Here is a 113,866-nt window from a genome sequence, read left to right as displayed (position 1 = left end):
ATAAATCTAATTAAATGCATATAATTCTATGCCACTCTGCACGTTTGTATTACCTGTTCCTTTAACCCTTCTCTTTTCCCCCTCATATTTCTACATAAAAAGACTGCACATTGAAGATCTGTGCATGAAGAAGTAAGTTTTGTTTCAGAAAAGTTGAATGTGCCCCCAAAACCTTATGTTTAGTACTGGGCTGGAATAAAAAGGCACGGTATCTCTGAATGTATATAAAATGCCTTTCCTTTGTTATTGATCAGGGAGTTCGTTTCTGGAGCATTTTCTTTAATTGACCAAAGGATACAGTGACAAGAGTTGTTTATTTTACTAAATCTTGGCAGAAGAACTGAGAAAGGCATTTCGCCTTCGGGACCATTTGCTCTGTAAGCATTTGAAACACTGTCCCTTAGAAGAGGGCAGGCCGGAGCTGTTCCTGCTGGCAGCAGAGGATAAGACTCGGAATAGTGGGTTTAAATTACAGGTGGAAAGGTACCCGCTGGATATTAGGGGGGACAAAATTACAGTAAGAGTAGTTCAGCAGTGGAATCAGCTGCCCAGGGAGGTGGTGAGCTAAGTGGCATAGTGGCTAAGAGCAGGTGCATTCTAATCTGGAGGAACCAGGTTTGATTCCCCGCTCTGCCGCTTGAGCTGTGGAGGCTTCTCTGGGGAATTCAGATTAGCCGGTACACTCCCACACATGCCAGCTGGGTGACCTTGGGCAAGTCACAGCTTCTCGGAGCTCTCTCAGCCTCACCTACCTCACAGGGTGTTTGTTGTGAGGGGGGAAGGGCAAGGAGATTGTAAACCCCTTTGAGTCTCCTACAGGAAAGAAATGGGGGATATAAATCCAAACTCTTCTTCTTCTTCCCTACCTGGCAGTCTTCAAGCAGCGGTTGGATGAACACCTATCAGGCATGCTTTAGGTCCGTGATGGCGAACCTATGGCACACGTGCCACATGTGGCACGCGGAGGCCTCTCACGTGCCCGGATTTCCCCCTCCCCCGAGCAGGTCACCACCGCCATTCCCCCTCTGCCTGAGGAGGCAGAGGGGAAATGGCAGCGGCGACCTGCTTGGGGCTGCCTGCTCTCGCGGTGCGGGAGCCGGCAGCGCGAAGCAGGGAACCCCTCTGCCCGAGGGAAAAGGTGGCTGCCTTCTTCCTCGGGCAGAAAGGGAGGCGGCGGCGGCAGCCCACTCGGGCGGCCTGCTCTTGTGTTGCAGTGCAGGCGGCGCCGAGCAGGGAACCCCCTCTGCCCGAGGGAGAAGGTGGCTGCCTTCTTCCTCGGGCGGGGGGAGGGGGCGGCTTGCTCAGGGCTGCCTGCTCTCGCATTGCAGGAGCCGGCGGTGCAGAGCAGGCAACCCCTCTGCCCGAGGGAGAAGGTGGCTGCCTTCTCCCTCGGGCAGAGGGGGAATGGCAGCGGCGACCTGCTCGGGCGACCAGCTCGGTGGCCTCCAACACTCCAGCCTGGGCATTTTTTTTAAGCCGAGAAAGGGACCCTTTCTCAGCATAAAAATCCCCCCAAACAAATGCAGAGGCTGGAGGTCCCCTCTCTCTCTGAGAGGAAAAGCTGCCTCAGAGAGAGAGTGGCGCTCCAGTCTCCTTTGATCCATCCACCCCCCCCCCCACCCATCAAGCTTTCTCTGCCCATGGATCACAGGGTCCATGGCCTGCATAACAGACTTCCTTCTGTGATACACCTCTGAAGATGCCAGACACAGATGCAGGTGAAACGTTAGGAGTAAGATCCACCAGACCACGGCCACGCAGCCCGGAAAACCCACCAGAACCTGTAAAACCTCAGTATTCAGGTTAAATTGCCGTATTCGCACTTTGCGATAAATAAGTGGGTTTTGAGTTGGAATTCGGGCACTCAGTCTCGAAAAGGTTCGCCATCACTGCTTTAGGTTGATCCTGCACTGAGCAGCGGGTTGAACTAGACTGTCCTTTTTAACTCTGTAATTCTACGAGCCTATGATTGCACATACGGATACGACTTGCAATAATGGGTTTAAATTAGGGGCAGAAATATACCAGCTGGGTATTAGGGAAGTAATTTTTACCATGAGAGTGGTTCAGCAGGGGAATCAGCTTCCTGGGGAAGTGATGAGCCCCCCCCCCCCCAACAGTTTTCAAGCAGCGTCTGGATGAGCACATGTCAGAGATGTTCTAGGCTGAGTCTGTATTGAGCAAGGGGTTGAACTAGATGGCTTTCATGGCCCCTTCTGCCTCTCTGGTTCTTTATTTTATTCAGCGTCTATGATTCTGAAGTTCTGTGCTCTGCCTGTGAGCTGCATTGCTGCTCCCATTCCATCTAATTTCTCTGAAATATCCGTTTGGTGTCTCAAGGTCTGTCACCTCTGATAAGTGGGATATCAGCACCTCCTGTGGACTAGGATGGCCTTATCTGGTTCCTGGCCAGTTCCTCTTGCCTTGCCTACATAGGACCCAGCAGTCCTGAGAACATTCGGCCCAAACCTTCAAGCCACCCACTCTCTGAACTGTTCGGCTCGGCTATGAAACAAAAGGTCCCCTTTGTCCCCTCAGCCGTGTGGAATGTCGTGCCCACAAGAAAAGGCAGGCAGCCAGGTCTTATGGAGAATGGCCGGAGCAAAGCTTCATGGGATACGGAAGGAGTTGCGCTTTGGGAGAGCATCCACACCAGTGCGCCTTTGACCGGTTGAGCTTTGATTGCTCTTGAAGAGGGGAAAGGCAATGACGAGTAGTGGTTAGAACAGGCACACGCATCCCTTCCCAATCCCCATGGCCTTGTTGAACCAGCGGCCACTTCTGAAATTTTGAAAACAGGAAGTGCGGTCAAAACACAAGGACTGGTTCCCATGACAACATTGGGTGGGTAGTTCTGCTAAAATTTGGGGGGTTTCCAAATTAAGCATCTTCACATAGGTTGAGGTAGCCAACTCTCACTTGGGAAATACCTGGATATTTGGGGGTGGAGCCTGAAAAAGGGGGGGTTTGGAGAGGGGTGGGACCTCAGAGTCCACACCCTCCAAAGCAGCCATTTTCTGTTGTGAAACATTAGAAAGTATGGGACAACCCTGTGAGGTTAACAACTGTGGAAGGGTTACCAACTGTGGGTTAGGAAATACCTGAAGATTTTAGAGGCAGAGTCTGGGAAAGGTGGGGTTTTGAGGAAGGGTGTGGCCTCAGAGGGCTATAGTACCACAGAGTTCACCTACCAAAGCAGCCATTTTCTCTGATCTCTTGTTTTCTGGAGATCAGTTGTAATCCAGAGAGATCTCCAGCCCCCACCAGGAGATTGGCAGCAATAGTGGCAGCTTTTCCAAATGGGTGATCCTTCTTGATGCAAAGCTGATGATGCCTCCCCAGATCTTTTGATACAACACCAGGGAAATAGAGAAGAGCCAGGATTAGTTAGAATAATTGAATCATAGAGTTGGAAGAGACCCCAAGGGCCGTCAAGTCCAACCCCTTGCCATGCAGTTCTTTGCTTTGTGGAGGAAGCGAGGGGAGTCTTCTATATTTATACCCTGCCTTTCTCACCAATGTGAGTCAAAGTGGCTTATATCATTCTCTTCTCCTCCACTTTATCCTCGCAACAACCCTATGAGGTAGGTTAGACTGAGACAGTGATTGGGCCAAGGTCGCCCAGTGAACTTTCAAGGCAGAGCGAGGGATTCAAGCCTAGACTTTCCTGATTCTAGTCTAAAACTGTAACCAATTGGCTGTTGCTTTAGGACGTGAACGTGAACGGGTGTTCCCTTTTTTCTGTTTGTTTTTACAAAACTGCTATGTAGCTACGTTGTCACAAAGCATAGAGCTTCGTGGCTAAGGACAGCACACAAACGTGTGCCTATTAGTTGCATGGTCATGGCTTCGTATGTAAGAAGATTTTTTTTTAAAAAAAAGGTGCGTTCTTGACCACCCTGAGACTCCCGTTCTGCGCATGCCCAGGAGACTTAGCTGGGATTGGCTGACAGAACGAACGGAGACTCAGGGCAGGGAAACAATTCCCCATGATACCCTGCTCATCCCGTGTTCACCAGAAAACGCCAAAAAAGATGTACCTTTCTGGCAGTTTCTGAAAAACCCTGGATGAGGGGGGTATTGCAGGGCTGGCACAGGACTGAGCCGAATTCGACCCAGGAGCCGTGGGGGAGTTCTCCCGTTGTCCCAGAACACCTTCCAGGGCTATCACACATTATTTCCCCTGTGGGGAATCAACAAAAGTTACTTCAGGCTCAGAGAGGGCTCATGTAAACACAGGTCCATAAACACAAGCCTAAATCCCTCCTGCTCCAGTTTGTTAACACTAGGGAACATAAGAACATAAGAACAAGCCTGCTGGATCAGACCAGAGTCCATCTAGTCCAGCTCTCTGCTACTCGCAGTGGCCCACCAGGTGCCTTTGGGAGCTCACATGCAGGATGTGAAAGCAATGGCCTTCTGCGGCTGTTGCTCCCGAGCACCTGGACTGTTAAGGCATTTGCAGTTTGAGATCAAAGAGGATCAAGATTGGTAGCCATAAATCGACTTCTCTTCCATAAATCTGTCCAAGCTCCTTTTAAAGCTATCCAGGTTAGTGGCCATCACCACCTCCTGTGGCAGCATATTCCAAACACCAATCCGCATTTAGCGTGAAGAAGTGTTTTCCTTTTTATTAGTCTAATTCTTCCCCAGCATTTTCAATGTGTGCCCCTGGTTCTAGTATTGTGAGAAAGAGAAAAATTTCTCTCTATTAGAGCATTTCTACCCCATGCATAATTTTATAGACTTCAATCATATCCCCCCTCGGACGTCTCCTCTCTTGTGTTGTGGTGTTGTTAAGGAGCACCAAGTGAAAAATATCATCCAAAATCAAAATAAGGACAGGGATTTAACAGAGACGAACCAGCAACCAGGGCCTAAGGACAGCTGGAGCATAAACTTTGTATACAATTATGTTCACGTAGAAGACTATGTATACAATTCAGTGCATTTTGAGAAAGGGCGGTGTGAAGACCACAGAAAGAAATTAAAGTGTGTAGTACATTTTGCGGTTCATTCCTGGGCTGCTATTGGTGTGTTTCTTGGTATGAATCTTTCATCTAAGAAAAGGGGTATTGCTGCTACGTCTCCATTTTTACTTGTGAAAAGTCACAGGTTTATTGATTGATTGATTGATTGATTGATTGATTGATTGATTGATTGATTGATTGATTGATTGATTGATTGATTGATTGATTGATTGATTGATTGCATTTATAGGCCGCCCTTCGGCTCACAATGTGGCTGTTCACTAGGACAGCAAATCAACGCAACACAATTAACCAAATCAGCACAACATTAAAAGCAGCAGTTACTAGCAATAAATATAAGTAAAAATTAAAACAACAAGGTTGTTTAAAAACAGGCGCCCAATCTTAAAGGCAAAAGAGGGGCGGGAGTAGGCGGGGCCCACTGTGCTGTGGTTAGCCTTAACGTAGGATCTCCACAGCAAATGGCCATAGTTATTTAGTGTAGTGGTTAAGAGGTAAACTCTAATCTGGAGAACTGGTTCGATTCCCCACTCCTCCACATGAAGCCTGCTGGGTGACCTTGGGCCAGTTATCTCCGAACTCTGTCAGCCCCACCTGCCTCACAAGGTGCCCGTTTGTGGGGAGAGGAAGGGAAAGGAGTTTGTAGGCTGCTTTGAGACCCCTTATGGTAGAGAAAAGCAGGGTAGAAATCCAATCTCTTCTTTCATTTTGGAACTGGGCTGTGTTCTCAGGCAGCTAGATTTTCACCTCTCTGTATAATAAATGGCTGAATTTTGAATGTATGTGCAGGAGCATTGCAACAAGGCCGAATATAATGAATGTATTGCAACAAGGCCGAATATAATGGGAAGAGAGATAAGCCAGGAAGATGAACCGGCACCATCTGCAATCACAAATTGTTTCTGGCATGCCCCGGAGCTCGCCCTGTGGGTCAGAGATCTAGCCATATCTGATAGAAACATCTGCTGAATCTGCTGAGCTACCAGGGGGAAATAAACAACCAACCTTTGCACAAAGACCACTTAGGGCAGCTGAATTTCCATGGATAAAAGGATTCCACTTGAAGCCACTCATCAGAGGAATGGAAATTGCGGGGGTGTTGAAGATGATCGTGTGTGCTTGGGGCAGAGGGGAGGTCTATGAGCTTCTGTTTCCTCTTGAGATCAAGGAAAGTTATGTACAAGGACGACGAAGTGCAATTCCTGAGTTTATTTGTCCTCATAGGATCCCCTGTTTTTAAAAAGCTGACACTGAAAATGCATCTGTGCTTCTCTGTATGTCTGTCTCACACACTTGAATTTCTTTCCCCACCCACATTACACTTTGCTAAAGGTTTTTCTTTGCTTGGTACCCCATAGCATTGGGGGGCAGCGGGTGGGGGGGGGAGAAGGAGAAGGCAATGAAGATGATTTGTTCTTTATAACATGCATTTTTCTACCTCTGAAGGGGGCTCAAATCAGCTTACAATCACAATTAGTTCCCCTCCCCACAAGAGACACTGTGTGAGGTAAATGGGGCTGAGAGCAGTGGTGGGATCCAAAAATTTTAGTAACAGGTTCCCATGGTGGTGAGATTCAAACTGTGGCGTAGCGCCAATGGGGCTGGGCGGGGCACAATGGGGGCATGGTCAGGCATTCCTGGGGCGGGGCATTCCAGGGTGGGGCTGTGCCAAGGACGCAGCTGCTGTGCCGGTCCTTGGGCGGGAAACGAATGCACGCAGGCACAGGCTGCCACGCACGCCGGTGCACCTCCTGCTAGACTGCTTCAAGTTCTGCACACTACTGCTTAGAGGAGGGGCGTAACTAAGGCAAAAATCACGTGGCAAAATCACCACTCAGTAACCCCCTCTCGGCACACACAAATAATTAGTAACCTACTCTCGGGAACCTGTGAGAACCTGCTGGATCCCACCTCTGGCTGAGAGAGTTCAGAGAGAACTGTTACTAGCCCAAGGTCATCCAGCAAGTTGCATGTGAAGGACTGAGGAATCGATCCCAATTTGGCAGATAAGAGTGTGTTGTTCATATGGAGGAGGAGGAAATCAAAACCCAGTTCTCCAGATTAGAGTGCTGTCAAGTCACAGCTGACTGACGACGACAACCCTGCAGAGTGTTCAAGGCAGGAGAGAGACAAAGTTGGTTTGCCATTGCCTGCCTCTGCTTCTTGACCCTGGTGTCCCTGAATGGTCTCCCTTCCAAATGCTAAGGTGGACACTGTTTACCTTCTGAGATCTGATGTAATAATGCTTGCCTGTGCAAAAAGACAGACAACCATACAGCTGGATCTGTTTTAAATATCTTGCGTTGCCCTCATGTCTATCCCAAGCAGTCAACAATTATGCATCCTAATAGGGCAGCTGTATCTGTTGATCCAAAGAGGCTTGAAGAAGAAGAAGGAGGAGGAAGAGGAAGAGGAAGAAGAAGAAGAAGAGGAGGAGGAGGAGGAGGTGGTGGAGTTTGGATTTATATCCCCCCTTTCTCTCCTGCAGGAGACTCAAAGGGGCTTACAATCTCCTTGCTCTTCCCCCCTCACAACAAACACCCTGTGAGATAGGTGGGGCTGAGAGAGCTCCGAAGAACTGTGACTAGCCCAAGATCACCCAGCTGGCGTGTGTGGGAGTGTACAGGCTAATCTGAATTCCCCAGATAAGCCTCCACAGCTCAAGCGGCAGAGTGGGGAATCAAACCCCGTTCCTTCAGATTAGAACGCACCTGTTCTTAACCACTACGCCCACTGGCGTAATGCCCATTGGGCAAGGTGGGCAGCTGCCCAGGGCATCACCTTGTGGGGGGCATTAAAATGCTGGGTTCGTTTTTGGGTATTTTAGTGGTTTTCCATTTTTGGCCTGCAGGGGGCGCAATTTTTAGGCTAGCGGCACCAAAATTTCAGCATATCATTAGGAGACTGTCCTTATGATACCCCCCAAGTTTGGTGAGGTTTGGTTCAGGGAGTCCAAAGTTATGGACTCCCAAAGGGGGTGCCCCTATCCCCCATTGTTTCCAATGGGAGCTAATAGGAGATGGGGGCTACAGTTTCGAGGGTCCATAACTTTGACCCCCCTGAACCAAACCTCACCAAACTTGGGGAGTAGCATAAGGACAGTCTCCTGATGATATGCTGAAATTTTGGTGCTGATATGTCTAAAGATGCACCCTCTGCAGGCACCAGTGTCCTGGTGCAAAAAAATTTTTGGTCATGGTGGAGTGGCCGCCCATGGGGGGGGGAGGGCATCCAACTCAGGTTTTGCCCAGGGCTACAGTTTGCCCAGGGCTGCCTCGTTACGCCCCTGACTACGCCACTGCTGCATCAGGAAGTTTTTCCTGATGTTTAGGTGGAATCTATTTTCCTTGAGGCAGACGTCTTCACCTCCAAGTGCCAAAAGTCCTCCATTTTGTGGTCATGCAATGTATGATATTGTCTGTAGGGGGTCTAACATGTATTACCATTAAAAGGTTGTGCCGTTGTGATGTGATCAACGATGTTAAGAAGTTCGGCATTTGCACCTCTAGATAACCTCTGAACTGGGAACGTATCATCACTTCTGCCTTTCGCCGGAACTTATTTTGTGTGGACGGCAGGGCCAGGCAGGGCCAGCAGCTGTGGGGGCTGGTGACACCCGGGGTGTCTCCCCAGACCTTGCCGTGGCACTGCTGGCCTCACTGGGGAAGCGCCCCTGGCCGTGGCCGTCTGGCCATGTTTTCCCGGGCCACGGCAAGGCCCTGGGGGAGGTGCCCCGGCCGTCACTGAGACAGGGAAAACCCAGCGGGTTTATGGAACACCACAATGTTCCATGGAAGCAGAAGGGAAAAAAATAGTCCCAATCGGCATCCAAACTTGGACAAATAATGCATCTTTAAGTGACCTGAACTTTGGTCCTTTCATGTGCAAAGCACGTGTGCTACCTGCAACCCCTCCCACATCAGAGCTGTTTGACCATTATGCCGCTGGACCATCTATGTCTGCATTGTTTACTCTGACTGGCAGCAGTTCTCCAAGGTTCAAAGGGTTTCAAGCAGAGGAAAACCGTACCTGGCACTTGAAACCCTTTGAACTGCAAAGATTGTCATGCCCTTATATAAAGCCGTGGTGCAACCGCACTTGGAGTACTGTGTTCAGTTCTGGTCGCCACATCTCAAAAAGGATATTGAAGAGATAGAAAAAGTGCAGAGAAGGGCAACGAGGATGATTGAGGGACTGGAGCACCTGCCTTATGAGGAGAGGCTGCAGCGTTTGGGACTCTTTAGTTTGGAGAGGAGACGTCTGAGCGGGGATATGATTGAAGTCTATAAAATTATGCATGGGGTAGAAAATGTTGACAGAGAGAAATTTTTCTCTCTTTCTCACAATACTAGAACCAGGGGGCATACATTGAAAATGCTGGGGGGAAGAATTAGGACTAATAATAAAGGCTTCTTCCATAGCGTGTGATTGGTGTTTGGAATATGCTGCCACAGGGAGGTGGTGATGGCCACTAACCTGGATAGCTTTAAAAGGGGCTTGGACAGATTTATGGAGGAGAAGTCGATTTATGGCTACCAATCTTGATCCTCCTTGATCTGAGATTGCAAATGCCTTAACAGACCAGGTGCTCGGGGGGAGCAGCAGCAGAAGGCCATTGCTTTCACATTCTGCATGTGAGCTCCCAAAGGCACCTGGTGGGCCACTGCGAGTAGCAGAGAGCTGGACTAGATGGACTCTGGTCTGATCCAGCTGGCTTGTTCTTATGTTCTTATGAACCAGCCATCCAGGAATCTAGCCTAGGACTGTTCTTCATGAAAAGCAAATGCTATGTGCCTTGGAGCTCCCTAGCTTGATGCATTGAGTTGGACGGAACCAGCTTGTCAGTTTTGCTTCTTATTCCTAGACATAGAATCATAGAGTTGGAAGAGACCCCAAGGGCCATCAAGTTTAACCCCCTGCAATGCAGGAACACACAATCAAAGCACTCCTGACAGATGACCATCCAACCTCCAAAGAAGGAGACTCCACCACACCCAGAGGCAGTGCATTCCACTGTCAAACAGCCCTTACCATCAGGAAGTTTTTCCTGATGTTTAGGTGGAATCTCTTTTTCTTCCCCTTGAACCCATTGCTCAAGGTGAAGGAAAAGAGACCTAGATGATGCTGGTTTGTTCATGCTGGTATTTACAAGGGTCTGCCACAACCAGTCATGAAAGAGTTAACTGTCTGTATGTAAACACGATCTTGAGGTGATATCGTAATGAGCTGACCTATTGATTAGCTATTGGTCAGTCGGATAGCCATTGCTTACATGTTAGCGAGCACCTAAATCCAGTGGTGGGATCCAAAAATTTTAGTAACAGGTTCCCATGGTGGTGGGATTCAAACTGTGGCGTAGCGCCAATGGGGCTGGGTGGGGCACGATGGGGGCATGGGCGGGCATTCTGGGGGCGGGGCATTCCTGGGGCGGGGGGCTTTGGCAGGGACTTGAGGCGCTGCGCCGGTCCTTGGGTGGGAAACGAATGCACGCAGGCACAGGCTGCCACACACGCTGGTGCACTTCCTGCTAGACTGCTTCAAGTTCTGCGCGTTACTGCTGAGAGGAGGGGCGTAACTAAGGCAAAAATCACGTGGCAAAATCACCAATTAGTAACCCCCTCTCGGCACACACAAATAATTAGTAACCTACCCTTGGGAACCTGTGAGAACCTGCTGGATCCCACCTCTGGCTTACATGTTAGTGAGCACCTAAATCAGAACTTCTAAAGCTAACTTGTTTTCTTTGTTTCAGGTAGAAGAGCACACAACAACATGAGAGAATAGAGTAGCACAGGTGTCAAACTCAAGGCCCTCCTGATATTATGGACAACAGTTCCCATCATCTGCTGCCAGAATGATGCTGGCAGGGGATGATGGGAACTGTAGTCCATAGCATCTGGAGGGCCGCGAGTTTGACACCTGTGGTGTAGAGCAAGATGTAGTCTGGAGTGTTTAGCTAGTGCTGTAAATATGTAACAGAGCAATACTGGATTTGTTTTTATTCCATGTAACCCTCCCCCTTTTAAGTTAGTAAAAACGTTTATATAAAGCAACTCAAGGTATCTCTGGCTCTCTTCTTTCCTACTGGAGGCTGTTTCCGCACCTCTGCTGATTAAATATCTCTTGTTAATCGAATGCCTATAAGTTCAGCCCAGGGGTCTGCAACCAGCGGCTCTCCAATTGGCCGTGCTGGCAGGGGCTGATGGGAATTGTAGTCCATGAACATCTGGAGAGCCGTAGGTTGCAGACCCCCCTGGTCCAGCCCCTCACTTTCTGTGATGCTCTTCTTCAGGCCAGTTTGCATTCCTGCTGGAGGCTGCGGCACCGCCTATGCAACACGCGGGGAATGCGCCTGAACAATGGCCACTGTTTACTCGGCAATGCTGCTGAGCGTGTTTACCACCTTTTTCCACAGCATGATCATAAATAGCCCCTTTTCACTTTTGTCCCTCTCTGCTTTTTCCCCCCTCCCCCTTCTGGTCTCAAGAGCTGCCCCCCCCCCCCCAAAAAAACTGAATGCCAAGTTCCCATTGGCTCGGGTTTTCTGCAGAGCCGGCACCCTGCCCAGGCTGGCCGGGTTCTTAAACCAAGGGTGCCACCCTCCAGGGCATCCTCGAGAAAGGACCCCGCTGTCTCCACTGCCAGTTCTGTCCCTCCATGTGGCTGGGAACTGTACAGTAACCCACAGCCATGGGATCCCAGGGTAGCCTGGGGCAGGAGAGCGTCTTTCTTCTTGCAGTGCTGGTTTCAGCGATGGGTAAGTGCTTTTCTGGGCAGTGGGAAATGGGAGATAACAGAGAGCCAATAGGGACTTCCGAACAGCTTAAAAGTTCCACCTAACCCAGGGTTCTGATTCCGACAAGGTGGTTTGCCAAAAGCTTACCGAGAAGAGGACGGTGTTCACAGACCTGCCATCGTTCAGCATCCCACCCCATAGCCCTGAATAACCTCCTCCATGAACTTGTCTGATAGGCTCATTCCGCACATGCAGAATAATGCACTTTCAAACTGCTTTCAGTGCTCTTTGAAGCTGTGCGGAATGGCAAAATCCACTTGCAAACAGTTGTGAAAGTGGTTTGAAAACGCATTATTTTGCATGTGCGGAAGGGGCCATAGTTTTTAGAGTCGTTTAAGGGGTGCTAACCTGGTTGACCCTGGTTGGTCACATATATATGGGTTACATTCACGGCTCATCGTTTGTTACAGCTTTGGTTGTGCTAGCAAGCTTTTACAGTATCTTTTAGTCAGAGCGCTTTTGCATAGCACTGGTTAGCAGTACATCGAGAAACCTCTCTTCACTTAGTCAGTCAGTCAGGGAACAACAGAACACGACCAACGGATTTTAACTGCCACCTTTAGAATGTTCGGGCAGCTTCCCAGAATTCTCTGCTGCTTGTGGTGCTGCTGCATGCAAACAATACTGAAAATGCCAACATTTGTCTGATGATTTATTTTATTTTTTATTTATTTGATTTCTAAACCGCCCTCCCCCTAGGGGCTCAGGGCGGTGAACAATGATAAAAACAGCTTAAAACGTAACATAAAACTGATTAGCAGCAATAAAACCCGGAACCGTACAGCGTCAGATGGCGTTCCACCCTCCTCCCTCTAATGTTTAGAGTCATTTAAGGGAAGCTAACCTGGTTGACCCTGGTTACCCTGAGCTTGCCAGACCTTGTTGACCCTGGTTAGGACTTGATTAGGACCTGGTTGACCCTGGTTAGGACTTGATTAGGACCTGGTTGACCCTGGTTAGGACCTGGATGGGAGACCCCCAAAGAAGCCCTAGGATTGCTATGCAGAAGCAGGCAATGGCAAATTACCTCTGGTCGCCTCTTGCTTTGAAAATCCTACAGGGTGGCCATAAATTGGCTGCAGTTTGACTGCTAAAAAGGGGGTGGGAATGTCATGTTTTCTAAACAAAAGTGTCTCTGTGAAGCCCCACGGGCTGACCACGAAGACAATAGCTCTTCTTTGTTTCATATCTGAGGGTTCCATTTAGCTATCATGACTTCCAGCCATCAATAGATTTCTCCTCCTCCAATTTTGTGTCCAATCAGCTGGGGTTTTTAAAAGGAATTTCGTACATAATTTATTGGACAATTTGACAGACTGGTGTTTGAATCCCAGCTCATCTGAAGTCTTAAGGGAATCTATCTACTGCAATTTTGTCTCAAATTGATTAGAATAGAATAGAATCTTTATTGGCCAAGTGTGATTGGACACACAAGGAATTTGTCTCCGGTGCATATGCTCTCAGTGTACATAAAAGAAAATACATTTGTCAAGAATCATAAGGTACAACACTTAATGATTGTCATATAGGTCTAGTAAGCAATCAAAAAACAATCAGTAGTACTAAAAACATAAAATGTAAAGTCATAAAATAAATGAAATGAAATGTCAGCACAATCATAAGTGGGAGGAGATGGGTAATAGGAATGATGAAAAAAGTAGTGCAGTAATTATATAATAAATATATAATAAATAGTTTGACATTATCGAGGGAATTATTTGTTTAGCAGAGTGATGGCATTCGGGGAAAAACTGTTCTTATTTATTTATTTTATTTATTTATACTTTAAATTTCTATCCCGCCCCGTCCCCGAAGGGCTCTGTTGTAAGACATGTAAGGTGTTCTTATGTCTAGTTGTCTAGTTGTAAGACATGTAAGGTGTTCTCTTCCCTATTTTACCCGCAAAATAGCCCTATGCAGTAGGGTAAGATCAGTGAGTATGACTGGATCAAAGTATCCAGCAAAATCTATGCCAGAATGGGAATTTGAACCCAGGTCTCCCAGCTTCTAATTTGATTTTTTTAAAAACCAGTACCATGCTGGATCTCATAAACATCCCATCACAGGGCTGAATCAGACCCAAGGTCCAACAGTTTCAAAATTTGGTTTCCATCAGGCCAGTCATACAAAAACTCACAGCTCAGATGTGAAGACTGATCTTTGTTTGCATCTTGTATCCAGAGATAAACTGCCTCTGAATGTGGAAGTTTCACTACTGATTATTGTTGCTGGCAGGCAGCAACGATCCCATCTCTCAGACATTTCACGAATCCACTTACAGTGATATGAATTGTGCAGTGGTTTGTTCACACTATCTGGTATTCTGAGGTTTTTGTAGATGAAGGATCTACTTAGCTCTTGGGCTTTGTCACTCGAGGTGATTGTTTTAAAATGGTGTCCTAAGGAGTGAGAGGAATTGCTGTGGTGTGGGCAGGGGAAGGCAGGGAGGAGTGAGAAAACTCAAAGAAAGCCTAATGCCTGTGGCTGTTCTTCACTTTCCCTGTGAAGGAAGAGAAAAAGTTGCACTTACAGAAGTTTCAGAAAGCGTGGGGATTATTTAATCCATAGGTGTCAAACTCGCAGCCCTCCAGATGTTATGGACTGCAGTTCCCATCATCCCCTGCCAGCATCATGCTGGCAGGGATGATGGGAACTGTAGTCCATAACATCTGGTGGGCTGCGAGTTTGACACCTGTGCTCTAGTCTGAAAGCCAAAAACATGTGAGAAATCAAGAAACAAACCTGAAGAGAACGTGCACTCACAACGAAAGAGACCATACGTGCATGAATGGCCCAGGTCTTCTCTGAATCCTATTCAGATCTAGTCAATGAGTCTTCCTTCTAGGAAAGTATCCTTGAGATACACGATCAGTCTGGGCCATGGGAAGGCCCAGCGTGGTGTAGCGGTCAAGAGTTGTGGACTCTAATCTGGAGAACTTTGTTCAATTCCACGCTCCTCCACATGAATGGGGGAGTCTTAGCTGATGAACTGGATTTGTTTCCCCGCTCCTTCACATGAAACCTGTTGGGTGACCTTGGGTTGGTCACAGTTCTCACCGAACTCTCTCAGCCCGACCTACCTCACAAGGTGGCTGTTGTGGGGAGAGGAAGGGAAAGGAGTTTGTAATTTCCTTTGAGTCTAATGTATTGTCGAAGGCTTTCACGGCTGGATTCAACTGGTTCTGGTGGGTTTTCCGGGCTGTGTGGCCGTGGTCTGGCGAGACTCCTTTTAGTCTCCTTACAGGACAGAAAGGTGGGGTATAAATCCAATCCTCCTCCTCCTCCTCCTCCTCCTCCAGATAGCCCGGTATTGGGGAAAAGAATTAAACTTGATGATAAATAGGGGCAGTTACTCAACGGTAGAGCACATGCAAGTCCCAAGCTCAGTTCCTCACACCTCCAGTTATCAGGTAGCCAGTACTGAGAAAGATGTTTGCCTGTCTGAGACCCCAGTAATCCATTGTCAGTTGGAGTGCCAAACTGTGTAGAGCTTTAGCCTTAAATGTACAATTTAAAAACTGGAAAACATTTCACGTTAGCAAAATACTTCCCAAATGGTCAATGCGTGCGTGAAACTCCTGTGTTCATTCAGATCCAGAGTTTGGATCCTACAGATCTGTCCAGTGGTGGGATCCCAAAATTTTAATAACAGGTTCCGATGGTGGTGGGATTCAAACAGTGGCGCCGCCGCACACACGCACCTCCAGTCCCTGTTGGGCAGGGAGGTTGCTTTAGTAACCCCTTCTCGGCACTCAGTAAAAGTTAGTAACCACTTCTAGAGAATACTAAATACTAGAACCAGGGGGCATTCATTGAAAATGCTGGGGGGAAGAATTAGGACTAATAAAAGGAAACACTTCTTCACGCAACGTGTGATTGGTGTTTGGAATATGCTGCCACAGGAGGTGGTGATGGCCACTAACCTGGATAGCTTTAAAAGGGGCTTGGACAGATTTATGGAGGAGAAGTCGATTTATGGCTACCAATCTTGATCCTCTTTGATTTGAGATTGCAAATGCCTTAACAGACCAGGTGCTCGGGAGCAACAGCAGCAGCAGAAGGCCATTGCTTTCACATCCTGCACGTGAGCTCCCAAAGGCACCTGGTGGGCCACTGCGAGTAGCAGAGAGCTGGACTAGATGGACTCTGGTCTGATCCAGCTGGCTTGTTCTTATGTTCTTATGTTCTTATGTTCTTAAGTGGTGAGAACTGGTTGGATCCCACCTCTGGATCTGTCCCACCAACAGCGGCACCTTCCACCAGCATTAGAAGGCTTCCATCTGCACAGCAGGTGCTTCCGCCCGCGGAAGAACTCTTTCCTCGGGGAAGACCCCTTGTGTCCAAGAAAGGTGCCCACAGAGATCCTTAAACCTTTGCTTCCCGGTCTTTCAAGCCTCACCCCTTTCTTTAGTTTGAGACACAGTTGGTTGCTTTGCATGCAAATAGATATGAGGTGTGGACTGGTGCCATGGCTTCCAGAGATCCAAAGGCACTAATGATTTTGTCCCCCAAAAGTGTTGCCCTGTGAAACTCTCTGATATTTTCAGCACACTATGTTTACTGAATGCTTCAGTAAAGTGTGAAGAGCATAACTTGGAACATAAAGTATTAATAATGCACACACAAAGAAATGAATGGGACCATAAAAGAGAAGTGAAGGGGGATATGGAGAAGAAAATTATCCCAGTAATGACAGTAAAAAGCACACTTTTACCATTTCAAAGGGAACAATTGCTTCCATCTCAGTTGTGAAGGACAAAGAAAAATATATGTGTGATGTGTTCTCTCTCTCTCGCGCAATTAATATAATGGAAGGCATACCAGGTTGTTAAGAAAGGGTGTTTCTTTGATCCTGCAAACTGCTCAGATGGACAATTTATGCACAACCTTGTTACCCCGCATATATTGTTTATTCAGTCCGGGCAAATCTTTGCAGCAAACAGTAAGCTGAATGCAGACTTCTTGAGCAGACGTCTCCTGGTTTTATTAGGATGCAAATGCCATGCCCCTAATTTTAACTGGAATTATTTTTTGTTAGATGTTGGAACAGTGTGTCTTGAGGTCTGCACAGCATCTTCCTAGAAGTACCTTACTTGCTGTAGGATCTACCTTTTTTTCCAGAGAAAAGAGGAACATACTCACTCGGCATGCAGAATTTCATAGGCACAGACAAAGGAAAAGCTCTTGAAGCTATCTAGATATCCCGTTTTTCATTTCAAGGGAGAGGTATTCAAATACTTCCTTTTCAGACGCTTCTAATAGGAAGAGTGGGCCAAAGACGCTTCATCTCTCTTGCAAATGTAACGATGGTTTTAAGTCTGAGGTGACTAACATGGGGTGCCAGCCTTTCTGGGCACCCAACAAGAGTTTTTGGCAAGTGAGTAGGGCCAGGCGAGCCTTTTGTTCGGCAAGACATTTGATTTGGAGATTCAATTTGCTAAGCAGATTTTAAAAAATGTTGCTTGGGCAGCCGCCGCCAAAACACAGAGATTGTCACTGTGGGACTGAGGGTCAGTTGCGGCGGACATTTTGTGGCTTGCTCCGCCTTCTGCTGCAGCTATGTGGTGGCGGCCATTTTGTGACTGGTTTAAGTTGCGGTGCACAGCTCTTCCTACCTGGTTTCATAAGAAAGACGTGCAAATGTCCCATTTGAAGATGTCCCAGGCAAGAATTTTCCAGTCCAGAGTTGACAATATGACTTACAACACTGATAAACAAGGCCTATGTGCTTACATATAATCTCCCCATCTTTCAGCCCAGGAGCGCAAAGTGTTGTACATAGTTCTCCCACAGACATTGTATCCTCCTCACTGCACCTTTGTGAGGTAGGCTAGACCCAAGATCACCCAATGATCTTCATGGTTGGGGGGCGGGGGGTCTCCCACATCCTAGGCCCATGGTGGCGAACCTTTGGCACTCCAGATGTTATGGACTACAATTCCCATCAGCTCCTGCCAGCATGGTTCGCCACCACTGTCCTAGGCCATACACCATGCTGGTTCTCTGCTTATATGTATAAATATATAAGGACTTTTCTGTCTATAGGAAAGTGTGGGATTGTTGTAAAACTGGCATGGTTAAAAAGGCTAGCCAGATCTTGTCTGGTGTCAGAAGCTAAGCAGGGTCGGCCCTGGTTAGTATTTGGATGGGAGACCAACCAGGAAGTCCGGAGTCAGAGCCAGACGATGGCAGACCACCTCTGAACATCTCTTGCCTCATAAACCCTCCGGGGTCACCATAAATTCACAACGACTTGACAGCACTTTCCAGCACCAAACAGGAGAGAAAGTACTACCAAGTAAAGGACTTCAACGTATTGTCGAAGGCTTTCACAGCCATAATCAACCGGCTGTGGTGGGTTTTTCTGGCCTGTGGCTGTGTTAAAACTACCACACACGCCGGGAAACCTACAACTACCAGCTTAAGAACTTTAACTGCTGAAAAAGCCTGCGCTTATCTTCTGGCATCACAACGTACACAATGTGCAAAGGTCCTTCATATTTCCGCATTATTTTCAAACCAATCAAGCACAGTGTTCTGCAATGGTTAGAGCATCTGACTAGGATCCAGGAGACTCAGATTCAAATCCCCACTCCGCTGTCCTGAAGCCAGGTTGGAAAATACCTGAAGATTTTGAGGGTGGAGCCTGGGGTGGGTGGGGTTTAGGGAAGGGTGTGATGTCATAGACTCAGCCGGGTATGATGTCATAGACTCCACCCTCCAAGTTCTGGTTGGAAATACCTGAAGATTTTGAGGGTGGAGCCTGGGGTGGGTGGGGTTTAGGGAAGGGTGTGATGTCATAGACTCAGCCGGGTATGATGTCATAGACTCCACCCTCCAAAGCAGCCATTTTCTCCAGGAGAACTGCTCTTGGTTGTCCGGAGATCAACTGTGATAGCAGGACATCTGAAGGTCACTGGGTGATTTTGGGCCAGTCACATTCTCTCTCCCTCAGCCACAACTCCATCGCAGGGTTGTTGCAAGGACAGAACGGGGGGGGAAAGATCCATGTATACCACCCGACTTGGAAGAAGGGCAAGCTAAAAATCTACTAGAAGCTACTGGCCTCCAAATGATCGACTCTAGAATATGACAGTCAAGGCATATTTTGGGGAATGTACATCATTTCTCAAATTAAATGTATCCCAGATGTAGAATTAGGCATTTTTATGGTTTGATTTTATGACAAAATTTATTGTGCATTTTAAGCACAAGTCTAAACAGGTTTGCACCAGAAATGATAGCTACTGCATTATTAAACTTGGCTGAATTTATGCTTTTTGGGGGCCTATTTGTCAATATTTGTACATTATATATCCTGTACCCAATTAAATATATTCAGAAAGTTCACAGTCAGACATCCCATCTTGATTTTAAGAGCTCATTTATGCACTGGAAAGCAGAAGGGCTACATTTTATTGCTAGTACGCTCAGGATTGACAAAAGGAACCACATCTTCCCTCAGAGTGTGATTAATGTATGGAACTCATCGCCACATGATACAGTGCTGACCTCAGATGGCTTTCAGTAAGCTCTGGGCAAATAGGGTAGGAAGGAGGAGGAAGAAGAAGAAGAGTTTGGATTTTCTCAGCCATAGGGAATCTCAAAGAAACTTACAAATCCCTTCCTCTCCCCACAACAGATGCTTTGAGAGGTAGGTGGGGTTGATATACTTTTGAGAGAACTGTGACCAGCTCAGTCATCCAGCAGGCTTCATATGTAGGAGTAGGGAAACAAACCCGGTTCACCAGATAAGAGTTCGCCACTCATGTGGAAGAATGGGGAGTCAAACCCAGTTATCCAGATTAGAGTCCACTGCTCTTAAACACTACGCCACACTGGCTCTCTGCTAGGTAGCTAGCGATCACATTTGACCACTGGCTATCTATCACATTTGTATCCTGCTCCCCTTCCAATCTCAGGGTAACATACACAGTTTCCCCCTCTTCCATTTTATCCTCCATTTTATCCTGCGAGATAGAACAAACAGTCCGCGGTCATTCACTGAACTTCATGGCTGAATTAAAATCTGAACCTTTATCTACACTCTAACCACTACACCGCATATGAAACATCTGGTCACCAGATGCAGAGAACAAATACCAAGAGAGGGGAAATGACCTACAGCTCTTGCATGTGAGCTTCCTAGAGCCCAAATCAGACAGACTTTAGAGTGACAGATAGCTCTATCAATGGGTATTAGTTGTGGAAATAAAATGGTACTTCCATTAACGGGGCAGTGTATCTCTGAATAGTACTTTATGCTGGTCAGAGAGCTTCGCAGTTGTGCGTCACAGGTAAACGGACCGTCCATGTAGAGAGACAGCATATCTGTGGGGGCTGAAAACACAAGAACAGAACCTTGATGCTTATTTTAACATTATAAAACTGCAGCTGGCTGAGTTGACTGTCTTGGGGTTATGGCACTATGGGAAAGGGTTAAATCTTTCCTTGAGGGTTTTCCGCAATAGAGATCTCTCCCCCTCTCCTGGCTGATATTAGCTGCAGTATAGACAAAAGGCAGGTGCAATCATGGATACTTTGGGCTGAAAAGCCAAGGAAGGGCCGTTTCTTTCAGGGAAGCAGCAATTTCTGTCAGGGAAGCAACATGATTAACTCCGCATGCCCCAGCACAAATTGAGATATTCTCTGGACATCTTTTTCAATCACGGATTCTATCACGGATCTTCCCTGTAATGTATGTTCTGAACTTCAGTACCAGACCAGTTTCAAACCAGTGGACGAACATGAACACGTGAAGATAGAAGCATAGGGTTGGAAGATGCATAGAGGCCATGTAGCTCAACCCCCTGTTCAATGTAGGATCAGCTTAGAGCAGAGATGGTGAACCTTTTCGAGACCGAGTGCCCAAATTGCAACCCAAAACCCACTTATTTATCGCAAAGTGCCAACACGGCAATTTAACCTGGATACTGAGATTTTAGTTTAGAAAAAATGGTGGGCTCCGAGGCGTGCGTTACTCAGGAGTAGGCTTGGTGGTAGTCGGTGGCTTTGCAACCGTGCAACTCTTCCAATGGGTGAATCAGGACCCTAGGATGGTTTTCTCAGAAGCAAGCCCCATTGCCAGCAACCGAGCTTACTCCCAGGTAAAGGATCATGCTTTAGTTCTTCGCATGAAAATCAGTGGGGTTTAACAGCGCTTAACAGGGTTACTTACACTGCTTCCCCAAAACTGGGTCTTAGGTTTAATGCTAATAATCGAGCCCAGCAGCCCAGGACAGCCTAGATGGGGGGGGGGGGCACTCTGTTTGCACGTGCCCACAGAGAGGGCTCTGAGTGCCACCTCTGGCACCCGTGCCATAGGTTCGCCACCACTGGCTTAGACCATCTCTGGCAAGTGTTTGTCCAGCTGTTGCTTAAAGTCTGCCAGTGTGAGGGAGCTCACCACCTCTTTATTTATACTCTGTTCCACATAAAGATGATAGTAGACTGTATATTCCTCTGCCACAGAGCAAAACATGCCAGACCTTCTTTGTTTGAGAATGATCCACCTGGGTCCTAGTGCCGACCTGGTCCTGCTTCCCCCCCCCCCCCCATTTGAAAGTAAACATATATTTCGTTCAATGGACTATAAATGCTCTTGTATCAAAGCACAATGTTCAATAATACACAAGAATATTTTGACGGAGGCTGCGTGTAAAAATGAATGATGATTCTCACATTCGTTCGGAACTATATTCTAATGCGGAAGCACACCAATTGATCAGTCGCTGCACCTCAACTCGCCGTCCTAACGATTTTACGTGGAACAGAGTATGGCTGATGCCACTGTCGCCCAACTCACATTGCAGAGTACTGAAAGAGCAAGGGTAAAGCCTCCCAGCTCGGGGAAACTGTCCATGTGGTGGAATGTGCTGTTGAAGGCGGAACAAAAGGCGAGGATTGTGCAGCGCACAATGCTCCCCTTTGACGCCAAAGGTTCTGGGGAACTCAGCAATGTTCTGCGGACATCGGGAGGGTGTTGGTGGAGTTCAGCTAGCGTCTGCCGAAGGAGCCTCCCACACGGCAAATGGATGGAGGAGGCAGTGGAGGAGCACAACGAAGTCTTACAGAGCGGCACAGTGAGCGATTCTCAGGAGCCGAGTTCTCCCGTTGGAACAATAGGGATTTGTACACCTCCACTTCATGCTATGGGCCCCTGATGTTGTTACTTGGTGTCTGTTTGCACAGCCTCTGTGTCAAGACTAGGGCTCCTTCCGCACACGCAGAATAAGGCACTTTCACAATAGTTTGCAAGTGGGTTTTGCTATTCCGCACAGCTGCAAAGTGCAATGAAAGTGGATTGAAAGTGCATTATTCTGCATGTGCGGAAGGGGCCTAACGCTGAACGTCTAGGTTGATGCCTGCATTTGACGCAGGGTTAGCAACTCTGGGTTGGGAAATTCCTGGAGGTTTTTTTTTTGTGAGGGGTAGCTTGGGGGAGGTGGATTTAGGAGGGGAGATGTCATAGAGCAGTGGTGGCGAACCTATGGCACGGATGCCAGAGGTGGCACTCAGAGCCCTCTCTGTGGGCGCACACAGAGTGTCCCCCCACCCCCACCCCACAAATCTAGGCTGTCCTGGGCCAGTGGGCTCGATTATTAGCATTAAATCTAAGACCTAGTTTCGCGGAAGCAGTGTAGGGAACCCTGTTAAGCGCTGTTAAACCCCACTGATTTTCATGCGAAGAATTAAAGCGCAATTCCTTACTTGGGAGTAAGCTCGGTTGCTGGCAATGAGGCTTGCTTCTGAGTAAACCCGCCTAGGATCATGATTCACCCATTGGAAGAGTTGCACGGTTGCTTCAAAGCAAAGCCACCGACTACCACCAAGCTTACTCCCGAGTAACGCATACCTCGGAGCCAACCGTTTTTTCTAAACTAAAACCTCAGTATTCAGGTTAATTTGCCATGTTGGCACTTTGCGATAAATAAGTGGGTTTTGGGTTGCAATTTGGGCACTCGGTCTCAAAAAGGTTCACCATCACTGTCATAGAGTCAATTAAATGGGGTTTGATGTCATAGAGTCAATTCTCCAAAGATTACGTTATCTAGCTTTAATTCCGGGAGATCTTCAGAGCCCATTTGAAGACTGGATACCCAAATATGGTATTTTTCCAAGCATCCATTTTTCCCCGTGTTCCCCAGAGAACTCTGTGTACAAAGGCAGTCTACCTCAAAATTCCAGTTAGTGAAGACAAGTAACATGTCCTGTGTGTAAGCTGACAAGCTGGAACTGGTCCAGAGGAGGGCGACCAAAACGGTGTGGAATCCATGCCCTACGAGGAGAGACTTAGGAAGCTGGGTATGTTTAGTCTAGAGCAGTGACGGTGAACCTTTTCGCGGCCGAGTGCCCAAATTGCAACCCAAAACCCACTTATTTATCGCAAAGTGCCAACACCTGAATACTGAGGTTTTCGTTTAGAAAAAACGGTGGGCTCCAAGGCGTGCGTTACCCAGGAGTGGGCTTGGTGGTAGTCGGTGGCTTTGCTTTGAAGCAACCGTGCAACACTTCCAGTGGGTGAATCACGACCCTAGAAGGGTTTTCTCAGAAGCATGCCCCATTGCCAGCAACCGAGCTTACTCCCAGGTAAAGGATCGTGCTTTAGTTCTTCGCATGAAAATCAGTGGGATTTAACAGCACTTAACAGGATCATCTACACTGCTTCCCCAAAACTGGGTCTTAGGTTTAATGCTAAGAATCGAGCCCAGCAGCCCAGGCCAGCCTAGATGGGGGGGGGGGGCACTCTGTTTGCACGTGCCCACAGAGAGGGCTCTGAGTGCCACCTCTGGCACCCGTGCCATAGGTTTGCCACCACTGGTCTAGAGAAGAGAAGGTTAAAGGTGACATGATTGCCACCTTTAAATATTTGAAGGGATGTCAGGTTGAAGATGGAGCAAGCTCGTTTTCTGCTGCTCCAGAAACGGGGACAAGGAGTAATGGATTCAAGATGCAGGAAAAGAGATTCCACCTAAACATTAGGAAGAACTTCCTGACAGTAAGGGTTGCTTGACAGTAGAATTCACTGCCTCGAAGAATGGTGGAGTCTCCTTCTTTGGAGGTTTTTAAACAGAGGCTGGATGGCCATCTGTCAGGAGTTCTTTGATTGTGTCTTCCTGAATGGTAGGGGGCTTGGACTTGATGGCCCTTGGGGTCTCTTTCGATTCTATGGAGAGCAGTTGCCTCTAATCTGAAGAGAACCAGGTTTGATTCCCCGCTCCTCCACATGAAGCCTGCTGGGTGACCTAGATCCAGTTACAAGTATCTCTGAACTCTCAAAGCCTCGCCTACCCACAAGGGATCTGTAGTGGGGAGAGGAAGGAAAGGCATTTGCAACTGCTTTGAGACTCCTCACAGCTGAGAAAAGCGGGGTATAAATACAAACACTGTTTCTTCTACCCCATCCTGGGTCTACACTGAGGCTTTTTTTGTGTCCCAAAAGGAACATTCATTTATTTTATGAGGTTGTTCTGGCCCTCGCTCGTTATCAAGAGATGGCACAAAAGAGAGAAGTGTAGCAATGGCTTTATATTAGAACGAGGAAGCCATCATTTTTATTTGAGAAGACAAGTTAATTAACATTTTAATTTGTGTTTTCGCTGCCCGCGCCAATTGCTTGGCTTTCATTGCAGCTTTATCGTCCGGTTCCGTTTTTTAAATGGTAATTGGTTATATTTCGATCGCGCCAGGGCTGATTGGATTCACACGGCTAACATCGAGATACGCCACGTCCTCGGACCGTTCTCTGGATCGATGTCTGAGAGATAACTTAGTAAGCACTCTTTCGAATGTTAGAAAACAGATTTGGAAAATCCCAAACAGCAAATCATGCAAATGTGTTTGAGTGAAAAGGCTGAGGCCCCTTCCGCACATGCAGAATAAGGCACTTTCAATCCACTTTCACAACTGTTTGCAAGGGGATTTTGCAATTCTGCACAGCTGCAAAGTGGATTGAAAGTGCATTGTTCTGCATGTGCGGAAGGGGCCTGTCAGATTACAAATGAGTGAACCTGCATTTAGCGCACCTAAGTATACCAGAAGAGTCCTGCTGGACGAGAGGAGGTTTCCGCAATTAGGAGGAGCATTCACCAAGCAATCTTTGCATTGGGGCATGTTCGCTTCTCACCCTGTATGCAGTAGGTCAGGCATTACCCTTTCCCCTGGGGTTCCAGGTTTCTGGTTGCGGGGCTGAACAGCTTCACATTTATTAGATTGACAACTCCACCCTGTACACCCTAGCCCAGCCACATATGGGTTCCCATTGGATGTGATTGGATATACCTTCTGTCCTCCCAGGGAAGAAATCACCTTATCTTAGTAGTCCAATAACTATAATAATTCAAATATTGTATGTGTATTGCAATTTTGCTACTGAGATTTCAGGAGGGAGCGCTCTTTTCAGTAATTGGAGGGAGGGATGGACTTCAATGCAAATGTGTTGTCGAAGGTTTTCACGGCCGGATTCAACTGGTTCTGGTGGGTTTTCCGGGCTGTGTGGATCTTGTTCCTAACGTTTCGCCTGCATCTGCGGCTGGCATCTTCAGAGGTGTATCACGGAGAGAAGTCTGTTACACGCTGTGTCCAGAGAGAAGGAAATGTTTGGGGTATATATTGTCCATGTCCCAGTTCCACCCAAGTTCCACCCAAACACTTACTGATTGGTTCCCCACCCTGGGACATGGACAATATATACTCCAAACATTTCCTTCTCTCTGGACACAGCGTGTAACAGACTTCCCTCTGTGATACACCTCTGAAGATGCCAGCCACAAATGCAGGTGAAACATTGGGAACAAGATCCACCAGACCACGGCCACACAGCCCGGAAAACCCACCAGAACCAGTTCAATGCAAATGTTTACCAGACCATGGCAGGAGAAATCCCCTTGCAATAATCTTGATGCTTTTTTGGAGGGAGGAGAAAGCCTCTGTCAACGCCACAGTCTAACATTCCCACTGTAGCCCACCGTTCATAACTCATCCTATAGACATTCTCTCCCAACCTGCTGATAACTGCAACGGCTGCTGGAAGTGAGAGGGTGAGGAAAAAGGCCAATCTGCCATTTGGAGCCAAACGTCACGTTTTCAAATGCAACGATTCTTTGTTTATATTGATATATCGATACTGTACTCTCATAAATAACAAATGCAGAAAAGATTCTTTGCCGGCTGTTTGCCCACTGATCTGCCTTTTGTCACGCTCTCCCGACCCCCACAGGCTGGGAGGCTGGCAATGTGTTCTGTTTAACACAAACTGCTTATTCCCCCGTCTGTCCAAGCAGACAGCGCTCACAATAATCCCTCTGTATCCAAATGCTGCCAGTCTGGGTCAGAAAACAGTTGGCAGGGGTGGGGGGGAGCGATTGAGGCAGAATGAGGAGGAAGGAGATGACCACAGGGAGGGGGGAAGGGGGAGGCACGCACAGGAGCGTGAGGGAGAGAGAAGCTGGGTAGATTGGCAGCAGGCGCAGGGAAGATGTCCGAGGCAAAGCCGGCCTTGCTGGCAAACCACCATCGCTCTGGCGACAAAGAAAATCAAACTCATGCTTAAAGCGGTGTTGCTTGGCACGGGGAAGCGGGAAAGTGAAAGCGGAGCTCAAGGAAACACAAGACATCTTGCCTCAACTCATCTTCCCCCTTGCCACAAGACAGAGAACCTGCGCATAATCGGCCAATGAGATCGGGCCAGTCTGGGTCATCGTCATCGTCAAGGCAAGAGACGAGCAGAGGTGCTTTGCCATTGCTTGCCTCTCTGTAGCATCCCTCGACTTCCTCAGTGGCCTCCCATCCAAGTATTAATGAAGGCTGATGGTGCTTCGCTGCCAAGATTTGACAAGATCAGGCTAGCTTGCACCCATCTGTAAATGCGTCTAATTTAAGACTGTGAGCTAGCAGATGGCGCGTGCAAGACCGTAATGTTCAAGAGGGCATTTTTAAAAAGGTTAGAACTGTGGCAGAGTAGAACTGCCTTATTATGGAATCGGGTTGTAATCCGCTGCAACTGCAGCTCCACGTGCTTTTATTGCGTTCTCTTCACCTTGGAATCCTCTTTCTGTATTGTTTAAGTATATCTGCCTCCCCACTGGTTGTCCTACACCATCTGCGCGCAGTGCTTTAGATCCATGAGTCAGCAAGAGAGGTGGAGTATACATAAAGGGAACGCTAAATAAAACAGATCTTTTGGCAGTACATTCCATAGGACAGTCGTTTGCCACGTAATGAATGCAGCCGTGGGCTTTAAGCTGAAGACGTTACCCAGGCTTGCAACATTAGGATATGGAGCCCATGAAGAAAAGGAATGAATAACCTTTGTTTCTCTCTCTCCCTTTTGCAGTGCTATCTCCGACCTTAGCCATTCACGTTTACACGGACCGGGAGATCTATGGCAGGGTGGGCTCCAAAGTCACGCTTTCCTGCACCTTCTGGTCGAGGGAGTGGATCTCCGATGACATTTCGATCACTTGGCACTTTCAGCCGGAGTACAGCAGAGACAGCATTTCAGTAAGATTTCTTCTCTCCCCAGTAGGGATCTTTTTAGAGGAGCGCACCTAGTGTTGATGTGGAAACCTTCCATACCACGCAGAGGGCTCTGCAATAAATAAAACCGCCTCCGGCACACCTTGCCTGGCAATGGGATTTTTGTGAATAAATAATAGCTATGTTGCACATAAGCAGAGATAAGTATGGGAGATAAGTATGGGAGCAGCAGTGGCGTAGTAGCTAAGAGCAGTGACTAAGAGCAGGTGCACTCTGATCTGGAGGAACTGGGTTTGATTCCCAGCTCTGCCGCTTGGGCTGTGGAGGCTTATCTGGGGAATTCAGATTAGCCTGTGCACCCCCACACACGCCAGCTGGGTGACCTTGGGCTAGTCACAGCTTCTCGGAGCTCTCTCAGCCCCACCTACCTCACAGGGTGTTTGTTGTGAGGGGGGGAAGGGCAAGGAGATTGTAAGCCCCTTTGAGTCTCCTACAGGAGGGAAAGGGGGGATATAAATCCAATCTCCTCCTCCTCCTCCTCCTCCTCCTCTTCTTCTTCCTCTTCCTCTTCCTCTTCCTCTTCCTCTTCCTCTTCCTCTTCCTCCTCCTCCTCCTCCTCCTCCTAAAGGCACATAGTATGCAAACAGCACATATGCTGTACGTAGAGTGCTAGCCAGCATAACTTCTGAATGCCTATGTGGAGAAATAGTCAGGGTGTTTGGCTATCTGGAAGCACTGATGTATTTAAGGGTGGGGCAAGCCAGGATCTGAGCCCTGGATGGTACTTGCCTAGGAGCACCCAGACTGAACCACTGCTAGTCTTCCTGCTACCTATTAAGAATCAGTCAGTAGAACTGACCTCCGAGAAGGCCAGGTCTACCAATTCTGTCCAAAAGTGGGTAGACTAGCCTTCTGGTGAGCTGGTCTACCTGGGATTGACAGTAATGGATAGACCTGGCCTCTCTGGAAAGCAGGCCGACCCAGTCTTCTTAAAGAGGGTAACCAGCCCTCCAGAGAGTTGGTTACCTGTGAGAAAAACGAGTGGTAGACCTGGCAACTGGACAGCTGGTTCCAAGATGAAGAGTTTGGATTTATATCGCCCCTTTCTCTCCTGTAAAGAGACTCAAAGGGGCTTACAATCTCCTTGCCCTTCCCCCCTCACAACAGTCACCTTGTGAGGCAGGTGGGGCTGAGAGAGTTCTAAGAGAATTGTGACTACCACAAGGTCACCCAGCAGGAATGTAGGAGTGCAGAAACACATCTGGTTCACCAGAGAAGCCTCTGCCACTCAGGAGGAGGAGTGGGGAATAAAACCTGGTTCTCCAGATTAGAGTGCACCTGCTCTTAACCACTACACCATGCTGGGGAAAAATAGCTGGATCTGTGGGGGGGGAGGCACAATTTCAGAGCTTGTCCTGGATGCCATTTTCTGTAGGTACACCCCTACATGGAAGACCAGGTTTGAATCCTCCTTCAGCCAGGAAAGTTGGGTGATTTTGGACAGTCACTCTCTCATACGTACAGGGTTGCTGTGTGGCGGAAGGGAAATAACCCCATCCAGGCTTATTATCATGAGCTGCTTGGAGGAAGGGTAGGGGTAGGGTTGCTAACACCCAGGTGGTAGCTGGAGAACTCCTAGAACTCTACGAAACAGAGATCAGTTCCCCTCAGAGGTGGGATCCAGCAGGTTCTCACAGGTTCCCGAGAGTAGGTTACTAATTATTTGTGTGTGCCGAGAGGGGGTGACTAATTGGTGATTTTGCCATGTGATTTTTGCCTTAGTTACGCCCCTCCTCTCAGCAGACTTCTTCACGCAACGTGTGATTGGTGTTTGGAATATCCTGCCACAGGAGGTGGTGATGGCCACTAACCTGGATAGCTTTAAAAAGGGCTTGGACAGATTTATGGAGGAGAAGTCAATCTATGGCTACCAATCTTGATCCTCCTTGATCTCAGATTGCAAATGCCTTAGCAGACCAGGTGCTCAGGAGCAGCAGCAGCAGAAGGCCATTGCTTTCACATGCTGCACGTGAGCTCCCAAAGGTACCTGGTGGGCCACTGGGAGTAGCAGAATGCTGGACTAGATGGACTCTGGTCTGATCCAGCAGGCTAGTTCTTATGTTCTTAGTAGCGCGCAGAACTTGAAGCAGTCTAGCAGGAGGTGCACCGGCGTGCGTGGCAGCCTGCGCCTGCGTGCATTCGTTTCCCACCCAAGGACCGGTGCAGCGGCTGTGTCCTTGCCACAGCCCCGCCCAGGAATGCCCCGCCCCCGGAATGCCCGGCCACGCCCCTGTCGCGCCCCACCCAGCCCCATTGGCGCTACGCCACAGTTTGAATCCCACCACCATGGGAACCTGTTACTAACATTTTTGGATCCCACCACTGGTTCCCCTGGAAAAAAGAATGGCAGCTTGGGAAGGCGGACTCTATGACATCATACCCCTCGGAAGCCCCTCCCTTCCCCAAACCCTGCCCTCTATAGGCCCCACCTACAAAATCTCCAGGTATTTCCCAACCTAGAACTGACAATGCCGTTACCAAGTTACTCCGGGAAACCAGTGGGAGATTGGGGGTAAGGTTGCCAGCTCCAGTTTAGGAAACTCCAGGAGTTTTGGGGAAGGGAGAGGAAACTGGGGAGAAGAGGGACCTCAGTGAGGTATAGAGAGCCCACCCTCCAGAGCAGGGGTCTTCAAACTATGGCCCTCCAGATGTTCATGGACTACAATTCCCATCAGCCCCTGCCAGCATGGCCAAATGCTATGGCTCATGGGAATTCCCCTCTATGAACATCTGGAGGGCCATAGTTTGAAGACCCCTGCTCCAGAGCATCCATTTTCTCCATGCGAACTGGGATCAGCTGGGATCCCCATGTTCAGCCACCTGTGTGCTAAGTGTTGAAACCAGTCCAATTTTGTGATCTCCAGAAGAGCAAAATCAGGGTATTATTACCTTCAACAATATTTGAGCCACGTTTCCTGAAGTTGCAGCTCTCACCGGGTATGCTTCCAGCCATCCCGCTAGTTGGCAAACGATCACTAGCAATTAAATACATCCATTTCTCCTGGGCGTTTCAGCGTAGTCTAGTTGAATGTTTTGGAAAGGCCCAGCTGCTCAATTTCGGCCTCCAGGTGGTACCTTCTTTCCCTTTCCGGTATTCACCTGCTGATATGTCACACACATTGAGCAGTTTCTTGCTCTGCTTCAAGGTAGAGTCCTGGTGCTATCATAGCGCGCAACAGCGCGTCCTCAGCCACTGCTGTTCCACCAGCATGGGTGTTATTAAAGTCTCTCAAGATTTCCCAGAGAGAAGAGCTGGCGGACCACAACAACACGTAGGTCTGACCTGGAAGCTGGCATCCCTATTTACCAACCTCCAGGAAGCCCTCAACTTCAGAGATCAGTTGCCCCGGAGGAGAGGGCAGCTCTGCCAAATAGACTTTATGGTGTACCACAGAGATCATATGCCAGCTGAGCAGCTTTCCCCTCTCCAAGCTTCCCCCAGATCTCCAGGAATTTCCCAGGCTGCGGCTGGCCACCCTCTCAGAAGAGAAGAAGAGTTTGGATTTATATCCCCCCTTCCTCTCCTGCAGGAGACTCAAAGGGGCTTACAATCTCCTTGCCCTTCCCGCCCTCACAACAAACACCCTGTGAGGTGGGTGGGGCTGAGAGAGCTCCGAGAAGCTGTGACTAGCCCAAGGTCACCCAGCTGGCGTGTGTGGGAGCGCACAGGCTAATCTGAATTCCCCAGGTAAGCCTCCACAGCTCAGGCGGCAGAGCTGGGAATCAAACCCAGTTCCTCCAGATTAGATACACGAGTTCTTAACCTCCTACGCCACTGCTGCTCCTCTCAGGAGTATAAATGTACTCTCAGGAGTATAAATGTAACGAATAAAGTGTCAGCTGCCACTAGGAACAGTTTGTGGATGCAGGAGAGTTTCAAATATGGTTGCAAGCTCAATTTCCAGAGATTTCGGGGCGGAGCCTGTGGAGGTTGGGAAGGGGAGGGGCCTCAGCAAGGGGCAGTGCCACGGAGTCCTCCTCCCAAAGCATCCATTTTGTCTCCACGGGATCTGATCTCTTTTGTCTGGAAATGGCAGTTGGTTATCTTATCTGCACTCCCTCCGCCCAAGAATGCAGAGCTGTTTATCTGTGTTTTCCACAAGGTCCCCCTCTTTGGCTGCATAGAAAAGCAGGCCAGGAACGTGGGCCCTGGAATGAACATCTTGCCGAGTATATTTATTTAGCTATTTCTCCCCAACATGGCTTACAAGGTCATTCTCTCCTCCTCCATTTTATCCTCTCTACAACAGCCTTGTGAGATAGTCTACGAGGTCGATCACAACTTGTGGGACCAAAGCCAGCTGGCCAGTTTCTATGACAGAGGCTGGGTTTCAAACCTGGGTCCCCCCAGATCTGAGCCAGACACTAATCAATCCACCACACTGGCCCCCATATGTCAGAATGGCTCTGTGGCTCCCTTCCGCACATGCAGAATAATCCACTTTCAATGCACTTTGCAGCTGTGCGGAATAGCCAGATCCACTTGCAGGCAATTGTGAAGTGTATTCTGCATGGGCAGAAGGGGCCAGAGTCTTGGATGTTCTCTCTCAGTGGGCAGGAAACTCTGTGCCTTTTGAGCATTTACTTTTGAATCCTGAAGGGGGTAGAACAGGGGTCTGCAACCTGCAGCTCTCCAGGTGTTCATGGACTACAATTCCCATCAGCCCCTGCCAACATGGCCATGCTGGCAGGGGCTGCTGGGATTTGTAGTCCATGAACATCTGGAAAGCCACAGGTTGCAGACCCCTGGGGTAGAAAGACATCCTATTGACCTGAAGCCGGGTGCAGATGGATCTGGTGGGCTATACCTGGTTAGAAGAAGAAGCATGTGCCATTTAGTGGCGTAGGAGGTTAAGAGCTCATGTGTCTAATCTGGAGGAACCGGGTTTGATTCCCAGCTCTGCCGCGTGAGCTGTGGAGGCTTATCTGGGGAATTCAGATTAGCCTGTGCACTCCCACACATGCCAGCTGGGTGACCTTGGGCTAGTCACAGCTTCTCAGAGCTCTCTCAGTCCCACCCACCTCACAGGGTGTTTGTTGTGAGGGGGGAAGGGCAAGGAGATTGTAAACCCCTTTGAGTCTCCTGCAGGAGAGAAAGGGGGATATTAATCTAAACTCTTCTTCTTCTTCTTCTTCTTCTTCTTCTTCTTCTTCTTCTTCTTCTTCTTCTTCTTCTTCTTCTTCTTCTTCTTCTTCTTCTTCTTAGTTGCAACCAAATCATGACAATGTCACCCTTGGGGTGCTCCTGGCAAGAGGTTTGCCGTTGCCTTCCTCCACATAGTGACCCTCCTCTTCCGTGGTGGTCCCCCGTCCAAGTACAGACCATAGCCAACCCTGCTTCACACCCAAGCTCTTACAAGGACAGGATAAGCTGATTAGGAGGTCACCAGAACTGTCTGAGCCCACTGAGTTACATTTTTTTCTCCAAGGAAACTTGTGTGCTACAAAGGGTTATGGAGAGAGCTTTAGGGATCACATCACATGAGGTGCCGACTTTCCACGATTTGAGACCTAAAAGACACCCAGAACTTTGCTGCATTGCAGAGGAAGATTGTTCATGGAAGACACAATGTTTTACGGGGAAAACATGCCCGCCATTATCGATCCTCTCCCTGAGGAATACTAATGGGACACACAGGGTTGTCTGAAATCATTCCTCTAAACTGAACTGCTCTGCGAGATATTTGCTAATGAGTTGTTCACATCTGTTTCCCTCTGATTTCTTTCTCTCTCACCACCTGCCCTGCAGATATTTCACTATGCAAAAGGCCAGCCGTACATAGATGACGTTGGGACATTCAAGGATCGCATCTCGTGGATCGGGGACCCCAGTTGGAAAGACGGCTCTATTGTCATTCACAACTTGGACTACACAGACAATGGAACTTTCACCTGTGACGTGAAGAACCCCCCTGACATTGTGGGGAAGTCATCTCAGGTTATACTCTATGTCTTTGAAAAAGGTAATGCCTCTCTATATGAAAAGGGTTTGAAACTATTGTTGTAAGATCCATGGAGAAACTGATGGGATTCATAAGATCGTTAAGGATATGAAAGACTGCATTTCCGAGATAAAACAGCCCAGTCTTTACATACAGGAAATGGACAAGATGTTAATGTCTTCATAACTATGAAGACACAACCCCTAGAGCAGTGGTTATCAACCTGGGGGTCGGGATCCCTTTGGGGGTCAAACAACCCTTTCACAAAGTTCACCTAAGACTCTCTGCATCAGTGTTCTCCATCTGTAAAATGGATAAATGTTAGGGTTGGGGGTCACCACAACATGAGGAACTGTATTAAAGGGTCGCGGCATTAGGAAGGTTGAGAACCACTGCCCTAGAGAATTACAGCACAAGACTTTTGTAGCTACAAATCTAAAAAGATGTTTTTTTAAAAAAAATGGAACCACAAAATGGCAACCAGGAAGCATTTTTGAGGCAGCGAGTGCAGACAAACGTGTTTTTTTTTTAATGTTGCAAAACAGGGGCTTGTGCAGAAAGGGCCGTAATGTCTACGAATTTGGATATCTCACACTGTTTAAATAACCTATAAAGTGTAAACCTTGTAAGTCTCACGACCTCTGTGGATTCAGATCCATGTTGCAAGGACAACTCCAGCTTCAGGGTCACCTGAGGAAAAAGGAAGGCCTGAATGTTACCGCGGGGTAACGGGTTAAGAGATTTAAGCCCAAAAAGCTCAACCCGACAAAGAATAAAATCAAAGAAATATTTTATTCAGGCCAACAACGGGCAAGACAGCATCAGAGGAGCCACGCTAAAATGGCTGCGGGTTCTTACTTTTATAGGATAAAGGCAGGTTACATCAAAATGGCGGAAAAGAATACACCCCAAAATGCCCTCATCATCAATCAATAATGTAGAAAGGTGGAGATTTTCCCTTTCCCCAAAACATTTGGGGCAGGCTAAAGCCCTTATTGGTAGATGTCAGTATTTCACCCTTTGACGTTTTCAAAGGGTGAGCCCTGTCTCACCTTATCAGTATTGTTCTTTGTTGCCCTATTTTCCAGACAAAGAGCCTAAACATTTTACCATGTTCATTACTCTGTATCAGAAAAGGGCAACCTCAAGGTACCGTTAGAGACATTGAGATCTCAAAAACAGTTTAGTTCACATATTCTGTGGAATTGAGAACAAGGGGCATTCTGCAGGGTTGCTCCAAATCTGGTTAGCAACAGTAAAAGAACAGTAAGCATGAAGGCCTGCATGAATTCTTTGGTCAGCAGCTTTGTGGTTGCCATCACCCCATTATAGGAAAACTAATGGGGGGAAAGGAGGACAGCCTTACTTATAGATAGAATTAAAACCCCTTTCCCTTTCTCTGCGCCTACATGAATGCAAATATAACAGATATAGCCATTTTATCTGAATGTACATAGTCCAAGTCACACCTTCTGTCTTCCACTGACTTGGCCTCCATCCAATGCAGGAACACCCAATCAAAGCACTCCTGACATGTGACCATCCAGCCTCTGTTTAAAAACCTCCAAGGAAGGAGACTCCACCACTCTCCGAGGCAGTGAATTCCACTGTCAAACAAGCCAGGCTGACGGTCAGGAAGTTCTTCCTGATGTTTAGGTGGAATCTCTTTTCCTGCACCTTGACTCCATTACTCCGTATCCTAGTCTCTGAGGCAGCAGAAAACAAGCTTGCTCCCTCTTCGACATGGCATCCCTTCAAATATTTAAACATAGCTATCATGTCATCCCTTATCCTTCGCTTCTCCAGACTAAACATCCTCTCTTCGTAGGGCATGGATTCCAGACCTTTTACCATTTTGGTTGCCCTCCTCTGGACCAATTCCAGCTTGTCAATATCCTTCTTAAATTAGTACCCCTGACTCACATCCTTTGGCTCATGCCTTGTTTTCATCCTACTACTAAGAAGATGTAATTGTCCAAGTCCTTTGCCTAATTCTTAGCTCCAGCCAGGAAACATTCCACAGTACAGAAAGGTCTTTGCCAGCAACTTAGTGTGATTATAGTCTTCACTTCGGACAAGCTTATCAGAAGCCTTTCAAAACCTCATACAGAAGGCAGAACGCGAGAGTGTTTCTCCCGAAAATACAACATAGTTATGAGCAGATGATGTGTACATTGGTAGAGTTCCCAGGTCCTTCCTGGCAATTGGTGGGAGCCCCAGGGGCCGGGGTGGAGATCCACACACCCAGCACAATGATGTCACTTCCGGGTGTACCTGGAAGTACTGGCATCACACTGGGAGTTTTGGAAGGCAAGTGCTAGCAGCTAAAGCATCCCAGGCGCCATGCTGGCACTTCCAGGACAACCCGGAAGTGATGTCATCGTGCTGGGCACATGGATCACTCCACCCCTTTGGCCGGCCTGCTTCTACCCATTCACTGAGGATCGGAGGGCAGCCCAGTCGATTGGTGGGTGATTGCCCGCCATTACCAGGAATATGGGAACTCTATACATTGAGCACATAGCCTTATACTGTGTCAGACCATTGGGCTACCCAGGTCAGTATTGTCTACTCTGATTGGCAGCAGCTATCTAAAGTCTCAGCTGCAGGCCTTTCACCTCATCCTTTTAACTGAAGATGCTGAGGAGCAGCAGTGGCGCAGTCAGTGGTGGGATCCAAAAATTTTAGTAACAGGTTCCCATGGTGGTGGGATTCAAACTGTGGCGTAGCACCAATGGGGCTGGGCGGGGCACGACAGGGGCGTGGCCGGGCATTCCGGGGGCGGGGCATTGCTGGGCGGGGCTGTGGCAAGGACGCAGCCGCCATGCCGCCCGATCGCTTGGGCGGGGAAATGAATGCACGCGAAGCGCAGGCCTGCCCACGCTGACGCCCGGGTGCACGCCTCCTGCTAGACTGCTTCAAGTTCTGCGCACTACTGCTGAGAGGAGGGGCGTAACTAAGGCAAAAATCACGTGGCAAAATCACCCATTAGTAAACCCCTCTCGGCACACACAAATAATTGGTAACCTACTCTCGGGAACCTGTGAGAACCTGCTGGATCCCATCTCTGGGTGTAGTGGTTAAGAGCAGGTGCATTCTAATCTGAAGGAAACGGGTTTGATTCCCCGCTCTGCCGTCTGAGCTGTGGAGGCTTATCTGGGGAATTCAGATGAGCCTGGGCACTCCCACACACGCCAGCTGGGTGACCTTGGGCTAGTCACAGCTTTTAGGAGCCCCACTCACCTCTCTCAGCCTCACCCACCCCACCCTTTGTTGTGGGGGGGGGGGGAAGGGAAAGGAGATTGTGAGCCCCTTCGAGTCTCCTGCAGGAGAGAAAGAGGGGATATAAATCCAAACTCTTCTGAGGAGGAGGAGGAGTGAACCTGGGACGTTCTGCATATAAAGTATGCGAATAGGTACGAAATGCCTTCTACTGAGTCATACCCTTGATCTACCCAGATCAATTTTTCCTACTCTGACTGGCGGAGGCTCTGCAGGGTCCCAGGCAGAGGCCATTCTCATCAGCCGTTACCTGATCCTTCTAACTGCAGACGCCAGAGGCTGAACCTGGGGGATGATCTGTATGCCACACAGACACTCTACCACTGTGTTACGGCTCATCCCCTGCCAGGGAAATAAATTTAGATGATGATCTTGGCCGTGCTCCACTGGGGCTGATTGACGAAGCGCAATTAAGGCTACGGCAAGCAGAAGGCAGAGCAGCTATTCTAATCTGCCCAACGAAAACAGCAAGTTCGGTTTTTGCAGAGAGTAGCCTGCCTGATGCCAGCATGCAGGGAAGAGGGGAATTATCAGGAGACTTAAAGGGAAAGGCTTCATGGTATATCTGTTTATCAGCAACGAAGAAGAAGAGTTTGGGTTTATACCCCACCTTTCTCTTCTGTAAGGAGACTGGAGGTGGCTGACAAGCTCCTTTCCCTTCCTCTACCCGTTAACAGACACCTGGTGAGGTGGGTGGGGCTGAGAGAGTTCTGAGAGAACTGTGACTAGCTACAATATACAAACGCGTTGCATCAACCGCTTTTATATATGTGCATCACAAACAACAATAAAGTGCATAAATAGTGAAGTTCAGTGCAAAACACAACAAACAGTGCACTTCTTACAGCAATACCGCATATATAAAAGCGGTTGATGCAATGCGTTTGTGGTACAGCAGTGGTACAGCAGTGGCGTAGGAGGTTAAGAGCTCGTGTATCTAATCTGGAGGAACCGGGTTTGATTCTCCGCTCTGCCGCCTGAGCTGTGGAGGCTTATCTGGGGAATTCAGATTAGCCTGTACACTCCCACACACGCCAGCTGGGTGACCTTGGGCTAGTCACAGCTTCTCGGAGCTCCCTCAGCCCCACCTACCTCACAGGGTGTTTGTTGTGAGGGGGGAAGGGCAAGGAGATTGTAAGCCCCTTTGAGTCTCCTACAGGAGAGAAAGGGGGGATATAAATCCAAACTCTTCTTCTTCTTCTTATTGTAGTTCGTTTCAACGTTGCATTTAGAGAGTTGATTAGAACTGTGACTAGCCCAAGGCCACCCAGCAGGAATGTAGGAGTGCGGAAACACATCTGGTTCACCAGGTAAGCCTCTTGCCACTCAGGCGGAGGAGTGGGGAATCAAACCCGGTTCTCCAGATTAGAATCCACCTGCTCTTAACCACTACACCACGCCAGATGGAGGGAATACAAGTTGAGTGTGCACAGAAGGTGAAGGAATTCCCAGCGTGCATTTCCTAGCTATTCCACTGGGCTTTTCCAGGAGGCCAGCCGGACTGATATCCATCTTCATTGGCCTCCCAGGGGATATCTTATTTAAGTCGCCATCTTGCTTGTTTTAGCTGTTTTAGCCGCGGTTATATTGCAGTGGTGTTTTCATAACGTTTTAAGGATTTTATTGCTGTTTTAACTGTGTTTCTGCTATCTGGCCGCCCTGAGCCCTTCGGGACGGGCGGGTTAAAAACCCAATGCATAAATGAATAAACAGAGACCTCCTTTTCTCCAGTGCCTATCAGGTACGGCGTGGTTTTGGGAGCCGTCATCGGAGGTGTCCTGGGTGTGGTCCTCGTCGCCTTGTTGCTGATCTATCTCTGCAGGTGCTGCTGGCTGAGAAGGCAGGCTACGCTGCAACGGAGACTCAGGTGAAGCTTGAAGCTCAGTAGGACGGCAGAAGGCGAGAGGGTTACTATGATGTGAGACGGAAACAGTCAGTGTGGCGTGTTGTAGTGTTTAGAGTAGGGGTGCTCAATGGGTGCCATAATACCCACCAACCCCTTTTCTGGTGCCGGCTAAATATTTTTAGAAAGCGGGCAAAAACTAAACCACAGCCCGGGAATCCCACAGCAGCCGGTCAATTCCAACTGTGAAAGCCTTTGACAATACAATCCGCAGAGTTTAAAGCGGAGTCACTCTGGCAAGATGAGAAGATCTAGTAGTCTTCTTGCACTCACTGCAGCCTCCTAGCACCTTTGGAAAAGATTACTCTCCACGCAAGATGTTCCTTCTATAGGAAGGTTTGACTTTAGCAGTTGCAAGGTTACACAAGTCTATGCTATACAAGACTATACAGAACTCTTCAACAAGAATACAGTGAACACGCACACTGAACTTAAACACTCAGCTCAGACTGAGAACTTGGCATATACAATGCATTGCTTCTTATGCATCCAACAGCAGGATATTTCCCCCCACCCTGGCAACAGCCTCTCATTGTGTTTTCCAACCTTTTCGATGTCACGGTGCCCTTGACCTCACTCTTCATATCTCACAGTACCCCTGCCATCCTCCCCCCACCTTCCCCTCCCAGTTCCCCTGCTTGCCACCTCCCACCTTCCCCTCCCAGAGTGAAGGGAAGCACGGGGGTGGGGGGAAAATGGCTGCTGACCTTGCAGCAGGCCCTGCCCCCTGGGTCAGCTCCATATCCTTGCTGGTGCCGGTGGGAGACACTGCAAAAGTGAGGGGGGCCGGTAGCATTGCCATGGTACCCCTGGGACATGCTCATAGCACCCCAGGGTACCACGGAACCCTGGTTGGGAATCGCTGGTCTAGAGTCACAGTTGAGCTCACCAATCACGTTAAAGGTTAACTGTAGCCACTTGTCCCCAGGCTGACTGTCTCTGGCCTCTGTGTTGGGCAAACTTCTGCTGACTAGAAGATGAACCTTTTGTGAACCCTTTCTTTTTTATATCATGACAAATGCAACTTATTAAAAAGCTGCCGATTAGATCTTTGTTGGCCAATCAGAAGGCTTGTTGGGCAATAGCCCAACTTTGTAGAAATACTTAGTGGGCGCCATGGGGCCCACAGGCTCCATGTGGGGGATGCCTGACTTGTTAAATAAATAAATACCCCCCACACCCTCTCCCTTTCTAAAAGCATCAGTGATTCTTCATTTAGAAACTAAAATCCTTACAGCTCTGCAGTTCCCAGGGGTCTTCGCACAGAAACGTGGGGCATTTGCCTCCAAATTTCAGGACCCACTCAAAGACGCACCCGTTGAGCTGTTTTCGTTCAAGCGTTCAAGAGTGCATCTGGGGAGTGACCTGCTTTTATCTTCGTTTTATTTTAGTGCTATGGAGAAAGGCAGGCTGAGACTGGGCAAGGATTCGTCCAAACGAAGTCGCCAGGTAAGTGAGAGGAAGGCCGGAATTGCACCGAAAAACCTGTGAAAGGTGGTAGCGGGAGATCTCCTGGGATTATAACTGATGTCTAGAAAATAGAGATTAGTCCACCTGGAGAAAATGGCTGCTTTGGAAGGTGGACTCTGTGGCATTCCCTCCCAAATTCTGCCCACCTCAGGCAGTGGTGTAGCTATAAGAGGGCGGGGGGGCATGCCACGCACCGGGCGTGCACCGGTGGGTCACATGGGGGGCGGAAAATTACCCCCTTCCCCCTTGCCCTGCCCCGCCAGTCTGGAAAAAAATGGGGGGGGGGGACATTGACATATCACCGTATCTGCTTCAACTATAAGCCTAATGGAACAGCTCTGCCTTACAGGCCTTGTGGAATTGCGTTAAATCCCACAGGGCTCTGGCCTCTCCTCCTTACCCAATGTACGCCCTCCCCAAATTTCCATGAATTTTCCAGCCCAAGTTGGCAACCCGGCAAGTGCAGCCCAGTAAACCCCACTTTGCACCCAGAAGATGAGAGCTGAGTGGCAGAGGTGTACCGGGGGTAAATGGCGCCTGGAGATAAATTGTCTCCGGGATGCCTCCCAGGCTCTGCCCCCCCACCCCAGCTCCGCCCCTGATGCCCCCAGGCTCCACCCCCCACATCTGCTGCCCTCAACCCCGCCCATGTCACCATGGACATGGGCAAGGTCGAGGGTGGCCAACTCCCCCCCCCCAGACTCCCCCTGCCGGCTGGGCTCCCAGCCGGCAGCCAGCAGTCCCTTCTGACCTCCCTTCCGGGCAGGCCAGAAGAGACTGCAGTCCCAGACTCAGAGACCTGCTTTTATAAGCACTGAGGCCAGGGGGTAAGGCTTGGGGAGCAGGAAGGGGTGGGGGAAGTCCGTGGCACCCTAAGAACATAAGAACATAAGAACAAGCCAGCTGGATCAGACCAGAGTCCATCTAGTCCAGCTCTCTGCTACTCGCAGTGGCCCACCAGGTGCCTTTGGGAGCTCACATGCAGGATGTAAAAGCAATGGCCTTCTGCGGCCCATGGGGGGGGGGGGTTGAGGGCGCTTGGAGCAGCAGAAAGTCCTGCTGCCTCGTCGTTTTTGCGTGCCTTGACCCTGTCCATGTGTCACTGATATGGGCGGGGTCAGTAGGTTCTTGGATACAATGAGGCAGCAGGACTTCCTGGTCACTGGAGGGCCAATTTTGCGCCCCCCATGTGACCAGAAGAGTGGTGCCCAGGGACAAGGGTGGTGCCCTTGTCCTTAGGTAGATACGCCACTGCTGAGTGGCATGAGAGCTACTGCCAAATATCCTTGTATACAGATCCCCCTCTCTGCGATGTCTGTTCAATCGTCCGTTTCCTGTTATTCCCTCGTAAACCTCTCCCGGATTCTTCTTTATTCTCCCCGCCAGGCTCCAGTCCTATATGCCATGCTGGACCACAGTCGCCTCACCAAGTCTGCCAGCGAGAAGAAGTCCAAGGGAGGCCTGTGCGACACCCGCAAGGACCGGAAATAGCGGTTAGCAGGCAGGAAAGGTACCCAAAAGAAGGCGGGCGAGAAGAAGGTCATCATGACCATCGAGATGGAACTGAAGAAGGACCAGCTCGAGGCGGGAGGCCTCAAACCCGCAGTCAAGTCCCCCAGCAAGAACAGCCTCAAAAACGCCCTCATGAACATCATCAAAAGCGATTCGGAAAAGTGATGCAGAACAATATGAATATCCTAGCCCTTAATTTCCTCAGAAGTGGGGCCTGTGATCGTTCCCTTTTAACCGTGCTTTGGTGCTCTGCCTGGCCTATCCAGTCAGGGGCTGAAGGGATTTTGGTACATTCCTGCCCAAGCCGGCTTGATCTCCATCCCTCTCTCTCTTCTAACTTTGACAGAAAGGCCTCCACAGTATGATATGTTTATACAAAGCACAGGGCACCTCCATGCTTAACTCTATTAACAATCTCTCAGACTTTGTGTATTCATAGGAGGAGGCAAACTGAGGCCAGATCGTCACTGGCAAGGAACCAACCTGCCGTCTCCCCATGTTAGGAGCCTCTTTGTTTGCCTGAAAAGTCAGGGGAAAACTGGGCCTGTCTTGGGACACCATTCTGGCCAACCTTTGCTAAGGTTGAGGGCTTGCATCACTGCCGCCAACAATATCTGAGGTAGAATACTGTGTGGTCCTGGTAATACCAAAGCCCCCTTGTGAAAAATGAGGAGGGAGTTGTGGATGCAGGGAATACATCAAGAACTTTGGTCCTTCCGGACAGAGTTCAGGTCTTCCATTTGGGGTGACCATTCGCCAAACTCCCATCAGCCACTGGGTCTGATACAGTGCCATAAGGACTGGATAGTTATGTGTCCCATTCCATTAGCATCTTTTCCAACACCCTAGCCTTCAAACATCGATAAAAAGATACCCTGATTTTACAAACAAGGTACCTTTCCTGCATGATCAGCTGTGACAACCTCTTCCGCTTGGTGTTTTCCAAGCACAGGTGTAATTTTTCTTTTCCTTTTTAATCCAAAGACCAGAAACACATGCATATATTACATGCATATATTATATTCAAGAGGATGGTTTAATTCCCTTCTATCGCTTCTGGGTTTTTCACTTCCTGCCAGACCAACAACACTTGGTTGCCAGAATCTTAAGCTCAGTGAAAGAAAATGGATGCAATATGAATTTTTTTCATAATATTTTGTTGGCACCTCATACTGACTTTTCTTTCTCGGGTCCAACTTTTCTTTGACCCATTCCCTACAAATAAACAAAGCCAAGGTATTAAAATAATACCGGTGAAATCCACCCATTTTCACTACCGACTTTGCAACAGAATTTCACTTGTGGCAAATTTGGAGTTTCCCGACAGAGTGAAACATCTGAGAACTTTCGAGGGAAACCAGAAGCGCAGCAACAAGACCCACGAAATTTCTCAGTGGAGGGGTTTCGCACATCTCCTGGTTTTCTCCAAACTTTGCTGGGATTGAAATTCGGGCAGTTCCCGCTCGCTGGAAACATTTGAAGAATTCTGGGGCAAGCAGGCAGAGTTTTGATACGCAAACATTTCTCAGGCGGGTTTTCACACACTGCTTTGGAAGAGTTCGCCAGTTGATGCAAACATTCGTGAGATTTCCTTCCATCCAAGAAATGTTCCAACTTGTCCCGCTTTTTCTGACAACTTTGAAGGGAATTAAGCCATTCTTGGACGTGCCCCTCCCTATAGTGGTTATACCTGACAGCGTGATGTTCAGTCTAAAGGAGGATTACTATTATTATTTTTAACTACTGATATGTTCGTGAAAGTCTTTCTCGCCCTGCTCCTCTCCCTGTGACTGAATATCACATGACGTCACATGGTTAACATCCTGAGGCAGTAGTCTATCCCGTCTTTCTCTGTTTTCAAATTAATTGCCGTTGCCAATGACAACAAGCTCATAACAACACACAGTGGCCCAGTGGGTGCCAAGTGAAAACTTTGTGGAGGGCAAGTGTTCCACTAGGCCACCAAAGCGCCACGCCAAATGGGTCACACCACTTCAGCTGGAACATTACCACAGCATCAACTATACTGTACATGCATCCTCTCCTCGTGATGTCTGAGATCCCCCCCGCTCCATCAATTGTGCGTGGAGGGGTTTCACAACATCAGTACACCGCAGAATCTAACAAGGAGGTTGGTCTCCACAGCAATGTATATAGCACACCATACAGCCACCTTCTGTGTAGTATATAATGTTGTCAGCGAGTAGTCCTGGTAGCCTAAACTGCATTTTAAGTTAAAACACACGTACAGAGTTATATATGGGTAATCTAGTTCTCCCACATACCCTATACACACACTTTTTTTCCCGGTGCCTTTTCTCAACTTTGTGTACATTCTTTCAAAAACTGCAGCAACAACCAAAAAAAAAAAAATGACGCAATTTTAAAAAGTTAATAATAAAAGACTTACATTTCTATACAGCTCTGGTCTCCTTTCTGTTATGGGATCCTGTTGCAAATAAAGCAGCTTAAAGCAGAGGTCGGCATCTGAGGGGCAAAGGGCAAAACAGAAGGAATATCACTTGGTCTATACAAGAGTCCCCAGGAAGTCTTCAGAATTATGGCATAGAGTGGGACAGCCACAAAATGGCTGCCACAGCTTAGAATCATAGAGTTGGAAGGGACCCCAAGGGCCATCAAGTCCACCCCCCTGCAATGTAGGAACACACAATCAAAGCACTCCTGAGATATGTTCATCCAGCCTCTGTTTACAAACCTCAAACAAAGGAGAGTCTCCACAACTCTCCGATGCAGCGAATTCCACTGTCGAACAGCCCTGACCGTCAGGAAGTTCTTCCTATTGTTTAGGCAGCTTACCTTCAGCCAGGTGAAGTTCCTTGATCCCCCATCGGCCAATCAGAGCCTTGCTGGGTAGCAAAAGCTCCTGGTCTTGCTCACTTTCTAAAAACACTTGTTGGCAAGTACCAGGAAAAGGCACCACGTTGGAGACATCAGATCTATAAGGGGCAAGAGATACCTTTCTGCATCCGAAATATCAGTTTCAGAGGGAAGCTGGGCCGGGCCAGGCTGGGCTGGGCTGCAATAGAAGGGTGCTTTGACTCTCAAAAGCTTATACCCTAAAACCCTTGTTGGTCTCTGGCCCTTTCGTCACAAATCATCAAAAATGTTTGGAAAACATTTTCAATCCCCCCTCCCAATCCTCTTGCTGGTTGTCAGTCTTGGTCTGGCAACCCTAGACAGGAACCTAGAACTCTCCCCTCCGCCCCAACCGCACCCCAGCTGACAATGCCACTCGAGTCAATCGTCAGCAGCTCTCACTGCAAGAATTATGCTCCGGATGCCTCATTCTTCCTCAATGCTCAAGGCATGTCCAATTAGCTCATGCTAATTAATGCGTTTATGGGAATCAGCTAGACAGCCTCAAAACCCCCAGGAGTGTCCCATTAAGCACATCAGCGCATCTGCCTGCTGACAAGTTAGAAAGCAAGCAACAGAACACAAGCTATCCGGGCATCGGAAACAATCGCCCTCTCAAGAGCTGGATGAGTTCCAGACACAGCTGCCGACCTAGGACTCAGTTGCCAACTTTTTTTTCCCGTTTTTTACCAGCCCTGCTCCTGCACCCTGAATGGTGGTCTAATATGTGAAAACTCAGCAAAACAAGCCACCTGGAAATCGGGAATACTGTCGCTCTCAAGAGCTGGGCACGTTCCAGAGACAGTTTTTATCAGCCCTGCTCCTTATGCTTTGGTCTTCTACCCAAAATGTGTTTGGTAAGAGCCTCGTAAAACTGAAAGGCAGAGCTTTAAACTAAATTCTGTGGGACAGCGAATAAAAAACTCAGGCCCCTTCCGCACAGCAACTGTATAACGGGTTGCAGTCATGATAAAGGAACCCGTTTTCCTGTTTTCGTGTTCACGTGTATTCGTGCAAGCAGCGACTGGAGCCCACGGAAACAAACCAGGTTGCTGTGGCGCCTCCACACAGACACGCATCTCTCTTTTTTTAATTACTTCCCACATATGTATGTGTAACTTCTATCTGTGGGTTCTGTGGGGCAGAACTTGGAATGAGTTTGCAACAACAAATTTTAAAAACAAAATGGTTTACTTTCTTAACATATAACATCAACATTTAACATCACACTTCAAGGTCCAGTTCAGGTTGCATTTTCAATATTTACAGTCTACTGATACTGCCAAGTCCAATACTTCTTTGCAAGTGGGTTGGCTCCTGAAGACTCCAAGGGCTTGGTGAACAGGATTCAACATGATGAAGGTTTCCAGGAGAACTCTCACCATTACAAACATTAAAAAAAAAACCAAGGTCCAAGTCTGGTAGCCTTGTCTCCTCCAAACTACATGAGCTCTGCAGCCTTCTGCTGCTTTGAGTCTCCATCTCTTTCTGGGTCAACCCATTCTGAGCATGGGGGTTACATGTGCATAAATGAATCCCCGCAGCCATGCCAAATTGTCGATGTCCCACAATATGAACAGCTGCACCTGCGTAGCTACGCAGATGAAAGCCGCAGATTCTTTTAAAAAGAAAAAGGGGCCTCCCTGCAACGGCCAGGCAATGGCCGAGCGGCTTCTCCCTGAGGCAAATAAAGTGCCTCCTTCCTAGCTGTTCGCTCAGGAGTGGCATCAACCTGGGATTTTTTGTAAAGGACCGCTTGTTTAGTGAATTTCAAAAAAACCAGGTTTGGGGGAAACAACACAGGGCAGACTCGTTTCAGGGGCGGGATCTGTGCGAAGTTCCCCACCAAAGGGTTATTTAGTGTCCCACACCTGTGTTTATTGGCCCGTGTGGAAGGGGCCTCAGAGCCCAGTTTGATGCCAATACTCTACAGATTTGTGGGGAGTGGTACCTATGAGAGGAAACATTGACTTGCAGCTAAGTACAGAGATGAAACACTCAGGGATCCCAGTGTCTCTACCCTAACGTGCAGAATATGGGAAGCATGCAAGAGGAACTTGAAGTCCTAACATATGTAGGAGAGTATGACCAGTGGTGGGATCCAAAAATTTTAGTAACAGGTTCCCATGGTGGTGGGATTCAAACTGTGGCGTAGTGCCAATGGGGCTGGGAGGGGCACGACGGGGGCATGGCCGGCCATTCTGGGGGTGGGGCATTCCTGGGTGGGGCTGTGGCAAGGACGCAGCCGCTGCGCCGGTCCTTGGGGGGGAAACAAATGCACGCAGGCGCAGGCTGCCACGCACGCCGGTGCACCTCCTGCTAGACTGCTTCAAGTTCTGCGCACTACTGCTGAGAGGAGGGGCGTAACTGAGGCAAAAATCACGTGGCAAAATCATCAATTAGTAACCCCCTCTTGGCACACACAAATAATTAGTAACATACTCTCGGGAACCTGTGAGAACCTGCTGGATCCCACCTCCGAGTAAGACCTAATAGGTATTACCGAAACTTGGTGGGATGACACTCACAGAGAGAATATTAGGACTAAGGGGCAGAAAAGGAATAGGCAAATAAGGAAACAGGGAGGAGAAGCATTATCTGTCAATGGTGTGTATATCTGTGAGGAAATATATGAATCTGTGCATGGGAGTTCAGTTGAGAGTCTCTGGGTAACAATAAGAGGCGTTAGAAATAATCATGCTATCATGGCAGGGGTCTGCTATAGACCACCAAGCCAAGCAGAGGACTAGGATAAGACACTCCTAGACCGGGTTACAAAGATCTCAAAGTGATGGGACACAGTGGTCATGGGAGATTTCAGTTACCCAGATATCTGTTGGAAGGCCCATTGCAGGGAGTGGAAATTGAAATTATAACAGGTGGAGGAGAGAAGATACAACTGTGGACGAGAGCCACAAAATGCAAAATCACCTGGCAGATGCAATGTCATGTATCAGATTGTTTAGCTGGGAAAGCCAAACATTTGGTCGAGATACCTACTTCCAACTGTGGTCAGTCAAACGGGTTTGGGAAGCAGAATCAGTCTCGATGTGGCTGCCAGTAATTCCAAGATACACTGCTCCCAATCCTGGCAGTTCTATTTCATAGCTAGTGCTCTCATATTTAGAAAGCATCTAAAATTATGTTTGTATGTAGACATGGATGTTGGTCATCCATGGGTGGACAACCTCCTTCTCACACCCCTCATCAACCACACTCAGTCTGTTTATCAACGGGAGACCATATGGGAGGGTGATGGTGTTACAAACCCTGTGACATCACTTCCAGTTTTCTGCCTGGAAGTGGTGCTACAACATCCATGATGCTCTAGGGATATCTCCAGTCTTCTCTATGGTCTTTACTATAAAGATCAGGGGGATCGCTAGAGTGTTGCAAACACCTTGACGTCACTTCTAGGTGATTACTCGGACATGACATCACGGCGTTTGCAAAGCTCCCAACTCCCTAGGTTCTACTGCCCGAAACTCCCGTCTGCAGAACCGGCAATCCAATTTGTATATGCGTGGCTGCACAGCTTTTTGGAAATTAGGATAAAATTACACTGATAATCTTGAACATTTGGTGAAGAGGCTGTACTATAAAAACACAACATAAAACATGATATTCCTAGAAAATATTTTGGATAGCAGACAGACAGGCAGAGTCACATCAGTTAAAAGTACAGCAATTACAGTATCAGATCAGGATCTGGAAGATTCAGCTTCAAATCCCCTCTTCGCTATTAAGCTCACTTTTTGACTGTGGACTAGTCAAACTCTTTTAACACAATCTACTTCACAGGGCTGTTGTAAGAGTAAAGTGGAGGAGATGTAAATGACATAAAGCAGTGATGTCGAACCTTTTTCGAGACCGAGTGCCCAAATTGCAACCCAAAACCCACTTATTTATCGCAAAGCGCCAATGTGGCAATTTAACCTGAATACTGAGGTTTTAGTTTAGAAAAAAACGGTTGGCTCCGAGGCGCGCGTTACTCGGGAGTAAGCTTGGTGAAGCAACTGTGCAACGCTTCGAACGGGTGAATCACGACCCTAGGAGGGTTTACTCAGAAGCAAGGCCAGCCTAGATGTGTGTGGGGGGGGCGATTTTCCGCTCCCCCCACATGATGAACTCTGTGCACGCGTGCCCACAGAGAGGGCTCTGAGTGCCACCTCTAGCAAGCATGCCATAGGTTCGCCACCACTGACATACACCATCCCAGCAGAAGTGGGATCCAGCAGGTTCTCACAGGTTCCCGAGAGTAGGTTACTAATTATTTGTGGGTGCCGAGAGGGGGTTACTAATTGGTGATTTTGCCATGTGATTTTTGTCTTAGTTACGCCCCTCCTTCGCTCCTCAGCAGTAGCACACAGAACTTGAAGCAGTCTAGCAGGAGGTTCGTTTCCCGCCCAAGGACCGGCACAGCGGCTGCGTCCTTGCCACAGCCTCGCCCAGCAATGCCCTGCCCCGGAATACCTGGCCACGCCCCCGTCATGCCCCGCCCAGGCCCGTTGGCGCTACGCCACTGTTTGAATCCCACCACCATGGGAACCTGTTACTAAAATGTTTGGATCCCACCACTGCATCCCGGGCTGAGGAGAAAGGACAGGATGAAAATGAACTGAACAAATCAAACGTTGCTGGGGGAGGTAGGATATATATGAGGAATGCCACATCCCATTTCCCTCCACATGTATCTAAAATACTTGGCAAGTTAAAGACTAGAGTTGCCAACCTCCAGGTAGGGGCTGGAAATCTCCTGGGATCACAATTGGTCTCCAGGCAACAATGATCAGTCCATCTGGAGAAAATTGCCACTTTGGAAGGTGGGCTTCATGGCATAATCCCCCTCTGAAGTCCCTTCTCTCCCCAAACTCCAACCCCTTCAGAATTCACCCCCCAAATCTCCTAGTATTTCCCAACTTGGAGGTGGTAACCATAATCCCCTCCTCAAATTCCACCCTTTCTTGGCTCCATCCATATATTTCCAAGAATTTCTCAACCTGGAGCTAGCAACCCTAGTTCTGGTCAGCTTGTGACAGATTCAAAAGGTCTTAGAAGAAGAAGAGTTTGGATTTATATCCCCTTTCTCTCCTGTAAGGAGTCTTAAGGTGGCTTGCAAATTTCGTCTCTTCTTCTCCCCACAACAGACACCTTGGGCGATTCCGCACATGAGTAAAATAGGTTCGACCCAGTTCCCTGAGAAGGGTACTGACCTAGGTTGAAGTCACTGTTGTTCCCCACTGCAACCAGCTTGATCCCAGCTCGGAGGGCGGAATCATCCTGTGCTCCGTTCCAATTGGCTACTGTTCTACGGCCATGTTCCGTCTATCCCCACACACGTTATAAAAAAACTGCCACAGGAATGGAGGGACGAAGGTGGCGTTTTTTGATTGGCCAGCTGTATGCATGCCCGAAACACTCAGCTGTGATTGGCTGAATGGGGGACTCCTGGCACCAGAGATTCCGCACTTTACTGGAATCGAGCTGAGTTCGAGCGTGGTTCCCTGAAAAAGTAGTAGTTCCCAACTGGAGTCGGAAATTTGACCGTTACAGGGGCCAAGCTGGTACAAAACCACGTCGATCCCAGGGATTGTGCGGAGCACTTAGGTCGAACGCAGCTCGAACTTAGGTCAATAACGCAAGTGCGGAATCGAACCTTGTGAGGTAGGTGGGGCTGAGAGAATTCTGAGAGAACTGTGACTGGCCCAAGATCACCCAGCAGGCTTCATGTGTAGGAGTGGGCAAACAAATCCATTTTACCAGGTAAGAGTCTACCACTTACGTGGAGGAACGGAGAATCAAACCTGGTTCTCCAGATTAACATCCGCTGCTCTTAACCACTATTCCACGCTGGCTCTTAACAGAAAATCACTGAAGTTTTTAGCTCGCAATCAGTACAAACAGCCTCCCTTCCACGAACAACTTTTGTGGAAGGGAGGGGAGCCAAGCAACAGACCGCAAGCCTCAAATTGTTTCAAAGCACGATAAATTTAAGTTGTTTCTTTCAGCAGATGCTCAAGCCCTGTCCAATTACCTGAAACTAGTTAACACATTTATGGCCACCAACTTAATTGTATCGCAATCCCCACCAGGGTCATATTAAACTCATCTGATGCTTAAGTTACAAAGCACTGAACAGAAAATAAGCTACCTGGGAATTGGAGATGCCTTGAACGATGAACACATTTCGGCTAAGGCAGCCTTCTTTTTTTCAGTTGGTCTTGTCCAAGGCCCCTTCCGCACGAGCCTGAGGAACAGCGGGGCACCAGTGTACATGACACCACCGCAGCCCCGCGTCCCTTTGCGCACTTGAGAGGGGCGGCCCCGGAGCTGCCGTGGCCCGCAGCAGCGCCTCTGCACAGAGGCACGCCGCTTTAAAAAAAACTTAGCTCCTCTTCCCTGCGTAGCAACGCCAAGGGGGTCGAAGGGCAGGAGGTGTGTCCCCTTGTCCCCATGGAGCTATGCAGGGAAGAGGAGCTAAGTTGGGGGGAAAGCGGTGGTCCGAAAAACAGCAGCTTCCACCTGATGCCGTTCGCTTGGCCCCGGGTGGACGCCACTGTTTTAAAAAAGACTCTCATTTAGTGAGTCACAAAAACGCAGTTGTGGGGAAAACAGGCCATTGCGGTTTCGCACCAGCTGCGGCAGCTGTGCGAAGTCCTCCCCCACAATGGCATATTTATTGGCCGCACACCGCTGTATACAGCCCGTGCAGAGTGGGCCCAAGTGGGCCCAGCAGTGGCGTAGGAGGTTAAGAACTCATGTATTTAATCTGGAGGAACCGGGTTTGATTCTCTGCTCTGCCGCCTGAGCTGTGGAGGCTTATCTGGGGAATTCAGATTAGCCTGTACACTCTCACACGTGCCAGCTGGGTGACCTTGGGCTAGTCACAGCTTCTCGGAGCTCTCTCAGCCCCACCCATCTCACAGGGTGTTTGTTGTGAGGGAGGAAGGGCAAGGAGATTGTAAGCCCCTTTGAGTCTCCTACAGGAGAGAAAAGGGGGATATAAATCCAAAGTCGTCTTCTTCTTCTTCTAATGCAGTGGTTCTCAACCTTCCTAATGCCGCGACCCTTTAATACAGTTCCTCATGTGGTGGTGACCCACAACCATGAAATCGGTACCCTGTTTCCCCGAAAATAAGACATCCCCTGAAAATAAGACGTAGTAGAGGTTTTGCTGAAGTGCTAAATATAACACATCCCCCAAAAGTAAGACGTAGCAAAGTTTTTGTTTGGAAGCATGCCTGTCGACCAGAGCATGCAGCTGTGGAGCAGAAAAATAAGACATCCCCTGAAAATAAGACATAGCGCATCTTTGGGAGCAAAAATTAATATAAGGCACTGTCTTATTTTCGGGGAAACTCGGTATATATAAAATATAAAAAGACTGTTTTCCAATGGTCTTGGGCAGAGATCTTCAAACTATGGCCCTCCAGATGTTCATAGACTACAATTCCCATGAGTCCTACCACTTGGCCATGCTGGCAGGGGCTGATGGTAACTGTAGTCCATGAACATCTGGAGGGCCATAGTTTGAAGACCCCTGGTCTTGGGCGACCCCTGTGAAAGGGTCATTCGACCCCCAGGTTGAGAACCACTGGTTTAATGGAAAACAAGGTAATCAACAGAATAAGGATCTTCTGTGGAAATTTTCCAGCGTCAAAAGCCAACTGCTTCTCCACTTCACTCCCATAGACTACAAGCTTTCCCCTGTGACAGTAACCACTTGGTAGCCAAGCCTTGGTTAACATAAAGTGGCAGCCAGCAAGTGGAATCTGGAGATCTCCTGACACTACAGTTGATCTCTGGATGACCAAGATATGTCCCTCTGGAGAAAACGGCTGCTTCGGACTGTAGGGAACAGTTTCCCTGGAGAAAACGGATGCTTTGGAAGGTGGCCCCTATAACATTGTACCCCACTGAAGTACTTGTCCTCCCCTGAACCCACCCCCAAATCTTCAGGAGTTTCCCAACTAGATCTGGCAATGCTACCCCTCCCCCCTTCCCCTTCCCCTGCCAGGGGTCAGGAGAGACCTGGCAACCAAGCTGTGACTTGGCAACTCTTTACACACAAACACAAAATTAGGAAAGCATCCAAAGTCCCCGAGAGCCAGCGTGCTGTGGTGGTTAAGAGATGGTCGAGTCTAATCTGGAGAACCGGGTTTGATTCCTCACTCCTCCTCCTGAGTGGCAGAGGCTTATCTGGTGAACCAGCTGTGTTTCCGCACTCCTACATTCCTGCTGGGCGACCTTGGGCTAGTCACAGTTCTTCGGAACTCTCTCAGCCCCACCTGACTCACAAGGTGTCTGTTGTGGGGAGAAGAAGGGGAAGGAGCTTGTCAGCCCCCTTGAGTCTCTTTTCAAGAGAGAAAGGGGGGATATAAATCCAAACTCTTCCTCTTCTTCAGCCCTGGGAAAGACACGGCAATCCCATTCACCAGGGCAATGCGGAGACCCTATAAACACACGATGGAATTAATTAGCAGCTATAAAAGGAAGATCACGCCGAGACCTCAGCATCTGTAGTGATAGGGAGAAAGCCAAAGCCTTTGATCAAACCTGCTGGGAAGGTCGTGTCGATGTAAGTCAGCCGTGTTGTGTGGGATTCCTCCTTTGAAATGGAACAGTAACCTTTACATCAGCAACAGCATACCCTGGACAATTAAAATGTTTCCCCTGATGATTTTCTGAGCATTGCAGTTTTGAGTGGTAATAAATGTTGTCCATGTATTTGTTCTCCTTGGCACTGTCCAATGCAGAGAGCAAAAGGACATCACTGACAGACAAGAGTAACCTTACTGGGGCAACATTATGGTGGCCCACAGCTAGTCCAACACTCAGCAGTAGCCAGTTACAGTCCCAGGCCTGAAACAATCTGAAACCTGATTCTTCTTTTTCTGACAGAAAATCCTCCATGTACTAACTTGAGAAAGTCTTAGTTAGCTAGTTATAGCCTCTCATGCCAAGTAGCATATCAGGCAGCAGTGGCGTAGGAGGTTAAGAGCTCATGTATCTAATCTGGAGGAACCGGGTTTGATTCCCAGCTCTGCCGCCTGAGCTGTGGAGGCTTATCTGGGGAATTCAGATTAGCCTGTGCACTCCCACACACGCCAGCTGGGTGACCTTGGGCTAGTCACAGCTTCTCAGAGGTCTCTCAGCCCCACCCACCTCACAGGGTGTTTGTTGTGAGGGGGGAAGGGCAAGGAGATTGTAAGCCCCTTTGAGTCTCCTACAAGAGAGAAAGGGGGATATAAATCCAAACTCCTCCTCCTCCTCCTCCTCCTCCTCCTCCTCCTCCTCCTCCTCTTCTTCTTCTTCTTCTTCTTCTTTCTTCTTCTTCTTCTTCTTCTTCTTCTTCTTCTTCTTCTTCTTCTTCTTCTTCTTCAAGCAGTTCTGGTCTTGGGCGAGCATTTCAGCCTCTCCCCATGCAATAATCAGTGCTCAAATATTCCCCTCCAGGTGTTTCGGGGGCGTCCTCGCTGTCGTTTGACATCAGGAGGTGTCCACCTCATTGCCGGCCTCAGGATCCGACCATTCTCCGTGCGAACGACATGGCCTGCCAGTCAAAGTCTTCTGTGTGGAATGATGGTACGGAGTTTGCATATGCCACTCCTGAGGAGCACCTCTTTGTTAGTGATGTGGTCATAATATCAGATCTTCAGGATTCGGCGCAGGCACTTCTGTTGGAAGACGTGGAGCCTGTTGTTGATACTTGTTGATGCCTTCCAGGTCTCGCTAGCATCAGTGGCTGTCGGGATCACAATGGAGGTGAATGGGCGGAGCTTGGTCTTTAGGGCAGTGGTTGGTGAGCACCAGATCTTGTTCATTCTCCGAAAAACGGCTGCAGCCTTCCCAGTGCGGCACCTGACATCTGCCTCTGCATCTCCATTCGGGCAGATCCCACGGCCCAGCATCCTTTTAATTTAAAATCTGCTTTCCTCCCTCTTATTTTGCAACATCTGGCACCAAGAAGAATTCTGGGAACTTGAAAGCGTGCCTGCTGTTTCGTGTCTTTGGACTGATCTTATTAAAAGCGTTACCTGGATAGCTTTAAAAAGGGCTTGGACAGATTTATGGAGGAGAAGTCGATCTATGGCTACCAATCTTGATCCTCCTTGATCTGAGATTGCAAATGCCTTAGCAGACCAGGTGCTCGGGGGGAGCAGCAGCAGCAGAAGGCCATTGCTTTCACATCCTGTATGTGAGCTCCCAAAGGCACCTGGTGGGCCACTGCAAGTAGCAGAGAGCTGGACTAGATGGACTCCGGTCTGATCCAGCAGGCTGTTTCTTATGTTCTTATGTTATGTTGCCCTTGGCTTTCTGGCTTTTCTGTTTGGACAGAGACAGCTGTAAACCACTTGGAATCCTGACAAAAAAGATTGTGAGCAGGACCAAAAAGAAGTGAAAGAGCCATTTTGATTTTGGCCATGGTTTAGCTGCTTGTTAAGCCTCATATATTGGTTTGTACCTCTGACTACTAAGAATCTCCAACATTACCTCACAAAACAATCTCTAGTCCATGAAACCATGTGCAAGAAGAAGAAGAAGAAGAAGAAGAAGAAGAGGAGGAGGAGGAGGAGGAGGAGGAGGAGGAGGAGGAGGAGGAGGAAGTATTTGGATTTATATCCCCCCTTTCTCTCCTGTAAGAGACTCAAAGGGGCTTACAATCTCCTTGCCCTTCCCCCCTCACAACAAACACCCTGTGAGGTAGGTGGGGCTGAGAGAGCTCCGAGAAGCTGTGACTAGCCCAAGGTCACCCAGCTGGCGTGTGTGGGAGTGTACAGGCTAATCTGAATTCCCCAGATAAACCTCCACAGCTCAGGCGGCAGAGCAGGGAATCAAACCAGGTTCCTCCAGATTAGGGGTGTAGGGCAGGGGTTTACAGGGGTGTAGGGCAGTCCCACCCCCACAGTGCAAAAACCAGGAAGGGGGCAGTCTCCTTCCACCTAATACAGAGAAAATATCCTAAAAAAACCAAAGGGAGAAAACAGTCCTTTTGTAAATGCTGATGAGATCAAATCCCAGAAGAAAAGCTTGCACCTTCTTGCCTGAGGTGGTTCCTTGGGAGTGTTAGGCAAAGACAACTTTAAATGATCCAATGAATTCTTGGATCCTGAAAGTAAGAATGTGAACAGTCCAATGAGCTTCTGGATCCTGAGAGTAAAACTTCAAACAGTCCAATAGCAAAACAGGGTGACATCTTCCAACAGTCCACACCCTGAGTCCATCCTTTGTAAATCAAAAGATCCTTTTGTTGGTGAAGATGGGATTACCTGGGTGTTGGCTTCTGCCACATTCCAGGACCGACTTCCTTGGGTCTTAATATCAGCTGCTACAAGCTATTCCTTTTTCTAACAAATACAAATATCTAAAGTAACATTTCTAATTTTTAAACATTAGATGCAATCCTAGAGAAAAAGAGCACCCACATATATATGTAAACAAGAATATCCTAAACTAACATTAATAAGCCTTGAATCAACTGGAACACCTAGCTAAGACATAAGCATAAACATTAGGCAAACAATACATCCAACACTGAGGGGCTTATACGAAGTCTTAAAAGAAATAAAAGCAGGGAGAAAACCATGTGAAACATTAGCACAACCATATATACACGTCCTTTCCAGGCCCTATGGGGACTTTTGGATAACACTGGTCTCTTTGCTCTGGTTTTTAGCCAGTGTAGTCTAGCGATAGGCTTAAGCGGTAACACTACTGGCACATTATGGTGGCTGCCTATTAGAGAATCCACTCTAATTTAGGCCCACACACGCAGAATAATGCACATTTCAATCAACTTTGAAGCTGGATTTTACTGTGCGGAATAGCAAAATCCACTTTCAAACAATTGTGAAAGTGGATTGAATGTGTATTATTCTGCATGTGCGGAAGGGGCCTAAGCGCAGCCACCTGGAAAATCCACCATAAGGGTGGACAGAAGGGGGTGGGCATAGAATGCTTCCTGCTTGCTGCAGTTTGCACAGGCAAGCAGGAAGCATCTGAAACCGGGGTTAAAGGGGGAAAGTCGCTCATTTAGCTACTTTCATGTAACCCAGGTTCAGGGAAATATAACAGATCAGAAGTATTTTGGGGACAAGTTCTGTGGGATCCTCTCCCCCAAAACACTTTTAAAAGGGGCCTGAACCTGTTATATTTGGACTGTGCAGAAGCACCCTTTCACCCAGTAAAATCCAGCTGCAAAGTGCATGAAAGTAGCTAGAACATGTATTATTCAGTGTGTGTGAAGGCACTGTCTTTTTCTCTACCTACCTACCTACCTACCTACCTACCTACCTACCTACCTACCTACCTACATATCCATCCATCCATCCATCCATCCATCCATCCATCCATCCATCCATCCATCCATCCATCCATCCATCCATCCATCCATCCATCCATCCATCCATCCATCCATCCATCCATCCATCCAGCCAGCCAGCCAGCCAGCCAGCCAGCCAGCCAGCCAGCCAGCCAGCCAGCCAGCCAGCCAGCCAGCCAGCCAGCCAGCCAGCCAGCCAGCCAGCCAGCCAGCCAGCCAGCCAGCCAGCCAGCCAGCCAGCCAGCCAGCCAGCCAGCCAGCCAGCCAGCCAGCCAGCCAGCCAGCCAGCCAGCCAGCCAGCCAGCCAGCCAGCCAGCCAGCCAGCCATCCATCCATCCATCCATCTATCTATCTATCTATCTATCTATCTATCTATCTATCTATCTATCTATCTATCTATCTATCTATCTATCTATCTATCTATCTATCTATCTATCTATCTATCTATCCATCTATCCATCTATCCCCAAACTAGTCATAGCATCACATTTATAAGCACCTCCCAGGTAACCCTGGGGGGAAACATCTAAGCCTGCAATAAATGCAAATTGTTTCCTTGACTGCACTTATAGTCCACCTCTTTATTTTATTTATGGCTTGATTTCTAGGCCACCCTTCTTGACGGGCCCAGGGCAGATTACAGCAATAAATTAAAAGATGACTATAAGAACATAAGAAAGAATCTGCTGGATCAGACCAGAGTCCGTCTCGTCCAGCACTCTGCTACTTGCAGTGGCCCACCAGGTGCCTTTGGGAGCTCACTTGCAGGAGGTGAAAGCAAGGGCCTGCTGCTGCTGCTGCTGCTCCCAAGCAATTTCATGCTTGAGCTCTTTAAGAACTCTTGGGTGAATGCAGTCTGGGCCAGGGGATTTGGTAGCATTTAGTTTATCAACGGCTGCCAGAACTTCTTCCTTGTCTACCACTATCTTCACTGGTTCCTTGGATTCGCCTCCTAAGAAACTTGTTTCAAGTGCAGGAATTTTCCTCATCTCCTCTTGGGTGAAGACAGAAGCAAAGAATTCATTCAGCTTCTCTGCAATCTCCCTATACATTATAAGGTGCCATAAAATCTCTCACTAAGGGAAAATGAACTAAAGAAAGAGCAGAAGAAAAGGGGAAATGAAAAGAAGGGGGAAGAGAAAAGTGGAAGGAGGGAGAAGTCAGGTACGATGAAATGCCGTTGCTGCCCTTTTCCTCTTTCACGAAGACTTAAAACAGATTGCAAAATTTGCGGGGGGAAAGGAAAGCAATAAAAATAAGGGCATATTAGGGATGCAATGAACAAGACAGTAAGTGGATCACAATAATGAGAAAACAACGCAATTAGAAACAGTACAGGGCATGACATAAAATGCAACAACTGGATGACAGACAGTATAAAGCAGACAATACATACAATAAGCAGTACAATAACCTATAATAACCGTATTTCTTGAAGGAAAATTCTTTCCTAAACTATTCCACTGTCAACATTTTCCGAATGGCAGAAGTGTGGGGGCCTCCCCCGTTCTACAAACTGAGAGCCACAGATGCGAACACTAGGAAATAAACAAGGGGAAACTTCTGGTTGTGGTGGGCTTTCCGGGCTGTGGGGCCGTGGTCTGGTAGATCTTGTTCCTAACGTTTCACCTGCATCTGCGGCTGGCATCTTCAGAGGTGCATCACAGAGAGAAGTCTGTTACACACTGAAGGGGGAACTTCATTCTGAGCAGGCATAGTTAAAATCAGGCTGAAACATCTGGTAAGGCACGAAGGCATTGTCTGTGAGCCAGGAGCCTCCCTGCCGAGAAGCCTGTTATCTGTGCCTTCAGATAATGACACGACAAATGTTATATCATGGTTAGAGTGTCTGCAGAGGTGAGGCCCAGTTTGACTTTGAACTGCATAGTGTACTGCAACCCTAAGCAGTTTTGCTTAGAAGTAAGCCTTGTTTTATTCAGTGGTGCTGACTTACTGGTGGGAACAGGAGGGCCAGTCACAATCTTCCAGGCTTGGCTCTCCCCCAGGGTCGTTGAGATAAAATGTAGGAATAGTGTCTGGCACGCTAAGGCCTGTGTGGGTTTTAAATTTTATTTCCGTTTCTAATAGTCTGTTTTTCTCACTGAGGCTCAAGGTGGATTATGCAGAGCAAGTCAACGGAGTCGATAGGACGGGACATCCAATAAACAATGCAATGAGATTTCGTTTGCAGAAATCAGAAACTAAGCAGAAATTTGAAACAGAAATTAATTATGTATGTGTACGCTGCTGGTCGATTCAACGGAGAGACTTAACTGTTTGTGGAATGTATATTGAACAAGTGGCCGCGGCATTTCAAAATAAAATGCATTTTTAAAGTAGCAGACAAAAGACAGCATCCTTAACTGATGAGGTGTCGATTTCTAAAGGTGTAAATAATTTGTATGTGGAATTAACTGCGATGCGTTGGGGCAACCCCAGACTTAGAGGGGGTTGAGAGGAGATCATCAAGGCCCCTCAATGATACGGCTGGCCCCTGCCTGGTGGAACGCTCTCCCTCCAGCTGTCTGGGCCCTGAGGGACTTGGGTGATTTCCGCAGGGCCTGTAAGACTGAGTTGTTCCACTGGGCCTTTGGAGTCGCTGAGTGTGTGTCCCCCCTCACCCCCTTTCCATATGGGTCTTTGTTCCATGTGAGTCCCTAATATCATCGGGTTTTATCTTCTCCCCTCTCTCCTCTTTTCCTGGGAGGGATTTAGTTTATGGTTAAGCACTGGCTTTCGTGGGATGCCTAGGTTAGGAAATATTCGCTGTTTTTAAATGATATTTATGATAACCATATTTTAATGATTTTTATGTATACCGTTTTTATGTTGTACACCGTCCAGAGCCCTCTGGGGATGGGCGGTATATCAAATAATGAATGAATGAATGAATGAATGAATGAATAAGTAAGTAAAGCGTCGACTCCATTAGAGGGAGACTTGGTCTGCCTAGGGTTGCCAACGTCCAGGTCGGGGCTTGAGATCTTCTGGAATGACAACTAATCAGACTACATGAATCACTTATTATTTTAAAATGTTATTCCACTTCTTCCAGAGCAAATAGGTGCTTTGGAAGGGGGGCTGTGATGGCATTGTATCCTACCAAGGTCCCTCCTCAAACCCCACTCTCCTAGGCTCCACTCTCAAATGTCCAGGTATTTTCAAACCCAGAGTTGGCAATGTTAGGTCTGCCCCAGAGGGATTTTGGAGCATTCTTATCACTTCCATTCTTCAGTCTTGTCCTGCTTGCCTTCAATTACAAGGTATTGGGTATTACATACAAAGTTCTTCAAAGTCCTAGACTCCCATATCTGCAGGACCATCTCTCCCCCTCCAGAGCGGTGTGGTTAAGAGTGGTGGGCTCTAATCAGGTAGGCCTGGTTTGATTTCCCGCTCCTCCACATGCAGCCGGCTGAGTGACCTTGGGCTAGCCACAGCTCTCTCAGAATTACCTCACAAGTGTCTATTGTGGGGCGTTTCCCCACTTACCTTTGCTGCCCTTTGCTGCGCGCTACTCTCAGCGCGCGGCATCTCTGGTGCGCACCTGGGCGTCCCCACGACCCCACGCAGAGGTGGGGTCATCAAAAGGCGCCGTTCCGAGGAGCGCCAGGGATGCCATGCGCTGAGGGGGAGCAAGAGCAGCAGCGTTGGGGCGGCTGCGTTGTCGCCGCCCCTGTAGTGGGGAGTGCCGGGGGCCCCCGCGCTACTTGAGGAGAGTAGCACGGGGCTTAAGGTAAGTGGGGAAAGGGCCGTGGAGAGGGAAAGGGAAGGCGATTGTAAGCCACTCTGAGATTCCTTAAAGGTAGAGGAAAGAGGGATATAAAAACTAACCAATAAATCAAAGTGCCACGTAAACCATACAGACAAAACAACGAGTCACACCCTGGCCGCGGCAATTAAAGTAGAAGAATCAAATTAATCTTAGGACTTGCATCCTTGTGCAGGTTTATATAACGTCGTGAAAAGTAACGTTGCCATACAGACATTCAAATTACATATGGATAAGTTACATGGAAAAGACTGTACTTGTGGGCGTCACCTTATTATTTATTTATTTCTGCAATTTATACTCCGTCCTATACCATAGGGCTGCGGGCAGCTAACAAATGGGGATAAAACCCTGTTGGAACATGCGAAGTTAAAATCAGAATAAAAACATAGTGAAAACAATACATAAAATCCGTTAAAACCCCATTAAAAATCCCCACCCCATCCTCAGAGACAGGGTCCTGGGGGGGTCAACCACTGGTCCTGGGGGGGTCAACCACTAAAGTCCTGGGTAAGCAGCAAGATTTTCACCAGGGGGCTGAAACCATATCACGTTGGCGCCTGGTGAATTTCTAAAGTGAGGCTGTTCCACAATTTATGGAATGGCCTCAACCTTCCTAATGCCGCGACCCTTCAATACAGTTCCTCATGTTGTGGTGACCTCCCAACCCTACCATTTATCCATTTTACAGATGGAGAACACTGATGCAGAGAGTCTTAGGCAACCCCTGTGAAAGGGTCATTCGACCCCCAAAGGGGTCATGACCCACAGGTTGAGAACCGCTAACCTGAAGTCAGGAAAGCTTCCATTTTCCACTTTGGAAGCTATGCAAAACTGAATTGCATGTAATACAATGGTACTGTAACAGAATGGTTTCGAAAGATGCTTTAAAGAAGCAAAAGGGACTGTGGACTATGCTACTGTGTGTAGTACATACTGTTGCTGTGGGTATTACCCTATTATGTAATTTCTATGCAATATGGTAACATAAGCATAGGTATGCTTTGTTTCTGATTTCTTTGGTTGGGAAAGTTAGCTGTAGAGCAAAAGGTCACTGACAAGAGAGAGAGAGAGAGAGAGAGAGAGAGAGAGAGACAGAGACAGAGACAGAGAGAGTATACGGGTTTCAGCTCATCATAAGAAACCAGCAGAGAAACTAAATTTCTTTTTTCAAGGATTTGATCAAGAAAATAAGAAAATGGAATAGAATAAAATCCCACTCACAGTCACTGTTACGGGGGTGAGGGGGTGGTAAAAACACACATATAGAAGGTTTCCTGGGATGTAATTTAGAGGTGAAAAGCAGGTTTTGGATATAAATGGAGAGAAGGAATGGGACATCAAAGATTATATTTACCAGACTTGTAGCAGATGTCCAGGAGACAGAGACTAATGGCCAGCACTAGGCTCTGAGTGATCAGCGCTGATGGAACAATATTATCAAGCAGCAAAATTGTGTGTGATGATATTTAACGCCTAATTGTGCGTGATGATATTTAACATCTAATTGGGGGTCTGAGGCTTGCCTTTATAGGGCAAAACGTATCTTGGGGGAAAGGGAAGTTTTGAACAAAGAATTTTTCCTGCTGTTCCAGGAGAGGCAATGGTCTTGGGGGTGGGGCAATAAACAGGAAACGACCCTTAGTGTGTGTGGGGGGTGGGGGGTGGGGGGTTTACAACAACATAGATGGCCACGAGGAGGGTGAGTCAGAGAAAGACCCTTGATTAGGTTAAGTCTAAGGGGTATAAACAAAAGAGAACTGGTTTGTCCAGGCGTGCGGTTGTTCATATTCAGATGCTGCTTGCTGAGTGAGTCGTGCCAGGCGTGAGGTGGAGGGAGGAGGCCATTTAGGAAGGTCAAGACACAGTCCCAAGAGGCAGTTCTGAATTCAAGCAGGCTGCAGTCCAGCTGTAAGTCAGGGGGATCCCCTTTCAGGGCACTGTGCTCCCAGGTCAGACAGGGCAGCACTTCCGGAAGAAAGGCGCTTCCCCTCCACGCCACCCCATGTCAGGCTGGTTGCAACGCGGCTGCAGAAGTTGTTATCTGGCATCTTCTCCTTGGAGCCCCTCCCACCCAAGATCTAAGTTGCCTTCAAGTCTGCAGAGTTCCCGTCCCCGCATCTGCTTAGAGAGTTCAGGGAGCTCCCGTCGGCCAAAGGGGTAAGTTATGTTTCTGGCTGTTGTGGGTTTTTCGGGCTGTGAGGCTGCGCTCTGGTAGCTTTTGCTCCTAGCGTTTTGCCCACACGGTGTTGCAGCTGCTATCTGTGGCACAGCGTGGAGCGATTGCGTGGCGGGGGTGCACGTTTTGTCCGTGCAAGAATGAGTGGATTTGGGGATTTAATCATAGTGCCGGGCACAGAATGGGGCCGGCAGGGGACAGGCCCTGCAGTGGGATGAAGCGCCCCTAGAGCGCATGGCTTGGAACGCAAGATGGAAAAGAGCACATCTGGTCTGGAAAGGCAACTGCGATTCCCAGGTTTATTATATGCAGAAAGGGGAAGGTGGGAGATTTTGGAGGAAGGATCTAGAGCCAGACAAAGCAGATCAGATGGAAAGGGGTGTGTGTGTGTGTGTGTCTGTCTGTGTCTGTGTGTCTGTGTGTGTCTGCCTGGATTTTTAAAAATCGCAGGTCTGAGTACAGGGATGCCATCTCTGATTTGACAAATACCTGGAGATTTTGGGGGTGAAGCCTGGAGAAAAGAAGAAGAAGAGTTTGGATTTATATCCCCCTCCTTTCTCTCCTGTAGGAGACTCAAGGGGGTTTACAATCTCCTTGCCCTTCCCCTCTCACAACAAACACCCTGTGAGCTGGGTGGGGCTCGGAATAGCTGTGACTAGCCCCAGGTCACTCAGCTGGTGGGTGTGGGAGTGCACAGGCTAATCTGAATTCCCCAGATAAGCCTCCACAGCTCAGGCGGCAGAGCTGGGAATCAAACCCGGTTCCTCCAGATTAGGCCCCTTCCGCAAACGCAAAATAATACGTTTTCAAACCACTTTCACAACTGTTTGCAAGTGGATTTTGCTATTCCGCACAGCTTCAAAGAGCACTGAAAGCAGTTTGGAAGTGCATTGTTCTGCATGTGCGGAATGAGCCTTTTAGATACACGAGCTCTTAACCTCCTACACCACTGCCACTGCAAAAGGGGGTTTGGGAAGAGATGGGACGTCAGCAGGATAAAGTACCATAAAGTCTGCTGTCGAAAGCAGGGAGCTGGTCTCTATTGCCTGGAAACTAGTAGTAATTCTGGGAGGTCTCCAGCCACCACCTGGAGATTGGCAACACTGTGTGGGTGAGAGATCACCAAGGGAGCAAAAAGTTGGTTGGATGTGAGTTGGCAAAAGGAGGTCCAAGCCAGCTTTCAGGTTCCCCAGTCTGTCCTGCACTTTTAGGTGGTGCGCCAAAAACATCTCTATTTAGCCAGGCTCTTAAGAAAGGGGTTGTTATTTCCAAATCTGCTTCTAACCTGCGAGCGGTTGTATGAGATTTGGCTTAAGGAGTTCTTTATGTTCTGACTGGGATGCTAATGTTGGTTTTTAAAATAGTTTGTTAATGCCTTACAACCTTGGGCCCATCATAAGCACTCAGCCTAACCTACCTGACAAGGTTGTTGTGATAAAATGGAGGGCAAGGGAATGATGTCAGCCACTTTGGGTCCATTGGGGAGAAAAGTGGGGTAAAAATAAACAAACAAGCCCCTTTGGGTTCCTACTGGGGGAAAAGTTGAGGTATAAATGAAGTAAATACATAAATAACGGGGTCAACCAAAAATGGCCCAAAATATTGTTGCAGGCTTTTGAGTTCAGCAGAATGCTTCCTCAGGTCAGATGTTACAAAAATTAAAAAATGAAGGAAGAAGAATATCAGATCTTCCAGATACAAACCTTAAGGGTAGGTCATACTGACCGTCCAAGTTTGATACGGATGGGCTCACAGACCCTAGTTCAGTGATGGTGAACCTATGGCACAGGTGCCAGAGGTGGCACTCGGAACCCTCTCTGTGGGCACGCACACACAGAGTTCGTCATGTGGGGGGTGGAAAATCACACACACCCCCACACACACATATATCTGTAGGCTGACCTGGGCCACTGAGCCCAACGTGCGCTCACCGCAGTGAACAGGGAGGACTTGGCTGGCGGGCCTGGTGCCTTTGCTCCGGGTGGCTGCTACCCAATGTGGGGGGGGGGGCACAGAGGAGGCAGAGATGCTAGAGAGGCACAGAGCAGTGCATGCGGAACTTGCTGGAAGCTAGAGCAGGCTGGCCTCTGCTCAAGCGGGTGGGGCAGAGGAAGAGGGAGCCAACCGGTTTTTTCTAAACTAAAACCTCAGCATTCAGGCTAAATTGCCATGTTGGCACTTTGCGATAAATAAGTGGGGTTTGGGTTGCAATTTGGGCACTTGGTCTCGAAAAGGTTCGCCACCACTGCCCTAGTTCAATTGCTGTAAGTATTAGAAGAAGATAAGAAGAGTTTGGATTTATATCCCCCCTTTCTCTCCTGTAAGAGACTCAAAGGGGCTTACAATCTCCTTGCCCTTCCCCCCTCACAACAAACACCCTGTGAGGTAGGTGGGGCTGAGAGAGCTCCGAGAAGCTGGGACTAGCCCAAGGCCACCCAGCTGGCGTGTCTGGGAGTGCACAGGCTAATCTGAATTCCCCAGATAAGCCTCCACAGCTCAGGCGGCAGAGCTGGGAATCAAACCCAGTTCCTCCAGATTAGAATGCACCTGCTCTTAACCATTACGCCACTGTTAGTGGACAGCATTTGCATTTTAGGAAGTGGAAGCAAACAATAAAAGGCTATTTTCTCTCAAAAAACCAGCAACAGAGTCCAGCAAGGTTAGGGTCGCCAGATCCCCCCTTGGCACTAGCAGGTGATGGAGGATGTAAGGTGGCCAGCCCAGTTTGAGAAACTTCTGGAGATTTGGGGGTAGAGTCTGGAGGTAGGGTTGCCAGCTCCAGGTCAGGAAATACCTGGAGATTTTGGGGGGTAGATCCTGAAGAGGGTGGGGTTTGGAGAGAGGAGAGACTTCAGACTTCAGCGGGTTATGATGCCATAAGAGTCCACCATCCAAAAGTGGCCATTTTCTTCAGGTTGACTTATCTCTGCCACCTAGAGATCAGTCATAATAGCAGGAGATCTCCGGCTAACACCTGGAGATTGGCAACTCTACGGGAGGACATGGATCTCAATGGGTTAACAGTGTCGTTCGCGGTCTCGGACCTGCATACCTGAGGGACCGCCTCTCCCCATATTGCCCTGGTAGGCCCCTCCGCTCCTCGGAGGAGGACCTACTCGTGATCTCTGGCCCAAAAATGATCAGGCTGGCCTCGACGAGGGGCAGGGCCTTTTCAGCCCTGGCCCCTACCTGGTGGAACAGGCTCCCTAGGGAGATCAGGGCCCTGCAGGATTTACAGAGTTTCTGCAGGGCCTGCAAGACGGACCTGTTCCGCTGGGCGGACCTGTTCACCTGGCCAAGCCTGGCCAGCCTGGTTGCACACATCTTACCAGTCATCTGGCCTCCCGTGGGCACAAGGGGGGGGGGAGAGGGGTAGCCAGACGCCGTCCACATTTTTTAATGGGTTCTGTTGTTATGTAATTGGTATTTAAATTATGTTTTAATGTATGTTTTAACCTTGTTGTGAACCGCCCTGAGCCCTCAGGGGGAGGGCGGTATATAAAACAGATGGATGGATGGATGGATGGATGGATGGATGGATGGATGGATGGATGGATGGATGGATGGATGGATGGATGGATGGATGGATGGATGGATGGATGGATGGATGGATGGATGGATGGATGGATGGATGGATGGATGGATGGATGGATGGATGGATGGATGGATAGATGGATAGATGGATAGATGGATAGATGGATAGATGGATAGATGGATAGATGGATAGATGGATAGATACTACCATCCGCAGCATCCATTTTCTTCATGGGAATTGATCTCTGATCTCTGTAGTCCAGAGATGAGATTCAGGGGGGTCCCCAGGTCCCCCTTGAGGGCTGGCCATCCTAAGCAAGGTCCGAATGTCAACAAAGCCTTTGGCTGCAGTCCTGATCAGTTAATACCACTCTGAACCCATTGACTTTCAATGGATTTAGAAAGGTCTGACTGTGTGCAAGACTGCTCAGTGATTAATTAGAGGCAGGTATTGCAAATTCACCCCCGGCCTCCTTAATCTTTGCTACTTACAAAAATCTCAGCAGCCGCTCAGGTAAAAACAATCATTTTTTTTACAAGGTTGAACTGTGTAATAACATGCTCTTAATTCCTGCTGTTTCGCTTCCTGCAAGACTCTTAAGAACGTGCTACGGCTGAGCGAGAGAATTCCCTCGTCTCTTGTTGCTTCGTGCTGTTTACGAAAAGCTTTCGCTAACTGACTTTTCCGCCTGCCTTGAGACCATGAGCGAAATGGGGCGGCCGCTGCCCCTAGAAAAACTTCCTCTCCTCATTTTCTTTCTGATCATGTCAGTTACTAAAACGCTTCCTAGAAATTATCTGCAGGAGACATATTTTTTTAAAGATAAATCTGAAAAGAGCCGTGAAAAAGACGCAGCGTACCTGTTCTTGAGGGTTTTGTTTTTGTTTGGAGGGAGCTGTATTTGTTGCCATGACGACACAGATACGAGGGTCTCAGCTGCTCAGAGGACTGGCTTACCTTCCATGAAGAAGCATTGGGTAGACCTGTCCTCCTCAGAGGGTAGGTCTCCCCATTACTTTCAATCACAGGTAGACTTGTCCTCAGAGGCGTAGCTCCAAGGGGGTGGGGGGGGTGTGACGCACCCCTGTGGGGGCGTGGCGGGGTGTTCTGGGGCAGGGCGGAGGACGCACCCACTGGGCGCTTTTCCTCCCTTGCTATTCTTCTGCTTGTCCTCCTCAGTATGCAGAATTTTTTCTTCCCAACTGATAATGCAAGCATAGCAGTGTAGGGGTTAAGATTAGATAGATGCCATGCCAGCAGGGGCTGATGGGAATTGTAGTCCATGAACATCTGAAGCACCAGAGCTGGACACCTCTGCTTTAGGATAATGGAGAGAATGAATGATACTTAACAGAACAACCCTCTCAGTATATCAAGAAAAAAAATTAGGGTCCGCTTCCATGCCTTCTGCCTCCCATTGCCTTATCTTCCTTTATCTTCCTTCCTTCCTTATCTTCCTTCCTTCCTTTATCTTCCTTCCTTATCTTCCCTTAACCCCCAGATGACTCCTGTTACCATTAATCAAGCCTCAGGTGTTTTCATTCTGAGAAAGTGAGCCTTCCACAATACATCAAAGTGATATTTGTTTCTTACAGGCAATGTTTCAACCAGTAGTGTTGTTTAAGGCCATAATGCAACTCTCGCATGCAGCAGTTCAAATCTCATGAAAAGGAATTCTGCACAGTTCATAATCCACTTATAGTATTCACTGCCACAGGACAGCTGGGATAGTTAAAGGGAACTTACTTTCTAATATGCTTACATGCATTTGGTTGAAGTCCTGATGTTGATGGCCTTTTAGCATGAGCTAGAGCCAGTAGTGGCGAACCTATGGCACTCCAGATATTCGTGGACTACAATTCCCATCAGGCCCTGCCAGCATGGCCAATTGGCACCACGGAGCTAGACTCTCTTTGGTTTCTTATAATTAATGATTGTGACTAAAGTGGCTGAGGAAGACGTTACAGTCGAAAGTATTGGTTTTCTCCCAGATCAATACTTCCACCTTCTTTCTATTGACCACCATTCAAGAACTGAAGATGCTGTCAGCCACAGATGCAGGCCAAACGTCAGGAGAAAATGCTGCTAGAACACGGCCATACAGCCCAGAAACCACACAACCAGAGGTGGGATCCAACAGGTTCTCACCAGTTCCCGAGAGTGGGTTATTTGTGTGTGCCGAGAGGGGGTTACTAATTGGGTCTGCTTTTCCGTTAGAAATTCCATTAGGTCCAAAAATCATAAAGTCCTGTTGTTTCCTATGTGGCTGGTTAGTGAAGGTAGAAAACGGGATAATTCTCCCTGTTGGGCTGTTTTAAAAACATCTTTTAGAAATATGGAAAAGTTCCTTGTTTAAGGAATGTATCCTTCTTTTGATTTCTAGAAACAAAATTATTTGAAAGTCTTAAGTATTTGACAGGCAGTCAATTAGAGGAGAAGTAGTTGTTTCTGTTGGCAGTAGACAATAGGACTTGCTATAATGAGTTTAAATTATGGACAGAAAGATACCAGCTGGAAATTAGGAACTTTTTTTTTACAGTAAGAGTTTTTTACAGTAACAGAGAAATTATTAATGCCCCGCCCCTGGAATGCCTGGCCACGCCCCGTCGTGCCCCGCCCAGCCCCATTGGCGCTACGCCACTGTTTGAATCCCACCACCATGGGAACCTGTTACTAAAATTTCTGGATCCCACCACTGCACACAACTCCCCAGTGATTCCGGCCGTGAAAGCCTTCGACATTGATACTTCATTACAGAGACTTCATCCCTTAGTATCGTTTTTGGGATCCCCTGTGTGTATATTGTTCATGGTTTATTGTTCTTTGATGTTGTTCACAATATGTATATCTTTCTGTTGATTAAGAGTTGTGGGTTTGTCATACAGATGTTTTAATTATTTTCATTTAAAAATAAGAGATTTTTAACTTTGTATCAGAGCCACATAGAACCCCCCCCCCCCTTTTGAAAGTTAGATACTGCATCTGGCACATTCCGTATTTTTATAGTTAAAGGGAGTCTCTGAATTCAATGTGGTAAAACTTGACAGGACTTCTTTTTTTACAGATTATGTGATGATGCTGTAGGAGCAGAGGTCTCGAGTGCTCCCTGGGCAAGCAACCAGCCAGAAGGAAGACTCCGGCGGTATAGACGAGGAATCCTTAGCTTCACTAGGAAGCCCTGGTATTTCTGCCAAAGTCTTAACCTGCATGTCTCAGGGAAGGCTGACCACGGGCAAGAAGCCCCATGTTATCCAAAACGTTGCTGGTGAAGAGGAGGCCCAGGAGGAATCAGGAAGCCTGCCAGTCTACAGCAAGGAGGAAGAGGAGACCGTTTTGTGGAAGAGGATGCCAAAGAAGAACCTCCTCCAAGATCGGACCACGAGGACAGGCAAAGTTCATATAAGGAGCCCTAAGGATAGGAATGAACAGTTGAACAACAAAAAGAAGGTGTCTAGGCATTATCGACGCAACCGTCGGCGACAAGTAACAGGTGCGCAAAGAATCTCTGTCTCTTATCTGTATTTTAGCTTGGTGGGGGTGCCACTGGGTTACGATTCTGAAGCAGACGTGAAGTCCAGGTTGAGAGAGACTGTAACATGGTCTACAAACACAACAGAAGTGGGTCGTAGAATCCTGAGATGGGAGAGGAGATTGTCCGCTTCGATCTGGTACGGAAGGGCATGATTACCCATTTGAACGCATTCATTCTGTTAAAAAGAATAATAAACAGTGGCAGCAGTGGCGTAGGAGGTTAAGAGCTTGTGTATCTAATCTGGAGGAACCAGGTTTGATTCCCAGCTCTGCCGCCTGAGCTGTGGAGGCTTATCTGGGGAATTCAGATTAGCCTGTGCACTCCCACACACGCCAGCTGGGTGACCTTGGGCTAGTCACAGCTTCTCGGAGCTCTCTCAGCCCCACCCACCTCACAGGGTGTTTGTTATGAGGGGGGAAGGGCAAGGAGATTGTCAGCCCCTTTGAGTCTCCTGCAGGAGAGAAAGGGGGGATATAAATCCAAACTCTTCTTCTTCTTCTTCTAAACACAAGTAGAAAGATATCATTTTTTCGTCGCCCTGCCTTTTCCCTGAGGTGCTACCTTTCTGTTTGCATCAAATTGCTTTACACAGGAGATTGCTGAAACATGTGAGTCTGTTTCTGAAGCAGAAGAGCCTATTCTATCCCACTGTCCTTCTGAGTATGTAGATCAGGCCTCTGTGCAGCTAGAACAGAATCCTGAGACATAAAGCTGTATTTCAGAAATGACAAAGTTGAGAGGAGTTCAGTTTGAGTTCAGTGTTGCCTCAGAGACCAAGACTCTCCAAAGCTTTCCCCCCCCCCAAAAAATCTTCTTGGTCTCTAAGGTGCTAGTGGACTCAAATCAAAGGATGTGCCCCGTATAGCTCAGCACCACAACATGTCAGGCGCAAATGGCAGCGGAAACTGACCAGACAGCTTTAATGAGGCAGGTGGGAAAAATAAGACGTCTCCTCAACTCCTGGGCTCTGAGGAGATGACTTGCAGGTGATTTGGAGGGAAAATATTGGTAGTCTTGTATCTTCAAAGTAGGTCAGCTCCAGCAGAAATAAGACATCCTGAGGAGATCTTGGGGGAAAAAGTTGTGTCGAGTTTCGAGTTTCTCCCCAAGATGCCTTTTTTCCTATCCCCAGGGCGTCTTATTTATATTGTGCATAATTAGCCAATATCTGCAGTGGTAATTTAGCCCCACGTCACTGAGGTCTTTGAATACTCCTTTTTACTTTACTTTCTTGAAATGAATGGCTCTCTTGCTTTCCTACAGGAAAATATAGCATCACATGATTAGGGAATGGCTTTAGTGTGATTAGAATCACAGAGTTGGAAGAGACCAGAAGGGCCATCAAGTCCACCCCCCTGCAATGCAGGAACACATAATCAAAGCACTCCCGACATATGTTCAGCCAGCCTCTGTTTGAAAACCTCCAAAGAAAGAGACTCCACAACTGTCAGAGGCTGTGATTTCCACTGTTGAACAGCCCTGACGGTCTATTGGACAGTGAAATTCACCGCCTTGTATTACAAAATATTCTATTTATGCATATTGTTTACATTATTTACAGTTTCAGAAGGTAGCTGCATTGTTGTATAGTAGAACAGCTACATTAAAGTCTTGTAGCTACTGCAGACCAACATATCTAAGAACATAAGAACATAAGAACTAGCCTGCTGGATCAGACCAGAGTCCATCTAGTCCAGCACTCTGCTACTCGCAGTAGCCCACCAGGTGCCTTTGGGAGCTCACATGCAGGAGGTGAAAGCAATGGCCTTCTGCTGCTGCTGCTCCTGAGCACCTGGTCTACTAAGGCATTTGCAATGTGAGATCAAGGAGGTCGCCATAGATCGACTTCTCCTCCATAAATCTGTCCAAGTCCTTTTTAAAGCTATCCAGGTTAGTGGCCATCACCACCTCCTGTGGCAGTATATTCCAAACACCAATCACACGTTGCGTGAAGAAGTGTTTCCTTTTATTAGTCCTAATTCTTCCCCCCAGCATTTTCAATGAATGCCCCCTGGTTCTAGTATTGTCTCTAGTCTCTTCGAATCCGAGCTACCGAATATACCGGTGTATAAGACGACTGGGCGTATAAGACGACCCCCCACTTTTCCAGTTAAAATATAGAGTACCACCTGCTCAGTACCATCCACTCGGTACCTGGCATATAAGACGACCCCAGACTTTACAGATGATTTCCCAGGGTTCAAAAGTAGTCTTATACGCCAGTATATACAGTACATGCTGCTTTTACGCGGCTAGAAGGTGTGATTCCCAACTGACTGAGAATAGAGAAGTTTCCAACTTCCTCTAGACACCATGGAAAGGAATGTGACCTGTCAAAAAAAAAAATCAAGCAGACTTTTGCAATTGGAAGGACAACACATATTTCGCTTAAGCTCTATGGAGCCTTCCAGGTGCAATCACACTGACTTCTCAGCATTTCTCTAAGGAGCACACAGGTGCTTTGGACTGATTGACTGCACCTGTTATTCAGAGAGGGTGAGTGAAGTAGCAGCTTTCTCCTTTGAGGGCAACCTCCGGGCATGAGAGAATGCTGCCACCTGCGGTCCCGGAAATTATGCTCAGACAACGAGGAGATTCTCTATGATTATTTCATTTCTGTAATGGTGTTTAGTTATGATTGCCCTTTCTCTATTTCTTGGACCGCAGGAGCTAAATTTATTAACAGCAATATTGGAGTGTCTATTACAAATATTTATGCCAGTGAGTAGTGACTCAAATTCATGATTATTATGTATAAAAATGTATAGGAATGTTTTTTCTGATGTTAGGATTCTGTAACTTTTAGGTAATCAGGCCAGGCTGAAGAAATCCAGAGACCAAACCTACCAGTGTTTGGTTAGCGGCTAGCCTGTAGGAAATTTACTCGTTGTTTTGTGTTAAGTCTAAAGCAGACCTGGGCATTATACGGCCCGCGGGCCACATCCAGCCCGCCGGATGACCCTGACTGGCCCCCCTGCCTTGCTGGGGAGCAAGGCGTCTTTGAAAGCCCCGCAGAAGCCGGTTGCCTTGGCTGCCAGCTTCTGCGGGGCTTTCAAAAGCGCCTTGCCCCCCTGCCTTCAGGCCAGGGAATACATGCGCCTTTGAAAGCCCCTCGGAAGCAGGCTTGCCGTCTTGGCTGCCAGCTTCATGGCTTCTCAAAAGCCTTGCCCCCCAGCCTGTTGAACAGCAGCCTTTGAAAGCTCCCCGCAGCCGCTGCCTTGGCTGCCAGCTTCATGGGCTTTCAGCCTTGCCCCCTGCCTTTTGGCCCGGCCCTCCACAATATTTTCTGTTTCTTATGCGGCCCCATGGAAAAAATAATTGCCCACCCCTGGTCTGCTGGACCTGTAAGGATTTATCATGCCCCCACAGAAGCCTTTGTTATTTTCCCTATTAAGTATAAGTTTCCCATAGCTAACATGGGTTTAGTTCTTGTATAGACTTCAAAGGGAGGGAATTTTAGTTAGCCCTTGTCCTTTTAAGAAGTTTCCCAAAAGGCAGTTTTCCTGTTATTACCCAGTAATCCCCCTGTTCAGTCAGTCAGTCAGTTCAAGGTGCCTAGGGAGTTAGAAGGCAGCAATATTTTGTCACATCCAAGGTGTATAGCGAGCATAAAGTTAAGGTTAACAGAGAGTAGTATCCAAATAGAAGACTCAAGGAACCTAAAGAAAGCAAAAGACAAAGTGGACTTTCTTGAAAGGACTCAAGAAAGAATAAAGTCTACAGCTTCAAGTTTGTTCCAGTCAAGCAAGTACTTTATTTCAGACAGACCCTGGAAGGAGTTAGGGTCTCCATTCTACTAAGCAATAAACCTTTTATTTGAACTGTTAAACCTTGCTTGTGACTCTTCCACTCTGTTCTGGTCAAGCACAGGGCATTGGAAACAGTTTTACTTGAGGAACAGAATAGGATTTATATATTACTTAATGGGATCATGTCACAATTTGGTCGTGGCTGGAGATCTGCTGTTGCAACTGATCTCCAGGTGACGGAGATTAGTTCACCGGGATAGTATGGCTTATTTGGAAGGTAGACTCTATGGCTCCTTCCGCACATGCAGAATAATGCACATTCAATCCACTTTCACAATAGTTTGCAAGTGGATTTTGCTATTCCGCACAGTAAAATACAGCCGCTAAGTGCATTGAAAGTGGATTGAAAGTGCAATTAGTCTGCATGTGCGGAAGGGGCCTAAGATATTATATCCCACTGAGCTCCCTCCCAAACCCCACCCTCCTCAAATCTCCACTTTTTTCCCGCCCCAGAGCTGGCAACTCCACATCTTTGCCTTCAGTTCTCTAAGACACCTTTCTCTCTTTCCAATACCAACTTCAAAGTTGGCAGGCAAAGTGCCCTGGCTTACATCCAAAATTCTAGCCCTGCTTCCAGTTCTTGAAGGTGACTAAAGGCCGAGATTCCCCTTGAAAAATGACACCTCTGGATGAGGCAAGCCAGCTTTGTTCGGTTTGCAAGCTGTTCTTCAACCCCGTTCCTCCTCCCTGCGAAAATCTATACGCTTCCCCTCTCCAAACCAAAAAACGAGCCACAGACTTTGTGTGAAAGTGAGGCTATTCATCTGCTTACAAGTTCTGAGATACAAAGAGGGCCGTTCTGTTGCACTCCCGTTGGGTGCTGAGGAGACATCTCTCGGCTGCCCTAAAAACAGAACCTCCTCCCATCTCGGGTCAAGAGACTATTTTCTCTTTCTATATATAAAATCAAAGAAGCTCTGTCAAAAGATGGTGAGTCATTCACTTTATGTCTGAGGTGCAAAGAGGTGAAAGGGAAGGTCTTATGAAAAGCTCAGGTTCTCCCCCCCTTTTCCGACAGAGACTCGCGCAGAATCCTCCTGGCTCTTGAAGAATTGTGAACGTTTTGAAGGCTGTTAAAAGGGTTTTCAGGTCTGAGTCGCTGTTATGTTCGCTGTGCTTTGATGTTTTGAAGGAGAAGTGGTTCTTGAGGCAGAAGTGTAAGGGAAAACCCTGAGGTGGAAGATATCTTGGTTCTGAAACAAAAAAGGTTCTTAGAAATAAAGTCTATTTCTGCTGTCTTTAAAAAAAAGTGATGCAAGGAATGGAGAGAGAAAAAAGTTTAAAAAAAACATCCAGTACTTTAATGTCCTTGCACAGAGCTCTGCTTCAGTCATGCTTGGAATATTTCCATGTTTGGTCTGAGTATCTCCAAAAAGAAATCTCAGAGCTGAGAAGTGCGTAGAAGGGGTCAACCAAGATGATTAAGGGGTTGGAGTACCTTTCCTGGGAAGAACGGCTGAAGGGACTGAGGCTTATCAGTTTAGAGAAGAGACAACTCCAGAAGAACGTGATTGAGCAGATATCCCCATGCCCCCCCCCCAAAAAAACCACTTTCTCTGGTGCCCTCAGAATCCCAGCACTATAGCATATAGAAAACGCTTTGGCCTCTCTGTGGCTTGTTCATTGGTCCTGCAGGACAACTGGTTGGCTGTTGTGCGATACAGGATGCTGGACTAGGGCCCCTTCTGCACAAGCAGAACAATGCACTTTCAATCCACTTTCAATGCACTTTGGAGCAGAATTTTACTGTGCGGAATAGCAAAATCCACTTGCAAACCATTGTGAAAGTGGATTGAAAGTGCATTATTCTGCATGTGTAGAAGGGGCCTAGGTGTCATATTTAGGGTTAGGCATTCCCTTACTATCTAATTCTTGTAAAATATGCAACAGAGTTGCTCCATCTCTCCACACATAGGGGCTTTCCCCACTACAGAAGGGAGCTAAGGTCAACTCGGTTCCCTTCAGTGGAGGGCGATTCCAGGCTGTCCCCACAGCAACTGAGTTGGCCCCCTGGAACCGAGCTAAGTGGGCGGGATCATCTTGGTGCCTGTTTCGCTCCTCGATTGTGATTGGAGCTTGTGCTACGGTGGGAAACGGGAGCGTTCTTTTTTTTTTCACAGTTTTTACAGTTTACAGTTACATGTGCTTTCTGCCCACCACGACTCTCCCGTTCTGCGCATGCCACAAAAGCGGCTCGTGATTGGTTGAACGGATGAGGTGTCGTTTCAATGCTTCCCCACTTCGAAGCTTTGAAGCGGTATCAACCTTGTTCCGGCAGAAAAGTGTAGATGTCGCAGTTCTGGGGGGGGGGGGGGGGGCTGAGACAAAACAATGTTGAGCTCAGTGGCAGTGGGGATTCACTGAGGTGAACCTAGGTAGAAACCAGTTCAACTCTGTCAGTGAGGAAAGCCCCAAGTAAAGTAGAAGAGAGGAGCAACAAGCAAAGTGAAGCTCCCTGTGTGTAGAGGTGGGTGGCAAGTAACATCCAACAGCCCCACAGATTGCAAAATGTCTTACTGCTAAACCATCACAGAAACTGGTGTGGGTACGTCAAAGGCCAAAGCTGGTTGCTGGCTTTCCTAGACATGAACCTGGCCCCTCTATCTCTCCCAGCCCTCTTGGCCTGGTTTTAATTCCTCAATTTACCTTGGGGCCATGCAGAGAAGCGCAAGGTTTAACCCCTCTGCATTTCTTTTTGAAATGGAGTTTACTGTTCTCTTAATAATTGAAATGGCAATTGAAATGGGAAATGCCTGTTTCTAAAGGACAGGGCTCTCCTTCTTTAAAATGCAAAATAGTAAACCCTGGCTTGGAATAGCAAAACTGAGAGCTGGTTGAGTGCTTAAACCCTTCTCTCTTCCCTGCAAATTGAGGCTGCATGGACTTGCAGTTTCCATTTTATGGGCTGATGTGATCACAGTCTGCTCTGTCTGAGCTTTTTCTCCACATTTGAGAATTCACCTCTTGCCCATCTGCCTGTTGCAGCAGCAGATGAACACCTTCCTCTATTGCTTTATATTAAAAAAGCCAGAACAAGTGTCTCTGCTCGCAATTAATGAGAGCTGGAACTAGTTCTTAGTGGTGGAATGTAGACATCAAGACCTCTGTTCCTTCCAAAGACCTCAGAGTGGCATGGTTGGTTCCTCCGTTACTTGTTTTGATCCTCTCTGAGGGTCAGTTAGGTTGAGAGAGAGAAAAAGAGGCCGAAGTTCATCCTGCGAGCTTCCATGGCGGGACTTGAATCCAGGTCTCCAGACAGCCAAAGTCTGACACTCTATTGAACCTACTTGTGTTACGTTATTGTGACGCAGCTTCAAAAAAAAAAAGGCGAATGCATCATGTCTGAGTAAAAAAGATAACAATCCTGCTCTGATCCTGTGCTAGTCGGAACTCATCTGAAATGTGTCTAGTTTTGAGTTGAGTTTTGAGTACTGCAGGATGTAGACCGGCATTAAGAACATAAGAACGTAAGAAAGAGCCTGCTGGATCACAACAGAGTCCGTCTAGTCCAGCACTCTGCTACTCGCAGTGGCCCACCAGGTGTCTTTGGGAGCTCACAGGCAGGAGGTGAAAGCAATGGCCTTCTGCTGCTGCTGCTGCTCCCGAGCACCTGGTCTGCTAAGGCATTTGCAATCTGAGATCAAGGAGGATCAAGATTGGTAGCCATAGATCGACTTCTCCTCCATAAATCTGTCCAAGCCCCTTTTAAAGCTATCCAGGTTAGTGGACATCACCACCTCCTGTGGCAGCATATTCCAGAGATTCCCTCACGAGTGCCATGGCACCTTCCCTTGGTGCCTACTGAGCTTTTTAAAGCTGTGGATCTGGTGTCACCCATGGTATCACTGGGACTCTCCTTGGTTAGGACAGCCCCTACACCAGTGGTGGCGAACCTATGGCACGGGTGCCAGAGGTGGCACTCAGAGCCTTCTCTGTGGGCACCCGCAAACAGAGTGCCCCCCCCATCTAGGCTGGCCTGGGACACTGGGCTCGATTATTAGCATTGAACCTAAGACCAAGTTTTGGGGAAGCAGTGTAGGTAACCCTGTTAAGCACTGTTAAACCCCACTGATTTTCATGCAAAGAACAAAAGCACAATCCTTTACCTGGGAGTAAGCTTGGTTGCTGGCAATGGGGCTTGCTTCTGAGTAAACCCTCCTAGGGTCGTGATTCACCCGTTGGAAGAGATTCACGGTTACTTCAAAGCAAAGCCACCGACTACCACAAAGCTTACTCCTGAGTACCGCACGCCTCAGAGCCAACCGTTTTTTCCAAACTAAAACCTCAGTATTCAGGTTAAATTGTTGCGTTGGCACTTTGCGATAAATAAGTGGGTTTTGGACTGCAGTTTGGGCACTCGATGTCCAAAAAGTTCGCCATCACTGCCCCACATACTGCTCAACCCGACCCTAATGCCCCAAAGAATCCTGGGGACAGTAGTTTGATGAGGATGTTGGGAATTCTCTCAACAGATCACAGAATTCTGATTTCATGAGGAGCAAGAACAACTTTAAATCAAAAAGTAAAAAGAAGAAGAAAATGTTATTTCTGACCTCCCCTCCCCAGGCGAACTGGGCTTAGGGTGACTTATATCCAAAAATGTAATACAGTGGAACCTTGGTTTTCGTTGGTAATCCGTCCGAAAAGAATCGATGAAAACCGAAACCGGTGAAAGCCGAGGCAAACTTTTCCATAGGAATCAATGTAAATCCAATTAATCTGTTCTAGGCACTCCAAAAAACATACCAAAAACACATTTTTTGTTGAATGAACATAAGTGTTCAATGCTGAAAACAGTAACAAACAATAACAGTAGGACCAGCTTCAGAGCCAGTGGACCAATGTCGCACCAGAAAGCTGTCCAAAGAGGCCTGTTTCTGACTCCTCTTTAAGATTTGTCTGAAATGGGGCAAGACATTATCATTAAACAAGTTGCAGACACGGCCTGCAACAGCTTTGCCCAGGTGATTTTTCTCCACAAACCCCTGCACCTTACTGCAAATCGATGAAAACTGAGGCGAATCGATGAAAACAGAGGCAAATTTTTCACTGGAAAAATCGATGAAAACCGAAACAGATGAAAACCGAAGGCAATGAAAACTCAGGTTCCACTGTAATTATATAAACGAATGGAAGTTGAATTGAAAACCACAACTTACAATAAAACCATAATTAAATCAGCTTGTAGGCTAGGTATGCCAGAGACCAGTCGCTGGCAGACACTGCTTGAATTTTAATTTAGCTTTTCTGTGCCCATATCTGCTTTTTGCCTGCTAGGCAAAATCTTTCCTCAGGTATCAATGTCTCTCTTCTTTTCCCACAGAGAAATCCGCTGACAAATCTGAAACTGTTTTCTCTTCCCGTGTGGAAGGGCAGCCCTCAAAATCCTACAGTTTCCGCAGTCGAAGCAAGATGGTGAGTTACGTTCCTCAACAGGAAGAAGAAGCGGAAAAGAGCTGGTCAGAGGGGAGTTCCGTCGAAGACTGGTTGCCAGAGGAGGAAGGGTATGATGCTGAGGAAGAGGAGGACCCTGATGAAATGGAAGTGGAAAAAAACGAAGAGACAGAGAGGGAAGAAGAGTCAGAGGCGGGTGCTAGGCGTGAGCAAGCTGGACCACAAAGGAAGAATCCCAAAAAAACTGTCCGTAGCTACCCGTGCCCTGAGTGCAGCCGAAAATTCAACAACAGCAGCAACATGAGGAAGCATTTGCGTATACACAAAGGGGAACGTCTCTACGGCTGCCACGCCTGTGGCAAAAGCTATACAGACCCATCCAACCTCGCCCACCACCAGCGGAAGCACACAGGTGAGCGGCCTTACCTGTGCCCCACCTGCCCCAAAGCGTTCTCCATGAAGACGAATCTAGATATTCACATTCGCCAGCACCTGGGCATCCGCCCCTTCTCCTGCTTGCAGTGCGGCAGCACCTTCTACAGCCGAACCAGACTGGTCTACCACATGAAGCGCCACGACAGGCGCCCGATTTCGGTGCGCTGCGAGGATTGTGACAAGACTTTCTCCAGCCAAAAGCAGTTCTACAAACACCGGCGTCGCCACAGGAACCTGGTGTGTGAAGACTGTGGCGAGATCTTTGCCTTCAAGTACAAGTACAAGTTTCACCTGAGCTTGCATAAGACTTGCAGGCAGTGTGGGGTTAGATACATGGGAATGCACCTCTGTAGGGAGCAGGTCCAGTCCTCTGCATCGGTCCCTCGTGGTGCTGTGGCAGACCAGACTGTGGACGCGGCAGCCCACGCCAGAGGTCGGAAACAGCCTGGGCCTACAGGCGCTGAAAGGCCCTCTGTCTCGGTCAACATCCTCTTGCCAACTGATGGACAAGTCAGACTTTCGAATCCTGCCCGTGCAACATGTCTGAAAGAGATCTCTCGCGTTGCCCAGAAAAGCGTTCGCGCTTCCCAGCAAACCAAATCATTGGCCTCGGTCAGCCTCCCTGTTCTGGAGAGCAGAGGAGCCAAGCCTTCGACTCTCAGTCAAAAACCGCCGCAGTTCAAACCGCCTGGTGTCCTCCTGCAAAATGTGCCCAGTGCCCAGCCTGTAACCTCAAGCCCAACAGTTGCCAAGCCTTCTGCCCAAATCCCAGCTTCATTATGTCCTTCAGGGCCGGCAACAAATCTGCCACATACCCAAGCTTTGGCTGCCTTTTCTATTTCATCAGCAGCTTCTCCCGTGATTATCCTGCTGACAGATTCACACGGCAGGTTGTTGACTGTCACAGCCCCGCTGGGGCCGGTGCAACCGTCGGGCTCAAGCCCAGTCACCGAAGCTGCTAATAATGGCAAGACCTCGATGAACCCATCCACATTACCCTTGGACCCCAAAATCCCAAATGAGAAGAGTGCACCGTCCATACCGGCCCAAATTTGTGCAACTGGCCAGACTGAGTCTGTGGAGAAACACCGATGCACGAAATTGCCCCAAGTTCCAAGTATGGTTTTCGGTTTTTTTCTCTGTACATTTTGAACTATTTATCTGTACCTAGTTAACAGCACAGATGGTATTTTCTCTCTCTAAGTACTTCAGAGTACAAGGAAAGGGTCCCTGCCCCCTAAATTCCTTATGGTGTAAAATTCTGCAGAGGAGATATTACCGGGGGGGGGTGGGGGGGGGAGTGTGGTAAAGAGAGTTTACCGTATATACTCATGTATAAGTCGACCCGCATATAAGTCGAGGCAGCTAATTTTGCCTTGAAGAACTGGGAAACCTTATTGACTCGAGTATAAGTCGAGGGCGGGAAAGGTCCATGGGGAGGTGGGGCGCTGAGCCAGCAAAGGAGCCACAGTTGGGGGAAAGGTGCGCCCCAGAAGCCTTTGGGAGGCTTTTTAAGGAGGGGCGAGGCCGGCGCATGTGGGTCTGGGGAGAGGGAATAAGCTAGGGGCCGTGGAGGGTGAATAGGACAGGAGGTGGTGGAGGAAAAGGCAGAGGAGAACGAGGCACAGAAAGTGGCTGAAAGGGGGCGGCAGAGAAGAAGGCAGGAGACAGCGAAGCAGAGAAAGCAGTCATGAACTTACCCTTTCTTTCCTCCCCCCCTTTCTCATAGTTCTAAGGCTTGGTTTGAGAAAGTTGCCTGTCAGTAAAGTCTTAAGGGTTTTCTTAAAAGGGCAATGCTCCAAAGATTGCTTAAGCCCTTTAAAGAAAACCATAGAGACAGGCTGCCCGACAGGCAGCTTCTCTGAAATCAAGCCTTAGAGCCTGCGGGGGGAAAGGAAAGAAAGGGTGAGTTAGTGAGGGGGCCTGCCAGCCGGCAGGAGAGAGCAAAGCAGAAAACTAAGCACAGAAAACGGCTGAAAGGGGGGCAGCAGAGAAGATGGCAGGATAGAGCGAAGACGGGACAGGGGAAACACCGCACAAGAATTACCAGTAAGTGGGACCCGCGTATAAGTCGAGGGGGGCATTTTTCAGCCTAAAAAAAGCCTGAAAACCTCGACTTATGCGCGAGTATATATGGTATTTCGGTTGTGTGTGCCTAGGCTTAGATCAGGGACTGGGGATTGTGGCAAAAGATTTCCAGAAAAGATGAGAGTTTGAGAAGGAACTTTTGAATGAATGAAAAAAAGCGGCATCGTACAGGTATTCTGTTTTTTTAATGTTTTTTTAAAAATTCAACAATTAACAATATTATAAAAAAGAATCAATAATCAAGAACAATATTTAAAAAACCAACATAAATTACAGAGCTCTCAGACATACATAATAGACTCAGCTTATTCACTCGAATAATCATATAACCAGTAATTTGTTCCATTATGCATTGCATTAAAATCTATAACTTCCTGCTAGGGGGGAAAAAACCCTTAAGTATAGTTCCAACATTTCTATGAAAATCTTTTATCATATTTTATGTCATTACATAACTTTCTTGTGTAAGTATTTCCAATCTCACGTCTAATTTCCAGTCTTATGTCTAATATACATCTTAAAACTAATCTTATCCATAACACTTCACTCAGTATTTAAAACACTAGCTTCCAATTGTTTTCTTGTATCTTTATTCGCCTCCTAGCGACTTTATAAATATCATCATTATTAACTAGAGTTGCCAGCTTAATGATCAACTCGGTGACAAATGTTTGTAATCCTCGTTGCTTTCCAAAAGCACAATTAGCGGTTTCCATACTTTAGTGCAACTTTCTATGCTTTTATTATTCATCACGGTTGATAATTTATCCATTACAATATACTCTGTTAATTTATATATCCAATCCTTTATTGTAGGTATTTCCAGAGATTTCCATTCTTTAGCATATACAATTCTTGCAGTGGTGATCATATACAATACCAAAGGTTCATTTTCTTTTTAAAAATACTGTACTTATTAAATTCAACAGAAAAATGTGTGGCTTACATTCAAACACATTTTTCAATATACTTTTTGTTACTTCAAATATTTCAATCCAGAATATTTTAACCCTTTCACATGTCCACCACGTATGTCAAAATGTCCTTTTTTCCTTGTTACATTTCCTTGTTACAGGTTTCCGATATTCCCTTATATATCATAGCCGATTTTGATGGAAATAAATACCATCGGTATAACATTTTATGATGATTTTCCTTGAAATGCATACAGCTGGTAAATTTTAAATTTCTTTTCCAGACTTTTTACCACTCTTCCATAGTAATTGTTTTGTCTGAAGTCTGGGACCATATGATCACGCTTTCTTTTACTTGTTCAGACTCCATTTCAATCTGTAGCAACAACTTATACATGTTTTAGATACTTCCCCTTTACATGTAGTATTCCATAATTCAGATTCTTTATCTTCAAAACCTATTTTTATCTTGCTTGTATTTTTCTTTTAATTGACAATAAACCACTGACTTCTCATTAATATTAATTTCTTCCCTTTTAACATGCAAACATCCTGTTTTTTAAACAGTATGTTTTTATACCTTGAATATCCGCTTTTTATCCTCCCTCTCATAGTTGTTGCTTCATGTGGTGAAATCCACATTGGTGGGGTTTTTTTAATTCCTATCTCCAGATTTTGTAACCTGGCATAGTGGCTAAGAGCAGGTGCACTCTGATCTGGAGGAACCGGGTTTGATTCCCAGCTCTGCCGCTTGAGTTGTGGAGGCTTATCTGGGGAATTCAGATTAGCCTGTGCACTCCCACACATGCCAGCTGGGTGACCTTGGGCTAGTCACACCTTTTCAGAGCTCTCTCAGCCCCACCCACCTCACAGGGTGTTTGTTGTGATGGGGGCAGGGCAAGGAGATTGTAAGCCCCTTTGAGTCTCCTACAGGAGAGAAAGGGGGGATATAAATCCAAACTACTACTACTACTACTACTACTACTACTACTCTTCTCCTCCTCCTCCTTCTTCTTCTTCTTCTTCTTCTCCTCCTTCTCCTCCTTCTTCTTCTCCTTCTCCTTCTTCTCCTTCTCCTTCTTCTCCTTCTTCTCCTTCTTCTTCTTCTTCTTCTTCTTCTTCTTCTTCTTCTTCTTCTTCTTCTTCTTCTTCTTCTTCTTCTTCTGTAATGATTGAAAAAGTCTTTCAACGTTGTCTCTTTCCTATACCATATATTCAGATGCCATCCATACTGTAAATCAAAGCCCCTCAAGTTTAAAAAATCTTCACTGGTTTATAACATCCATTCTCGAAGCCACGCTAAACCTGCAGCTTGATAGTAAAGTTTTAAATCAGGAAGGGCTAGCCCACCTCTCTCTGAAGAATCACATGAAATGTTATATCTTATTCTAGGTTTCTTTCCTTCCCAAATGAAAGTTAAAATATCTTTTTTCCCATTTAAATTCCTCCAACTTTTACTTCAATACTTCCATCGATCTTAACGGAGCCTCCAGCATCAAAGCAATATCATCCGCAAAAGCTCTTATTATTTGTTCTTATTTATTTGAAGCCTGGAATCAATATATCATCCTTTGTATTTCTTACTAGGGGTTCCAAAGCTCTAGTTGTGACAGATGCTTGCAAAAACCAACGCTTTCTCACCTGCTGTCTCATTAAGAAGTCAATTGTTCAATGTTTGTCAGGCCAACTTCTTGTACAGTGAGTCTAACTCTAAATTGAAGATCCTGAAAAGAGCCGCATGAGAGAATTGGCAACTCTAAGTTGAGAAATTCTTGGAGATTTAGGGGCTGTTCCTCAAGAGGACAGAATTTTGAGACAGAACTCATCTCAGATGTGCCGCCATAGAAACGGCCATTTTCCCCAAAAGATCTGGTCTCTGTGGTCTGGAGATCAGTTGTAATTCGTAGAAAGTTCCAGGCTTCACCTGGAAGTTGGTAAACATAGATGCGTGCTCCTCAAGTACCTCATGAATCCTGGTGAAGGAGAAAAAAAAATCCCATCCACATCTTGATTCCCATCTTCTAATTTATTATTCCAGTGGCTTGTAATATACTTCGTTACTGACTTTGGTTATTGACTGTTGACTTGTATATGTGAACCTGTAATGGTGGGTTTTCCATATACATATTATTATATTTGTTATTCCTTGTATTGGTTTGGAGTCCTTTTGTTTGGTTTTGTCACCCAAAAGTTTAACAAGTCATCTCCAAAAGAAAAAAAATAGGGGCAGCAATTCATCTTCCAGGCTAGCCTGATCTTAGTAGATCTTGGATCTAAGCAGGGTTACGGTTAGATGGAAGACCACCAAGGAAGTCCAGAGTCAGGTCATAAGAACATAAGAAAGAGCCAGAGTCAGGCCAGAGTCGATCTAGTCCCGTGGTGGCGAACCTTTGGCACTCCAGATGTTATGGACTACAATTCCCATCAGCCCCTGCCAGCCTGGCCAGTTGGCCATGCTGGCAGGGGCTGATGGGAATTGTAGTCCATAACATCTGGAGTGCCAAAGGTTCGCCACCACTGATTCTAGTCCAACACTCTGCTACTCACAGTGGCCCACCAGATGCCTTTGGGAGCTCACAGGCAGGATGTGAAAGCAATGGCCTTCTGCTGCTGCTGCTCCCGAGCACCTGATCTGCTAAGGCATTTGCAACCTCAGATCAAGGAGGATCGAGATTGGTAGCCGGAGATCGACTAAATTTCCCAGAATCAGTACCCCTGCAATGCTCCATGACTTGAGAGTTCTTCCCAAAAGTTGGTAGGGCTTCCGTGGAGGGCCAGCTGGGATGAGGGGGAAAGCTGACCTGTTTTCTATGCGCGTGGAACTCTTTTTCACCTCCTGAATTAAGCCTCTGACGTTGATGACGTGGAACCGTGCTATCGTTACACACTCCTATTTTTCCTCTCTCCTTCTCCATGGCCACCCTGAAGATCCCTGTCATGAAACAGTTCCTCGACTCTCTCTCCAAGAACCCAGGAACAAATTGGACGAGCAATTGGAGGAGGTGGAAAGAGAGATTAGAGCCATCGTGGAGTTCTGGGAACAGTGTTTTGTGGATGGTAAAGAGGACACAAACCTGGAGAGTCCTTGGATCAGTAAGTCGTCCGCGCGGTCTGTGGAGGAAAAGGGGTCTGTGGGGGGGAAACTTTACACTGCCTTTTAAAATCCACCATCGCCCATTTCTGTGTGGACTGTCAGCAATAACAGCAAGCAGCAACTGTGGCAGTAAAACTGTGAAGTAGGATTTTTATTCCTTCTAATCTTGAGTCCAATCGATAGGGTGACTTCCACAGGGGAAGTAAAACGGTAATTTTGGAATAGTGTAGCAGTGTGGACACCTTTCCTCCCCTCTGAATCTGCCGACTGCCCCTTAGTGGCAGAGTTTCCCTGTAGGCAGCGCTCTTGTAGCTTCAGATCATTTCTTCAAGACACTCCAGTTGGTTAAACCACTATTATCAGTTTGCAGTGATTTTGTTATTTCAAGATAGTTGTGTAAGATACTGAGTAGTTTGAAAGTGCATTATTCTGCATGTGCGGAATGAGCCAGAGATTACTTGTAATGTCTCAACCCAACAGTGCATTTTACAGCTGAATCTACGGCTCATTCTGCACATGCAGAATAATGCACTTTCAAACTGCTTTCAGTGCTCTTTGAAGCTGTGCGGAATGGCAAAATCCACTTGCAAACAGTTGTGAAAGTGGTTTGAAAGTGCATTATTTTGCGGCAGCGAAGGGGCCAAGGCAGATTTCTCAGAGGCCCGATGTCCTTTACAAAATCTCAGGGTGGGGAAATGGAGGCAGGGGAGACTATGGGTCATTCCACACATGCAGAATAATGCACTTTCAAACTGCTTTCAGTGCTCTTTGAAGCTGTGCGGAATGGCAAAATCCATTTGCAAACAGTTGTGAAAGTGGTTTGAAAACGCATTATTTTGCGTGTGCGGAAGGGGCCTATGTTTTAAAACATGATTTAAGCCAACACATTCATCTGGCACTAAACAGGTAGATAACCAAGAGGTTATCATTTTTTTGTGCCCGTCTCCTAGGCAAATGTCACTTGGGACACCCGCTGGATTTGAATGATGAAGACCTTTGGGAGGACCCTCTTTACGATGAAGGACAAGTAGAACAGGAAGCTCTGCATGGTAAGGTTTGTGACTGGGGTGACAGAGAGCGACTCAAGGCAATAAGTCAAGCTTGGTAGACTGTCTGCCAGGAAAAGAACTCTTGGAAGTTCATGTAACCAGCTTTGCTAAAAACATTTATGAATTTATGGTTCAAGGCTGTCTTGGATGCTGTCTTGAATGGCAAATACAGGGCCAATACATTATTTTGTCTTATCAGCTTAAAATGGACCAATAGTCATTACAGATTAATAATAATCTACATTTTATCTTCTCCTTAAAAAGGGGCTTGGACAGATTTATGGAGGAGAAGTCGATCTATGGCTACCAATCTTGATCCCTGCGATCTGAGATTACCAGTAGCTCTTAGGGCAGACCAGGTGCTCAAAGTAGCAGCAGCAGCAGTAGCAGCAGTAGCAGTAGTAGTAGGCCATTATCTGTATGTGAGTTCACAGACCTGGCGGGAAGACTATTTAGTAGTAGAGAGAGTTGACTAGATGGACTCTGGTCTGATCCAACTGGCTTGTTCTTATGTTCTCAGGTTTGTTGTGAGGGTAAATAGAGGAGTGGAGAAGAATATGTGCCATTCTGAGCTGGTTGTAGTAGAAGCGGGATAAAAACATAAGAACATAAGAACAAGCCTGCTGGATCAGACCAGAGTCCATCTAGTCCAGCACTCTGCTACAGGCAGTGGCCCACCAGGTGCCTTTGGGAGCTCACATGCAGGAGGTGAAAGCAATGGCCTTCTGCGGCTGTTGCTCCTGAGCCCCTGGTCTTTTTAAATATGATGGCTAGAATCTGTTTTTCAAAATAGTCCATGCCTGTGTACCTGGAATGTAGACTTTGAGTCTACATGAGTAGCTATTTCTTTTTACATATTTCTTTATTTTTAAGTTATGATGAAACCCCTGGAGTTACAAACCCGAAGAGAAAAAAGCCTTTTTATAAACATGAAAGTGCAAATGGAGCATAGCTTTCCAACACTGCAACAAAAGTTCCCAGATAGTCACCAACATCGTTTTAGAGTGACTTCCAGCCTTTAAACATACATATTCTGTTAATTTAACCAATTTGCAATTTGTAAGACCTTCCTGATCCAGTTTTGACAACGTGCTTGTTTTTAGCTTTGATTAATTTCGCAGCTGTTAACATGACAACCGTCATAGAATGTATTAGTTGAACAGTAATGTTTTGTGTAAATCTATTTTAGGGTGTTGAGGTACTGAAGTCCTATTCTGCATTCAATTTCTTGCCCTGAAGGGGGAAACAATTGGCAATGACCCCCCACCCCCCATGTGCAAATCATCTTCTGATTTCTGTTCGTATTTCCATCATCGGTACCTTTTCTCCTTAGAGATTTGATCTCATTTGTCTGGTGTTAAATGCCGTGCGCAAATAACTTGGTTAATGCAGCTATTTTTGTATGCCTGGTTTACCTAGTTCATTTCAAGCATCCAAAATGCTTCTCAAGTGTTTCAGTAATCCTCGCAGTACCTCAATTAAGCAGGTATAATTATCCCCATTTTGCAGATTGCTGAGGAGAGAGGCTGAGAGAACACTAGATTATCTACCAGATCAATAACAGTGCTGGCGTCCCTGTGGAACGGCAGTCTCAGACGGAGAAAGCTCTGGAGAGGTTGGCAGACCGGGCAAAAAAGCACCTGGCATTTAATTAAAAAAAAAAAAAACAATTACTATATCTGGTCGTCATTCTAGTACAAGCCAACCAGGGACAATCCAGGGTAGCAGAGACAGGCAGCCAGCTGAGTAATAAGAACTGATTCGTACCTCACATCCGCCAAGGCAGCAGTGATTCTGGAAGGTTCCTTTCACATGCGGAATAATGCGCTGCCAAGGTTTCTTACCCCAACGTGCTTCCACTCCCAGCATGCATGAGGGAGGAAGCGCATCGGGACAAGATTTCTTGCCCCGATGCGCACCAGCTGCCCCGTGGATAATCCGATCATAGTCTTTCTCAGAGGAACCCCAATTTTATTTACTATGGTCTATTGACCCAAACCAATAAGAATAATGAATACAAATCACAAAATGCAATACTAGTGGAATAGCCAAACAGCAGGAGCAGCAGTGGCGTAGGAGGTTAAGAGCTCGTGTATCTAATCTGGAGGAACCGGGTTTGATTCCCAGCTCTGCCGCCTGAGCTGTGGAGGCTTATCTGGGGAATTCAGATTAGCCTGTACACTCCCACACTTGGGCTGGGTGACCTCCAATGGTCACAGCTTCTCGGAGCTCTCTCAGTCTCAACCACCTTCAGCTAGGTAAGCTGAGCAGTAAGCGGTAAGTTGGGAGATTGTGTCTCCCTTTGGATTCTGCAGAGAGAAAGTGGGGGATATAAATCCAAACTCTTCTTCTTCTTCTTTCAAAGACAAGCAATTCACACTAAGGATCAGCATCCAAGATTCTCTGGTTTTTCAGTCTAAATACCTCCAATGAAATCCTGCCACTTCCACTTCTAACCAACAGTGCATTTGTGGATCGAACTGTTTTCCAGGTTCATAACCGTGTTAATCCTTCAACGCCACTCTAGTGTCCTCTATTGTAATAAACAGCTGAAAATCATATCATACTCGTAACGATTTTGAAAGTTGTTGTGTTTGGGCTATTCCCAAAGAATCCTTTGGGAAGCAGAAGGACAGGGATGCCGTGAATTGACCAACCACCGCTATAGAATTTGATCAGGAGGAACAACTTTTAAATCAAAAGTATGGGTACTATTTCTAACACCCTCCCTCCCTAGACTTACATCCCTAAAAAATGTAATAACATAAACAAATGCAAAGCTGAATGAAACCGTATAAGTTACAATAATAAACTACACTAAATCAACTGGTGGCTAGGTTTGTTAGACCAGTCATCAATTGGCAGATCAATTACTTGATTTTTTAATCTAGCTCTTCTGTGCCCATATCTGCTTTTTGCCTGCTGAGCAAAATCTTTCCTCAGGTATAAACGCCTCTCTTGTTTTCCTACAGAGAAATCCACTGACAAATCTGAAACTGTTTTCTTCCACCGTAGCGGGCAGCCTCAGATGTCTAAGCAATTTCCAGCTCAAAGCACATAATGCCACGCTCTCAACAGGGAAGAAGAGTGAAAAGAGCTGGTCAGAGGGAGTCTCCAGACTGGTTGCCGGAGGAGGAAGGGTCTGATGAGGAAGAAGAGGACCCTGATGAAATGGAAGTGGAAAAAGACAAACACACAGAGAGGGAAGAAGAGTCAGAGGCGGGTGCTAGGCGTGGCAAGCTGGACCACAAAGGAAGAATCCCAAAAAAACTGTCCGTAGCTACCAGTGCCCTGAGTGCAGCCGAAAATTCAACAACAGCAGCAACATGAGGAAGCATTTGCGTATACACAAAGGGAGTTCCGGCGAAGACTGGTTGCCTGAGGAGTGGTGGGGGTCTTGATTATGTTAGAAGAGGACCCCATTGCCTGCTGGAAAAAGACGCAAAGATGAGGTACACCAGAGGGCTGGTAAGCATGTACAACTGAGGCCTCGGTCAGCCTCCCCTGTTCTGAGAGCAGAGGAGCCAAGCCTTCGACTCTCAGTCAAAAGCCGCTGCAGTTAAAACCGCCTGGTGTCCTCCCGCAAAATGTGCCCAGTGCCCAGCCTGTAACCTCAAGCCCAACAGTTGCCAAGCCTTTTGCCCAAATCCCAGCTTTATTATGGCCTGCAGAGCCGGCAACAAATCTGCCGCATACCCAAGCTTTGGGTGCCTCTTCTATTTCATCCGCAGCTCCACCCACGATTTACCTGCTGACAGATTCAAACAGCAGGTTGTTGACTGTCACAGCCCCGCTGGGGCCGATGCAACCGTCGAACTCAAACCCAGTCACCGGGGCTGCTGATAATGACTTGATCCCAATGAACCCAGCCTCATTACCCTCGGACCCCAAAATCCCAAGTGGGAAGAGTGTACCGTCCAAGACGGCCCAGATTTGTGCGATTTGCCCGACTGAGTCTGTGGAGAAACAATCTCAATGCAATTTTAAATTGCCCCAAGATCCGCGGCGATTTCAGTTTGTACATTTTGAACTATCTAACTGTACCTAGTTAACAGCGCAGATGGTATTCTCTCTCTCTAAGTACTGCAGAGTACAAGGAAAGGGTCCCTGCCCCCTAAATTCCTTATGGTGTAAAATTCTGCAGAGGAGGAATTATGGGTGGGGGTGGTAAAGAGAGTTTATTTCGGTTGTTTGTGCCTAGGCTTAGTTCAGGAACTGTGGGGATTGTGGCAAAAGATTTCCAGAAAAGATGGAGTTTGAGGAGGAACTTTTGAATGAAAGAAAAAAAGCGGCATCGTACAGGTATTCTGTTTTTTATGTTTTTTTTAATTCAACAATTAACAATATCGTACAAAAAAAGATCAGTAATCGAGAACATAGGTCAAAATCATTTTTCTTCAAATAATGAAAAACCCTCCTCCTTTTTTGGGGTGAATTGAGTCCATTTATAATACAAGAGAACACTGTAGCTTCCATAATCAAAATTACCAAACAAAACTTTATGCTGTTTTTTTACTAACTCACACATTATCTTTTCTCTCATTTCTTAATATTTCTGCATACCTGTGCACCAGGTCTATTTTGTACTATTTTGTACTAGGTCTATTTTGTCCCAGTTTGTCCATTACCATGGCTGCCCATTTTTTGAAGGAATCCAGTGGAGACTGGGAGGAAATGCCCCAGCTTGTTTTGCATGAGCTCGGGACTTTTGTATTTACATTGCAAGTATATCTGAGCATGCCCGGTGTCCCACGTTCTGATTGGCTGTTGTTTTTGAGTGGAAGCTGCAAGCGTATCTGAGCATGCCCAGTGTCCCGTGTTCTGATTAGCTGTTGTTTTTGAGTGGCAGCTTGAATGAACATCAGGAGGGGAGATCAGGCAACCGGGTGGAAAAAATAAACTGGGTCTGCTCCCGATTGGTGTTCGCACGGTAGCAGGGTCAGCCCGCAAATTTTGAAAAGAATCACCAAACTTGTGATTTTTGAATACCCTGGACAAATGGACAAACCCATTTTAGGACCGGGAACCATGCAAAATTCTTTACAGAACGGGGTATTTCTCTTGTTCAACCCTGGATATTTTGACCGTGTGAAAATAGCTATCGTCTCTTTGTAATTTTACCAGTAATTCTTGTGCTAATTGAACTGGTCTTCTGGACAGGTATGTTGTCGTTAATCCTTCATTAATCGTACTGGTATTCTGGGAGACCATTTGAGGAGTGTGGTGCAGCATGGGAAAGTTACTAATCTATAAGGACGTTTATTAGTGTCGCTGGTGCAAAGTCCCATCCAGTCAGTCAAGAGAGAAGATTGTCATTCACTGTATTGTCGGCTTTTCACAGTCGGAATACTGGTGTTGTAGCTTCAGGTTAAAGGAGCCAGAATTCTGATAGTATTTCTTCCCGATGTTAAGTATTCTGTGGTTGGCATAGAGGGATGAGTGAGAGGTTGTGTTGTAGTGAGGTTCTTCGATGTGAGCCGCCAAAGAAGTTGTTACTTCCAGGCTACAGACTTCTTTGTGACTCACATATGAGGCTACTCTATTCAGGTGGCCTCACCTTTTGACCTCACAGTATATATACTCCACTTGCTTTCCATTCCTACCATCAGATCCTCTGAAGATGCCGGCCACAGGTGCAGGCAAAACGTCAGGAGAGAATGCTGCTAGAACATGGCCATACAGCCCGGAAACCACGCAGCACCCCATTGTCATTCATGTCAGGGTCTTCTAAGAAGTGACCCTACAGAATTAGCTGCCTTCCAGAATCCTTTCTTGTAAACCAGTGGTTCTCAACCTGGGGGTCGGGATCCCTTTAGGGGTCGAACGACCCTTTCACAGGGGTCGCCTAAGACTCTCTGCATCAGTGTTCTCCATCTGTAAAATGGATAAATGGTAGGGTTGGAGGTCACCACAACACGAGGAACTGTATTAAAGGGTCACGGCATGAGGAAGGTTGAGAACCACAGTTGTAGGCTGTGTTTGGACAATACAAACTTTTTACTTGAACTTGCCTTGAAAATTCTAATCGGGCTGTCTTGCCAGGGGGTTTCTGCAGCAAAATTAAGCAGATTACCGGGTTGCCAGCTGGTTTAGAGGCAAACGTGCTTTCAATTGAGCTTTAATGAGCAGAAAAGTAAAGCTTTCCTTAGCATGAAGTTAAAAACCTTCCGGTGACAATGGTTGCAGATCAAATTAATATTACATTAACTGCAAGAGGGACCGGTTAAAAAACTGGCGACTTAAACGTTGCAGGAATTGAAATCCAAAGAGGGGTGCCAACCTCCAGGTGGGACCTGGTGATCCACTGGAATTAAAATCTCGTCTCCAGATTAGAGAGATAATTTCCTTTGGAGAAAATGGATGCCTGGTGGGGTAGACTGTTTGGAACAGTACCCCCACAAATCTCCTGGGCTAATTCCACCTGGGCCAAAAACACCAGTGTGAAAACGGTGTGAAAATGGTGTAAAAGTGTTTAAAGCGGTTTAAAAGGGATTATACTGTTTTCACACGGTTTTCACACTGCTGTTTTTGGCCTATGCAGAATCAGCCCTGGAGTTTCCCTACCTGCATCTGGCAACTCTTATGTCACAGAGGGCAATTCTAAATCCAATGCAAAACCCTGTGTTGTACCTCACTGTTTGTGTGTCCCTCCCTCATAATAAGCACACAGCACACATAGGAAAGGGCCTTGGGTTAAAAAAAATAAAATCTTTTCATGATTGGTTTGACTTGGTGGCACAACCATTGAATGTCCTTCTGTTGATGGATATGCATTATTAGCAGAGTTTAGCAGATAAATAAAAACCCGGATAATAGTGACTTGCCTTGTACATGTTTACTAGCTGGACTGTGTTATCCTTACACACGTCACCCCGAAGATCCATGTCAAGAATCAATTCCTCCACACTCTCTCAAAGAACAAGGGAACGAATTAGACAAGCAGTTGGAGGAGGTGGAAAGAGAGATTAAAGCCATCGTGGAGTTCTGGGAACATTCTTTTGTGGATGGTAAAGAGGACGCAAGCCCAGAGAGTCCTTGGATCAGTAAGTCGCCCCGTGGAAGTACGTTATGGGTCAGGGGAGGGGGTCTGTGGAGGAAAACTTGCCTTTACACTGCCTTTTAAAACCCACCATCACCCATTTCTGGGTGGGCTGTCAGCAATAAAAACGAGCAGCAACTGTGGCAGTAACGCTGATGGGGTGACAGGGTCCTCTCTGGCTTAGTATCAGGAGGCTAAAGAGTCTCAAAGCTAGACCCTGGCTGGGGAATCTCAGAGCTGTGGATCCCAGCCTGAATGCTCTGCCTGAGCCTCTGGACCCGGTCCTGCAGGAACTACTGACTGCTCAGGCTCTGCATTTGCAGGTAGTGCCTGAGAATCTGGAACCAAAACTGTCCCCTCCTCTCCATCTGAGTCTTCCTCTCAGGGGTCTCCAGTCAAACCAGGCTGAGCCATAACATCTAGAGCAGTGATGGCGAACCTATGGCATGGGTGCCAGAGGTGGCACTCAGAGCCCTCTCTGTGGGCACGCACAAACATAGTTGCCGCCACCCCCCCTCACACATACTCCAGGGTTGGCCTGGGGTCAGCCAGTTCGACATTAGCATTAAACCTAAGACCTAGTTTTGGGAAAGCAGCGTAGGTAACCCTGTCAAGCACTGTTAAACCCCACTGATTTTCATGCGAAGAACTAAAGCACGATCCTTTACCTGGGAGTAATCTCAGTTGCTGGCAATGGGGCTTGCTTCTGAGTAAACCCTCCTAGGATTGTGATTCACCCATTGGAAGAGTTGCACGGTTGCTTCAAAGCAAAGCCACAGACTACCACCAAGTTTACTCCCGAGTAACAGAGCCAACCGTCTTCTCTAAACTAAAACCTCAGTATTCAGGTTTAATTGCCGTGTTGGCACTTTGTGATAAATAAGTGGGTTTGGGGTTGCAATTCGGGCACTCGGTCTCGAAAAGGTTCTCCATCACTGATCTAGAGCATAGGTGTCAAACTCACGACCCCCCAGATGTTATGGACTACCAATTGGCCATGCTGGCAGGGGCTGACGGGAATTGTAGTCCATGAACATCTGGAGAGCCGCAGGTTACAGACCCCTGGTTTAAAATGACAGCTGGGGTGGAGTGCTTATGGGGACATATGAGGTCACATGTCCCCAGGTGTATGCCAGCTGGTCACGTGTGGGTGGAGAATCTCCCCCATACCCCTCCCCTCGACCCCGCCCTGCTAGGCTGCTCCTTCAGCCGGTGGAGCAGCCTGGTAGGGCTGGGCCAAGGGGTGGCCCGCAACAGACTCCCGCCAGCTAAGGTAAATGGGGCAGTGGGGCAGGGGCGCCTGGGGCAGGTGTTGCCCCGGGCACCATTCCCCCCCCCCATGCCTCTGCATGACAGTGGGTACAGTCTGCACAGAAGGTCAGTTATGGCCAGCCTGGCCCTGAAAGATAAGGGGGGAGCCCCACCCATAAGTGCCGTTTAGGCGAGAGATTCAGAGGGGCCCCAGTCATTTGTTTAAAAAGCCATCCTGGTGGGGCAACATATTCTGTAGGTCTCCATTTAGAATTTATTTTAAAATAAACACCCCAGCAAAAATGGAATTTGGGGCCTAAACCTGATGGAAGAGGGGGAGGGGCGGATTGCTTTTAAAACAATTGAATGTTCACAGGACAGAGAATGAGGTTCCTAATTTTTCTTCTCTGTAGCTTGCTCCACAAAAGAGACTGACTTGGAACTACAACCAAACCCAATAAAAGCGCTTAGCGAGTTTGTGGATAAGTTCATCAAGGAGCAAGCTGCAGTACTTCACATTGGAAAAACCCGAATTGTTGTTGATAGTGATCCAGGTGTGTAGATCTGGGGGGGGGAGGGGGCTTTACAAAAGGGAAGCATGAACCCGAGAGAATGTTGTTAAAGTTTGTGTGTTTTATACCTAGAGATCATCTCTGTCTACCAACCACCACCTTCCACTTCCAAGACCCCCAGCGTATCTGTGAAGGTAAAGCAACCAGGTGAGCTCTGATTAAAAGTTATCTGGGGGCTACATGGAGCATTGTCATAGTATGTGTTAGGTTGAATGTAGGTAAGAGAGAGTGGGAAACAGAGAAATAAAAACCATGTTTTTACGGTAGGTGTGTGTGTTCTGAGGATAGGGGCTAGAGCAGTGATGGTGAACCTTTTTGAGACGGAGTGCCTAAACTGCAACCCAAAACCCACTTATTTATCGTGAAGGGGAGCATGAAACCGAGAGAATGTTGTTAAAGTTTGTGTGTTTTATACGTAGAGCTCATCTCTGTCTACCAACCACCACCTTCCACTTCCAAGACCCCCAGCGTATCTGTGAAGGTAAAGCAACCAGGTGAGCTCTGATTAAAAGTTATCTGGGGGGCTACATGGAGCATTGTCATAGTGTGTGTTAGGTTGAATGTAGATAAGAGAGAGTGGGAAAGAGGGGAATAAAAACCATGTTTTTACGGTAGATGTGTGTGTTCTGAGTTTGTGAATAAGTTCCTTAAGGAGCAAGCTGCAGTACTTCACATTGGAAAAACCCGAATTGTTGTTGATAGTGATCCAGGTGTGTAGATCTGGGGGGGGCGGGGGAGGGGGCTTTACAAAAGGGGAGCATGAAACCGAGAGAATGTTGTTAAAGTTTGTGTGTTTTATACCTAGAGCTCATCTCTGTCTACCAACCACCACCTTCCACTTCCAAGACCCCCAGTGTATCTGTGAAGGTAAAGCAACCAGGTGAGCTCTGATTAAAAGTTATCTGGGGGCTACATGGAGCGTTGTCATAGTGTGTGTTAAGCTGAATGTAGGTAAGAGAGAGTGGGAAAGAGGGGAATAAAAACCATGTTTTTACGGTAGATGTGTGTGTTCTGAGGATAGGGGCTAGAGCAGTGATGGTGAACCTTTTTGAGACCGAGTGCCCAAACTGCAACCCAAAACCCACTTTTTTATCGTGAAGTGCCAACACAGCAATTTAACCTGAATACTGAGGTTTCAGTTTAGAAAAAATAACTCATACATTAACACCTTGGGTCGTGGTTATGGGAGGGGATGGTGGGGGCATGGGGGCAGCATTTCGGGACTGGAAATTCCAGTAATATCGGGACGGGGTAGATATGACGGTAGGCGGGGGCCATATGAGAGAAGGGGGGTGAGATGTGGCAATACTCGCCCACCTTCTGACCTCTGACCTATCCCAAGGAATCTGGGCTGTGTGGCCTCTGTGGGATACCCCTGCTTCGGCCCTTGGTCCGCTGATAAAATGCCAGGTCCATCAAGTCAATAAGAGCACCACGACGCTCCGGGACTTTCTCGGGGCCCAGCAGATGGACCTGGCTTGTATCACTGAAACCTGGGTGCATGATGGTTAGATGGTCACCTTTGGCAAAGTCTCGCTCCTGGGTTTCGTGTGTGTCCACCAATCTCGAACTCAGGGCTGGGGGGGAGGCGTGGCAATATTCATCCGGGATTCGATCCCCTTCAGGGCTGTCCCTGTCCCAAGAATCACCGGTATGGAGTGTGCTGGCCTAGAGTGGTTGTCTCAGGAGAGGTTGGCTGTCTTCCTGGTGTACCGGCTGCCTAGCGCACCAGGAGACAGCCTGTCACAGTTGCTGGGGGTGGCGGCTGACTTGGCGTTGTGATTCCCTAGACCCGTGGTGGCGAACCTTTGGCACTCCAGATGTTATGGACTACAATTCCCATCAGCCCCTACAATTGGCCATGCTGACAGAGGCTGAAGGGAATTGTAGTTCATAACATCTGGAGTGCCAAAGGTTCGCCGACCGCCCAGACGTCGGATTGCCCCGCGACGTGGACACGCCTCATGTTCAACGACTGTGGACTTGGTATCATCCATGGCAACATTAGGCCTCTCCTTGTTAAATTCTGGCACCACCCATGAGGCTGGCCACACCTTGGATTTGGTCTTTGGGTCAGGAGTGGATATGGTCTTATCCTCTGTTAGCAGAGTGCCATGGTCCAACCATTTTGCCTTGAAGGTCCGGGTGGATACTCTGTGCCAACCATGTCTAGGCGACGGACTGATCTATGTCTGCCCGCGGAGACTTATGGAGCCTATTGGTCTCCAGAGCCCCCTGGCACCCTCAATGAGCAGGTGGAGGAATAGAATTCCAAGCTCTCCGATGCCATTGAGGTGATTGCTCCCCGGCGTCCTCTACACCTCCGTCTGTGGCGGGCTCCCTGGTATACCGAGGAGCTGTGCCAAATGAAGCGGAGGCTTAGACGACTAGAGGGAGCATGGAGGAAGTCTCGCAACGGAGCTTCACGAACAACCTATAGGATATTTATGAAAGCCTATGAGTTGGCGACAAAGAGGGCGAAGAGAGAGTACTTCTGCTACCTCCCGCCCGGCACAACTGTATCGGATTATTCGGTCCCTCACTTCATTGACAAAGAGTTCCACAAATTCTCAATTGGCTATTGGCTGTGAGGCATTTATGAGCTTTTTTGCAGATAAAGTCGCGTCACTACGCCGGGACCTTCCAGCCACCTTTGATACAGTTGGGGAACTCGAGGTCCCGTCACCGTCTTCAGGTCCTTTTATGGACCAGTTTTCCCTGCTCGCCGAGTCCAATGTCGACAGAGTCCTAGCTGCTGTTAGACCTACTACCTGTCCTCTGGATCCATGCCCCTCCTGGCTGATAAAAGCTTGCCAGGAGGAGTTACGACCCCACCTGTTGAACATCAATGGCTCCCTTGAGCAAGGAGTGTTTCCAGGTGGGTTGAAGGAGGCGGTGGCCCGCCCATTCTTGAAAAGACCATCCTTAGATCCCGGTGATCTGGCCAATTACCGCCCCGTTTCAAATCTTTCGTTTCTGGGGAAGGTAATTGAGAGAGTGGTGTTGGAGCAGCTTCGGAACTTTCTGGAGGACACATCAGCACTCGATCCCTTCCAGTCCAGCTTCCGTGCTGGGCATGGGATGGAGACCGTCCTTGTCACTATCACAGATACGCTACGCATGCAGCTGGACTAAGGTGGATCGGCGCTGCTAATATTGCTCGATCTTACTGCAGCGTTTGATGTGGTCGACCACGACCTTTTGACCTACCACCTGGCTACTCCCGGGGTGCTGGGCACTGTCCTTCAGTGGATTGCCTCGTTTCTCCAGGATAGGGGTCAGCAGGTGTGGTATGGGAACTAGGCCTCCCAAAGATGCCCGCTTCAGTACCCCAGGGGGCCTTGTTATCGCCGCTCTTATTTGATATCTACATGCAACCCCTTGCTCAGTTGGTGTGGAGCTTTGGGCTGGGTTGTCACCAATATGCTGATGACAACCAGCTCATTCTGTTGATGAAGGGGGGGGGGGTGGCCTCTGCCCCTGTGGCTCTACAGCATTGTTTGGAGTCGGTTGTTGGTTGGTTGAGGCAGAGCAGGTCAAAACTCAATCAATCAAAGATGGAGGTCCTTTGGCTGGGCCGTGGTGAGAGTCCTAGGGATTTTCAGCCACCGGTTTTGGAAGGGGGTCACGTTGGCCCCGACCTCCCTGGCTTGTAGCCTCGGGATCTGCCTGGATTCCTTCCTTTCTGTGGAGGGCCAGGTGGCCCATGTTACCCAGGTACCTTTTTTTCATCTTCGCCAGGCCCGGTAGCTGGCCCCCTACCTCTCCCAGGCTGACCTGGCCACTGTGATCCATGCTACTGTCACCTCAAGGTTAGACTACTGTAACTTGCTCTACACGGGCCTTCCCTTGAGACTGACCCGGAAGTTGAAGCTGGTCTAGAATGCAGCGGCTTGGCTTCTTACGGGGGGTACTTATCAAGATCACATTACCCCTGTGCTACGCCGCTTGCACTGGCTTCCGGTGGAATTCTGGATTGTCTTCAAGGTGCTGGTATTAACTTTTAAGGCCCTTTGCGGCTTGGGGCCCTCATACCTGAAATTTACTGAAATTTAAATGTTTTTAGATGTTTTTTAAGTAATTTATTGGTCTTTATTTTATTGTGAACCGCCTAGAGTTCTTTGGGGATAAGGCGGTCTACGAAATCTAAATAATAGTAATAGTAGTAATAATAATAATCATCATCATCATCATCATCTTTTGTCTTAAAAGAAAAACGCAATAAAAGAGCTTTCGATGATACAAACAACATTTCGTTGAAAGGTAAAAATTTGCATTTGGCATGATTTTGAACAATTAATGTGATTTTTGCTGTTGTATGCATGCTGATGATTTGTCTAACCTTGGCTCATACTTTGTTATGTTCTTTCTTATGTTCTTTGTAAGTTTGAGAGCAACTTTCTTATGTTCTCTGTAAGTTTGAGAGCAACACATGCAGCACTCAGGTCATCTGTTAGTCTGTTTCTTATGTCAGATTTGATATAATTCAAAACTGAAAACTGCTGCTCACAAGCATAAGATGATCCACAGAGAGAAGTCTGTTATAAGAGAAGTCTGGGCAGAGTGTATAACAGACTTCCCTCTGTGATACACCTCTGAAGATGCCAGCCACAGATGCAGGCGAAACGTTAGGAACAAGATCTACCAGACCATGGCCACACGGCCAGAAAACCCACAACCCAGGATTATACTCTTTGGGTGGATTTAAAGGAGATCTGAGCTCCTTAATCTATTAACGCATTGAAAATGATGCTGTTTGTGTGGGGTGGGGTGGGAAATCCTCCTGAAACAGCATGCTTTCCATGTTGTTTAAACTGGCCCAGATTCTCTCTTTAAGGTGGATTTAAAAGGAGAATCTGAGCTCCCTTGTCTAAACAACATTGAAAATGATGCTGTTTGTGGGGTGGGGTGGGAAATCCTCCCTGAAACAGCATCACTTTCCATGTTGTTTAAACTAGAGCGCCCAGATTCTCCCTTTAAGGTGGATTTAAAAGGAGAATCTGAGCTCCCTTGTCTAAACAATATTGAAAATGATGCTGTTTGTGGGGTAGGGAATCCTCCCTAAAACAGCATCACTTTCCATGTTGTTTAAACTAGAGTGGCCAGATTCTCCCTTTAAGGTGAATTTCAAAGAAGAATCTGGGCTCTCTAATCTAAACAATATTGAAAGTGATGCTGTTTGGGGGGTGGGGGGAATCCTCCCTGAAACAGCATCACTTTCAACGTTGTTTAAACTAGAGAGCCCAGGACCAGAGAGCTTGCTAGGCAGCCTTGCCCTCTACCTGCTTGGCTGGCTGCCCCCTCACCTTTCCACCAGCAAGGATCAGAGTGTGCAGTGTGACTCCCAACACGTCTGCCAACAGTCGCCTCTGGTGGGGTGAGTGGGGAAGGGGAGGTCCAATCCTGCTTCTCAATCCTGGGTTATTTTGAATCCAAACTGCTGAGTTCTCAAAGACTTTATTGCAAACAGAAAAGAAAAATGTTTCTCTTACATTGATTTATCTCAATTTCACTGTTCCAGTTAGGTTTCTTTGTTCAAACCAAGGCCATCCAAGAAATGCTCTCTCTTGCCTGGCCCGTCACAGAATTCCTTTTCCTTTGTGTATTTGCCCTCAGGAAAATTCCGCTTCCTGCCAGGCGGTCATCATGCCTCTGATGTATGCCCGTTTGCTTTTGACTTCCTTTATTGAACCTCTCTGGTTGTTTTCCCAAGGATCAAAGCCCTTGTCAGATTACTGTGACTTTGCCTGACAGTTTACAGAACAACTTCATCACAGGGAGGGAGAGATTTGATAGCCTGCGTGCCATAGGAGAGGGCTCTGAGTGCCACCTTGGGCACCCGTGCCACACGTTCGCCATGTCGGCGGGTGTGTGTGTGTGTCTCACACTAGACATCAGCCTTGGGTGTGCATGTGGGGAAAAGATGATCTATAGCCTGCAGGGTGTTGTGGTTAAGAGCAGGTGGACTGGGAAGCAGAGTGGCCTGCTGCGTTCAAATCTATGCCCCTCCACGTGTGCAGGGGGTGGATTGGGAAGCAGTGGTGTAGGAGGTTAAGAGCTCGTGTATCTAATCTGGAGGAACCGGGTTTGATTCCCAGCTCTGCCGCCTGAGCTGTGGAGGCTTATCTGGGGAATTCAGATTAGCCTGTGCACTCCCACACATGCCAGCTTGGTGACCTTGGGCTAGTCACAGCTTCTCGGAGCTCTCTCAGCCCCACCCACCTCACAGGGTGTTTGTTGTGAGGGGGGAAGGGCAAGGAGATTGTAAGCCCCTTTGAGTCTCCTGCAGGAGAAAAAGGGGGGATATAAATCCAAACTCTTCTTCTTCTATATGTAACCCTTTTTTTTTCATTTTCTTATGCCAATAAAGGCGTATTTGACTCGAGAGGACGGCTTATTCCTTCTGCCGAAGCTTTGGCATCCCTGCCTCAGGGAGGATGGACCATTCGCAAGAAGATCTATGTTAACCAAAGAATCGCTGGTAAAGCAGGGGCCACGAGGGAAAAGTGCAAGTGGAATTGGGAAGCCCGCCAATCTCTAACAAGAAGGGACAGGCCACCATCTTGCTGAAGAAGGCGGCAAAGAGGAACCCAGAGGCGTAGCTGGGCCAGAGTGCCCCAGGTGCGCACTCTGGCTCCCCCACCCCCGCACCCCCCCTTACTTTAGCAAACCAAGCAGGCTGGAGAACAGGCCTGCCTCTGTTCCCTTCCAGGCTGCAAAGGACCTGGTGGGAACTACATTTCCCAGGACCCACCAGGTCCTTTGCAGCCTGGAAGGGAACAGAGGCAGGCCTGTTCTCTAGCCTGCTCGGTTTGCTAAAGTAAGTGTGGGGGGCGCCACGGGGGAAGGGTCGGTGGGAATTATCTCCCCCCCCCCACGTGACCCAATGCTGTACGCCCGGTGCGTGGTTCACCCCCCATCCCCTGGTAGCTCCGCCACTGGTGGAACCTCCTCCAAAGTCAGGCTGCAGGGATGGAAAAAATGCACGTGGGGAACCCCACAGATAGGAATGAATGTCAGAAGCAATGCAAGTCAAAAGCCCTCACAACCACTGGCAACTAGTGACAGGTGAGCAAAGGTCCTCTGCTTGTACCTGTCTTCTTGCTCGGTGGGGCTGCAGCTGGGTTATGATTCTGAAGCAGGTGTGAAGTCCAGGTTGAGAGAGGTTGCCATGGGGTCTACAGATACAGCGGAAGGTGGTGGTAGAACCCTGAGGGGGAAAGGGGGATTGTCCCACTTCAAACTGGTCTGGGTGGGTATGATTTGAATGTATTTATTCTGTTAAAAAATAATAGTAATCAACGCAAGGAGAAAGCTAGCATTTTGTCATAGCCTTGCCTTTTCCCTGCTCTGCTACATTACTGCTTGCTTCATGTCGCTTTACGCAGAGAACCACTGAAGAGTATGCGCTTACGTCTGAAGTGGAATGGCTATTCTATCCCATTATTCCTCGGTGCGGCCTCGGTGCGGCTAGGACACAGCTGATGACAAAGAAGAATCCCGAGACGTAAAGGAAGATCTCGGCAATGGCAAAGTTTGCAGAAGCTCGATTTGAGGCCAGTAGACCCTTGGAGACCAAGACTCTCAGAAACTTCTATCCACACAATCTGTCGTAGTCTCCAAGGTCCGACTTGTTGTGTATATTGGTTAATATAGCAGAGTTTTGACGTGGAAGTGTGATACCGGTTTGATAGGCCGTGTGAATTAATTCAAGGGGTTGGTTAGAGCATCTCTGACTTTGCTTGGGAATTGAAGGCCGAGTTGCCTTTCCTTCTATACAGCATTCACACAATTGGTTGTTATTGGAACAGTCTTCAGTAGTAATACCTGTTACCAAGTCCTTCGTTTGTAGTTGTATGATATCTACTACATTGCAATGATCAAAACTCCTGTGCCAAAGCTCCAGAGATGTCCTGTCCGACAGTGTCTTGGTTGTATAGGCCTTTGGTTCCTGGCAGTCCAGCTCAAAGTCTGAGAGCATCTGCGGAATATAGCTCACCTTGGCGCAACACAGTACATACCAGTAGGTTATAGCAGGTCCTTTCCCTGCTATAAAGTATGTAGCAGTTCCTTTCCCTGAAAGTGTGGGCACACTTAGCAAATTTGCCTTTAAATCTACAATGTAGAAGACACTATTTGCAACAATTCCAGTTCCATTATCACCCATCGGGCAATGTAAAACAATTTTCCCATTTCTTTTTATCTCCACTTGGTCTCAATTTTCTAGACGCAACATTTGTGTCCAATTCATTAGATAAATTAATATCTGATGCCATATATATAGAAGCACCACTACCAATTAACCAAGGCCTATGACTTTTATCAGTTTGTGTTACATGGGACACACAATAATTAAACTGCTCTCTTGAGGAAAAATCTTTTTGTCTGTGTGATATAGTGCAAGACTGCTTGCTGGAATTTTATCTTTCTCGAGCAAACACTCCCTGTGAATGTGACCTGGCGTGTTGCCACTGAAATGAGTTAATTGCAATTGTGAGTTGCTTAATGTGTGTTATTCTAAGAACATAAGAACAAGCCAGCTGGATCAGACTAGAGTCCATCTAGTCCAGCTCTCTGCTACTCGCCGTGGCCCACCAGGTGCCTTTGGGATCTCACATTCTGTAAATGTTCAGTTTGTAATGTTTGATTTTTTTCTCTTTTTTTTGTATCTTTTTGTTAAATAAAGTCTACTTTTTAAAAAAAAATGAAAAAAGAGGAACATTCCTTTTGTCTCTTGGGTTGGGCTTTCTGTAGTCAATTGGCTTAGTCCCTTCGACAATACATGTACCTTAAGTCATTCTAGCTTTTGTTCCACTCAGGATAGCCTTTTTGTTTACGGTACTTAACTTTAATGAGTCCCAAAATTTCCTCCAACTAAGAATCTTTTCCATTAAGTGTAGAAATGAATGCAGGGGAACATTCAGGTAGACAGCTTAAAAACAGTCCAATTATTTATTTATACATACCTTGGATTTGCGCTATACCTTTATCCTTTATCCCCTGCTGGTTGCCAGGGTGTACCTTCCAATTCTAATTAGCAACCCTAGGTATAATACCATAGAGTCCAACCTTCAAAGCAGCCATTTTCTCCCCACGAATTGATCTTTGTCATTTGGAAGTCAGTTGAATTGAAGGAGACCATATCTCCAGTCCCTGCCAGGAGGTGGGGTTTCAGGATCTAACGTTGTAGAAGAATCTTGGCCTCTTCCCCAACCATGTAAACAATATGACTAAAACGCTCCACAGGCCCACTTATTTCAACTCCAGCTGAATGCTGAAGAGCAGGCAATGCTATATCTTTGTCTTAAGTTCTATAAAGCAGCTTTCTCTTATTTCAGGGTTGGCAGGCAAAGAACGCTGCCGTGGCTGAGGGCCAAATTTCCAGCCCTGCTTCCAGTTCTTGTAGGTGACTGGAGGCTAAGAGTCCCCTTCAAATGACACTTTTGGAATAGGCATGCCACTTCTGGTCGGTCTGCAGCTGTTCTTCGACTATGTTTCTCCTCCCTGGTGAAATCTAGGCTTTTCCCCAAAACAAAAAATGATTAACGGCCGTTGTGAGGAAGTGTGGCTGTTTATCTGCTTTAAAGTTTTCATGAGAAAAGAGGGCTGTCTTGTTATACTTCTGTAGGGTGCCTAAGAAAGGCAGACATCTTTTGACTGCCTAAAAACTTGGGACAGACTAATAGATTAGAGAGAGAGAGAGAGAGAGATGAGAGAGAGAGAGAGAGATGAGAGAGATGATAGAGAGAGAGATTAGTGAGATGATAGAGAGAAGAGAGATGATAGAGAGAGAGATGGTAGATAGATAGATAGATAGATAGATAGATAGATAGATAGAGAGGAGAGATTAGAGAGGAGAGATTAGAGAGGAGAGATGATAGAGAGAGATGATAGATAGATAGAGAGATGATAGACACACACACAAAGAGAGAGTGTGTATATATACATGGAGAGAGAGAGAAATTATTTTTTATAAAATAATAAAAGAAGCACTTAAAAATGACTTCATTCACTTTCTGTCTGAAGCACGAAGAGGGGAAAGAGAATGTTCTATAAAAAGTTTCGGTTCTTCCCCCCTGTTCCAGCAGAGATTCACACAGTATGCTCTTGGCTCTTGTAGGATTGTGAATACTTTGATGGGCACTTAAAGGGGTTTTTATGTCTGAGTTGCTGTTATGTTCACTGTACCTTGATATTTTGAAGGGGCACTGGTTCTTGAGGCAGAATTGTAAAGGAAAGCTCTGAGGTCAAGGATGTTTTGGTTCAGAATTTAAAAATTTCTTAGACATTCAGTCTGTTTCTGTGTGTCTTTAAAAAGTAATGCGGTGGATGGAGAGAGAAAATGTTTTTTAAAATCCAGTATTTTAATGCTCTTGTGCAAAGCTATGGTGCAGTTATGTTTGGTCTCCCAAGTTTGATCTCTGTATCTCCAACAAGATATTTCAGAGAAATGAGTAGAAGGGGGCAACTAAGATGATTAAGGAGTTGGAATACCTTTCCAATTAAGAAAGGCTGAAGACATTTTAATTTTCACTTCAGGAAACAGAGGACTGGATAAACAATATAGTTATATGCATAAAATAATGATCAAAGCAGCCCATGCAACAATAGCCTTGGGCTGGAAAGAAAATAAAAAATGGACACTTTCAGAAATGGTTAGAATATATCTGGGAACAAGTGGCACTTGATATTTTCGATATATTAACCAAAAATAAGATGTGGCAAGATAAACAGAATGAAATTTTGAAGATATGGATAATATACGTGGACTGGATGAAAGAAGCTCGAGTTGATGAAGAAATATGGGAGAAGAGGCTACAGAGAATGAACTTACTGCTGTTTGTGTGACAAAACTATGAAGAAGAAGTAATGGGGGAGAAAGAAAAGGGGGGGAAAGTATCGTTTGAAAATGTATGAAGAAGGAAATTACTATAAACTGTAAAATTCAAATGATACAATTAAAAATTATTTTAAAAAAAGGAAACGGGACTAAAGAAAAACGTGATAGAACAGGGGCCCCTTGCCTGCACCTTTATGGCACCCGTCAAGTGTAAGTGAAGTGGGCATTACCATGGGGAACTTTTGCCCACAAGGCTTCTGATTGAGTACTGTAGATGTTTTTAAATGTTGCTCTAGCAGCAGCTGCCACCATAACACAAGGATCTGTACTATATGAGTGACATTAACCTTTAGCAAGCATTTTGTGGCTGACCTTGCCTCCTGCCGCAGCCATTTTGTAGCAGCCATTTTGGTGCCCCTCTCAAGATGCCGTGTCGGAATTCTTCTGCATTGTTCTCACCAAAGTTAGTTGTAGTGGCCCTGCCATTGTCTGAAAAATCTTCTGCCAGAGTCACCTTCCACTACTGCTGCCCAGTAGCTAGCTAACCTTCGGGCATTTCTCCATCCCCACCACCATTGGAACTCTCTGTTCTCTTCTGCTGATGGGGCCATTGATCCCCAAAGGGGATGGATGTACCTTTGTCTGGAGCCTCAGCTGTGACCATTCTGCCTTGAGTGACTCTGCTAGGAGTGTAACCTCTTGCCAGAGTCTAAACCCCTTAGAGCAGCGGTTCTGAACTTTTTTCCACTCTTGGCAACCCATTTCGCTAAAATTGTACCCCCATATTAACATAATTTTTTCACATAACCCAGTGGTTCTCAATCTGGGTGTTGGGACCCCTTTGGGGGTCGAACGACCCTTTCACAGGGGTCAGCCCTACCTACCTCACAAGGTGTTTGGTGTGAGGAGCGGAAGTGTCATGCCCCCACAGCGGCTTTTGTTATTTCCCCATTAATCCTTAGTTTCCCCATAGTTAGCATGGTTTTTGTTCATTGTTAAGTCTTCTAAGGGAGGGTATTTAATTAGCCCCTGTCTATTTAGACATTTTCCAATAGGCAGTTTCTTTTCTTTACCCAGCAATCCCGTTTTAGTTCTAGCCAGTCAGTCAGAGTGAGGTGCTAAGGGTAGTTGGAGACCGGAATATTCGTGATGTCCATATTATTATAGGGTGGTCCATGGAGCACAAGTTAAACTTAACAGGAATTAGAACTAGAAAAAGACTGAAAGAACTGAAAGGAAGCAAGACACAGTGGACTTTCTTGAAAGCAACCAAGAGAAGACAGTCTACAGCTTCAAACCTGCTCAAGACAAGCAAGTACTCTGACATAGATAGACCCAAGGGTCTTGTTTCTCTCAAGTAATAAACCCATTGTAAGAACTGTTGAACCTGGCTTGTGTCTCCCACACTCTGTCCTGGCTAGCCAAGTACAGGGCACCAAAAATAGATTCACTTGGGGGGCAGAACAGGAAGGGAAAGGAGCTTGTAAGCCGCCTTGAGTCTCGTTCCAGAAGAGAAAGGTGGGGTATAAATCCAAACTACTACTCCTCTTCTTCTTCTTGGAATGTTTAGTTTAATTTAGTTTGGAGAGGAGACGTCTGAGGGGGGATATGATTGAAGTCTATAAAATTATGCATGGGGTAGAAAATGTTGACAGAGAGACATTTTTCTCTCTCACAATACTAGAACCAGGGGGCATTCATTGAAAATGCTGGGGGTGAGAATTAGGACTAATAAAAGGAAACACTTCTTCACGCAACGTGTGATTGGTGTTTGGAATATGCTGCCACAGGAGGTGGTGATGGCCACTCACCTGGATAGCTTTAAAAAGGGCTTGGACAGATTTATGGAGGAGAAGTCGATCTATGGCTACCAATCTTGATCCTCCTTGATCTGAGATTGCAAAGGCCTTAGCAGACCAGGTGCTCAGGAGCAGCAGCAGCAGAAGGCCATTGCTTTCACATCCTGCACGTGAGCTCCCAAAGGCACCTGGTGGGCCACTGCGAGTAGCAGAGTGCTGGACTAGATGGACTCTGGTCTGATCCAGCAGGCTAGTTCTTATGTTCTTATGTTCTTAATGAATGTATTATTTGTTTTTTTTTTATATTAATAAATCTATGTTGTGATTTTTTTTAAAAAATGTATGAGTTAGATAACACCCACACATGATATATTTATGCCTCAGTTCCTTGGCTCCTCAGGGAACCTCAAGATGGCTCCTATCCTGGCATCCTGCTGTGCGTGCCAGGTGGGCCGTGACAATATTTTTATGTTTTCTTGTACCGAGTGGAAATATCCATCTGTGTGAGCAGATTGGCTGTGGGGGTTGGCTCTTTACAAAGCTTGTGTTTTAGCGCCGGCTCTGCCTCCAAAGGGCCGTGGGGCATCACTTACCGTCATCTTCCTTTTCCGTGGCAGCAATGCTCCTCAGAGGTTGGCAGCATTGCCCGCAGCGAACCAGCCGCCAGCTTTCGCTCCCATGTGGAGCCGCAGGGTGCCCACAATTGCACCGACTTTATTCAGTATCCACTTCTGTGTGATCTAACACCAAAAAGGGGGAAAGAAGAACTCGGCCAAGACAATACAGAGAACCACAAAGGCTGAGCTGAAATAAAGTCTATACTGAAATAAACATATTCAGAGGTGGGATCCAGCAGGTTCTCACCAGTTCCTGAGATTGGGTTACTAATTATTTGTGTGTGCCGAGAGGGGGTTACTAATTGGGTCTGCTTTTCCGTTAGAAATTCCATGAGGTCCAAAAATCATAAAGTCCTGTTGTTTCCTATGTGGCTGGTTAGAGAAGGTAGAAAACGGGATCATTCTCCCTGTTGGGCTGCTTTAAAAAGCTGTTTTAGAAATATGGTAAAGTTCCTTGTTTAAGGAAAGTTTCCTTCTTTTGATTTCTAGAAACAAAATTAAGTATTTGAAAGTATTAAGTATTTGACAGGCAGTCAATTCAAGGAGAAGTAGTTGTTTCTGTTGGCAGTAGACGATAGGACTTGCTATAATGAGTTTAAATTATGGGCAGAAAGATACCAGCTGGAAATTAGGAACTTTTTTTTTACAGTAAGAGTTTTTTTACAGTAACAGAGAAATTATTGATGCCCTGCCCCCGGAATGCCTGGCCACGCCCCCGTCATGCCCCACCCAGCCCCATTGGCGCTACGCCACTGTTTGAATCCCACCACCATGGGAACCTGTTACTAAAATTTTTGGATCGCACCACTGAACATATTTATTATATAGTGTGCTCAGTGAAATTGGTGAAAAACGCAAGGCCCGAGTTTCAGGCTATACCTTTGAAAATGAGTGGGGGGGGGGGAAAATCAAACTTTTAACTCATTTAATTGTGCACACCATGATTATTTTGGTATAGATTTCATAACCTTTCAGCTCAACCTTTGTGGCTCTCTCCGCTTCTGTGTAACCTCTTTGCTGAAGCAAGACATTGTCTGTGCTGTTCCCTTTTGGCTGTGTTGTTAAAGAATTTTGAAGACGCTTTGAGCTTGTTGATAAGAAAGGAATGTCAGTTAAATAGATGTCTTTTTAAAAACCGTTTTGCTCATGGGAAAGGCTCGATGGCAGAAGATAAAAGTCAGACGAGAGTGGTACCAGCCTAATGCTGGCCCTTTCTGCACAGATCTCCTAAAACATTTGCAAAACATTTTCTATCCACACCCCTTTTTTGTTCATGCTCATCCCCTTGAAACAATCCCTGGCCACCAGTGGCGTATCTGCCTAGGGACAAGGGGTACCCCTTGTCCACGGGCGCCACTCTTCTGGTCATATGGGCGGTGCAAAATCGGCCCCCCACGTGACCAGGAAGACCAGGCAAGGGGGAACTGAGGGAGCTCACAAAATGGCGCTGAGGAGGAAGTTCAGGGAAGCAGAGGAGCATGGGAAACAGTCCCTCAATCACACAGCAACTGAAGACGTTTTCAAAACGTTTCAGTCACACAATCGTTTTAAAAGGGGATTCATTTTGAATGTTTTGAGGCTGGAAATAAAACGTTTTTGAGGGTAAAAACGATGAAGAACTCTGTGGAGAAAATGTTTTATTTGCTGTCTCAAAATGTTTTCAATGAGTTGTGCGGAAAAGCTCGCTTTTAAATTCACCTAGACATTTGGGGCTGGTTTAGGATTGCTGACTCTGGGTTAGGAAATTCCTGGAGGTTGGGAGGGAGATTGAGAAGGGCAGGGTTGGGAACAAGTGACATTAGACATTTTTGAAATATTATCAAAGAATAAAACATGGCAAGAAAAACAGAATGAAATAATGAAGATATGGACAAGTTATGAGAATTGGATGAAGGAGACGGGAGTCAGAGAAGACATATGGATAAGAAGACAACAACGAATGAACTTACTGCTGTTTGGTTAAAGAAAAGTAAAACATAATATTAGGGGAGGGTGCGAGGGGAAAAAAGGGAAAATGTATTGTTTGGAAATTATATCAGAAAGATGTTAATAGAATGATTATTTCAAACTATACATTAAAAATATTTTTTTTTAAAGAGAGAAGGGCAGGGTTCAACTGGGGATATTGCCGTTTCCCATCTTCCAAAGCAGCCAATTTCTCCTGGGAAATGTAGCTTGTATATCAATTGTAATTCCACGAGATCTCTGGGTCCCGGTCTCACCTGGATGATGGCAGCCCTAGATTGGTTTCGTTTTATTCATTTTTTAAAAGGAGCAGTTGTTTTTAGCTCTTTAGTACTGGAAAGTTTTTGGTTTCTAATTTTGATTTTTTTTAGAGTGACATTTTTAAGGCTGCTGCCCAATTGATTTTTTCAAAAATAATCAGTTGTACTTTATACTGTCATTATAGTGATATGATCCTTTCTTGCAGACCACTTCAGACCACCCTCTTGTTGAATGGTGGTGGGAAAGAAATCCCTTGAATAAAGATAAGGGATCCTTGTTATCCTAAAGATAAGGGTTCCTTGTTATCCTGAGAGCCAGCGTGGTGTAGTGATTAAGAGCAGGTGTACTCTAGTCTGGAGAACCAGGTCCCTGCTCTGCCACTTGAGCTGTAGAGGCTTATCTGGTGAACCAGATTAGCTTGTGCACTCCAACACATGCCAACTGGGTGACCTTGGGCTAGTCACAGTTCTTCAGAGCTCTCTCAGCCCCACCCATCTCACAGGGTGTTTGTTGGGGGGGAGGGGAAAGGAGATTGTAAACCCCTTTGAGTCTCTTTACAGGAGATCCAAATCCAAACTCTTCTTCTCCTTCTCTTTGGTCGATTCCCCACTGACTAAATAGCACGTGATATTCACAGGAAAAAAATCAGGTTTGGCGCAGAACTCTCCACTGCATTGTGGGCGATCACATTTTTTTTCAGTGGGGAATCGACCTCAGAATACTTGTTGACTTAGAAGTTCAACCAATACCAAAATAAGTAAGATCTTGCTCTCCTTTTGGGAACCTGTCAAAAGTTACCAGCTGCCTTTTTTCTCAAGTGTAACTACAATATATATTTAAAGTGCCCGCCCCTCTTCATCCACATGGAAGCTGCAATGGTGTGCATTCATAGAAACCTGAAAAATCTAATGAATAGAGCACTTAGGAGTCTAGAAATGTGTGCTTTTGAATGAATCAGAGCATACCCAAAATGACACAGGTACACCTGCCTGATGTAGACAGATGAAATTTAACGTGCTGTTCATTAAAGGCATCAAAATGGGGGATATGAGATGCTCAAGAGACTTATAGGGCACCACAAAAGCAGAAACTTGGTAAATGCATAGATCGCAGCATGGAAATGGCTTGAAAAGTCCTAAACTGGGATAGCTTTGTCGTTCGGGGCCTGTGGCATCAACCTCGTAATGGAGACCCAGAATCCTGCCTAGATATTTCTCCAAAGAGGTTGGGACACTGTACATGGCTCTCCCTTCCTCCATTTTATTTTCACAACAACCCTGTGGAGTAGATTAGGCTGAGAGATCACGACCCACCCAAAATCACGCACAGAGCCTCGAGGCTGAGCGAGGGCTTGAACCGGGGTCTCCTAGGTTCTTGTCCGAGTGCACCACCTCACACTGACTCTGGTTTCTTTTCCAGCTTATCCCTAATGTCAGGGGTGGCTCAAACCCACTTTCGTGGACCCTGGCTTGCAACCCAGGGTCCCCAGGGTGTTAGAAGCGGAGTGTATAGTAGGTTTCCAACCAGGGATTTCAAAGATGCCGTTACCAAGTCACCTGGTCTTCAACAGACCAATGAACGAGCTGCTAGGAAGCCATTTCGCAGCAATAGGCCAGAACAGATCATGTGATATTGCTTGGCCTCTACAAAACGCTTCCAGGCCAGGTTTGTTCATCAGTCTCCATAGCAGTCATTGGTCGAATCCCCACTACCGTCTTAGCCAGGTTTCAAAACACAAACTAACCAGGTTTGAGGTACGACCTCCCCATGGCTTGCGTGGCAGATTCCGTTTCTGTTGCTCGTTCTCCCCAATAATCCACATTCTGGCAGGACCTGGTTGCAAGTGGCATAGACCCCATTAACACGGTTCAGAGCTGATCCAAGGGGAGGGATGAGGGTTGAAACCCTGACTCGTTTCCCGCCCTGGAGTGTGACACGGAATTCGGGCAACTAATCAGCGCTGCGATACGCGCGCAGCCTTTCCTTGGTTTCATTTCCGCTTTTGCGATCAACCAGCAGAAGGGGATGCAAATGTTAAACAGTCAACCGTGTAACTTTGAATCGTTAATGGTTTACACAGGTAACGATTAACTGCTTGCACAGTTAAACATTAAACTTTTACACACTGGTTTTTTTGATCACACCCCTACAATGTACGTTTCTGCAGTGGGAAAAGGTCCCGCCCCATCAAGGCATGCCAGCCAATCAGGGGAGACTGGCGAAGCGAGCTCACCTGGTAGTGGGGATTGCTAAGAGTTCTGCAACCGGGTGTGTCTGCTGTGTGCTCACTGCGGTGGGGAGGGAGAAACTCCGATGAAGAGGACACAGTTTCACAATGAACAGGTTTGGATCTGCGTGCAAATTTCAAGTGGGGATTCGACCATTGACTCAGGCTGACACCTTTTCTCATGCCTGTTCTGTAAGGGCCTACATATGACATTTTTGGAAATCCTTTGTGTCCCCTTCCACACATGCAAAATAATGCACATTCGATCCACTTTCACAATTGTTTGATTTTGCTATTCCGCACAGTAAAACCCAGCTTCAAAGTGGACTGAAAGCGCATTATTCTGCATGTGCGGAAGGGGGCCTATGTCCTACTGCATTCCAAGCTGTTTACGTACAGGCCCGTTTCCCATTCCACTATAAAGGGAGAATGCTGTCTTGAATTATGTGCATGGCTGACCACAATTCTGCAAACGGCCATAAAAGGGGGAGAGAAAAAAAATCGATAACACCAGGTTTGGACATTTCCCCCTGATTTATTTTATTCACATGCTAAAAGAGTCAGTCCTCAAAGCAGCGATGTCCGTGCCCCGTGGCAATTCTATTCCTACTCCCACGCCATCCTCAGCAGCTTCCCCTCTTCCGCTGACGGTCTCGTGAGCTGGAACTGAAGAGTGTTGCGGCATGCCGGTTCTTGGAGTCGCGTGGTGGTTGCCTTTGGCATGCGGACTCGGTGCCCTTTTGACTCGTGGGAGGATGGGTCTGGAGCAGTTAGGTGCGTGGACGTCCGGAAAGGCAGCACTTTCCTAGCAGTAGGACGGACCAAACCTCAATATAGAGCTCTAGAGCCACAGGATAGTAAACTC

At 47.2% G+C, this 113,866-nt stretch overlaps 2 protein-coding genes across 5 annotated transcripts; both read left to right on the top strand.

The window, feature by feature from the left end:
* Positions 1-11,596: 11,596 nt before the first annotated feature.
* MPZ (myelin protein zero) lies at positions 11,597-43,852 on the top strand. Its single transcript, XM_048511668.1, has 6 exons — positions 11,597-11,748; positions 27,122-27,288; positions 33,074-33,287; positions 38,280-38,415; positions 39,843-39,900; positions 41,308-43,852. The coding sequence occupies exons 1-6, from the start codon at positions 11,682-11,684 to the stop codon at positions 41,410-41,412; spliced, it is 747 nt and encodes a 248-aa protein (XP_048367625.1). The 5' UTR covers positions 11,597-11,681; the 3' UTR covers positions 41,413-43,852.
* Positions 43,853-62,107: 18,255 nt separating this feature from the next.
* LOC125434137 (RE1-silencing transcription factor-like) lies at positions 62,108-103,668 on the top strand. Of its 4 annotated transcripts, XM_048499171.1 has the most exons (11): positions 62,108-62,561; positions 69,180-69,605; positions 78,780-80,402; positions 93,273-93,473; positions 95,134-95,274; positions 95,365-95,439; positions 95,712-95,786; positions 96,098-96,172; positions 99,505-99,555; positions 101,663-101,773; positions 102,681-103,668. In XM_048499171.1, the coding sequence occupies exons 2-11, from the start codon at positions 69,323-69,325 to the stop codon at positions 102,689-102,691; spliced, it is 2,646 nt and encodes an 881-aa protein (XP_048355128.1). In that variant the 5' UTR covers positions 62,108-62,561; positions 69,180-69,322; the 3' UTR covers positions 102,692-103,668. The 4 variants fall into 4 exon arrangements, with proteins under 4 accessions (XP_048355128.1, XP_048355297.1, XP_048355206.1 ...); XM_048499340.1 differs by lacking the exon at positions 95,712-95,786; XM_048499249.1 differs by lacking the exon at positions 96,098-96,172.
* Positions 103,669-113,866: the final 10,198 nt, after the last annotated feature.

Source organism: Sphaerodactylus townsendi, linkage group LG01 (assembly GCF_021028975.2).
Source record: "Sphaerodactylus townsendi isolate TG3544 linkage group LG01, MPM_Stown_v2.3, whole genome shotgun sequence".
Classification (NCBI taxonomy): domain Eukaryota; kingdom Metazoa; phylum Chordata; class Lepidosauria; order Squamata; family Sphaerodactylidae; genus Sphaerodactylus; species Sphaerodactylus townsendi.
Note: the sequence above shows the minus strand (reverse complement) of the source record. Positions and strands in the feature narration are given on the sequence as shown.

Coding starts and splice junctions, on each gene's coding strand:
- MPZ (XM_048511668.1), top strand. CDS start 11,682: ATGGGATCCCAGGGTAGCCTGGGGCAGGAGAGCGTCTTTCTTCTTGCA. Junction 11,749..27,121: donor AGTGCTGGTTTCAGCGATGG/GTAAGTGCTTTT, acceptor TCCCTTTTGCAG/TGCTATCTCCGACCTTAGCC. Junction 33,288..38,279: donor ACTCTATGTCTTTGAAAAAG/GTAATGCCTCTC, acceptor CCTTTTCTCCAG/TGCCTATCAGGTACGGCGTG.
- LOC125434137 (XM_048499171.1), top strand. CDS start 69,323: ATGTCTCAGGGAAGGCTGACCACGGGCAAGAAGCCCCATGTTATCCAA. Junction 95,275..95,364: donor TGTTGTTGATAGTGATCCAG/GTGTGTAGATCT, acceptor TTTTATACCTAG/AGATCATCTCTGTCTACCAA. Junction 96,173..99,504: donor TGTGAAGGTAAAGCAACCAG/GTGAGCTCTGAT, acceptor TTGTCTTAAAAG/AAAAACGCAATAAAAGAGCT.